At 38.3% G+C, this 144,179-nt stretch overlaps 1 protein-coding gene across 1 annotated transcript; it reads right to left on the bottom strand.

The window, feature by feature from the left end:
• Window positions 1–22,292: 22,292 nt before the first annotated feature.
• On the bottom strand, window positions 22,293–99,900 carry LOC134801058 (dedicator of cytokinesis protein 1). Its single transcript, XM_063773586.1, has 41 exons — window positions 99,754–99,900; window positions 81,991–82,159; window positions 78,891–78,993; window positions 77,720–77,865; window positions 75,392–75,515; window positions 74,183–74,392; window positions 72,902–72,993; window positions 72,425–72,568; window positions 71,757–71,880; window positions 66,700–66,909; window positions 65,229–65,327; window positions 64,676–64,852; window positions 63,563–63,755; window positions 62,182–62,330; window positions 61,513–61,676; window positions 60,741–60,924; window positions 59,882–60,012; window positions 58,466–58,640; window positions 51,591–51,695; window positions 50,086–50,256; window positions 49,140–49,357; window positions 48,050–48,288; window positions 46,428–46,580; window positions 45,760–45,967; window positions 45,172–45,270; window positions 44,901–45,054; window positions 44,209–44,310; window positions 43,026–43,172; window positions 42,152–42,287; window positions 41,412–41,555; window positions 40,037–40,135; window positions 39,542–39,706; window positions 39,106–39,255; window positions 38,845–38,957; window positions 37,862–37,983; window positions 35,551–35,683; window positions 35,011–35,157; window positions 31,659–31,697; window positions 26,825–26,924; window positions 23,884–24,015; window positions 22,293–22,702 (listed from the first exon to the last, which is right to left on the bottom strand). Exons 1-41 carry the CDS (start codon window positions 99,797–99,799, stop codon window positions 22,575–22,577), a joined length of 5,844 nt encoding a protein of 1,947 aa, XP_063629656.1. The 5' UTR covers window positions 99,800–99,900; the 3' UTR covers window positions 22,293–22,574.
• Between the last annotated feature and the right edge of the window lie 44,279 nt (window positions 99,901–144,179).

Consider the following 144,179-nt stretch of genomic DNA (forward strand, 5'->3'; position numbering starts at 1 on the left):
TGAATAAGACGCTATTACCTATAACTTCGATCGTACCCGTTATCATTATCAGAGCCGTATTCGAGTTTTTTTTTTGGTCGATATAATTTGTGACTACGAGTAGGTACTTATTTCACCCTTAAATTAGCCATCCTTAAGTCCATTCATCAATATTATATTTATAGCATGTACCTATGTATATATATGTAGGTACCTAAGTGTATATTTATGTAATGTATGTAGTTTATATTAGTTCTCTTTTCTTTTATTTGATTGTTTTTTTTTCTCTCTCTGCACCAATCGTAAGTGTCTCTGGCCCTATGGTTGACTGGAGAGAATGCCATTTGGCATTAAGTCCGCTATTTGTACATAGTTGTATACATTTTGTGCAATAAAGCTTAAGTAAAGAAATAAACAATACATCGAGCTACAAAAGGGCATACGCAATTACCCATTTTATGAATGAATTACATTAGGTACTAGCAGCTGTGTGTACAGTAGACAATATAAATACCAGTTGAAAATTTCCAGTAACTTCTTCTTCTTCCTCCTCGATTCCTCATGAGGTCACGACCACATGAGGTCGTTATTTTGTGCACCAAGGCTCTATTCTTCTTCATTTCCGCCTTCCTAATAATAGGTGTAGATCCCTGGCAGGCCTTTTTTACAGTGTCCACCCAGCGGGTTGGTGGATGTCTACTACTCCGTCCTCCATCCACCATGCCAACGATAATGCGCTTTTCAAAGTTGTCTGGCTCCCATCTGGCCGGCGTCCCAGTAACTATGAAACCTCTATTATTTCGTATAAAAGTATCATCCGCACCAGTTTTTTCTTTTTTAGTAATTCTACGTATTCTAGTATTCTACGCAATCCACAATATCCAACCCAGAAATAATCATCAAATCAAGATCCAACGGGCATAATTAGTGTGAATTTTAATTATTTTGTGCTGTGCGTTCCAACTGAACATCTAGCGACCTTCACCAAGGAGGCTTGGTTGGTGAAGGTCGCTAGATGTTCAGTCGGAACGCTTTTGGCCGAAGAGTGTGCGCCGGCCGGATCCCTGACACTGCGGGGTTGTGAACTGCATCGCAGCCATAATTGTGTGTTTTTAGTTTTAAGATTTATTATATAATAGTATGTAAGTATGCTAGTATTACAAGGTATTTATCTATGGGCCAATAGTTACCTGAAAATAAATATTTTCATTTCATTTTCATTTCATAATTTCCTGTTAGCGCATGTCTTTACCCGAAGATGCGACTCTTATTACAGTCTACAGAGTTAAGGTACACGTCCACAGGGCCACATCGCACGCATCGGGCGCATCGCACGCAACGGATTTTAGTAGAGATGCCACGAATATTCGGCAACTATTCGGTATTCGGCCTATTCGGCCATTTTGCCGAATATGCGGTATTCGGCCGAATGTTGCCTACTATTCGGCCGAATACCTGTTGTACCTACCTTAAAAAAAAATTACACAATAAAAATATTCAAAAAATAGGTATATTTAATATTTAAAATGATTTCTTGGAAAGTTGTTGTTAATTCTGTCCAACAAAACATACCTACATGTTACCAAAAGTTGTGCTTTGTTGGCGAGCAGTTTTCATAATAATTGGGACTCAAAATGTTCGCATGTCATGATTGTGCATTCGCATTCGGCGACCGAATATTCGGCGCTTCGGCCAAGAGAGGAGCCGAATATTCGGTATTCAGTATTCGGCCTAAACCACTATTCAGGGCATCTCTAGATTTTAGTATTCTTGGTATAGAAAATCACACAAGTGCGTCCACTGATCCGCACCGTGGGCGTGGGCGACGGTTATCGCTTACCATCAGGCATTTCGTCTGCTCGATTACCTCCTAAAACTCCCACTGCTGGGCACAGACCCCCTCTCATGCGCGAGAGGGCCTGGGCTAGCCCAATCAATGCGGATTGGGGACTTCACATTAGAGATGCAACGGATAGTTGTTTGGTCGGATACCGGATATTCGGCCTGACCATCGGAGTGGAATGTTTAAATTGTTTTAAAATAATAAACGGGTACGATTATACCGTGACTGTTTCTTAGATCCAATTTGTTTACTCGAAATCAATCAACGTTACTATCCGGTATCCGGCCGGATAGTTGGTCACTATCCGGTATCCAGCCGGATATTAATATAGTGGCCGGGTAGGCCGGGTACCGGATAGTAACCGAACATCCGGTGCATCTCTACTTCACATACACCTTCAATTTTCTTTGCCTTCTATATCATAAAAAACGATGGTGACTGTTTGAGCCAGGATTTGACCCACGGATGACCCATGGCTCTTACAGCTTGTGTTGATCCGCTACCTGACTCAAATATTATGATGATCTTTGATAAGATAATATTTATTTAAATATCAAAATCAGTTTTTTCCGCAAAGTCTGGTTTATATTTGACTAGTCTGATTGTGAGTCTGTTATTCACTATCTGTTAGTGATACGGTGATCTGTGGATGAATAACATGTTGTGTTCAGACAGAAGTGGCTTAACGGGCCACGTGTACAATTTTTTTTTTTTTTTTTAACAGTAAGCATCAACACGTTTATTAAAACTAAAACAAGGAAAAAATACATATATGAAGAGAGTTGGTTAAAGGATGACTCACGCTAGGCCGGACCGTGTCTTCCGGAGCTTTCGGCGCATCGTTTTCTATGGAAAGGATCACGTGATCACCTGACATGGTCATAGAAAAGTAAGAGCCGGAAGCTCCGGCCCGGACACAGCCCGGTCTAGCGTGGATCATCCTTAATGGTAGTGGTTGGTTAGGGCTAGGGCTGCGGTAGGGCTATGTTTTCAATATTATCAGTGAATGGCGGTCTATTATACACCACCCTATTATTAGTAGAAAGGTTCTTAAAATAAAACAGATCTAAATGATACAAATATACCAATAAACTAAATTTTAATTAACAGACAAATATAATAGGTAATTATAGCATGTACGTCAAAACTAGCCAAGTCAAATCCTGAACTTTAATTACATCCCAAGCGAACTAGAACTTGGCACCCATAATAGATCTTAATTATTTTCCAGCGAAGCCAACAACGACGCATACCTATTCTTAATATTGAACTTGGCTCTCATTTTTGAGCTACTTTTCTATGACATGACAGGTGCTCACGTGATGCTTTCCATAGAAAACGATGCGCCGGTTCGGACACGGCCCGGTCTAACGTGAGTCATCCTTAATGCTCCACTGTGAGGGACTACATTCCCTACAAGTGTGATACAGTTACAGTGGTACCTAAAATTAATAGTTTGGCTTCCACTGTATTATATCTATTTGTCAATTTTTCATGTGTATATGTTGTGTTTATGTGTAATTCTTGTATGTTTATTGTTTTGCATATCTATCCACATAGATATGCAATCACATTTAAGTATGTTTTTAATGGGATTATATGTAACAGTCTACCTAAGCCAACCCTGCAACCTGATTGCAAATTAATTTAATTACTTAAACAACATTAAAGCCCTTGAATCACTGCCATTTAAGGTTGACTCACGCTAGACCGGGCCGTGCCCGGACCGAGGCGTCCGACATGTCATTTTCTATGACGGACGATCGGTGATCACGTGGTGCTTTCCATAGAAAACGAAGCGCCGGAAGCTCCGGCCCGGCCCCGGCCCGGTCTAACATGAGTCATAATTTAGGCGACTCATTTCATCAAAACAACAACGTCTATGCCTAAGGGTAATTTAGGTTTAGACTTATGATCATAATTTAATAATATGTTTACTAGGGTGTTGCTTATTTCGTCGAAGTTAAAATGTTATATGTCTCACCTGCTTAACTTATTCTCTTTGACTAAAAAAAATGTAGGCGCGAAGGGTTATCGTCCTTGAAAATTTTAATTTCGCGCTTTTTTCTACTCACAAAGTTATTTGACCGGCTATACAGCTGTCATTAACATTTCCAAAGAGACAGAGTGATATCTCAAATAAAAAATATGGTTGTCTGTAAATTCGGTTTACGGACGATAATTTTGCGTGATAACGTCATAAGAAAACGTGGCCGTAACGTTACCATGGAGATATGTCCACAACGTTACCATGGAGATCTGTCCACAACGTGACACTTTTTCGTGCACGCTACCGGTGTTCATCGATTTATAAGACGTTATCACGTCAAAAACAAATGTGGATTTTTTTCAGAATTTTTAATTACGTTTTACGGGTTGCTACCGGATTTTGAAAATTTGGACCCTCCATACAAGATTTTTTTTTTGTTTTTTCTTTATGAGATAACGGGTCAGGGTGTATTAATGTGCAGTTTAACATTAAATAATGCCACTATTTTTTAAAGCTTATTAATTGCGTGTTTTAGGCATTCTAAATATTAATTCAGCAGTGCGCACTCCTAAAACAGGAATAAAAATATATGTTAATTATATCTATTATTGAATTACATATAAATAGCTTCCATATACTTTAACTCACTGTCTCGCTTAAAAAAAACGCATAATTTAATTTAATAAAATTCTGAAATAAATCCACATTTGTTTTATAGTGAAAGAGAATAATTTGAGGGTGTGAGAAAAAAAAAAATTCGACGAAATAAGCAACACCCTGATGTTTACAAATACAATAACACCAATTAGTTTTGAATAAAAAACAACTACTTAGCTCAATAACAATATTGTAAAAAAACAGTTTGTGCGCGTCACCCCTTTTTAAAAATATCTTAGTCCCTGCACGTTATCCAAATATTTAAATAAAGACCAAACCTAACCTTACGTTATATTTACTTAGTATTCATATCATTATTATCAGTTAGCATGATCCAAACTAGATTTAAACGAGTTTTTTAATTAGGTAAGTATTCAATTGTTAATATAATTAGCACTTTTGTGACGTAGCATATGTCAATATTTTTTATGACCCGTTTTAGAGCGTTTTTTCACATTGTCCGATCCGAATATCAGATGTTGGATGACCATTGGAGATAAACCGCTGCTAGAAAATGCCCTATGGCATCCAGAAGGCACTGTTTGTTTTACAGTCGTATCCGACCTCCGATATCAGATCGGACAATGTGAAAGCACTCTGTATAGATTTTTGTAGTTTATGTGTTTTGATGTATGCATCCATAAAATAAAGGAGAATTGAGACATATCTCGTTTGAAAGGGCTTACTCATTATTATTATTTGTATGTGGTTGGTGTCATACGATAAAATAATGCTATGTGTAAGGATACGTGGAGAAATAAGAGGTAGGCCTTTGCCCAGCAGTGGGACAATATAGGCTCATAATTCATAATAAGGGTCTCTACGTGTTGGATCTATATCCCCACGCAAGCCTATCAAACGACCGGGATCTATAGGCCCGTGTAATCCAAAATGAAGGTACAAATAATAATAATGTCACATTACATTTAGAGTAAATTGTCTTATTACAAGGGGGCTCTACATGTTGGCTTCGGCCCCACGCACGCCTTCCGAATGAAAGACTTTGTAAGACACATACAAATAATAATAATAATGAGTAAGCCCTTTTAAACGAGATATGTCTCAATTCTCCTTTATTTTATGGATGCATACATCAAAACACATAAACTACAAAAATCTATACAGAGTGCTTTCACATTGTCCGATCTGATATCGGAGGTCGGATACGACTGAAAAGCAAAAAGTGCCTTCTTGATGCCATAGGGCATTTTCTAGCAGCGGTTTATCTCCAATGGTCATCCAACATCTGATATTCGGATCGGACAATGTGAAAAAACGCTCTAAAACGGGTCATAATAAAAAATATTGACATATGCTACGTCACAAAAGTGCTAATTATATTAACAATTGAATACTTACCTAAGTAAAAAACTCGTTTAAATCTAGTTTGGATCATGCTAACTGATAATAATGATATGAATACTAAGTAAATATAACGTAAGGTTAGGTTTGGTCTTTATTTAAATATTACGTAGCGAATTGCCAAATTTTAAGATGATGTGACAGAATAGCGGTTCCTTATAAGGAATCTTGTTAGTGCAAACTACAAATAAGCTCACACATTAAGATTTGATCAAGTTTCTTCACCACTTAGATGGTTAGCAGTCCTGAATTGTGCGTTTCTCCAGACACTTCCTGCCTCGCCCCGATAAACTGTGGAATTAACTGTCGTTCTCGGTATTTCCGGACCGATTAGACCTTCAAACCTTCAAGAAAAGAGCGTACTCCCATGTTAAACCCCGGCAACGCAGGTGATTGGTCTCGTTTGCTTCCTATAGGACATCAACATAAAAAAGTTAGTAAGAAATGTGTCGCGACTTTATTGTTAAGAGAATAAGAGCGTGTCAAGCTAATTTTGAACACCTCGCCCTCTTAGCAACTTCTGCTGCTGACTGAACCTAACTCATCGGTTGATTAAAATCCGTTTAAACAAACAAATTTGTTTTCACCACACCAGCCCGGAAAGGCTTACTTTGAACTTCAAAAACTGATAGCAAAGTTGCATTTTATTCACATGTGAGGCAAAGTAATCAAATGCAATTATGTTTGCTGGTAGAATTGGTCTTTTAAATGATGATTTTGGATGATAAATATTTAATAACATTCATTTGGATTTGATTTGGTTTGATTTTTTTTATATTTTACATTTAATATTTGCTTCGGGTTAGTGTGGTGAAAAATTTCAATATTAGCACGAGCGGTTAAACAACAACTTTGCCCCCTTGTGAAACAAATAACTATTATCTACCATCTGACCTCAGCACACTTAACTATTCCAGTATCCTCAAAATATTCCAAAGCCATTATGACAAACGTAATTTTGAATCAAATACTGAAATCCACTTACAAACAAACATACACAAGCTATTTGTTCTTACAGTAAAGCATCAGACATTGCCAGAGTAAAGGTTTTTGCAGTATGCTGATGTATGTAGGCTCTGGGGTTCTTCAAAAATAGGACTGAATTTAATATAAGTTTTTATAGTTATTACCTACGATAGAAGTGTGAAAAATAGGGAATTCTAATTTAATTTAATCCAAGGAAATTTTAAATCGACACGCGTTGCGAATTACCTATTCGCACGTGTATCGTACAACGTTTTACAGTACATATGGCCTGTTTTTTCTGCAAACGATTGTCATTTTGGCTAGACCGACGACGAAAGAATTGACAGCAAAATTTTTAAGGAATTTCTACTCAAAGGACTACTTGCTGTGACTTATTTTCCAAAAGTGTTTTACAATAAAGAGACACATCAAGATCGTGTAGTCTTTTCCAACGCTAAAAAACGAGGTATAGAAGTGCCTGAAATAAAATACTGAAAAGTTATTTTATCTGTGTTATTACAGTACAAACTCTAACAGATGTATGCGCACGCGCTGCCCACGCGGACGCCATGCGTTATTATACTGTACAAAATCAAAACGTCCTTAGTGTGAGCAATAGAAACATTGGAACTGAGTTAATCTTTGTACAAATAGCTCCGCGTTTTTGAATCCCCTATGTGACATTATTGTATACGCTTCTGTGCTACATTTCTGGAATATGCGGTTTTTAGATTTTGTAACCAGATTTATGGGATTAAAGGGAGATTTAAGACTAATATCATAAGAATAATGTAATATGACGACCGGTCTGGCCTAGTGGATAGTGACCCTGTCTGCTAAACCGATGGTCCTGGGTTCGAATCCCAGTAAGGGCATTTATTTGTGTGATGAACACTAATATTTGTTCCTGAGTCATGGTTGTTTTCTATGTATATAAGTATGTATTTATCTATACAAGTATGTATATCGTCGCCTAGTACCCATAGTACAAGCTTTGCTTAGTTTGGGGCTAGGTTTGATCTGTGTAAGATGTCCCCTAATATTTATTATTTTTTATTTTATTAAATGTATACAATATACATTATTCACTTAAAATGATAATTTCAATTTAACTTGAAGCTGTAGGTAAAATAACTTGGTGTATAATAATGTTTGCATAGCTATTGCTACATCTGTAGGTACTATAATAATAAAATTATCTAATATTGATACCGTAACTATGTTTTTAGTTAAGTACAGTCGACGTCAAAGATATGTTTACACTTTTGCACCTTACTCCCTTGTAATAAGGCGAAAAATGTAAACATATTTTTGACGTCGACTGTACCTACCCACCACGTCACTACACCGTGACAGGGTCGTCAAAAATAAATAAATAATACCATTATTAATCCAAATGTCCAATTAACGCACAGGCCTATTCGGATTTTGAGATAATCACAAGATCTTGAGACGATTTAGAGATCAACTAGATCTACATTAGATATCGACTAGATAAGATGTGACTCGGATATCTAAGTCATAACTTGTCGAAACCGTTCAAGAGGACCTCCAGAATCGCGGAAACGTCAAATTTGACAAATCTATTTTACAAATATCTTTAAATTATCCGTATCGTAACATGTTGAAGTCTAGTAGAAATCTAATTCATTTTCCGAATCGAGCCGGTAGACTGTTTATGTGTGAAGATAATCCAATTACTAGATATTTTTATCTATACGTTAAATATCAGTTACAAGAACAGGTTATTTTTGTCAAGCTTAGACCAATTTAAATCCCATTAGAAGATTAGATACCTGACCGGTCCGATTCAGATTGAACTACTTGTTACGGTTCTGATACGAACTTGAGATTGGCGCGCATCTCACGCACGACTATCACATTATCTTACACCTTAGAGCATTTAATTAATTAATTAATTTATTTATTTAGACATTTAAATCTGGCAACAAGGCCAATATTACAAATACCTTACAGACTCATACATAATGTATTTTATAAACTTAAGACTAAACACTATTTAGGCGACAAAACGGCGTGGGTCCGTTGCATCGTCTGGTCTGGTGGTGGTTAATAAACTGGAGTCGCCTTCAAAAGCTTACCCCTCTGCCGAAAACCTAGCACAGTTGTGCAAACTTTTGTATGGACTGACGTTTATAAAAGTAGATAAATCTGACATGGCTATTTGTACGTTACGTACAAATCATGTACAAATAGCTATACATTTGACGTGCCCCTCCCCTGCAAAAATCGGCAGACTGTTTTGTACAGAAAATTACAGTAAAGGCGTCTCCAGACACTAAATGCTCTAAGTTTTACACGCACCAATTAGCGTGGACGATCTTTAAGATCGTATTATATTCTGACAAAAAAGAGTAGAAATTAAAAAGTGGCAACACTGTAGTGTTGTCCCTTTCAAATCAATGTATATAAGAAAACGGGACGACACTACAGTAGATAGGTATTGCCAGTTTTTAATTTCTACTCTTTTTTGTCAGACTATAAAATAAGATCATAGCTGTAACAAGATGTTAAATCTGAATTGGCTCCGGTTATTTTCCAGACATGGTGCTTTACTTAATTAGAATCTTTCCGGAGACAAATTGGTTTTGTCATTGAGTACCTAATCTAAGCGGGGTGAGAAATAAATCTATAGGTACAAAGGTCTGAACCTATATATTGAAGCGCTGGTGGCCTAACGGTAAGAGCGTGCGACTTTCAATCCGGAGGTCGCGGGTTCAAACCCCGGCTTATACCAATGAGCTTTTTTGAACTTATGTACAAAATATCATTTGATATTTACCAGTTGCTTTTCGGTGAAGGAAAACATCGTGAGGAAACCGGACTAATCCCAATAAGGCCTAGTTTCCCCTCTGGGTTGAAAAGTCAGATGGCAGTCGCTTGCGTGAAAAAGAATGCCTACGTCAAATCATGGGATTAGTTGTCATTCGGACCCCAGGCTCCCATGAGCCGTGGCAAAATGCCAAGACGACGCGAGGAAGAAGAGAGAGGTACAAAGGTCTGTAATAATTAATGAGATAATTTCATCCGATAGCGTGATGTGACGTACGCGTTTGCGTTAAGTGTCATTTTGTTTGAATTGAAATTTGTATGGGATTTTGAGTTTCCAAAACGTCCCACTTGGCGCGCTGTTCAAATCCCATACAAGATTAGACTTAATGCAAACGCGTACGTCCGTCACACTATCGAATGAAATTTACATCAAATTTTCATCTATGTTTTAAGGGAGTTCTGCCAACAAACTGTCCTGCAGTTTGGCAGAAGAAAAAACTGTACAAATAGGGTTTATTTCGCCTGAATAAATGATTTATTTATTTTGTTATTTACACTAGGGGTTCAGTTCATAAAGCGTACGTAATGATCTTATGTCCGCATATTTAGAATAGTAGATTGTTGATCAAGGGATGAAATGATGCCTTCCACCGGAGTTAAACACTCTACTTTTCATTTCAAATACGAGGAAAGTAAAATACATGTATTGTGTATTTTAATAGTAGATTGTTAACCAAGGGTTGAAAGGCACCCATTTCTGTCGAGGTAGTTTGGCGCTCGAACGCAGTGAGAGCGCCAATAGTCCGAGACAGAAACGGTGCCTTTCACCCGAGTTAAACACTCTACTTTTCATATCGAATGCGAGGAAACCAAACAAGACAAGGCAATTTCGCAAAATCAGTAATTGAAGTACATAACAGACCTACGGCCATGATTTTTTTCCTTAGGACTTACTTGCAATCGGAGACTTTACATGCGTGAAGATTAATCACCCCTAGCGAAAATCATTTAGATTGCAATATTTACGAAAACACACATTTTTTAACAAACTACAACAATTTTAAAATAATTTGTTCATTATAGTATGAAAATCAGCGGGATTGCCTCGTACTTTTTTAATTTTATACTTTTTCGTTCTATAAGCCGCAACGGACTACCGGACCGCACCGCGACCATGGTGCGCCGCACCACGTAATAATATAATAAAAGTATTTTTAATATTAAATAACAATTTAATTAATAATATAAGAAATTTTTATCTTGTATTTTATTTTATTTTAATGAATATAGTTCTAAATAACTTTAAAAACCAATTTAATATCGTACAAACGTTTAACTGTGGCTGTATAAGATTCTGCCTTTGCTCATTTACGCAAGCGTAAGTTTTAAAAAAATATTTTTGGTGTATTCCTTTTGGTTCCCGCTTTATGAAATCGAGTAAATAGAATTCAACGAAAGAAATCAAGAATAATTTGTTTTTAACAAATTACTTACATCATTTTTTATAAAAAAAAGGATCTACGTGGGATTTGTAAAATTAAAGAATTACCAATTGTTCCAGACGAGGAAATAAAGACACTATTTTTCCATTTTGTTTCCACCCAGTTGTTCATGGAACGGGGACGCAGAGGAGTACACCACTTTTCTGCGCTAGAGCATAAACGTATCACTTTCTGCGCACCTTTTAGAACAACAACGACCCACTTTCAGAGCATGAGATATGAAAAGAAACTAGACACATTTATAGCAATCTTGAGGGCAATTTCAATTAGAAAAAACCGGACAAGTGCGAGTCGGACTCGCCCACCGAGGGTTCCGTACTTTTTAGTATTTGTTTTTATAGCGGCAACAGAAATTAAATACATTATCTGTGAAAACATCTGTCAAATCTGTGTTTCCACTGCCTAACTATCACGGTTCATGAGATACAGCCTGGTGACAGACGGCCGGACGGACGGACGGACAGTGGAGTCTTAGTAATAGGGTCCCGTTTTTACCCTTTGGGTACGGAACCCTAAAAAGTATCGTTTTTTGAAATGGGGAGTTAAATATCAGAATGGAAACTGTCCAACAAATCCATTAGCCTAAAACTAAATATTGTAAAATAAATTAAAAAAAAATGTACTTGGAATGTAAAATGCTCTAATGCAGAAACGTATCACTTTCTTCACACCTTGTAAAACAATAACCCACTTGCAGAGCAGGAATGAAAAATCATTAGGTAATAACAGGAATACTATTACATAAGTTAATAGTATTTGAACATGTTTGTACCTCAGATGTAATAAAGGCGTTTAAATCAATTAATGTCAAAAAAACTAATGACCTCTGGGGAGTCTCTGTTCATGCTGTCAAATCCTTAGTAGAAATTGTAGCGCCTGACTTGGTAGTTATATTTAACAACAGTGTTGATTGCGGCGAGTTTCCTGATCTAATGAAACATAGTAAAGTAATTCCTTTATTTAAATCTGGTAGCAGCTCTGACCCCACTAACTTTAGACCGATATCTGTGCTACCAACATTTAGCAAGATTTTTGAAAAATTAGTTCTTTTTCAATTAGTACGACATTTTAACGTTAATAATTTGATGCATAATAAGCAGTTTGGTTTTACACGGGGTCGCTCAACAACCGATGCCGGTGTTGAGCTAATTAAGCATATTTTCGATGCCTGGGAGGAGTCACGAGATGCTTTAGGTGTCTTCTGTGATTTATCTAAGGCCTTCGAATGTGTTTGTCATGAAACATTAATCAGGAAACTTCATTATTACGGAGTTAGAGGATCGGCACTGAATTTACTTAAGTCCTACTTAAATGGTGGAATACAAAGGGTCGATGTGAATGGACAGCGATCACCTGGGTCATTGGTCTCTATGGGTGTACCACAGGGGTCAATATTGGGGCCTTTCCTGTTCCTTATCTACATAAATGACTTGCCATTCCTTGTTAAGACCCACCATGATATAGTATTGTTTGCAGACGACACCTCACTTATTTTCAAAGTCAAACGACAGCAACAAGCTTACAATGATGTAAACAATGCCATTTCAAAAGTAGTAAATTGGTTCAATGTTAATAATTTATTGTTAAATGAGAAAAAGACTAAATGTATTAAGTTTGTCACTAGTAGTAACGTAAGGCATGTGCAAACAAGTGTCATTGTGAAGGATGAGGAATTGGAATTAGTTGATAGTACAGTTTTTCTTGGTATAACTTTAGATTCTAAACTCCAGTGGGGTCCCCATATTGCTACTCTTTCGAAAAGACTGAGCTCTGCAGCTTTTGCAGTGAGCAAAATCCGTCAGTTAACTGACGTGAAAACAGCTCGATTAGTATAAGTATTTTAGTTACTTCCATAGCATTATGGCATATGGTATTTTACTGTGGGGCGGTGCTTCAGAGATGAATACCATTTTTGTTCTGCAGAAGAGGGCTATTCGAGCAATATACAAAATGAACCATAGAGACTCACTTAGAGATAAATTTAAGGAAATTGACATATTAAGACAGACAGTGCACTGTCAATACATTTATGAGAATATTCTGTATGTACATAAAAATATTGTAAATTTTAGGAAAAATTGTGAAATTCATAATATTAATACTAGAAATAAACATAAGCTCGCAGTGCCCTTCACTCGGCTCCATAAAATTAAAAAATCATTCATGGGTAATTGTGTATTTATAATAAACTTCCAAACCATATTACTGAATTATCTATTAATAAATTTAAGAATTATGTAAAGCGTAAACTTATTTCTAAAGCTTATTATACCACACAAGACTACATGAATGATATTACAACGTGGGATTAATTGTTATTCGAAATGATTATTTATTTATTAGGTATATTTGATTATTGATGAGGAAATGGATATTCCGATGTAATACTATCTACTTCTTTTGTTACTTATGCTTTTTTTTTGACATTTTGATTTTATTCTAGAAATTCTAGAGTAGTATTTTTTTTTACAATCTTTTTAATGTTTGACGATCCTTTTGTGAAATTCTTAGTGTTAAATTTGATATGTATAATAATCCAATTTTATTATGGAATAATATTAACATCAATAAATTGCTCTGATAATTAGATTAACATTAATTACGATTCATAAGAGCTTGTTGCTAGGCCTACATGAATAAAGTATATTTCTGATTCTGATTCTGATATATTCTATCTCATTGTAAAATCAAACGATTTTGGTACTTATAATTATGAGTCATTAACGGTGGTAAAACTACCTATAAAGTTAGACTTGGTTAAGTTGGTTAGACTTAGGCCAAACTTGTTTTTTAACCGACTTCAATTCCAAAAAGAGGAGGTTCTTAATTAGGTTAATGTTTTATTTACCAATGTTCACCGATTATTGCGAGCTATGTGTAATAGAAAAGACATTGAAGGTTGCATAGTTTAGTTTCCCGTACCACTTCTGTGTATCGACACAATAACATTTTATGTCCATTTCGCAGTAAGCGGCCTCCGAGACGTGTTGTGAGATTGTCGATTGACTATTGTCCATTCTGGAAACCGTATAAGACCCACTGTTTTAAGGGTCGGCCACACCGCTGCTCAAAATACGGCGACGGTACGGAATCGCAGTGACGTGTCGTAAGCAAACTCACAAAACTCGAAAACTACGAAAAATCGGCTAACTTAGGCACATGGGGTATATTCGGGTCTCTTCTTCTTCTTCTTCTTCTCAGTCGTGCACTCTTGTCAGAGTGGTCGTGGCTGTTTGGATGACGCACATGGCTGGTCTTCATTGCCGGTTATGTTGGTGGACTTCAAACTTTGTCTTGCGATGTCTCTCCATTTCTGACGGTTGATGGCGTTGCGAGCGCACTCGACTACGGATGACTTCGTCATTATTTTTAAAAGGTCGGTCCATCGCGTAGGAGATCTTCCTCTGGATCTTTTCCCTTCGATCTGGCCCTGGACTACCACCTGGACTGCCTTTCCAATGAGTCCACATTTCTGGATTTCTCGGGTCTCTATGTTTCCCAAATAGTTTAAAGTCATAATGTATTGTTTGTCCGAATTTTCGTTAGTCATAATTGGTTTTTCTCAGAAACGCGTAACTTTATGGGGTATATTCGGGTCTCTATTGTTTCCCAAATAGTTTAAAGTCATAATGTATTGTTTGTCCGAATTTTCGTTAGTCATAATTAATTGGTTTTTCTCAGAAACGCGTAACTTTTCAGGATTGTCATAAAACAAACCTAACCTAACCTATCTATAGAATAACCTTACGAAAATCCTGAAAAGTTAACGGTTTCAATTTTATGACTAACGATAATATGGCAAACAATACATTATGACTTAAAACTTTATGGGAAACAAAGGAATCCCGGTATATTCTAAACTGAAAATCATAATTAGATTCCAAAAAATGTTGCCACTGCAATCATTTGTTTGTAAAATAGTAAATTCCTTTTCATATATAAACACGCTAAGATAATTTATTTATTGGTAATTTTACTCCTACGATTTAAAAAAGTACTTTTATTTACTTATTTTTACATAAATACAAGACGCGCTAGTAAAAAGTGGCAACATTGTCTTACTTTTTTTGGAATCTAATTACGATTTTCAGTTTAATAGCCCACGACGTGAGGAATCTAAAAAAAATGTTGGACGTCAAGGATAGACCACCATGTATATTATTCTAGTTACTTATAGGCCATCTACTAAGTATTAGAATAACATAATACAACATTTCGTCTATCCCACTAGTGTACTTTAGAGAACCATTCCGAAAAAAATAAGAATCAAAGTTGATTCTTCCATTTTATAAGTTCTTCAAGTTTAAACTGAATTGGCAAGTACGGCTATAGCCGTTACTGCCGCTGAACGGCGGAAATGCGGCAAACATCAGTAGCCAAGTATATAAGGAGAAATGATAAGAAAGTACCGTTATTTGTGCAAGAATTAAAATATGTGTACGTCACTGTCCCGTGATTGCGTCAGATTTGTGTACAGATTAAAACTTTCCATGAACTCAATTATCTTGAGTCCATTGTTAGCAGATTTGTACAATAAAATTATTATTGAGGAAACTACAGCCATTTCCACTAGCTAGAAGCTAATTCAATCTTACATTCTGACATCTAAATGATATATTTATGTTATTTAACATTCGCGCGTGTGTTTATAAATTTATTCGCGGGTGCATTTATAATTTATCCTTGCGTGGATTTTTTTTTCATTTCTCATCCTCTATAAAAGTGGGTCATTGATGTTCTACCTATGAAATGTGCAGAAAGTGATACGTTTCTGCTCTTGAGCATTTGGCTTTCCAAGTAGGTACGTTTTTTTATACGATGACCAATTAAAATTTATTTTTAAATGGATTTGTTTTACAGGTTCCATTCTGATGTTTAACTCTCCATTGCATAAATAACGATACTCTCAAGAAATACTATTAAAGTTTATACTTAAAGTCAGACCGTAAAAAGTCTGCAGCGATTTTGATAGCCCACGCAGTGCAAGTGTAATTTTAAACGTCAAACTTCTATGAAATTATGACGTATATACATAACACCTACACTGCGTGGGCTATCAAATCCGCTGCAGACTTTGTTTGGTGCGACTATAGCCATGTTTTTTTAAACAATTAATTTACTTTCCTCGTATTTGAAATGAAAAGCAGAGTGTTTAACTCGGGTGAAAGGCATAATTTCAGCCTCGGACTATTGGCGCTCTCACTACGTTCGGGCGGCAAACTACCTACCTCTACAGAAATGAGTGCCTTTCACCCCTTGGTTAACCCTTTACCAGGCCAAAAATAATTGATAGTATAGAGGGGTCCTGTCATTGTAAATTTTGTAGTCACTGTAAATTTACTGCCATCTATCGACACACGATTAAAACTCAAAATGAAAACGTATAAAGTTATCAAAAAATGTATATATATATGGATAAATGATTTTATTATTTTTATATCATTTTGATCCATGTTCATTCACTGATATCTATGTGTTAAAATTGTTAAATATGAAACGGTGTCGTCACGCCATCTAGCCGAGGATAGGCTAAAGGTGCGTGCGGCATCTATTCGAGAATGACTTTTACTTGAATTCCGAGGCACGTTTTTTCCTTAGACTTTATTCGTCTTATACGAAGTTGCATATGTCTTTGACCAGGCTAAAGGATGTTTCCCACATACGGCACTTCAAACATGTGTCCTATTTTCGATGAGTAAGACTGACATTCGATTGTCATTTTTGAAATGTCAGCCTGGTAAAGGGTTACATCCCTTGGTTAACCTTTTCGACGCCGTGTCAAACACAAAAGCTGTCACGCGGACGCCATGTCACCGAAGTGTCAAAACTGAAATTGAACTTTTTATGGATATGCACGTAGGTCTATGTTGCTCTGTGGTCTGTGACCGATTAATCAGTCTTTGGCGTTGAACGTGCGGTGCGGATATATCGGCGATTGGCGTCCAAAAGGTTAACAATCTACTAAATCTTTCGAATAAATCTATTAGTTCAACTGTCAGTGTATAAACAGGGTAATCGTGTTAAAACGCGCGTTCCCACCATACGGCATTGATAACAGATCACCGACCTCTCCAAAAATACCTAAATTACCCGTAAACATAATAAAACTATAATTAAACCAGTTTTAAAATAACCGTCACCTTCACCTACTCCGATAGCACTATTTACTTGACAGGTAGCTTCGCTATACGAAGTATTCGTTAAAAAAATATTTTGAACCTTAATAACAAAGAGTTATGGTTGAGATTGGGATGATATCTATGTACAAGTTGAGACTATTTAGACTTTGATTTAGTGGTATGATTCAAGTAGGGAATTAAGATAAGTAGTCAATGTGTGTAGTATTTTAGACCAATTTAACTTTTAGTTATTCGACGTTTCGATATGATACTGATCTGTCAGTGTCAAAAGTGGCGTTTTTGCATAGAAGGTAGGATCCTATAGAAGTGGTATACGCGTGCCTCAGTGAGGGACAAAACATACGCAATGCGACACTATGATAGGTCGAATTTATTTGTTGCCCACCATAATCCATTACTAAATTAATGGTGGGGAATAAAAAAGAGACTGTGACAAGGACAAACAAAAATATTTCACCACGGTGACAGGTGCGACAATTCGACAAATGTCACTGTTGCTGACATCACAGGCATCCGTGGGCTACGGTTACCGCTTACCATCGGGCGGGCCGTATTCCTCTTTGTCACCATCATTGTGTTATTTAAAAAAACTTTATTATATCGGCAAAAAAAAGGTATTTGTCTTGCGATGTTTATGATGATAATGATGACAATTGTCACAAGATTTAAAAGAACTTTCGGTAATTCTTGACTGCAAATAAGTTGTGTGTCGGAATTTCGTGACAATTGTCGTATTTCTTGTGACAATTGTCATTAGCTTCGCAAAATAAGTACTTAGTTAACTGGCGATATAGTGGAGTTTTTTTTTAATTAACATGTTGGTGGCTAACAAGCACACCGCCCGTCTGATGCTAAGCGATTGCCGTAGCCTATGGAGGCCTGTGACGTCAGTAACAGTGATGTCGACAATTGTCGCACCTGTCACGGTGGTGAATAGGGGCCAGTACCATATAGGAAACAGATCGAATAGGTAAGTAGGTAACTAAAACTCGAATTGACCTGTTTATATAGAGACATTTTGAGAAGTTTTGATTTAGATTTGTGGATTTGGTGGTTGCAAACAAGTGTTCAGTTTCTATTTTAATAACCCATTGAACGCCCAGAACTTATAATGTAGTTTTAGTTCCAATAGCACCATAGAACCCTAACAAAAATTTGGCATTGCTAATGCCAATTGCTATGTGATGTAAGGATAATTTGCTACCGTTATACCAATTATGTTGGCGTGTGCGTGGTATTTCCGTTTTTGTCAAATGGCAGTAGAAAGGTTAATATATATTAAGGAACAGTCTTATGCACGATAAGTTACGGTAAGGCACGTATATCCATCTCTGTCATCGGCATAGGTGTGTCCTGTAGGCCGTGGCTTAACAAGCGTGTACAAAATCAACTACCTCACCAATCTGACTTTTAACTTATTTGGCAGTATATAAGGCTATAAGTAAAACTCAACATAATAGAAAAATCTATTTATTGTTCGTGATTTACTGTCCATATACAATTAACTATAATATCTGTATATCTATACATATACACAATAACATTTTTATTTGGTGTCTTATGGCCACTACGTGTTAAGTGATTTTCCTTTTAAATATTCAAACACTAAAAATAAGTATATCGATTTTTTTGCAGATACATTATACTTGAACTTGAATCTATAGACCGACTGCTTAAATGAGTCCTCGCCTGCGCGGTGCGGGGGCGACGGGGTAGGACGACTAAGGGTGGCGGGGAAGCTGCGGGCGGCAGGCGGACGGCGCCCGCAGCTTCCCCGCCCCCGCACGTCGTCCTACCCCGTCGCCCCCGTACCGCGCAGGCGAGGACTCATTTAAGCGATCGGTCTATACTTTAACACTTTGAACGCCACGCTTGACGCGTGCGACGCATCATCGTGCACCTTGTTAGAATGCACGAAGGTTGCTATTGGGCTGGAGCCGCGCGTCAGTTGACGTTTGGGCGGTCAAAGGGTAGAAAATTACAGTTGATATGCAGTCGAACAGCAGTTTTGTTAGACAGCAGTTCGTCTGTGTACAGCTTTCGATTAATAAAAAAATGTAGAAAAATAATTTTGTTGGTGTGGAAGCCCATATTACAAAGTATTTTTTATTGGTGGATAAAATTATGCTGTTTTCGGTTAAGACACTTACAAATATATTTGGCATCTTCATCTCAACCGTTATTGTGACGATATTATTTATTTATTGTCGATTAGTTATAATCCTTAATCATAAAAAAAACTTGTTTTCAAATAGTTTGTTCTTACGACCCCAAAAATCTCATATTATACCTAATTTCTATATCGAATACTGTAAACAATTATTCACTTATAAAATAAATAGAGTTATTTATATACAAATACTTGAATTATTTCAGATTATCAACAAACTAATATCTGCAGTCCAATTTTTCTAATTAAAATCTAGCCTCTAATTATTTTTAAGCAAAATTTAAATGTGAATACTATAATTATACACATTTTAAAATATTGTGCTATAATTAAAATTAAGAACTTTTAAAATTAATAAAACATTCTACAAAATAATATCTTAAACTAATCGAAAAATATGTCTTTATTTAACACCACTTACAATTACATAACTCTCTATATTTATATCTCATAGTAATATGATTTAAAAATCACACTTTCTAATATAATTTCTTTCACATAATCTGAATATCATTTTAAGTCCTTTGGAAAAATGGCATCAAGCGAAGTTACAATAACACAAATATTATTAGAAAATTACGTATAAAAGAAAGGTGGTTTAATGGATTATATTGTATTATTAGTTAAAGTATTTACCTCTTCAATGCATAGAGCTAAAGGTAACATTGTAACATTATTTTGACTTATATCTGTGAAAAATCTGTGTTTATATTTATTTCATTTAAGTTAAATGAAATAAATAATATTGCTTAATATTTTTTTATTCATGTTTCAGAATTATATTTATTTATAAAAAACCTTACGGATTTTCATGCGGTTTTCGCCTATCAATAGTGATTCTTGAGGAAGAGTTAGGTGTATACTTTGTCAAGGTTTTGTGTAACCCGTGCGAAGCCGGGGCGGGTCGCTAGTATGATATAAACAAAACATAATATTATCCACATTTGTATGGCCTGGCATTATTATCACTATATGTTATGAAAGTGGTAACTTCTATGGTAAGTACTACATTATATTAATGGTGGGTATACGAGGACTAATTGCCTTTACCTATTAGTAACAATTCTTGAATATCGACCATATTACATACCAATAGAGTCCATATTCTATTGTTTGAGTTAATTATGTGACATATAGTTGCATCTATTCTATAATAACGTTTTGTGCAATCTACTTACTTGTATACAGGATGCATATGACCTAGGGGATCAAAATGATCGATTCGTATAAACCTGTTGTGCATGTCGTATATAATTCTACTTGATACGTAGTTCTTAACTCTTCAATTATTATAAATATATAAAATAACTTGTATTATAAACTTGATTTATTGACTTATGACTCGAAACAATGTGTTTTGAGTTTCAGTTAATGACTTTACACGTTATATAATTAATTATATAATAAGTACTATTTACATTAATGTAAATTTGTAACCCATTTACATTATTGTATTTACCTATTTATTATAGTTGTAATGCAGAAGTAATATATTAGCGGCGAGGCGTTATACATTTTTTTGGGCAAAACATAGTCAATTTGGCTAACTTGTTCTACAAGAATAAAGTGCCAAATTGTCTCAATGGCTCGCCTGCTGTGCTCTCTTGGATATAATTAGTGGTACTTGATGCGCGAATTGGTTCTAAATGGATTAATGGCCCAAGGTCACATTCACCCTGTAGTATTCATAACTCGGTAAAGACAAGTAATTAACTCTAACATATTTACAAAACACATTATTTACAATATTCAAACGATTGTAGTTTCTTACACAAATAAATCTGAAGTAAATGCGTCTATGGGATAACTGCGCATTTACTAGAATCATAGTAGTGCATAATTATTTTCCATCGTATTTTCATGGAAACGTACGAACGCGTCTTGCTATTTCAGTCAGTCTCGGTACAAAAAGTACTGAGGTTGACTGAAGTAGCATGATAAATACGAACGTTTCCGAGAAAATACGATGGAAACATTTATGCACAACATCTGTACCAACAATGTAGTTTCATCACAGACCACCTCAACCACTAGACGGAGAACATGAGACAATCAAGGTCACCAGGCTTAAACGCTCTTACAAATTTAGTATAGGAGCGCGACCGCGTATTTCAGTTGCGGTCACAATTACGACCATTACTCGTGTAAATTAAAAATATTTACAAAAATTAAGCTTTATCATGGCTGTACCTGGCGGTCTAGCATAAGTTGCGTTCTCGCGCTCGAGTCCATACTTGAAGTCGCGCTAGATGTATGGAGTCACGCGCAAGAACGCAACTCATGCTAGACCGCCTGGTTATAGTGTAGAACAGCTGCAGCAGCTGCAGCATTGTAGCATTTTTCAAGTAAAATTGTACTGAGGTGTGGTGATTTCGTGCTCTTTGTAAACGTTTCATAATGCGGTATCTGTGTAGTCTGTGAGCATCATAGCATGGTGTCCTGATAACGAAAGTCGCATCTAAACCTATCTTTATTTCTAGATGCGCAATTGCCCCATGGACGCAATTACCTTATAAATGATCGTATTTTGTCTACATTGAGTATTACTATTTGTAATTATTCAAGAGGTTTTCTTTCGTCGAGTTAACTTAGCTCATGAAATTAACATTAACACTGCAAAACTATCTTGGCATAAAAATATAAACAAGAAACGCAGCATCAGTTACATATTTCGCAACAGTATGGTTTTTCTACTAAGCTTACTAACTCAAGAGTGATGTTGTTGTTGATGTTTCTTCTTTGGTGGCGGCGTGGGAGGGGTTTTTAGAGTCGCATCATGAAATGGTTAACTCAGTGCATGACATATTTCGCAACAGTATGGTTTTTCTACTAAGCCTACGACCTCAGGAGTGATGTCGTTGTTGATGTTTCTTCTTCGGTGGTGGGGTGGGAGGGGTTTGTCCGACTGATATGCCGTCGCTCGTCCGTCGCGCCATAGAGTTTACAAGAAACTTGCGACATCAGTGACATATTTCGCAACAGTATGGTTTTTCTACTAAGCCTAACTCAGGAGTGATGTTGTTGTTGGTGTTTCTTCTTCGGTGGTGGGGTGGGAGGGGTTTGTCCGGCTGATATGCCGTCGCTCGTCCGTCGCGCCATAGAGTTTACAAGAAACTTGCGACATCAGTGACATATTTCGCAACAGTATGGTTTTTCTACTAAGCCTACTAACTCAGGAGTGATGTTGTTGTTGGTGTTTCTTCTTCGGTGGTGGGGTGGGAGGGGTTTGTCCGGCTGATATCCCGCCGCTCGTCCGTCGCATCATGGAGTTGTACAGGAAGGAGCCCCGAGGCGTCAATACTGAAACAATAATAGTCATTATCAGGTATAAAATTTAGTTTTAAGAAGTTTGATCCCTTTACACGAAAAGAAGAAGAAGAAGAATAGTCATTACCATTATCTATGTAAGGAAAAATCATGGTGGAGGACATCAGGAGGTTGACAGAAATAATGCATGGAGCCCTCATCTTCATGCATGAGACCTCAACGAAACATAAATATATCTAAACATCAGATTTGAACGCAATTGGATCATAAATTGCATAGTAAAAAATTGCGGCCATTTTTTCGATTACATATTCGGTAGCAATTTTTTATTTTGGTTACTATTTATTGTGGTATGGTTAACAGCAGAAGAAATGCCAAAAAAAACGAATATTAAATGCAATCGGACCATGAAGTACAAAGTTTAAAATGGCGGCGACTTATATTGAGATGTTTTGACGATCCTTGAGAGCTATTAGTAACGAAGGGGTAAGTGAAATATTGGGAACGAGGGTGTTAATTCACGACAGCCGCAGGCTGGCGCTGTACCTCCCTAGGGAGTTATAGCTTTTTTATTGTGTTTTGGTACGAAATAAGATATTTATCGAGCAAGTGTGATGAAAAATATGATAGGTAATGTATTTTTCTCAAAAATGGACGGCAAAGTCGACTTTGCCGTTTAAAAAATAGGTTGCGAAGCGCGTAGTTTATGGTCAGTCAAAAATTAAAAAGTTAAAAACATTGCAGTCTCGATTTTGGGACTGCAATGTTGCATACAAATTCCATTACTTGTCGAGTTCCAAACTTTTTAAAAGTTGAAATGGCCATATCAAATGAAGGCACAGGCCCATTAAACAGCCAAACAGATGATTAGTACCGCGACTATTTAGCTGTCTCAAATAGGTTGGCGTATTTTCGGCAGAAAAATACACTTCTATTTTTTTATTAAAAAAATAAAAAGGCGTCAAAGCTAATTTTTTCAATTGTTTCTACTTTTTTCTGTGAAAATATATACGTAAGAAAGTTGCTTTTGTAAAATATTTCTATGATATTTATATTTCTTGCACCATTTTTGAGAAAAGCACTATATATGACTCGGCTGGAAGGCTACTTGCTGGCTTCGGATTCAATTAAACGGACTCCCAAGGTCGTCCGTTTAAAACGAATCCTCAGCCTGCAAGTAGCTACTTCCGAGCCTCGACAATAATGTACTATACCCGTGTCGTAGTTGTTGCGCGGCGGGAGGGGCTCAGGGTTGTTGTTGTGGTCGCTGTCGAGGGTGCTCCGGTTGCCGGACTTCTCTGGGAGCGGCGGCGGCTCCTCGTCTTCTTGGTTTGAGTCCGTTGTACCTGCGATATGTGACAATATAAGACCCTCGCCATATAACCAACTTTATCAGGCTGACAATTTAACCAAAATATGTTATTTCAAAGTTAGTTCGAGTTTCACTTTATTGAATACCTTCACCTACCTTAATAATGCAAATAAAAGACAATAAATATATAAAACACGCCGTTAATTCCAATTTTATGATTATAACAAGGTAAAAATTATAAAAACCAGCAATCACAAACTCAAGACAATATTTGACATTGTATAAAGTATTAACTGTGCAATTTAATGCAAAAACACTATGTAGGATCCTACCGGCTGCGCCAAGTATAAAAACTACATTGAAAACCTCACTTTGCGTTAGATAATATCTCAACACAGCGATTTGAAGCTCTAAATCCTTACCCATAGAGTTCCTATTAGAAGGCAGCGCCGACACCAAGCTGGCGCGCTGCGGCATTCTCTGCTCCACCTCGGCCACTCTGTCACCAGCTAGACAACAAGCGATTTGAAGCCTTAAACCCATACCCATAGAGTTCCTCTTCGACGGCGGCGCACATCAAGCTCGCTCGCTGCGGCAGTCTCTGCCCAAGTAGCACAGATAGCTCTATAACTACTCACTTTTAGTTCTATCTAACGCTCTGTGCGTATTAAGACACTTATAAGAGCACACTCGTGGTCCTACAGCTGTATAATAGATCTCAGTGATATTTATATAGCTTAGGGCTGATTAAAAGCTGCATTACGGCTCTGAAAACTACCATTAATACGCAAAGAGTGATATAAATGTAAATTTGCTACGACCCTATACAGCTTTAAGGGTTATCAAATGCTTTAATCGTTATAAGGTCTGTTTAGTGGATCAAATTACGCCATGTGCTGTATAAGGAGGTAATTGTGGACTTTTATTACGTTGACTTATTAAGGGAGCACAAGTGAACTATTATGAAGCTAATAGACGTATAATGGAACACATGTGGCACATAATACAGCTTGTCGCTTAACATGTTTACCGCTAAGCAGCTTTTATTACACTGACTTTTAAGGGAGCACGAGTGAACTAATATGAAGCCAATAGACGTATAATGGAACACATGTGGCGCATAATACAGCTTATCGCTGAACGTGTTTACCGCTAAGCAGCTTTTATTACGCTGACTTTTTAAGGAAGCACGACTGAACGATTATGAAGGCAATAGACGTATAATGGAACACACGTGGCGCATAATACAGCTTATCGCTGAACATGTTTACCGCTAAGCAGCTTTTATTACGCTGACTTTTAAGGGAGTACGAGTGAACTAATATGAAGCCAATAGACGTATAAATGGAACACATGGGGCGCATAATACAGCTTATAGCTGAACACGTTTACCGCTAAGCAGCTTTTATTATTCTGACTTTTTGAGGAAGCACGAATGAACTATTATGAAGCCAATAATAGACGTATAATGGAACACATGGGGCGCATAATACAGCTTATCGCTGAACATGTTTACCGCTAAAGCAGCTTTTATTTCGCTGACTTATTATAAGGGAGAACGAGTGAACTATTATGAAACCAATAGACGTATAATCGAACACATGTGGCGCATAATACGGCTTAGCGCTGAACATGTTTACCGCTAAGCAGCCTATTATACTACCATTGGGACTGTCTGCATAGAGGCTGTTAAAACGTTCACAAGATGCCTTTTAACTTTTTAGAGGTTCACTAGTGTATCGAAATAACGACTTGGACTTTATAGTGGTTCACTTAAGTATCTTTATCAGATATATAACAGTCGTATGCTGCATATAAGAATTTTAACGGTTCACGTTGCTTTTTAACATTGACCGCCATTTTATGTATATAACCTACAAAATTGAAATTGCTTTTCCAACTTTTAAGGGTAACAATAAGGTTTTGTGCCTGAGTTCTTAACCTAAATCATTAGTTTAGTACTTCCTATAACGTATTATTAACTTTTTATCTCATAATTCTGTCCAAACCACTGAAATAGTTTTTACACATAGCTTATTTATATCATTCATTTAAATAAATACTGATTATTTTCGTGGCGCACTGAAATTTTCTTAGATAATGTATATATATATAATGTCAATATACTTGCATTCCCAAACATCTTTCTCGCATTAATATATAAAAGATCATGTACAAACATTTAACTAAACACTTTAACATAATGACTTATGGTGTCGTTGCGCTTAACGTTTTTGCTTCAATATAAATATGTTCACCTCTGCGTTCGTCGTCACTATACTAAATACAATAGCTGATTTTTAAAGCAGAGGTGTAAAAGTATGTTATTAATTATCTTTTATTCAGCCCAACGTCAATCTTTCCCGGTATTAGGGCGCACATGTGACATATTAGCTGAATATAGGGTAACTGGTGGTCTCTTACCCAGTCAATATACACCTCTTATAATTCCTGTTACCCCTTATAATTCCGTTAAATTGCTGCTACAACGCTCTTAAGTAGCTATGTGATCTTAAGGCTGCCTAATTTGTGCCCATTTAAGAGTTATAAAAGCTGAAAAGACGCTTATACAGCTCTTATGCAGCTTTTATATTCCAGCTTCAAGCGTATTCGTACTTCATTATGCGGCTGCTATACAGCCAATCTGTGCTACTTGGGTGCTCTACCTCGGCCGCTGTCGCCCAGTTAGACAACAAGCAATCTGAAGCCTTAAACCCTTACCCATAGAGTTCCTATTCGACGGTGGCGCCGACACCAAGCTGGCGCGCTGCGACATTTTCTTCTTCACCTCGGCCGCTCATCACCAGCTAGACAACAAGCGATTTGAAGCCTTAAACCCTTACCCATAGAGTTCCTATTCGAAGGCGGCGCGGACACCAAGCTCGCTCGCTGTGACATTCGCCTCTGCTCCACCTCGGCGCGCAGCGGCCGCTCCGTCACGAGCTAGACAGAGACAAGCGTATGTCAGTCGTGTTAGTTCAGCGTTCAAACTTTGGGGCACAGTCGCCATCAAATATATCTCAGCGGACAAGGTGCTCGCAAATATATGAACACGCCTTTAGGTTTATAACGCACTGCGATTAATTTCTCGCGGTATCAGTCTTGCAAATGCGTGCTCTTATGAAGCATGCCATACGTTACAATTTTTGCGGTTCTGGTACCGCAAGAAATTAATCGCAGTGCATTCTAAGCCTTATTGTCAAGGCAGTAGAGTGCGTGTTGAGATAATTTTGACCACCTCGGCCGCTACGATATATCTGATAGCGACAGTACAACGATGAAAATTCTTAACCTCCTAAGGGCCACAGAAGGAGAATTGGCAGTTAAAATTGAAATTAATAGTGCAGAAAATAAGGTTGTATTTCATTTGTTTTAGAATCGAACGATATAGAAGAAATTCAACTGTGTTCTTATTGAAAATTAATTAAATTAGTAGGTAGTAATTAGTACTGTGGGTAGCACCGTGGGCCTTAAGAGGATATCCCAAGTTTTGAACGGTATATACATAGAGACTGCCCGAATTAAAACTAATCCTGAAAGGAATATATATTATTTACTAGTGTAAGTTATATAGAAATCTGTAAACTACAGACTAATATACCGAAATCGACGTAATGTCAGTAATGTATATGAGAAAGAGGTTATTATTTCAAAAAAATTAAAACACCCATGAAAAGAGGAATTAAATAATTGTTAAATTTTAATGTCTTTCACCTTTGGGGGTAAAGTCAATAGTTAAATAAAATTAGCTTATTGAATATACCTACTTTTCTCCGATTATTGTACATACCTACTAACAAAATTATTTTACATAATAACTTACAATTTATTTATACACATGTACACGAACATAATGACAAATAAAACATTTTGCTTATTATTAAAGCTGACATGTAAAGCCAATTAATACAATACATATAATTTGGTGTCAATCTAGTGTTATTTACAATGCCAATGTGGTTATACATAAAAGCGTAATTTTGATTAACTGTGTTCGATGTGACAACGTGTCCGGCCGATTGTACTTTCGAGGGTGTCCTTAAAAGAAACTTGTCATCTATCAGTTTAATTTGGATTACCAAATTCCATGTACAGTCATCACACGGGATTATTATGTCATTTAGGGTTCTTGCTAAATTGGAAATTCTATAGCGTAAGTATTGAACAACCAATTTAGCTGGGACCCTAAATGGCGCAACAATCGCGGGGCGTGAGGGTACGACAGAAGATAAACCGTATATCAATCATCATCATTCGCTTGACCTTTTCCCATTACTCGAGGTCGGCGCAGCATGTTTTAATAAAATATTAAATCTGTTTTGATAAAATATGTTAAAGGTAAATTTGTGACGTATCTATTATAACAGGAAATTTACCAAATTTCCACGTCATATGACTAAGACTGAGTAAACTTTTGACAGGTCGCTAATATCACCACCAATTTAAAAAATGTAAATTAATTTGTACTATTTTATTATTAGTAGAGGAGTTGTATGAAAACTTGTAGGTGAGGGTCAAAATAATTCCCACAAAGACGGGGTTTGATTTTTTTAGTTCTATGTTTGTATCTTTTTGACATACTAAAAATATATCAAAATATATTCATGCAAAACGCATTTATTGACATTTGAAATTTGAAAAATCAAAAATAATATTAAAAATCGTGTGTGGTATCAAATAACAGGAAATTACACGCTAAAAAAGATTGTGAGATTGATTTTACAAAATAAAAATAAAAAACAAAAGTAGTGGCTTAAAAACTGATTTTTTTTCAATGTTGAAAGTTATTTTCTACACTGAAAACAAAACTAAACTATTATAGTTTTACACATCAAAATACATTGTGTAAAAGAAAAGAATATTTAATTCATGAATACTTATTTTTAATTATATTATTATAATATGAAAAATATAGGCTCACAGGCTCTATATTTATTTAAAAGTTTTATCAATAAACTGAACGCACTTCAAAGGAGGTGATTGGCAGAATATAAAAAACAAAAAACGATTGTAGACTAGTCATCCGAATTTGCTCGATCGAATTCTTGGCCGGAAGTGAGATATTTGATATTAAAGGACTCTTTTTTTAGTATGTTGTAAATAATTCTTTAGTATGTTCTAAAACGGTGGCGCATAGCAAAAATGGTCTTATACATAAGTAATCTGCATAAAATTACCCACAAGAAAGATTCAGTACAATTTTTCGCTAGGATCAATATTCAAAGAGATATTAACGCGGGAAAGTTAATTATAATCACTTCTAAGGTCCCTTTTTTTTAGTTTTTCGTAGATAACTCGTAAACGGTGGCCAATATAAAAAAATGTTGTTAAATGTTAATAATCTACACAAAATTCTCTACAAATAAGATTCAGTACACTTTTCGCCGGGATTAATATTTAAAAAGATAATAAAGAGGGAAAGTTAATTATAATAAATTCTAAGGTTCCTTGTTTTTTTTTTTCGTTAATAATTTGAAAAGTATGACTCGTAGCAAAAAAAATCTTGTACATAAATAATAAACATAAAATTTCCTACAAGAAACATGTAGAACACTTTTCGCTAGGATCAATATTAGAAACGATATTAAAGGAAGAAAGTTCATAACAATTAATTCACATGTCACTTTATTTTAGTTTTTCGTAAATAATTTGTAAAGTATGACCTATTTTGCTATGGGCCACAGTTTACAAGTTATTTACGAAAAACTAAAAAGGGACTTTTAAATTTATTATAATTAACTTACTCGCTGCTTTATTTTTTTAAATATTGATCCTATCGAAAAGTGTTCCATATGTTTCTTGTAGGAAATTTTATGTTTATTATTTATGTATAAGTATTTCTTGCTATGAGTCATACTTTTCAAATTATTAACGAAAAAGTATAAACAAGGAACCTTAGAATTTATAATAATTAACTTTCCCTCTTTATTATCTTTTTAAGTAATTATCCCTGCGAAAAGTGTACTGAATCTTTTTTATAGAGGATTTTGTGTAGATTATTAACATTTAACAACATTTTTTTATATTGGCCACCGTTTACGAGTTATTTACGAAAAACTAAAAAAAAGGGACCTTAGAAGTGATTATAATTAACTTTCCCGCGTTAATATCTCTTTGAATATTGATCCTAGCGAAAAATTGTACTGAATCTTTCTTGTGGGTAATTTTATGCAGATTACTTATGTATAAGAACATTTTTGCTATGCGCCACCGTTTTAGAACATACTAAAGAATTATTTACAACATACTAAAAAAAGAGTCCTTTAATATCAAATATCTCACTTCCGGCCAAGAATTCGATCGAGCAAATTCGGATGACTAGTCTACAATCGTTTTTTGTTTTTTATATTCTGCCAATCACCTCCTTTGAAGTGCGTTCAGTTTATTGATAAAACTTTTAAATAAATATAGAGCCTGTGAGCCTATATTTTTCATATTATAATAATATAATTAAAAATAAGTATTCATGAATTAAATATTCTTTTCTTTTACACAATGTATTTTGATGTGTAAAACTATAATAGTTTAGTTTTGTTTTCAGTGTAGAAAATAACTTTCAACATTGAAAAAAATTCAGTTTTTAAGCCACTACTTTTGTTTTTTATTTTTATTTTGTAAAATCAATCTCACAATCTTTTTTAGCGTGTAATTTCCTGTTATTTGATACCACACACGATTTTTAATATTATTTTTGATTTTCCAAATTTCAAATGTCAATAAATGCGTTTTGCATGAATATATTTTGATATATTTTTAGTATGTCATAAAGATACACACAAAGAACTAAAAACATCAAACCCCGTCTTTGTGGGAATTATTTTGACCCCAAAGGCTATATCCTCTCTACTATATTGTTAGCCAGCTCTTTCCAATTCCTTCCATTATAAAGACTCTTAACTTGTAAGAAGGCGTATAGTTCGTTCGCGTTAAGAATGCAATAAAGCCCATCGTCATCTGCCGGCCTAGCGATGCTCGTAACCAATCAAATCGTTCCTAATTGGGGGTATTACTGCTATGTTCTGCTGCCGGAGTGCAGCACTAAGCTAGCTAGTAAACCATAGAGTAACTTATACATACTGTGCCTTAAACCGTTATTTGACAAGTTTTCACAGACAATAAAATATGACATTGATGCATCAAGGCGGTTTGTTAACAAGGGCCGACCGGGAAACGCGAAAATCGAAATTTAGTTATCGGCCTCTTCATCGCTCGAATATGCAAGAGTGATAGAGGTTAGGAAATTAAATTTCGATTTTCTTGTTTCGCGGACGCGGTAGACCCCCAGATTGTAATGGATAGTGGTAGTGGCGCCCCCTAGGCAGAGTTTTGCGTAATATTCCCTATTAGAATGTATGCCTTCAACTGGTCACTGTGAACTTGATTTTCTAATCAGGAACGATTTGGTTGGTTACGGGCATGGCTAGGCGGCGGACAATGATGATTTTACTGCATTCTTAACACATTCACTGCCCCCGACGCACATGTGCGTTCACCGTCATACAAGTTTGTTCCTAGGCCACGCCCCCTGGCAGTGAATACGTTAACGCGAACGAACTATAGACTGCAATAAAGGTTAGCTTAGAAATAGTACAGACACCCTCATGTAAATGTACAGAACCGTGTAATGGCATTAGTTATGTCCACATTCAGCTGATCGTAATTCTAAATGTCACTTACAGCGTTTTGAATTCGGGCAGCCATCGGGGACTGAAAGTTCTGTTCACAGAAATAATTGTTAGATGTAAAAAGCACGCACTCCCCAAAATCACACACAAATATGTCTAAAAACTACATTACAGATGTAGTGCATAGTTATTTTCCATCGTATTTTCACGGAAACGTACGAACGTGTCTTGATATTTCAGTAAGTCTCGGTACAAAAAGTACTGAGGTTGACTGAAGTAGTATGACAAATACGAACGTTTCCGAGATAATACGATGGAATACAATTATGCAATATATCTGTAAATAAACTTATGGGCACACAAAAACTGCGTACAAAGGCCAAAGAGGAACGTAAATTCAATTCAAAATATCTAGAAATGGCTATTTATTAACATTGAAATATTGTTTTTAGTACTCGGCCTACGTAAATTGTAATTTATAAAATGTGACGTTCCACGGGAAAAGGTACCTTATGAGGGTTTATAGTTTCGGAGATATTAAATGTTTTGTAAAGAGGTGAAAAAATGCTCAATTTTTTTTTATTGTGTGATCTGAAACCTTAATGCGTAACGTTTGTTTACCTGTTTTTATTTTTGTTATAAGTTAGTTATAAGCCTAGTAATGTCGTCTCAAAGTTTAGTAGAAAAGGTACCTTATGGAAAAAAGATTGAAAATTCCCAAAAAAACTAGTCAATACGGGAAAAGAAGTTTGGTAGAGAACTGTATTAGCATTCTGCAAAACTAATTTGATAATTTCAGTTCTGGTTGGGGCGCCTCGCAAATATTATAACCGTACATAGACCGACATCACAAATCCAAGTAGACTGCTATTATACCAAAGTTACTCTCGTCAAGTCTTTCTTAACTAGAATATCTTCATTTGGTTTGGTCGCATGCAGTAAATCAGCCATTGGTTTGCTGAAAAATGCCAATACCCGACGCATGACCTTATGGAATATCTGAGGTCATTGAACCTCAATGCCGCTTATCTTCAATAGCAACCGAAATATATTATTGATAAGAAATAGACGATTTATACCATCTTAACCCCAAAATATTATTAGTTTATCCTAACTGTTCCATCATCATCATGCCTCATCATGTAACTTGACCACAAGGTACCTTTTCATTACATACAAATTATTGGTCTTTTTTAAGATTATTATGACGAAGAACTAATTAATTTGGGGGCAGTTTAATGTAAATTAATATTTTCTATTCATAAAAGATAAACTATAATATGATTGATATTTTGTAGTGATGTATTATTAGATTTATTTCCATAAGGTACCTTTTCGTAAATGTATGGAGCAAATACTGTTATTGTTATGTAAGTTTAAAGTGGCATAAGGGGTTAAATATAGTATGTAGTTGGGGTTTTAGGATTTATTTCATTTGAATGACAGAATTTCTTTCATATGTGCTCAGAAAAATTGATTGTGTGTCACATTAAAAGTAAAAATATTCAATTTTGTGATTTTATATGAAAAAGTCAGAAAATACATTTTCACCTCTAAATCGGTATTGTTTTTTGCTTAAACTGTCTGTCAGTGTCGTTTTCTAATAGATAACATTTAAATCTTGAGAGCTCATTGCAATCAATCGTGAAAATGAAATAAAACTTTATTTTCAAGAGATTGGTTAGTATACACATAAATCAGTCGATATCAAAAGTTTCTATTTGCATTACAGAACAAGTCGCAATATTTTTTTAATCTCAGATATATAAGGCATTATTATTTGTAGTCAACTATGTAACTTACTTCAGGAACATAGTTTTTTAGGCGGCTAAACTTAAAACTTCTCTATCGTAAAGTTGCTCATTTCACAACATTATTTTCAAAAAATCATATCTCTGTAACTACGCAACCTAGAAGGTTGATCTTTTGTGTTATCGATAGGTTATTTATTGTAGATTACTGGGGTATGCATAACTCCATACCCGCCATAAGGTACCTTTGACCGTGGGACGTCACAAATAATGAATGGATAAATTGAAAAAAAAAACATTGTCACTGGCGTGATTTGAAGTGTAGTTCTATGAATTTTGACATTTAACTGTTACGTAATAATTAAAAAAAAAACATACAACCGAATTTATAACCTCCTCCTTTTGAGATTTGTAAGTCGGTTAAAAATTAGCTCCAATTTATGAATTATTTTTGAAGCGTCTTTAAATTTAGTACTTAAAAAAAAAACATTAAGTCGCACTAAACTTTTAGTTACAATATTAATACTTGTTAAAAGGGGACCAAAATCAAAAGGACATACAAAACAATCGACAAAAACGCTGTATATGCGTTTACAAGGTCCCCGCGGTAGGTTGCCATTCGGTTCCAAACTGCCCTAGAACGTGAATATCATTCTAATGAACAATTGTATTAATTCACAAATGGTTGGGGGACATTACAACTCTAGAAATGACGTTAAATTCCCTTTATTATATTTCTATAGTTCGTTTTTTTAGCATTAGAAAAAGTCAATACGATCATGACTTTCGTGACGAGTCTTTTAATTGAAAACGCTTTTTATAAATCAGTAACTATTACTTATGAAAGCAAAATAATGTAAATAATCGCATATGATTCATAATTGTTAGATATTTGCCGTGACTTATTTTTCAAAAGTGTTTTTCAATAAAAAGACACGTCAAGATTGTTTTCTAATGCTAAAAAACGAACTACAGAGTGGGGATATTGTTTGGACTGATATAAACGCTTTATTAAAAAATGTAGGTGTGTGGGATTAACTATTCTGGATTATTATAAACTTACATTCCCTTACTCATGACTAGCAAAAAAGTATATTGGCAAGCGTCAAACATACTGTTATTTTTTTTATAACCACCACCACCGGAAGCTGCATCTAATCGACAAAAACACTACAGTTGTCATAGTTTTGAATGCTATATTTTTCTACTTTCTTGCCTATATTTTTTAAAGCTTTCATCGACATATTTTTTTTATATTACTTAGACCATATCGCTTTGGACTTACCTAAGGAGCATGGTATCGGCACCAGAGTGGAGGTCATGCACACAACATGTCACGTAATGACACCGAGATTTTGAAATTAGTGTTCTCCTTTATATCGTATCTCTCGCCTCAGCTCGCGGAGAGGCGAGTCCGATTGAGAAGCGAGGCAGGTAATACTTACATTTGAGCTGTTGCCGGTTCCATTCAGTGGCCTAGTGTACTAGCTATGAAGGAGTTTTGTGGTAGATATCTTACCTCTTGTCTCAGTTCGTGTAGAGGCGAGTCCTTTTAAAAATCGAGGCAGGTTTTGCCATCATTTCTGCGTCCAGGCTTCGCTCTATAAATGCTTATAGTTTTGTTGTAGAGATAATATAGTACATGTTATGTACCTCTTGTCTTAGCTCGCGTAGAGGCGATTCCGATTGAGAGGCGAGGCTGGTGTTGCTCGCGTGACTGGTATTTATGCTGTTGCTAGTTCCATTCGCAACTGGACTGGTGTACCATTGGCTGCCGCTGGCTTGGGTGCCGATTTCACTCTGTAAAAGGAATAAGATATGATATGTTTAGCAAAAGGCCAAAAGTACATGATTCCATTGCCACAGTTGCTTTTTCTTTGGCCACTTTAAAAGCCCCGGTTTTATGGTATTACAACTAATCATCTAATCAAACATGCATTTGTGTAAGGAAGGGTGGTAGAGTATATGAGCGTGAAATACGAGTAGTTGATCCCTCCACTGGCTCCTGATAAGATTTCATTTCACAAGACCCAATTAGGATATCAAACAAATAAACTAAAGGGTCCCTGATTACCAGTCCGCCGGACGATATCAGCCTGTCAGTTAATCGCAAAAAATGACAGTTCTGAACAACTGACAGGCTGATATCGTCCGGCGAACTGGCAATCTGTGGGCCCCTTAAAATGAGCTTACCTTCCGCGCTCGTCTCCTCTCTTTTTTCTTGGGTGAGCTGTTGAGGGTCCCAAAGTAGTTGCTGGCCGCGCTGTTTCTGGCCAGCGGGTTGATGGCCGCGTTGAAACTGAAGAACTTCGATTTCGACGCGGAACTTAAAAACGAAACAAATCATTGCTACATTTTTAGGGTTCCGTACCCAAAGGGTAAAACGGGACCCTATTACTAAGACTTCGCTGTCCGTCCGTCCGTCCGTCCGTCCGTCTGTCACCAGGCTGTATCTCACGAACCGTGATAGCTAGACAGTTGAAATTTTCACAGATTATGTATTTCTGTTGCCGCTATAACAACAAATACTAAAAACAGAATAAAATAATGATTTAAATGGGGCTCCCATACAACAAACGTGATTTTTGACCAAAGTTAAGCAACGTCGGGAGTGGTCAGTATTTGGATGGGTGACCGTTTTTTTTTGCTTTTTTTTTTTTTTGCATTATGGTACGGAACCCTTCGTGCGCGAGTCCGACTCGCACTTGCCCGGTTTTTTATTTTTGTATTCGTTTCAAGCTTTTTTAAATTAAAATACCCGAGTATGGATCTTCTCAAATGATTTTTACGCCTTAGAACCTAATCAGTTAAACAATAGCCATTGTTTCTTTTATGCGAGCCGTTAGCTCCCGTATTAGCCACGTGCCAAAGCAACAATGTCCTTAAAAAAGCAACTGTATCGTGATAGTATTAAGGTTCAAATCTATGTAATAATATCAGCGCTCGCCTACATTGAGGTTGTCGATCGTCCACATTACCATAACATGTTAACTCGTACGAGCTGTTACATAGATTTGAACCTTAATACTATCACGATACAGTTACTTTTTAAGTGACATTGTTGCTTTGCCAACGGGAGCCGGCCGCTCACATAAAAGAAACAATGGCTTTTGTTTGACAGATTAGGGTCTTAGGCGTAAAAATCTTTTGAAAAAAATCATACTATATATAGTCCGTAGATTCGTAACAGACCCCGAACTGCTAATCCTTTGTCTATTGTTAAGTAAAACCACACTTGCTACTTACCTGCAAAAAAGGGTCTTAATTATTCTAATTGGCACCTGAGCGCGGGCTAGTCCAACGCTCAAAAAACCAGTGCAGGTGCGCTCTCCGATAACGCGCCTTCGTTACGCATCTCGATGACACATTTTAGACTGGTTCGACTCGACAGCACTCAGTACCCGTAGATAATTACACGACCCTTTTTTTTACATGTAGAGGCACGTGCGGTTTTACTTAACATAGACAAAGGATTAGCGGCTCGGGTCCACTTACAAATCTGCAGACTATACACAAAATTAATTTTTATGCAATAATGAGGATTCGTGTGCCACTAGTAGCTGCCTGTTTTAACGAACAGCACAAACAGAATACAACCGCCGTACATAACAATCTAAATGATTGATGAAAAGCAAAAGCAACCCTTGGAATGGAAGCGAAGACGTTGTGATTTGACGAATACCGGACAGCTGGAGCGAACTCTCGACAGTCAAAATTGAGAGCTGGTCGACACGAAAACCATTTAGGTTTATTCACAATACAAAAGCTATTAAGCACCGTTTTAATCACAAACGACAAATAATACAATTTTAAATTCCTTACAAAAATAAAAACATTTACAAATTTTCATGAAATTATTTGAGCAAGACCCATGAAAGCCCCGACATAAAACAAATAGATACACACGTAGGAGTCTGCCGGTCAGACCTGCACGTCTTGGGTTCGTCATTTTGCGACTGGATCGACATTTGACGGTCAGTCGTACATTTTTCCCGGCTGAAAATAAACGCAATCACGATACACGAAAGATCAAAGATTCGTAAAATAAATGTTTTTGAAAATTATTTCGTTCACTATCAAAGAAATTTGAAGATTAAGAAATTTATTACGCCTGCGTGTAATAAATGATTTCGTACGGCTACATTCTGTGGGGCAATAAGAATACTAGTGGAAGCATAATCAACTGCTTAAATAAAACAGCCCTCTAAAGAGATATCTCTAGATTTCCACCTTCTTTTAAACATACAACGTCTAGGTCTAAAAATAGAGGTCATTTCATGAAAGCTGGCACGAATGGAATGTACGAAACTTTCATTGTACGAGTGACACATGTATCGGTATACAGTCAGAGCCGCCATTTTATTGGTTAATGACATACACACGTAGATATTTTCATTCATCATTCGTTCCGTTCGTGGTATCTCTTGTGAATTGACTTGTACAAGTTTAAAAGGTAACTTATTCATCTAGTTCTAAGAGCAAAACATGTTATTTTATTACTTACTCTGTGGATGTTCCGGTGGATATGTCAGAGACGCGGTTGCTGGTCTGTGTCTCGGTGTAGGATCGGTCGCGGGGCGGCATGCGGAGCTGCACCTCTGCCGCCTCCGATTCGAAGTCGCATGCCTGAATAATTTACGGTTGGATTACAGTATTTTATGCAACATGTACATAATTAGGGTTCTTAAAAAAAGGGCCGAAGTTACACAACAAAACGAAGTTTATTTGTCTCATATGAATCTTACTTCGCTTCGGTACAAAACGAAACGAAGTAAGATTCATATGAGAATTTAAATTTATAAATAAATAATAATAAATAATATTAGGGGACATCTTACACAGATCAAACCTAGCCCCAAACTAAGCAAAGCTTGTACTATGGGTACTAGGCGACGATATACATACTTATATAGATAAATACATACTTATATACATAGAAAACAACCATGACTCAGGAACAAATATTAGTGTTCATCACACAAATAAATGCCCTTACTGGGATTCGAACCCAGGACCATCGGCTTAGCAGACAGGGTCACTATCCACTAGGCCAGACCGGTCGTCTAGTAATTAGTCGTAATTTAGACATTTGTGTTGTGTTTATAATTAATTAAACTACTGTATACTGAAATAAATGTTATAAACTTAAGAACAGCAGTCCAAGGCCTCAAGTCCAAAGCTAAGCCAAGTCCAAAAGTCATTTATTCCAGCCTAATCCAGTTGTACACTACACTGCGCTCTAAAACACGCTTAGCTGACGTGGGAGTAGGCTGAAGTGAAACTGGGCGGGTCACGTCTACCACATGCATCTGGTTAGGTGGGCTAGTATAGCCACCAAGTGGATGCCGCAAAATACCCCAGACGGAGATGGCGGGACGACTTGACACCTTCATCAGTAACTGGCCGGAAAAAGCACAACAACGGGAGTTGTGGAGATCAAGGGGAGAGGCCTTTGCCCAGTAGTGGGACAAATGTTCTATTCTGTACCTTACGGCCATATCGTTGGTGCACATGGTTCTGTATCCTCCTGAAACACTGTAGCATGTGTGCATGTAGCCCTTCCAGCGCGGTCGGCATACGCGCCCCGTGGACATCCAGACCTGAAATATTTACATAAATTTAAAAACAAAAGTAAGTTACCACTTATTTTTTACATTGTAGCCCAAGATCTTCCCAGAAAGATTACGTTCTTGTACATTACGTTCGTTGGGTGAAATGATGGATGGATCTATCTAAACATTAACTTACCGAACTGTAACAGTGGTATCTGGTCAGCGATGAGGTCCCGGAGTTGCGCGAGGAGCGGCGCGTGGTCGGGATGCTTGTCCGCGTACGCGGGCGTCAGGAAGGCGCGCTCGTAGTTCACGATGCCGCCTTGTACCGCCGGGTCTAATATACCTGTAAAAACCATTATGGTCTAATCTATACTCTGTATCGTTAGGTATTTAAATAAAAGTAAACAAAATCTACCCTCAAATGACTTCTTAAGCCAGTTGAGGGTAGATGAAAACATTACATGATCAAATAAAGTAGGTTAAAGTCAGGCGTTCTAAAAGTTTTAATTCTGTGACGAAAGATGGCAGTAAATTTACTGTGACTACAAAATTTACTTTGATAATACGCCTCTATACTAAATTCTCTTTGTTATTATCCATTGTATGTTTTTACTTCAGCCTCGTCTTACCGCTAAGTCGCATGGTGAGCGGCTGCAACGGGGCATCGCTGGCTCGTGCTTCTAGGATCAATTGTTTTAAGGCTCGATTCGCGTCTCTTAAGGCTTCGACTGCAGCCTCAACTGGTGACACCCAGAATGTTCGCTGCTTTACTACTGGGAACCATCTCAGTATTCCTGTGAATAAAAATACGTTCCATAGTTATACCGCAACGTAGGCATTAATAAGCTAGAAGCTACAGAAGTTATGAAATTTTCAGCAGGCTTTATCAGACGTAATCGCGAATTGCAACTAATCATCTGTTCTATCTCTGTTGAACCGGGTTGAATTTTAATAATATGAGAAACAACAATGTATTTTATCTCGAATCTCGTCTCCTGCGAACGTCGGTTAAACATGTAGCCTGTCATATAGTCCCTGGCGTTATTAGCGCCTGAGAACTTTATTTGTGATAAATATAATTAATATTAGATACACACTAGTTATAAAACTATATAAAAACTTACCTGGGAGCATATCGCTGATTTCCAATTCAGTCCGCTCAAGCCACCTCGTAGCGAACTCGTTGACAGAAAGATCGTCTTTAGATCCATCCAGTTGCTCCTCTGTTAAAAAACATGTAAAACAAATATAAGGTAAAAAGAATGCTGTTTAGCAAAAATGTGTCAACCCACAATCATTGTTCAATAAAATGACAACTTTAAGCATATTTTTTTTGAGTTGACATCTTATTGCAAAATGAATGTGGGTTGACACATTATTGCTTATCAGCATCCGCTTTATACACGTTCAAAATTAATACACATAGTTAATAAAGCAGTAGAGGGATGATAAACATTGGAGAATTATGGCTATGTTTGATAGTAGATACGGTACGGAATTATACTATGGCCAGGGTGTTTCATTTTTCCGAATTTTCGATTTTCATCTGACTTTGCTCGAATTCTTGTTCTAACTGATAAAAAAATATTATACGTTAAAAAAAATTAAAATCGGTCAACATTAAGAGGTTGCACATCATCAACAAAGATTTTTCAAATAACCAACGACTCTACATCGGAGGGTAGAAAATGGTTTAAGCGGCTACCCTCAAAGCGGACAGTAGTGTGATACTGAACCTTCTACATATAAATATATTTTAAAATTAGTAGTAAACTTGGATTTTGGTTACTCGATAAATGTTCTAATTAAGATTTTTCAGTTTTTCCACCTGTTTCCAAAGGAAAAGTGCTTTTATCGTGTTTTAGACGCAAAATTCAGTTTTCTCATTCGATTTTAGTATCAGTTCATTATATTTTGTCATTTTAGAACATAGTTTATTTTCACGCAATGTATGGGGTTCTCACTCTACCTTTTCAACTTGTGCAACCTCTAAACGTTATTCGATTCTTTTGAAAATTGAAATAGATAGTTTTTAGTGTGGGGAGACTCCATTGGTGAGCAAAGTCAGGAAAAATATTACAACTTTTTTTTCTCCATACAAAAGTGAATCACCCTGACATAAACCCGGGCATAAACTAGTATCCTAATCAGTAAAATAGGCTGCTCTAAGTCAAAATGATATGTCCCTATATATAATTTTTAAATCAATAAAAGCGCAATAATATTTATGACGTAGTTTATATTTCATTTGTAATAAGTATGTTTATATTTGATAGCTGATGAGAGAAAGATTTAATTTCCTTTAAAGGTTATTCTCTTGTGTCAGACTTATGCTATTTTATGACACCAGGTCACAGTATGTAAAATCTTAACCCTTTGTAAGGCAGAGGGAATACATTTCCCACCTGATTTTGAACTTTATTCTAAAGCCCGATAGGGTTTAATGTTGCATAATTTCTGAACCCTTTATAAAGGGTTAAATGACTTAAATCTACTCACCCGCTCTGTGGAATGGTCTCGAGAATATGAACTTGTTGACGTGATTGTGTTTGTAGTACTGTAGGATCTGGCCCGATATCGGTTTGCCGGATAACCGCTTTAATTTGTCACCCATGACTGGCTCTACGGCGTTTATTTGTAAATCTGATTTACGATATAAGGAAAATTGGACTATTTTTTATATTTCATAATAATCATAGTTCTACTAGCGTGTACTATGGGTGCTAGTACTAGGCGGCGATATACATACATATATAGATAAATACATACTTATATACTTAGAAAACGCCCATGACTCAGGAACAAATATTTGTGTTCATCACACAAATAAATGCCCTTAACGAGATTCGAACCCAGGACCATCGGCTTCACAGGCAGGGTCACTACCCACTAGGCCAGATCGGTCGTCGAATTACGTGGGTAATTCCTTTTTTTATAATTGTAATAAGAGTTATTCTAAATAACAACCCAATATTACATTTATTGTGTCTTAATAGGGTATTTAGAAATAAATCAGCAGAATATTAAAAGAGAAACGTGGACAGCAGTTATTTTTAGATACAATTTCTATTTTAAAACCCATATAAAACTATAAAGAGTAAGTAATTTGATCGTGACGTCACAAGCTAGTGTTTCATATAAATTCCATAGTCGCAAAATCGTTTTGACAGTTCGCAAAAAGAAACTGATTTGACTAGTAGTCAAATACCCTAAACTGTGTTTTCCATAAAAAAGGATACACTGCCCGTCAGCCTCGGTGATCTCCTCCCCCGGCGGGTCCAATTTCGGCAGCACCTCGGCGTCGGGCCACTCGTCCAGAAGACGCTCCTTGAAGTCCCCGAGCTGCTCGTACTCGTTGCCGCGGTATACGAAGCCCTAGGAAAATAAACTGGTTAACTGAGGGTTGTGATTATTTGAAACTAGCGACCCGCCTCGGCTTCGCACGGGTTACACAAAACCTTAACAAATTATACACCTAAACCTTCCTCAAGAATCACTCTATTGATAGGTGAAAACCGCATGAAAATCCGTTCAGTAGTTTTTGAGTTTATCGCGAACATACATACAACATACACATAGACAGGTAGACGCGGCGGGGGACTTTGTTTTATAAGGTGTAGTGATGTTTATCCCTCAAATTAAGCAGAACATAAGGACCATTTACTAAAAGCGAGAGGTCACAAATAAAATAACATTACAACTGCTTTGTCGCGAATAGCAATATTAGATTACATCCTACTGCACTCTCGTAGGGGCCTTATCAGGTAAAAATAAATTATTATTTATCTCCAAAATGGACTTAATTAGAATACAGGTGTCTTTGAGAAAGTAACTTAAATTAAGCTTGACATTAACAGACTTTTAAATAAAAACCGGACAAGTACGAGTCGGACTCGTCCACCGAGGGTTTCGTACTGTTTAGTAGGTATTTGATGTTATAGCGGCAACAGAAATACAAAATCTGCGAAAATTTCAATCTCCTACTATCACGGTTCATGAGATACAGTCTGCATGGTGACAAACAGACAGACGGACAGTGGGGTCTTAGTAATAGGGTCCCGTTAACGAACCCTAAAAACACAATATATAGATACACGTAGGAGTTATACTAACATGTGGCACCCTGAGATGGTCCGGGAAGCCTTTGCCGAAGTATACCACGCGGAAGTACCCCGGGTGTGACCGAACCGTTCGCATCATTGCTGTATAGAAAGCGGCCAAGCGTAAGTGGAGATCCGCTAATGGTGCGTAGCCCAGTGCCTGCAATAGAAAAACATATATGGTACTTGCCTGCTAGCCAAAACAGTTTCTTTTTTTGTACTGTCAAAAAGATTGGCCCCTATGATGGAATCTTCCTCCAATATTCAACGCCATTTATTGATGAAACTAAAGTTGAGTTATTTTAACAAGGGGTCTAAACATCGAGCAAAAGGAACGGTTTTTTTATGATACAGGAGGCAAACGAGCAGACGAAACGCCGGATGGTAAGCGATTACCGTCGCACATGGACACCCGCAACACCAGATGCGTTGTAAGTGTGTTGTCGATTTGTAAGATGGGAATACGCCCGTTTTTGAAGGTTTAAAGGTCGTATCGGTCCGGACATACCGCAAGCGACAGCGAGGTTTGAGACCTGCTGCAATAGTGACGCCATCTGGCAATAAGCTGAATATTGTAAACACGCGATTTTGTATAGGCGTCGTCGATTTTCTTGTTAATACAAGAAGATCGACGACGCCTATACAATCCATCTAATACACACACACACACACACACACACACACACACACACACACATACAGTCCATGCCATAATTTAAGCTCAAGGTGAAATTGTAAATACCCCTGAATTCCCAACCCTCACCTTACATGGCGACCCTGCCACATATGGTATCGTGGCTAGTCACCGAGTAATCATTATTTTGTACTATTTCTTTTATTAACACATTCACTGTTAGCGCGAGCTACGAGTGTAGCTGATAACATGTTTTTCCCGCTCGTACTGAAAAGCCTACGAACAGAGAACCGTAACGGGTCGATGGCAGTACATATGTTAAAGTGTATAATAAAGAGTATTCTATTAATCTATTGTGTCTATACTGCAAAACGTAACTCGTATAATCGTAATAAGTAAATAAAAGTACTTTTTTTTAAATCGTAGGAATAAAATTACTAATAAATAAATTATCTTAGCGTGATTATTTATCAAACGGAATTTACTATTTTACAAACAAATTATTGCAGTGGCAACATTGTCTTACTTTTATTACGTTTTGCAGTTTAGAACTACATATTACCTCCGCTTCGTACACTTCAACCAGCTCCTTAATAACCTCCACAGCGACCTCCCACTGGTGGCCCTGATCGAGTAGATCTGCCACTTCGTGGTACAACATTTCCTGAAACCAAATGTACTTATTAGTGAAAGCTTCTTTAAAATAGCGGGTCTTTTAAATACCTACTAAAATAGAGGGTTTGCTATTCAGTTCTTTTTATACTATCACATCAGTTGGTAATAAAAAATGGCTTGTATCAATAATGCAGCCGCAATGGATTACGTGAGATGTCGTGTGTAAATATAGTCGGAACTCGGCCTTTTGCCTTGGCCTTCGGCCTCGCTCGTAGCGCGCTACATAAGCACGTCCGGGCGTTCTGGCAGCAAAGCTTCAGTACCAGTAAAGGCTTAGGTCCAAAGGATTCCAGAAAGGCGCTTACATGCGATGTCAAAGGCAGAGATAAAGGAGGGCAGTTTGGTGTTTGGACGTGAACTTTTGGTAAAGTGTGTAATAAAGCTGTGCGGTGCGTCTGAAGGCAGCGTCCTTTCATGCGATGCCAAAGGCCGGGTCGCAAGAGAGCAGAGCTTGGACTCATGCTCAGAAGTATGTTAATAAGCAAGGCCGAAGACTAGACATAAACTTACCACCATATTGGTTGATCAGCGCCTGTCACATATAGTTTTTGTTAATGTCCTTCCGTTAATTAAAATTACCTTAAGATCTCTTTCGCTGGTAGTTTGCGGTTGTGTCGGTTGATCAATGGGCGCAGGCAGCCAGGATAATAGTCTAGCATGTAGTCTTAGCGTTAGACCCGCTTCCGCCCATTGGTGACATGACCGGTGCATGTCGCAAAGTTTGTGCACGTAGCTGGGAAGAAAAAATAAATATATGTGACGTTTTCAACCAAAAGGTACCTTGTCGTTCGTCGATAAGGTTGATTGAATTAAGGAATATTATGAAATGCTTTAATTCGCATAAACTTACCGTATATACATGTGCGGCCTCTCGATTTGTTCGTAGAAATGCAGTACTTTGGTTGTGAGAAGCATTCTATGTGATATCGCCGACTTGAGAGCCGCCGCTCTGCAAAAAAAAAGACATAAAGGACATGGTATATGGTCTAAAGTCTAGATTCTAGACGGAGCACAGGAGACAATCGAGGTGACCACAAAAGCAAAGTCCCTCACCTCAAAACCAAAGGTCACAAAAGTAAATGTAAGCGCCCTCGTACAAATTTACTATCTGAGCGCGACCGCTTAGTTCAGCTGCGCTCACATATACGGTCAATCCTCGCGTAAATTAAATATATTTACAAAAAAAATAAGCTTTTGAATGGTTTATAATACAACTCAGTTGTGCTCCTCCAATCGTAGTAGTTTGCAAGTAAAGTTGCACCAATGTGTGGTGACCCCGTGCTGTTTGGAAACGCTTCATAATGCGGTGTCTGTGTACCCCTTTATTCATAAAACTTTACGGGCCTGATACAAATACATAAGTCAAAATGACAGATACAAACGGCTCTTGCTAGATCAGGCCAGTATCGCGTTTATGAAAAACGCCAGTAGTCTGTACCTGTATTGAAGTAATGTATCCAACTGTCTGGCCGCTGCGGCTACCAGCGCTGCGGCGGCCGCACGTAAACCGCCCGTGGCCGCTTTACAAAGCGCTCCACATAGTGATACAAAACGCGCTCGCCACGCCACGTCACCGCTGCCGCGTTCGACTAGCACGTCGATTTTATCTATTAGCTCGCTTTCTAAGTCTTTTAGAGGACTTTCCGCTGAAAAGAATGGAAAAAATATGATTATCTTTATACCAGGCGTGACTCACTCCGCGATTTCGTCGCGTCGCTACAAGTACATGCGGCTCACACCAATTTTGGTGTCTAGCCATAGTAGTTGCCGCGCACCGCTACGGAACGGACGCCTGCTCGCGCTTGCGCCACCTAGCGGTCATATCTGTCGTAATAGACGCGTTTTGTTAGAGAGTGAACCTTCTGTACCTAGTACTATTATTTATTCTGTGTTTATACATATAAAATAACTTTTTATGGTCTTCATCGACGCCATCCACGGTTCCACTTCAGCAAATCATCGTTGCTGATACGTGCTCGATTTTTAATTGAAAAATAATTACCTAAGAACAGAATACATAACCATCACTCTGCTATATCGCAAGTCTATTTGTACAGAATTTTAAACAAAAAGTGAGCCGTTTTACTTGTTTTCAAGTGTACTTACAGCTATCCCCAGTGCTGACGCTATGGTTGTACTCTGTCTGCATCATGTCAAAGAACAGGGGGATGGTAGTGATCCGAACCTCTTCGTCACAGAGGAAGCTGACCTCGAGGAACGGACCCACTAGACACGGGATGAAGGCGCGCTTGTGGTCACCTGTGGTAATGAAACGAGTATTTATTTAACCTTTATTTGTTTATTTGTTTATTGTCATTTATTGCATACATGTACATTGATGCATAGAAATACATGATGTTAAATACAATGTTAGGAAGCGTACATGTTACCCTGTGAGGGTGTCACAATATGATTGTAGCTGTCTTACATTTACTTAAACACTTAATTTTTACTTAATTCTCTAATATCTTAATTTAATTACATTTATAATAGTTTATTATTGCCCAGTAAATAACAAATAAATAAAATAAAATACAAAATACGAATGTCATCTCGCTTTATGTGGTAGGGTAAGGCATAACGCAGCGGATGTCATTCTAGATCTAGATCAGAGCCCAACTGGGGCAGTACCTTACAGAAAACCGGCCACAACTAAATTGAGTAAGGTCGCTAGAGCTCAACGAGGGTGCGGGGTGTTAGGGTCGGCAACACGCATGGAGTTGCAGGCGTCCATGGGCTACGGTAACAGCTTACCATCAGGTGGGCCGTAAGCTTGTTTGTCACCGACGTAGTAAAAAAAAACTTAGCTTACCCAACGCAAACCACAGGTCTCTCAGTAGCACCGCAGCCGCTCTCCTGACGTCTCCACACACCGCCGCGGGTCTTGCTCGCCTCGCAGCCCGCTTCGTCTCCAACTGCAGTGGTTGTGAGGAGGCTAAGGAGGCGCATGTGTTGAACCACGAGCGGCACATTGAGTGGATGGCTGCGATGCCTTCTGTGTCAGTCTAGTCGATGGATCAGGTCTATGTGAGTCCACTTACCCAACGCAAACCACAGGTCTCTCAGTAGCACCGCAGCCGCTCTCCTGACGTCTCCACACACCGCCGCGGGTCTCGCTCGCCTCGCAGCCCGCTTCGTCTCCAACTGCAGTGGTTGTGAGGAGGCTAAGGAGGCGCATGTGTTGAACCACGAGCGGCACATTGAGTGGATGGCTGCGATGCCTTCTGTGTCGGTCTCGTCGATGGATCAGATCTGTGCGAGTCCACTTACCCAACGCAAACCACAGGTCTCTCAGTAGCACCGCAGCCGCTCTCCTGACGTCTCCACACACCGCCGCGGCCCTCGCTCGTCTCGCAGCCCGCATCGTCTCCAACTGCAGTGGTTGTGAGGAGGCTAAGGAGGCGCATGTGTTGAACCACGAGCGGCACATTGAGTGGATGGCTGCGATGCCTTCTGTGTCAGTCTAGTCGATGGATCAGGTCTATGTGAGTCCACTTACCCAACGCAAACCACAGGTCTCTCAGTAGCACCGCAGCCGCTCTCCTGACGTCTCCACACACCGCCGCGGCCCTCGCTCGCCTCGCAGCCCGCATCGTCTCCAACTGCAGTGGTTGTGAGGAGGCTAAGGAGGCGCATGTGTTGAACCACGAGCGGCACATTGAGTGGATGGCTGCGATGCCTTCTGTGTCAGTCTAGTCGATGGATCAGGTCTATGTGAGTCCACTTACCCAACGCAAACCACAGGTCTCTCAGTAGCACCGCAGCCGCTCTCCTGACGTCTCCACACACCGCCGCGGCCCTCGCTCGCCTCGCAGCCCGCATCGTCTCCAACTGCAGTGGTTGTGAGGAGGCTAAGGAGGCGCATGTGTTGAACCACGAGCGGCACATTGAGTGGATGGCTGCGATGCCTTCTGTGTCGGTCTCGTCAATGGATTGGAGGCGGTTGCAGAGAGTTATAGATATGAGTCTGCAAAAAAGTACAGTACAATATTTGGATCTGTTAGTTTTAAAAGGATAAGTATGAACGTTGCATCAAGTTTTAGCTTCTAGAGTATGTTCGGAAGGAGTCGTGAAATGTATGGGATCCATTACATTCTACGACTCTTCTCTTTCCGCACAGACTTTAGTATTCATACTAAGATCGATTCTAATTTTCTCAGTATTAATGTAAACAGAGGTGTGGCGAATAACAGACACACATTCAAAATAATGCTACGTTTATTATATTTAAAATTAAACTTAGTTGACTTTATCCGAGACAATCTCAGATCTTAGATGCCTTATGTTCCTGTTTCAACTAATTCCACACTTAAAAGGTATGTACAACTTGAAAGCGTCATAGGATCTAAGTTAACCTTTTCGACGCCGTGTCCCACACAAAAGCTGTCACTCGGACGCCACGTCACCCAAGTGTCAAAACTGAAATTGAACTTTAAGCATATGCACGTAGGGCTATGTTGCTCTGTGGTCTGTGACCGATAAATCGGTCTTTGGCGTTGGACCCGCGGTGCGGATATATCGGTCATTGGCGTCCAAAAGGTTAAAAGGAGATTAAACTGACCTCAAAGCATGCAGCATGACGTAATGGTGCACATGCAGCATGTCCGCCCAGTGCGCGCGGAACACCGGCCGCTGCAGCAGCGCCTGCAGCAGCGCTAACGCGTCGACCACTAGACTAGCGGACACGCCAGTTTCTTGCTCCAATGCTTTCACCACTAGCGCGTATTGCTTTTCGGACATTTGGCGGACTATGTCTAGTAGACCTGCGGTGCGGATATATCGGTCATTGGCGTCCAAAAGGAAGGAGATTAAACTGACCTCAAAGCATGCAGCATGACATAATGCTGCACATGCAGCATGTCCGCCCAATGCGCGCGGAACACCGGCCGCTGCAGCAGCGCCTGCAGCAACGCTAGCGCGTCGACCACTAGACTAGCGGACCCGCCAGTTTCTTGCTCCAACGCTTTCACGACTAGCGCGTATTGCTCTTCGGACATTTGGCGGACTATGTCTAGTAGGATGCTGACGATGCGACGCTGAAAAGAATATGAGTGTTTAATAGAGTTAGACCAAGAAAAATCTGCAGCGATTTTGATAGCCCACGCAGTGCCATTTTATGTGCTATTTTAAACGTCAAACGTCTATGAAATTATGACGTATAAATAACACTGGCACTGCGTGGGCTATCAAAATCGCTGCAGACTTTTCTTGGTCTAACTCTAATAAGGTTCTAGTAAATACATGGTTTCCTTTTGGTTTTTAAATGCATCGCCTACAATCTTTTCTGCTTTGCCCTAAGGTTGGTTGAGGTAAGGTTGACTGGTAGATTTAGATTTAGATTTTAGATCTCTGAGTACGGTGGGCAACAGGTGTTTCCCCAGCCCTGTCAGCCTCTAGAGGCCGACATCCTTACCTACTTAGAAACCAAATATGGAACATTTAGTTAAACTTACCAACAAAGGATCATCGTTATTCCTCTCATCTCTCATCATGTTAGCGACTACTCGAAGTACTAGTACTGTGGGCAATATAAGTTTCGCCAGCTCCCCTGTATCGGCCTCTAGAGGCCTATGTCCTTACCTCTTAGAAACCAAATATGGAACATCTAACTAACCAATAAAGGGTCATCGTTATTCCTCTCATCTCTCATCATTTTAGCGGCTACTCGGAGCACGGTGACAACAGGAGTTTCCCCAGTCCTGTCGGCCTCTAGAGGCCTACATCCTTACCTACTTAAAAACCAAATATGGAACATATAACTTACCAATAAAGGGTCATCGTTATTCCTATCATCTCTCATCATGTTAGCGGCTACTCGGAGTACGGTGGGCAACAGGAGTTTCGCCAGCTCCCCTCTGTCGGCCTCTACGGGGCCTACGTCGTCTCTGGCTAGCAGTGTGACTAGTTCGCCTAGTGTTTCCACACATAGCTCCACCTGGATTTTAGAAAAGTTTTTTATATGAATTTGAAATAGAGTTACTAGTAAATGGCTTGTGATGTGGCGTGTGGCAATTTCTATTTTACCGGCAATATTGTATACCTAGTATACTTTCTAATATTTAATCCTGTTTAACCTTTCGCAGGTCCAACGTCAGACTGATTAATCCGTCACAGACCACAGAGCAACATAGACCTACGTGCTTAAACATAAAGTTCAATTTCAGTTTGGACACTTCGGTGACGTGGCGTCCGAGTGACAGCTTTTGTGTTTGACACGGCGTCGAAAAGGTTAAAACCTCGAAAAGTCAAGTGATTATAGGACTGTTTTTAGCATAAATGTTGCTGCGTAAATATTTTGAGCAGCTGTGTGGCCGATATCCTTTAATTTAATCGATTTATTTAACACTGCGTCGTTGTTTTCTAAAGTCAGTAAAAGTAATCTCAAGTTATACATTTAGAACATTATAGTGTAATCTTGTGACAATGTATAGTAGATGTGTTCTGTTTATGTTCAAACTAACCTTTTGGGCTCACAAGCTGCATTCCATCAAACGATTCAATTATTAATATCGTCATATCAATCACTAAAAACACGCTGTTTCCATTTGGAATAAATTAGATCAAACAAACTCATCAACCTAATAGACTACAATTGAACCATAATAAGAAATCATTGCCCATGTCATCACGGCAGCATTATTTAAGCTTTAAAAAAATGCCTATACCAACGGCTTGAGAGCTTGTAGTTTGTGAAAAATCTTACTGAGTCAAAATGTCAAGAAATAATAAAGTCTGCTTCAATATTTTATTCAGCAGAAAAAAATTGTTTCCGAAATCCGAAGAAACCATTTATTTATGAACAAAGCCACTTCACAAGACTATCTCGTTTTGTTGGCTATGCCATTTTGCCAAACTGAGCAACATTCGAGCGAGTAACTTGTAGTCTATTACGCGTCTTGATTTGTATTCACAATCTGGCATATCCTCTAGCCGCCCATACGTCAAACCTTGCCAAGCAAAATAAAATTTTATTTTGTCAACACAAAGTTCAAATTAGAATGGAACAGGAGACCTTTTTATAGGTCTCTGGGCGGCTAGAGGATAAACCTAAACACAGACATAAAGTCCACCAACAGACAGCCTTACTCCAAGGCGATATAGACGTCTTATGTTTGAATATACTATGGCTTTATTTGGGAGGCCCTTGTGGATACACTTCGACCGATCGGGATCTTTTGAGTAACACATTATGGTCACAAATAACTAGTCAATCATAGACCTTATAACAACGGCATAAGGTCCACCAACGGCCTCCAAGTCAATACATACGATTTGCTGATGCTGCGTGGGGTCGTGGAGTCGCGACGAGTCCGCGCCGAGCAGCCGGGCCGCCTTGTCCACCGAGCGAGACTTGTGCGCCGCCTCGCGGTCCAACTGTCACACCCGATAGCTTGGTGCAACGATACCCGATACGAATGTATCAGATGTGATACAAATGTTCCCCGAGTGTACAGAATGCCACGCTGATTCGAAAAGGAAGCGTGGAGAGGAAACTCATTCCATAATGCATTGCATTTAAATCGTGAGAAAAGGAAAATCCATACTAATAATATTATAAAGATACATTGTGTTTTGTCTAAATGTTACATCTTCTCGCTTAAGCCGCGGAACCGATTAAGTTGAAATTTAGTATAGAGATATTTGAGTCCCGGGGAAGGCTATCCTTTCTATACTTTTTATCCCTGATATCATCCCTTAAGAGGGTGAAAAGCGGGGTGGTATTGAGATAAGTGATGCATAGCCTGATAATTGATGTAAGCATATGCTCAAACTGCATGATTGCCATTACACTTTATCTAGGCGTTACAGTTGTGTCTCAAATAAAGAGGTTTGTATGGATAATAAAAAAAGCATATTGGATAAAAAATAAGCTACTCAAATTAGTTATTCCGCGCAGAAGTCGCGGGTAATTAGATAAGTTGCGATCGCAAGGCAACCTACCCTCGTCTTACACCCTCCACCTACCCTTATGGCTTGTCTGCCTTAAATACTCGTAACTTGCGTCCATAGTCTAATAAAACATGGTCTTCCATTCCCAGAGTGACACGGGCCTACGTCACAACAACATGGCCGCTATATATAGCGCTATCGCATATTATCATATAGCGCTGTCGCATGATGACGTAGGCCCGTGTCAGTTAGGTGACCTAGAAAAGACGGGAATGGAGTACCAGGCGGAGTATATTATTATACCATGCTTGCGTCAGTGGTTATCTGTATCCCGTCCATCCCAGAAGGAATGTAAAATCGCATCAGCGTGACATTCAGCTAAAGAAAATCCAACGTCACTAACTTGAAACTAGGTATCCAAACAAAGGACAGAAGGGGGAGAGGGGGTTCATTGTGCCAGTAAATCTTCTACAACATTGAAGTTAGGGTAGGGAGAAGGGGTTGAAGGTATACAATAGACGTTGGTTTTTCAAAGACCAATATGAAAAAAGCAGGGTCGTACTAATTATTTACTTCGATTTTCATTTCGTATTGGGTATCCTGTACAAGCGTACACCAAATTTAATGCATACTGGTCATTTTATACATCAAAATATTTATTTCTCAATTACTTGCCACGTTAGCAATTAAACTCATATATAAAATGACCAGTGACATTCGCGTTTGACAGTTTCTCAAACTGTCAAACGTGAAACATGCGACAACATCAAGAATTTGCACACAATTTTAGTGAGCGACATCGAAGGCTCATGTTAAAATGTTTTATTTTTTAAACACCAATATCAAAAATCATTGCATTGTTATGTTTCGTTATTATTTAAATATAGGGTTTTAAAATATATTAGATATTAGTAAATTCAACTCGTCATTTTTATAGGTACTTATGACAAATTTTAACTGATTAATTCTAGACATGGACTTCACTGAAACGTGCTTTATATTTTGTAAATTATATTGAAAAAAATAAGAAAATAATTTTGCAGTGTCAGTGATGTTCTAATCATTTGTTTTATTAATAATGAGAATAACTTTATTAATAATTGTTATTTAAGGCATTGTTAAAAACAAATTGGTGAAACTAGACTAGTTGAATTTACGACAAACTTAAAAATACTTATAATACGAGAAATAAATAAATAAACGGTTTCATTTTAATATAATAAAGTACTAAACATGTGGTAGAAGGAATACGAAAGTGAAGTGATGTTTGAGAAATATAGAAGTGATGTGAAAGTTTAAGTGATAACTTGGTTATAATTAATTAATGATTAGTTACTGAAACATAGACCAGGACACACATCTATCTAACCCTTTAAAAAACCCCTCCCTTCCCTTATACTACTCTAGTATTTGGAGGTCCCTTATACTTGGAAGTGATGTTAGCCGTCCCACCATTTTATTAGTTTCTTAACGCTCTGGTTATGTTTATGTGATGACCGGTGTAAACCAGTGTAATTCGAAATAAATTTGAAATATGCAGAAAGTAATAATTTTATATAACTATTTTTTTTTCTGTAATGTAAAGTAAATAATGACATTACCAAATGTTAATGACGTATTTTCTTTTAAATAAAAAAATATTATTCTATATTCTTATTCTTAAATAAAGTATTTGAAGATCATCTTCTGTTATACAATAATGATATTTTTATCACTTTAGTACTTACTTGAATTAAATATTATAAGAATTCAAATTATCGAGGAAAATTGTATGTGCGAAATTGTATCTAGAACGAGTGAAGGCCTTAGCACTGCACTGTGATTTCCCAACGGCTACTAAGACTACACAACATAAAACATTAGTCCTTTTCTCACAATTTCTGTGCGAGAGAGACATAACCCAAAAAAACTGGTCTACTTGAAACACTCGAAGAACACACACAGGTGACCACACAACATGCACACACGTGGACACACACATAAATATATTGTTAGTGTACATATAATATTAACAAATAGATCCAGATAATGGTGTGAAGATTTTGTGATGTTATGAATTTTATTTTTGTGTTTTTTGAAGTTAGAGTAATTTTTTGTGTGCAAGTCTCATGATGCGGGTGCGACTCGGACTGTTGAGGTGTTAATGACGACGACGGACACACGACACACACACACACACACACACACAAACGCTATAGCCTTACATCATATAGGCGGTTAATTGCATTTAATAACATATAGCGTCAGCAAAGTTTCTATGCTATGGTGCAAATAACTTGTACCAAACAAAACCACCAAATTGACATTTGGCACCAAACACTGTCAATATGACATTTGTAGACATTGACCAATGACGGCCGATTGAGAGAAACTAGTTATATAGTAAATGCAAGTAACCCCTCACGTTAGTTATAAATCCTTATACATAACATGCTAAGAATTACTTTACTCAAGAATAAAATGAGGTAAATATTTACCCCATTTTATTCTTGAGTAAAACCAATAACTTGGGTGTATTCCGTAGTACAGTCGACTTTATTTTTCGCCTTATGACAAAAGAGCAAGGTGCAAAAGTGCAAACATATTTTTGACGTCGACTGTACATTCTATAGCCGATTCGAAATAACTATTTTGAAACATGATGAACGAAAACTGTTAAATGATTGATACGAGACAATTTGAGTTTATAGCATGATGTAGATCGTTTGGGGATTTATCTATTGAAAGGGACCTTATTGTCGATGGCGCTTACGCCGCACAGCGTCGCGCGGCATTGTGTTTATATCGGAGCATCGTTAATAATGGCGTAAGCGTCATCGACAATAAGGGCCCTTTTCTTAGAAAACGTCACATTTTATTTTATTAGTATTTTTAGTGCAAACATTAGTTTTGAATGTTTTGATATGATTTTAAGTTTTCTATTCGTCTATGCAATGCGACTGTAACTTGAATTACTAAACAAAGTGTATTCTACAATTTATTTTTTCTCGCATAAAAAAGAAAGTGTCATACAAGAATAAACAGAACGATTTTTATGCACATATGAGTTACAAAGCCCAAGTGCATAAAAATGTGAAAAAAAAAATGTCTTTTACATTATATATATGTATATTTAAATTAGTAATTTACACTACTACAATATCACAGTTTATTCTTGCAAGACTAGTTAGTTCCAAATGTCAATCTTGATAGTGACAATGTTTGATTTTTATCTCGTGCTGGTGAAAATGTTATTTAGACGTCACCTATCAAAAAGACATTTCTATAACTTTGAACTCCAATAACGCCTAACGAGTTACTTGCTAAATACTGATTTAAACTTTCACGGTTATTAAACACAGTCTTCTCCGAGACCACGGGGACAACGCCGTCCTCAAACGTCGGAGGTAAATTTTAAAACTTAAATACGCGATTAGATTAGTCCCGAGGGCAGTTTGATAAGAGTTACTTGCTATTTAAGAGCCACCCCACACTAGCGTCTCCCGAGCGTCGGCGTGTAGTCAACTCTATGGCTGCTGCTCGACGCAGCGTTGACGCAACTGCGCAGCAACGCCATGTCCCATAGGGCTGACTAGACGCCAACGCTCAAAAGACGCTAGTGTGGGGTGGCCCTAAGGTCGACACATAGCTTGTGATATTCAAACGGCGTTCAAATTGCGATTATCCAGGGACCCATTGTATATAGTATGAATTTTCTCATATGATTTTTACGCCTAAGACTCCAATCTGTTAAACCATAGACTAGGAATCCTCTAGACAGAGTCTAGACCAATTATTTCATGAAACCGCTGCTGCCAAAAATACTGGGGTGAGGGGGCCGAGGTGAGCGACTCGCTGCGAGTCCCGTGCCGTGATTGGTCCGTTCAAAGACACAGGCGTCACACAAAGACACTTGACTCGAAAATGGAGTAAAACTACCGTATATTTGTGGCAGAGGGGGTGGCGCTACTATGCTCAGTCTGGAGGATGTCTTGTCTGTGTGTTAAACAAAATCTATTGTTTCTTTTGTGCGAGCGGTGGACTCCCGTGTAGAGCGCGTGGCATAGCAACAATGTCGTTTAAAAAGCGGCTGTATCGTGGTGGTTTTAAGGTTCAAATCTGCATTGTGAGAAAATTCATACTATAATCAATTGTAATTTGTATTATACAAAAAACATTCGTTCTCTGGGCGATGACATCGATATCTCTATTTATTATGTTTGCATTTTAGCTTTGTGCGTATGAAAATTACGCACAGAACAACAATGGAAACTTCAAAGAAATAATATCATAAAGGCGTTCCGAAAGACTTTCCTTTGCTGAACGTAACCAAAGAGAATTTAGTATAGAGGCGTATTGTAACCCAACGTAGTGTACCCAAAGGTATGGCATATATTCGGCTAGATGGCGACACCTTTTGATATTTAACAAATTGAACACATATCAGTGAAAGAACAAGGACCAAAGTCAAACGGCATTCTAAAAGTTTTAATCCTGTGTCGATAGATGGCAGTAAATTTACTGTAACTACAAAATTTACTTTGACAATACGCCTCTATTTTAAATTCTCTTTGACGTAGCTTATCAGTCTTGTCATACAAAAGGCCCCAATGTTTAGTGAAAACAATCAACACATAATAATATACTGTGCTAGACAGTCAACGTGCATCGACATGCGTGCTTACCTCAGTACTGGAGCCGACATATACGCCTGCCAGCCGACTTTAGACCCTAATACTAGCGAATTTGGGAACATTTTATAAAGAAAAAAGAAAGTAATATGTTTTCTACGAGCTCTTACATTTAGGGCAAATCCCCACTAGCGACTTTTGAGCGTCGGCGTCTAGTCAGCGCTATGGAAAATGGCGTCGCTGCGGAGTAGCGTCAACGTTGCGTCGAGTAGCAGCCATGGGGTTGACTAGAGGCTGACGCTCCGTAGACGCTAGTGTGGGGCCCTTTTAAATAAAGCTAAACATTTAGAAAGTGGTTTCAAAGTAAGACCTTTGCACTGAAATTAATATAAGCCTACAAAATGTTTGAGTTTTCTTAAATGTTCCAAATTCGCTCGCATTGGGCCTGTCACCTATTTTCTGTTGCCAGATTGCTACGAGCCAATTCATGTGGTGCTGTGCATTGCAACATTTTTATCCCAGCAAAAAGAGACTCAACTACTTTGAATTTAAGGTTCAAATTTTTTTGACACACTATATACCTTTACAATAAAAGGCAATGATCAAAATTATACCTTATGGTTTAGAAATTAGAGTCCGATTTTCTGCGATATAAATGTTGATGTTTAAATAAAAAGTGTACATACCATTTCGAAGTTTAGACACGGACGGACAAATGTTATTACATAAGAGGACTTAGAGGACGCCACATTTATTATTGTTATACCCATAACAAGAATGGTTTCTGATATGGTTACTATCATATAAAATTATAAGTAAAAATCGTGTGCAAATGCACATTTCATTCTTAAAATTTTATTAAAATAAAATTATTTAATTTTCTTGGGATTGATACTAAGTAAATTAATATTCATCAATTATAAATAGAGAAATTTTGAAATATTAGATTTTATATGAAAAATATAAGTTTTATTTTTCATTGCTGATTTAAAAATATTTTAATTAAATTGGTGCGACCAAATTATAATGTAATGGGAATGAAACTTGACCCTATTTACTGGCCACTGGCATGTCAAATACAATAATACTTTTTTTATCGGATTATAATTTAGTAATAGCCAATTGAAAAGCATATTTTTAGCAAATACGGAATAGTCAAAGTGAAGTAAAAAAAAAAAACAAAATGAGTAGGTATCTCGTTAATTCCGAATCCAATTCGAATTTATTTTATTGTTTCATAAATCTCATAATATATTTGATATGCACCATAACTAATAGAGTTGCACCAAACAAAGTCTGCAGCGGATTTGATAGTGCACGCAGTGTAAGTGTTATGTATAAATGTCATAATTTCATAGAAGTTTGACGTTTAAAATGATAATTGCACTGCGTGGGCTATCAAAATCGCTGCAGACTTTTTACGGTCTGGCTATAGGAACCCCCTCAGTTTTTGCAAAATCGCGGAAAAAGTAGAACGATTATTAAATTTAACATACTTAATATAGTTGATTATTGTTACGTACAATCTCGATCGAGATATGGAGTTATAGTATGGGGCAAAATCGTATACGGACTCTCATTTTTTTGTGTCGCATAGAACATCCCAGGGGCCAGTAAACCTACAACCTGCAGAGCTACACTCACCTCCACCTTCTCCATGAGCAGCGCCTTGACGGTGCCGGCGACGTGCGGCGCTAGCAACGCCCTCGCCGGCGCCGCTCGGGCCAGCGCGCCGCGCACCAGCTCGAGCAGCGCCAGCATGCGCTGCTTGCCGAGCCGCGCCAGCGGCAGCGCCTCCAGCGCACGCACCACTAGCGCACTAACACCAAATTGTCAAACGTTAATAAACCATTCGGCAGCGGCACACAATAAATAATAGTAATACCGTACAAAAAGGACCCTTTCTACAAAACCGAAGTTTGACAGCGGTTCAGGGTCGAACCATGCTGTCCCTTTCTAATGTATGGCCCTATCCCTTTCGGCTATTTAGGGTTGTCAACGTTAAAGTCATTATAGTTTTGAATGATTCACGGTTAGTTTCGCTATACTCTATCCACGTTAACAAGCTAGTATAGCGTTCTCTCTTTAATTTTGCACTTTTGTATGCAGATGAAAAGGACAAAAAAGGGCAGTGGGTGTAAACAATGGCACCTCGCTGTCCGGCACGACTTACGTGCCGTCGCTTCGATTATTTATTTTCATACATTTCTTATGGTTATAATATTTATTTTATACTCTATTTAGTTTTAATAACCAACTGCATGTTTATGATCAATACTGAAATTACAAATTGGTGGACTGCTTTCAACAACTGTTTATTGATTATAGATATGCAGTTCAAAAATAGTCAAGTGAAAAATAGTGTCATACAATTCGCATATCATCGCTTTCTCATGTGACAAAAAAGGCTGCCTACGCCTCTTCTTAGGTGAATTAGCCATTATAATTCACCCAAAAACAGTCCAAAACACTAACCGAGTCACACAGTAGATTGTCCAATAATACACAAGCCAAGTCACACAGTAAGCAGGGAAGTCTAGGCCGAGTCGCAAAGTAAGCAAAAGGTAATCCAGTAAACGAGCCGAGTAACAGATTACGGGAAACAATACAAAGGAGAGCAATTAGACGCGTCCGCACCGTACAATAGACAGAGTTGACTATCATGTAAACTCACCCGCTGCACATGCATCGCCCTCATCGCTGACCAATCACGTGCAGTCTGAGTTTTCTAGTACTAGCTCATTAACGTGGATAGAGTATAGACTTATGTATATCGACCGGGATATGTACCGTGATTACCTTTTGTATTGTTTTGTTTTGTATCGCTTTTGTAATATCGGGAGTTCGAAAACAATACAAAAGTAAATCACGGTTCATATCCCGATTGATATCAGTCAAGTTATTATGTTATATGTGGTCGTGCACGCAAAGGGACTTCAAGTTGTGCCAATCCTAATAATTGCTCGGAGAAATGCTGAGCCGAACGGAGCCGAGAATGCCCGAAAGGAGGAGTGTCTCCCCACTGGCAGCGGAAGCTTAACAGCTACAAGTTATAATTACCTGAGCTCGGTGTGAGGGAAAACTTTGATAGCGTGCGGCACGGCGTGGGGTAAATACTTCAATGCGGACCCTTGACACGTGAGAGCGTAGTCTCCGCACCGCATCAACCATACTAGCGCCTCCATTAGACTCTGTACAATAAACATTGAATAAGTTTTTTATCACTATTTTCATTTTAAAACAAGCTGACCGTACTTTTCTTTCAACGGACAACTAATAGGAAGCGTGCATGAACTATAGGGATCAGCATAGGAGCCGTCAGATTTTTGGCGCGAGGCGTAAATGTGACGTTTATGCTTCCGATGTAGATCACAAGATGGCAGAACCTACTATGCACAAGGAAACGTACCTACGAGAACGGTAGATGGTAGCACTTTCTTTGGCAATGTACATGTGCACATATGTTTCCGATTCAAGCCACAAGATGGCAGGCCCTCCAACGCGCACGGTCCCTATACTCATCGAGAAAATCCAACAAACCCAAACACACTCTACTCTCTCTTGATAATCATTTCAGCGCACTGATATTTATTGATATTTTTGTGCAAAGTACCCCGACTTAAAACATACATTTTAGACTGAGAGTCGTAACCAAATCCAATTGCTCTCCGTTCAACTCGATTCATTAACAAATACCCATTTAGGCTGTTAAAGCTTCTGGTGCAATCTGCATTTAGCGCCCTAGGATTTACAGGGATTTTAGGAGCTGATACTTGAGATTGGACATAACACAATTTCTGGAAAGTAACTCAAACTGAAAGAGGTATGTCTGGATCGTAGCAAGTGGAAATCCGTGGTCTCTGCCTACCCCTCCGGGAAATATGGATGATTATGTGTAGGTATGGATGTATGTATGTACCTCAAACTGAAACCTGAAGTCTTCATGCGCTTGTGGGTCGCCGAGCGCGCTCCTTAATTGTCGACTCCTAACGATAAAGCGAATCAGACATTCCAGACATTTCATGCATTGAAGTAGCCTCTTTAGGGCTAGCTCGCCTTGCTCTGCCGAGGTGATCACCCAGACTATGACGGAGATAAGTTTTCTGAAAATAAAATGTATAACTGTATCACACATCGGCCTTCAAATCATATTGTAAATTTAGAATAACCTGCGCTTTGTTTCATTTCATTTATTTAATTCAAAAGCCAATATTACAAAGGTGTTCCTTAAAGTATTACGCAACTATATGTGACGTTCCACGGGTAAAGGTACCTTATGGTGGTTGCCGCTTACGTCGTGTAGCACCGCATTAGTATTAAAACGTCGTTAATAATAAGCATAACCGCCAAGGTAAGGTGAAGGCCGTAAGGTTAATTTCCCCGTGGAACGTCTAATATCTTTCTGCGACAAATAATGTACCATCACGTTCAAAACGAAACGTCAGTACTAATAAATACGTATAAATCCAGCCTCGGCAACGTCAGTACAAATAAATATAATGTAAGACCAGCCGGCCTAGCCAAGGTGACAATCGCTATCGCTACGACAACGAAACGCTTTGTGTCTCTCTATCACTCTTCCATATTAGTGCGACAGTGACAGTTGCATTTCGATCGCTACGGAGCGAAAGCGATTGGCATGTTGGCTACGCGGCCAGTCCAGCTAATTATAAAGAACAGATTATACTCACTCGTATGCTAGTGCGTCACAGAAGCTATCATCAATATACGCGTACAATACGGGCTGAAAGTGTTGGTATTTGTGGTCCGCCACCAAAGATACAACTCGCATCAGACTTTCCAGCACTAGCACGCCGTAGCTGTTCTCTGTGTAACTTTCTTGCTCTTCGGGTACCTGAAAAAATATTAGTATGAGATCAAGTGAAAGAAAAACACTTTTGGAAAATCGAAAAGTCATCAAGAGATTTAAATTAAAGTTAGTGGTAAAGGACCCGGCACATGTTTTTCTTTCAGAGCGATAATTTCCGAATATTTTCACTTTATCAAAAACTGATTGTTGAAGACTCCCCAAAAACTGTTCGTTTTGAAAGACCTATCAACGACACCCGCTAAAGGTCACGGGGCAAAGGACCGACAGGCAGACGGTTGACTACGGAACCCTAAAAAGATAAAATTGCCAGAGGATAATTTTCTGTTTTATAATTACGTAGAATTTAAGTCGTTGTCATGTGGGTTGTGGATCTGTTTTGAGTGCACTTACCTACGAGTATGATCATATAATATTACAGTAATTTTATTGCCAAATAAGTCTATTTTTATACCGCTTTTTGTAATCCGCCGGGTAATCTACGAGAGAGCACAGGTTTTAAGTGAGATTTGAGAATGTTGAAGCAGATTACCTGTGTCAATATACTGAAGAGAGCATCCAGTATATCTTGGAGAAACTTGACTAGTTCCTCGCTAGGCACGTGCATGAGTCTAGTCAGCGCCTGCCGGAGCGTGCCTTCAGCGTGGTGGGTACTCCATTTTAGTACGCCTAGGATCTCCTCTGTGAATAGAAGACACAAGTTGGATAATAAATAGTAAGCATGGCCAAGCGTGGCTCACTCCGCGATATCGTCGCGTCGCTACAAGTACATGCGGCCCACACCAATTTTGGTGTCCAGCAGTAGTAGTTGCCGCGCACCGCTACGGAACGGACGCCTGCTCGCGCTTGCGCCACCTGGCGGTCATATCTGTCATAATAGACGCGTTTTGTTACAGAGTGAACCTTCTGTACCTAGCACTATTATTTATTCTGTGGCATGACCTGGGCAGTTTTATACGGGATTGTATTTTTGAGAGAACACTGCACGCTTGTAAACTAAAAAGGATCAGGAAAAGCAAGCGTCTGGACTGTACTGTACTCTATATCTACTGTACTAGAGCCTATTTTACCTTGCCGCCCTTCTAGCTATTTTGTTATATGAAGGTATGCTTGTAGCTTGTAGGTGTAAAGATATGCTTGTTACATATTGTCTGTACTGTAGGCCTCGCATAGGAATAGCGCGACAGTATCTCGCCCGCGAGATAAACTACCCGTCTTTTTCTCACTGTAATAATTTGGCCTGCTGGCTTGAATGTTACCTCGTTGCGTCAGTTTAGTGGAGCACAGCTTGGAGTGTACGACGAGCGAGTCCCGATGTACTAGAGACAAAGGTCCGCGTACTAGGCCTCGTTCAGACTGTGCTGGTAACTCGTCACGGCGGGAAGGACATGTAGTTATGTATCTATTTTACCGTGCCGTCTTTGTCTTCTAGCGTCTATATAGTCATATTAAGGTATTGTACTAGCTTGAATGTTACCTCGTTGCGTCAGTTTAGTGGAGCACAGCTTGGAGTGTACTAAGAGCGAGTCTCTATGTACTAGAGACAAAGGTCCGCGTACGAGTCCTCGTTCAGATTGTGCCGGTAACTCGTCACGACGAGAAGGACTTATAGTTATGTATCTATTTTACCTTACCGTCTTTGTCTTCTAGCGTCTATATAGTCATATTAAGGTATTGTACTAGTTTGAATGTTACCTCGTTGCGTCAGTTTAGTGGAGCACAGCTTGGAGTGTACGACGAGCGAGTCCCGATGTACTAGAGACAAAGGTCCGCGTACGAGGCCTCGTTCAGATTATGCTGGTAACTCGTCACGGCGGGAAGGACTTGTAGTTATGTATCTATTTTACCTTGCCGTCTTTGTCTTCTAGCGTCTATATAGTCATATTAAGGTATTGTACTAGCTTGAATGTTACCTCGTTGCGTCAGTTTAGTGGAGCACAGCTTGGAGTGTACGACGAGCGAGTCCCGATGTACTAGAGACAAAGGTCCGCGTACTAGGCCTCGTTCAGACTGTGCTGGTAACTCGTCACGGCGGGAAGGCAACGCGAGGCACGCAGCGGCCGCTTCGGATTCTATGTCTTCTGTGCTTGCTTTTTTGCTGTCGATCTGTGATAGAGGAAAATAGAAGTCGCATTTACAAAACGCATTATATGTTTACAGCGCTTACAAGGTTTGTTTAGAAGAGAATTTGAACCAGTTGTAGAGATGAGCTGGAGTCATGATACCATTATACTGACTTGATGAAAACTGAAGTTGAACAAATATCCATTTAACTTTGTACATAACCAGGCGTGGCTCACTCCGCGATTTCGTCGCTTTGCAACATGTAGCTACAAGTACATCCGTCCCACACCAATTTTGGTGGCTAGCCATAAGCCGCGCGTGGCGCTGTCGCCACCTAGCGGCCATATCTGTCCTAATCGTAACAGACGCGTTTTGTTAGAGTGAATCTTCTGTACCTAGTACTATTATTTATTCTGTGACATAACCAACAATGATTTTCTTAACCTGAACCTACGTCTGTTATGAATATCCAACAAGTGAATCGCATGACCATGAATGATGATAAAATACGATCTACAAAAAAATATCTCTATTTGATAATTTCCGGCACAAAATTATTTCTATCCGATATTCTTCGTTTTTCCAGATCAGTACAATTAACTTCAACATGTTTTATAGTACATTTCAATAAACTAACCTTATAAAGGACGGATCGCATCCGTAACACTACATTGCGCTCCAGAACACGCATAGCTGACGTAGAGGAGAGGACCGCCAGGCTAAAGTGGGACTGGGCGGGTCACGTCTGCCGCATGCATCCGGACAGGTGGGCTAGTATAGCCACCAAGTCGATGCCGCAAAATAAGCGCGGACGTGGCAGGCCCAGACGGAGATGGCGGGACGACTTAGACACCTTCACTAGAAACTGGCCGGAAAAAGCCCAAGAACGGGAGTCGTGGAAATCAAGGGGAGAGGCCTTTGCCCAGCAGTGGGACACTATAACAGGCTATGAAAAAAAAAACCTTATAAACGCATAGCGTGTGATGTTTGTCAGGCGTAGTGGTTCCCTCACGCTGCATGAGCTTCAAGAACGACAGGGCGAAATGTTTCTCCGCTCGGTCCTTCGCTTCGTTAGAGCTTCTATGCCTGCATAGGAATACTAGGTGGGCCTCTTTGAATTCTTCTATGCCAAGGCAAACCTGAAAGAAATTACACATGGTATAGTCGTTCGATTAGCCGTTCGGGGCCAGCTACAAATCGAACAACTATAAAATAAATAGTTATTCTTCTTAACTGAAACTAAAGAATATTTTGAAAACTATGATGTTTAAATCAAAATCACTACAATATTTATTAGTGCCGTAAGTTTTTTTCTTATGATATAGGAGGCGAACGAGCAAACGATTCGCCTGATGGTAAGCGATTAACGTCACCCATGGACACCTGCAATACCAGAGGGGTTGCAAATGCGTTGCCGGCCTTTAAGTTGGAAGTACCCTCTTTTCTTAAAGTTTGAGAAAAACAAATTAGATGGAGCTGTACGTTCTCGTTATAATTATAGCAAATTAAAAATACCTTGAACGTTTCCTGCCATCGTGGTCTGTCTTCGTGGTAGTATACTAGCGACGTGTACTCGTTCACTTTTGGGACGCCGGCTCCTACTGATATTACGCCCTGTGAATAAAACAATAAGAAATCAACATTTTTATAGTAGAAGTGAGGTTGACTTTTAAATTTGCAGCTACTTTTTAGAGAATATGAATGAGAATAATATTTATTTAAAAGAAAAAAACCTTATTAAGTTTATTAACAATAGGGAGTATTACTGCAATGTTCTGCTTCCAGAGTGCAGCACTAATTTGTTTAGTAAACCATGGAGTAACTTATACATACTAGGCCTTAAACAGTTTTTTGACAAGTTTTCACTATGACAATTGATGCACCAAGGCGGTTTGTTTACAGGTGGCCTACCGCGCAACGCGAAAATCGAAATTTCTTTATCTGTCTCTCTATCGACCGAATAAGCAAGAGTGATAGAGAGGCAGAAACCGAACTTTCGATTGTCGTGTTTCACGGTAGGCCATGTGATTGACCTAGTGACGCATGATGTGTCATTGATGATGTCAATGAAGTTTGTTTACTGTATGTGCTAATGGTGTCACCTACGCAGAGCTTTGCCTAATATTCCCTATTATCGATGTGCTGTGGCCCCACACTAGGCTATGCCTGCCATTTTATAATTAGTATTCCAAGGATCAGTTTAATTGACTTCCTTAAAATAAGGGTAACTTCCTCAGATTTTACTACTACTAAAAACATCGATATTTAATCAAATTTAGGAATGACATTTAATTCAAAATGGCTATAATATATAGGCATACAGGATACAAACTCGAACCAAGATAACAGTTTTGTAGGTCGGTGATTCACGGTTAGTTTCACTAGACTTATATCGACCGGGATATGGACCGTGATTACCTTTTGTATTGTTGTCGAGCTCCCGATATTTCGGCGCAGTTACATGCATCTTGTTCACGGGTAACTGGTGATAGCGGGTGACAATACAAAAGGTAATCACGGTTCATATCCCGGTCGATATAAGTCTAGTTGAACCAAGATATTGGATAAGTGGGAATGAGTCTCCTTCTAAGTTTTTTTTGTAAGTTGGATATAGAAATTGGACATAGATATTGGACAGATGGATTACCACATCCTAAAATATAGCGGTGGTGGCCGAGTGGATATGACGCCCGACTTTCAATCCGGAGGTTGCGGGTTCAAATCCTGGCACGTGCCAATGAGTTTTTCGGAACTTATGTACGAAATATCATTTGATATTTACCACTAGCTTTTCGGTGAAGGAAAACATCGTGAGGAAACCTGCATACATCTGCGAAGAAATTCAAAGGTGTATGTGAAGTCCCCAATCCGCATTGGGGACTATAGCCCAAACCCTCTCGTGCTTGAGAGGCCTGTGCCCAGCAGTGGGACGTATATAGGCTAAATTACTATTATTTATTTTAAAATATAGCTAGCTAGAACTTACCGGTACAATCTGCCCATTCTTGTCCACAATCCTCGCACAAAGCTCTATATTTCTCTCCGAATTCTTGACGCCCCCTCTCGAGAAACTCCCACTACATAACGTAACGTAGAGGTCGTTGCGGGTGTCCCCGGGCCGGATGACCTCGGGGAAGCCCATCTTGCGGGCGATGGCTGTGTTGCTGACCAGGATGTGGGGGTTCTCTTCCCGGACCTGGAACAAGGGAAATATGAAGCGGTATCCAGGAGGGACTGATCAAATCGGTCGATTTGATCAGAAATGAAATTGGCGTGAATCTCCAATTTTGGATTTATGGTGATATTAGAGCCCTCTAAATTGAAAAAAAAAATGCCCCAGAACGAAAATACTGGCGTCACAAATTGGTATTCTTGCGTCGGCACCTCATTTTTTCGGTAATATCGGTCATTATCGGCGGTTGAACTCGGCGAGCCAAATTGGCGTTTGCGTCCGCACGTCCTGATTCGATCAGGCAATTTAATCAGATTGGCGAAAAATTGACTAATCTGGATACGCCTTGAATTGTTTCACACACACTATAACTTCCTAGCCCGTCCCGACGTCTTGTCTGCTCGGCGACCTAATCCTAAGTTTTTACCGAAGTGACTGCGATCATATCTTCCAACGCAGAGGGGAGACTAGACTGCAGAGGGGAGACTATAGTCCGGTGGCCGGCTGCATGAAACAAACCTCATCAAAAAATAGAATATACCTACCCTGTACAGGTACCTGACATTTAGTAGCATCCAACGCACTTGGTCGGCCTAGGCTTAACCTGGCAGATTTTGTACAAATGGCAAAAACGTTGGACAAAAATTCATCAAAAAAAACCTCATCGAAAAATAGAATGAAACTTGTATGGTAGTATACCTGACCTTGAGGACAGTAAAAAAAAAGTGGTCGGCCTCACCTTAGCCTGGCAGTTTTTGCAGTCCGACCAGATTTATTGGATCACGTGAGAGCTACAATTTACCTCATCGAAAAATAGAATGAAACAAACGGATTATAATAGCTAAAATAAGCCTGTTGACGTATGTCTTGGTCGGCCTCACCTTAACCTGGCAGTTTTTGCAGTCCGACCAAATTTATAAAAAAAACATCAAAAATTTTTTATCGAAAAATCGTATGAAACTTGTATGGTACGATAGCTGCCTTTGAGGACAGTAAAAAAAAAGTGGTTGGCCAAATCCTGTGTTGGCAGGTTCCTGTGTCCGACCAATTTTGTGGTACCACGTGAGAGCTACAATTTACCTCATCGAAAAATAGAATGAAACAAACGGATTATAATAGCTAAAATAAGCCTGTTGACGTATGTCTTGGTCGGCCTCACCTTAGCCAGGCAGTTTTTGCAGTCCGTGGTCGGTCATTTGTAAAGAATAATAATTTCTATATTGAAAATATGGTTTCTTCGCAGCTTGAACTTAACTTAATAATGCTAACTGAAAAAAGTCATAAGTAAATGAGTCCATGGAGGTCTTAGAGGGCTTTAAAAAAAAAGAAAACATTCAGTTCAAATTTTATTCATAAATTAATCTAATATCTAAATAACGTTTTCTAACTACTGACGTGGTTTCAGAGTAACACTTACGTTGAGATGATGTCTCACAGATGTCAAAAATAAAAAGGTTTTCATCGATTTTTGACAAGTTTTGAATCGTATATCCTACATTTCCACTACAGATAGAATGAGGAGGCATAACTGACATTTTATCACGCCAGGTGGCGCCTCCATAGTGGAGTTGCTGTCACTGTCAAATCACATACATTGTTTCCAATAAATTGTAAACATTCTCCTTTTTTAACCGACTTCCAAATCCCAAAGGAGGAGGTTATCAATTCGGTTGTATGTTTTTTTTTCTCCACAATACTGCAATAGTGTGCGACAAATTGTGGAAATATACCTATAGGATCTCCCTTTTTTTCCCAAGGAGGACCCGATATGCATAAATCGGTGAGAAAAAGCTTTGAGTACCAAAAACTAAGGCAAATGACAAAGACCGTTTGTGTAGGCTGCATTTTAAGGAAGATAAATATTTTGGAAAGAGTAAATACACAGGTAAGCTAAGTTTTAACGAAGTAGTACATAATTTAGGGCATAACGGCTTGGCCACACATGCTGTATTCCATACGCATCATGACTTTGTGTACCTATCTGATGGGCGGGCGTATATGAAACGCCTTCTTGTACATGCAGGTGATCCAGGTATACACCACCAAAGCTTAGTTTTCAATCGAACACTTGTAATATAAGAGGAAAAACTGCACGTGAGCCTTCCAAAATTTTAATAAACGGTAAAATACACAAGATAACCTCACATATATTAAGTGATTATCTTTGCATCAAATCAGCCTTTTTTCCATCAACTGTAGCATTTCTCCTTCGAAGCTCGGTTTGTAGAAAAGAAATTCCCACCTTTTACCAGTGGTAACTACTGGGAATAAAAATTCCCAGTAGGTACCACCAAACCGAGTTGGTGGTAACTACTAGGATTTTTTTTCCCAGTAGTTACCAGTGGTAAAAGGTGGGAAAATAATTCCCAGTAGTTAACACTGATAAGAACTTGGTGGTAACTAGTGGGAATAACCCTTTTATTGTTAATAATTACTGTTAATCATAATCATCTTCGGAGTCGAAGTCTGACGAACTTTCCCCAGACTCCGACTTATCTATTGTTATTTCTTGGACTCGCAAAGGCGTTATGTGTCCTTCAAACCATTTGATCTTCTACATTTCATCTCTTAATGTCCAGCCACAATGTGTTGCATCAAATTTGATGCAAGTGGATTCTGCCGCACACTGCCACATTGAATTTATGAAAGCCGTCCGTAACAAGCCATACGTCAACAGGTTTATTTTAGCTATTATAATCCGTTTTTTTTTTTTCATCCTATTTTTGATGAGGTAAATTGTAGCTGTCACGTGGTACCACAAATTTGGTCGGACTGCAAAAACTGTCAGGCTACGGTGAGGCCGACCAAGCCATACGTCAACAGGTTTATTTTAGGTATTATAATCCGTTTGTTACATTCTATTTTTCGATGAGGTAAATTGTAGCTCTCACGTGGTACCACAAAATTGGTCGGACACAGGAACCTGCCAACACAGGATTTGGCCGACCACTTTTTTTTTACTATCCTCAAAGGCAGCTATCGTACCATACAAGTTTCATACGATTTTTCGATAAAAAAATTTTTGATGATTTTTTTATAAATTTGGTCGGACTGCAAAAACTGCCAGGTTAAGGTGAGGCCGACCAAGACATACGTCAACAGGCTTATTTTAGCTATTATAATCCGTTTGTTTCATTCTATTTTTCGATGAGGTAAATTGTAGCTCTCACGTGGTACCACAAAATTGGACGGACACAGGAACCTGCCAACACAGGATTTGGCCGACCACTTTTTTTTTACTGTCCTCAAAGGCAGCTATCGTACCATACAAGTTTCATACGATTTTTCTATAAAAAATTTTTGATGATTTTTTTATAAATTTGGTCGGACTGCAAAAACTGCCAGGTTAAGGTGAGGCCGACCAAGACATACGTCAAGAGGCTTATTTTAGCTATTATAATCCGTTTGTTTCATTCTATTTTTCGATGAGGTAAATTGTAGCTCTCACGTGGTACCACAAAATTGGTCGGACACAGGAACCTGCCAACACAGGATTTGGCCAACCACTTTTTTTTTACTGTTCTCAAAGGCAGCTATCCTACTATACAAGTTTCATACGATTTTACGATAAAAAATTTTTGATGTTTTTTTTATAAATTTGGTCGGACTGCAAAAACTGCCAGGTTAAGGTGAGGCCGACCAAGACATACGTCAACAGGCTTATTTTAGCTATTATAATCCGTTTGTTTCATTCTATTTTTCGATGAGGTAAAATTGTAGCTCTCACGTGGTACCACAAAATTGGTCGGACACAGGAACCTGCCAACACAGGATTTGGCCGACCACTTTTTTTTTAACTGTCATCAAAGGCAGCCATCGTACCATACCAGTTTCATACGATTTTTCGATAAAAAATTTTTGATGATTTTTTTATAAATTTGGTCGAAATGCAAAAACTGCCAGGTTAAGGTGAGGCCGACCAAGACATACGTCAACAGGCTTATTTTAGCTATTATAATCCGTTTGTTTCATTCTATTTTTCGATGAGGTAAATTGTAGCTCTCACGTGACCCAATAAATCTGGTCGGACTGCAAAAACTGCCAGGCTAAGGTGAGGCCGACCAATTTATTTTTACTGTCCTCAAGGTCAGGTATCCTACCATACAAGTTTCATTCTATTTTTCGATGAGGTTTTTTTTGATGAATTTTTGTCCAACGTTTTTGCCATTTGTATAAAATCTGCCAGGTTAAGCCTAGGCCGACCAAGTGCGTTGGAAGCTACTAAATGTCAGGTACCTCTACAGGGTAGGTATATTCTATTTTTTGATGAGGTTTGTTTCATGTAGCCGGCCACCGGACTACTAGACTAGGCCTTAGTAAATTTAAACCCTCCGGCCGTTTTCACATTTGCGACTCGCAACCAGTTTACTTAAGAATTTTTATTCTTTTATAGCAAACTTTTTAAAATATATTTTTAGAGTTCCGTACGCAAAGGGTAAAAACGGGACCCTATTACTAAGACTCCACTGTCCGTCTGTCTGCCACCAGGCTGTATCTCATGAACCGTGATAGCTAGACAGTTGAAATTTTCACAGATGATGTATTTCTGTTGCCGCTATAACACCAAATACTAAAAAGTACGAGATCCTCGGTGGGCGAGTCTGACTCGCACTTGTTCGGTTTTTTGAAGTGAAAACTTCTTTAGCGGCGCTGTGCAATTTTTGTGATGGGGAAAAAATTTTAAACTCGCGAGAGGTCACGTGACCGTAAGATTCGTAAGACGTAACACGGACACGTGACCTGATCGAAAAACTGTTGCAATGTAATTGAGTTTCCACTTCTGCCAGCACTCCCGGAGTGCAAACCGTTGTTTTTTTAAATTCTGTTTCTCTTTCATTTGCCCTAATGGTACTCTTTTCACTAGTATATACCTGTTTCAAATCACCGTCGACTAGTTGTATGGAAACCCATAGTCCTTGTTGGTGTTTCGTTTCCTTCAACTCACGATTCGTTATCACTTTCTTGAGTAGAGTGTCCATAGTCTCTTTCTCGCAACTGAAACAATTAATTTTGTTAGCATATAGGATATAGTGTGTAAAAATTCTTGACAGATTCCTATATATAATAATTATTGAATTGAGAAGCCCCTCCACCCCTTATTTCTAGACTGGCCTTAAAATATTGAGAAAGAAATACAGAATAGGTTATTGATGTGAAGTGATTTTATTTTAGCATTAGAAAAAAGGTAAACAATCTTGGTGTGTCTCTTAATTGAAAAACACGTTTTAAAAATAAGTCACTGCAAATATGTAACAATTATGAATCTAATACGATCATTTATATTCTTCTGCTTTCATAAGTAATAGTTACTGATTTTTAAAAAGCGTTTTTCAATCAAGACATTTCAAGATAGCTTACCTTCTTTCTAATGCTAAAAAACAAACTATAGCAATTAGCCAGTTTTTGTAGTAATTGTGATAGCCAAATTGTGGAGAATTATTAATATTCGACTAGTGGTCGGCCAGCAGCCTCGTGACGTCCGCGACGGCCACGCCGAACGGTCGCCGCAGACCGCCCCCTGAATTGTTTAAATACTTACGCATAGAATGGTGCTTGTATGTGTCGGTCGGGGGAATGCGAGTGGTCCGCCAGCAGCCTCGTGACGTCGGCCACGGCCACACCGAACGGTCGCCGCAGACCACCCCCTGAATTGGGAGGAGGGGGCACACCGGCCATAGATCGTCTATAAACAAATAAAAATATATATATTATAAGGACATTCTTAAACAAATTGACTAAGTCCCACGGTAAGCTCAAGAAAGCTTGTGTTGTGGGTACTCAAACAACGATAAATAAAATATACAAATACTTAAATACATAGAAAACATCCATGACTCAGTAACAAATATCTGTGTTCATCACACAAATAAATGCACTTACCGGGATTCGAACCCGGGACCAATCGGCTTCATAGGCAGGGTCACTACCCACACACACAAAATAAAATGCTAACTGTTTTTACGCAGCAAAGTATTTTTGTTTGAGCTGATAATGTGATCAAATAAATAACTATTACCTGTAGTCCACGTTTTCTGGGGCCATGGAGCCTATCCGCACCACGTGGCAGACTAGGAATGTTTTCTCTCGCTTTATCTCACTTCCGAGGTCCTGAAAAAAAAACAGTTTTAACTATGTCAATAATCGCAAGTAGAATTATAACCGAACCCTTTAAAAAGTAATAGAATACTGATTTATAATATACATTTTAATATACATTTCGTGGTAAACAATTTGTAATTATGTTTGTATTAAGCCTTTCATGTTACTTCTGTATGTACACTAAGTTTATCACGAAAAATAAATGATTTATGATTTTTTTGTTTTTTTTTTTCTTTTCTTTCGTAATTGGTCGCAATGGTGGTAAATCTGTATTTTTTTTTTTGTAAAAATCAACAGCAGGATAAAATGTCACACCGGGTTTATTGTGCCATCTACACAGGGCAGAGGTGTTTTTTTAAGAGCCGATGATAGTTTTTCAGAGCTGAAGTGGGTAGTATATATAATGAAGATAATGAACAAAGGTTACATACTTACAGTGATTTGTGTGAATACGACTTGTCCAGTAGACATATTTGGCCTAGGCCACCGCATCATCAAGTGCTCAATGAGCTTTTTTCCACTATAATCATGCAGAGATAACAACAGTTCTACGGCGTACGAATCAGCTGATGTGGGTGGTGAGGGGACAATTAATAAAGGTTAAATACTTACATTGACAACTTGTCCAGTAGACATGTTTGGACTAGGCCACCTCATCATCAAGTGTTCAGTCAGCTTGTTTCCACTGGAATCATGTAGTGATAACGGCAGTTCTGCTGAATCCGTCATCCGACATACGAAGTTGTGTATTTTGACGGCTACGGCTACGAAGATGGGGGGGATATGATCAATAAAGGTTTACTCACAGTGAATACAACTTGTCCAGTAGACATGTTCGGACTAGGCCACCTCATCATCAAGTTTTCCGTCAGCTTGTTTCCACTGGAATCATGTAGAGACAACAGCAGTTCTGCTGAATCCGTCACCCGACATACGAAGTTGTGTACTTTGACGGCTACGGCTACGGAGGTGGGGGGTTATGATCAATAAAGGTATACTCACAGTGAATACAACTTGTCCAGTAGACATATTCGGACTAGGCCACCTCATCATCAAGTTTTCCGTCAGCTTGTTTCCACTGGAATCATGTAGAGACAACAGCAGTTCTGCTGAATCCGTCACCCGACATACGAAGTTGTGTACTTTGACGGCTACGGCTACGGAGGTGGGGGGTTATGATCAATAAAGGTATACTCACAGTGAATACAACTTGTCCAGTAGACATATTCGGACTAGGCCACCTCATCATCAAGTTTTCCGTCAGCTTGTTTCCACTGGAATCATGTAGCGATAACAGCAGTTCTGCTGAATCCGTCATTCGACATACGAAGTTGTGTACTTTGACGGCTACGGTGTAGGAGCGGGCTGAAGGGTGGGTGGTGGGGGGTGGTGTGGCTGGCGTGGTTTCCTGACAGAACGAAGATTTGTTTTTAATTACGTTTGGTAACAAAAAATATAGCAGAACAAACTCAGTTGCAGCCTACCCCATTTTACTTAATTTTACAGTAACTATCACAGATAAATGTGCCTTTCCATCAAAAAAGGGTCCTTATACTCCATTCACCTTCGAGTAGCGATAGGCGAGTTAGGTATAAGAACCTCTCGAGGTTCTTACATTATTAGATATTAAATTTTAAAGCAATGTTAGAATGTAGGATTATTTTGTAGAAATAGGTAAGTTTAGTTAAATGTGTGTAATGTTTTTGTAACAAATATAAGGCTTTTTTATTTTATTATTTTTATACTCCATGTGCAAAAGGAATGATTGGATTCTGATGGAAAGCTGCAATTTACCTGAATGCAGGTCCCTCTTAAAGGAAACTTGTATCTTATAACATAACACACGCGGAAGTCTATTTTTATAAAAGAAGTTAAAATACACTTAAATTAACTTTAAAAGACGCTTTATGAAACCAGGGTTCCAGTTTGCGGACGTACACAGAACTGAAAGTTAAAGCCCTTTCAATCAAAACTATTAGGAGTTTCACTAGACTTATATCGACCGGGACATGGACAGTGATTACCTTTTGTATTGTTTTCGAACACGAATACACGAATCAGGGTAGACCGAGCGTGGTCTACACAACTTTGACACCCACCGCCACCCGCTATCATCAGTTACCCTTGAACACTTTAAACTCTCGCGTTTTGTACACATATTTTTAATTACACAAACGGGTCTACCGCGATATAATTTCATTGTTTTTACCTTAAATTCCGACGTTTCAGCTGAGTTGCACCAGCTGTGGCCACGGAAAGAGTTTGTGTAATCAAAGATGCATGTAACTGCGTCGAAATATCGGGAGCTCGAAAACAATACAAAAGGTAATCACGGTCCATATCCCGGTCTACATAAGTCTAGTGAAACTGACCGTGAATCATTCAAAACTATTAGGAGTTAGCTCACCATATTTTTGTCAATCTTGGCGTTGGTTTCGTCGTGTAGGGCGTTGAGTTTGTACGTGGACATGTGTAGGGGGTTGACTAGTTGCCCGTTGGCGTTTCTGACCGCCAGCTCCATATCCAGTGCTCTGTGAACAATACAAATACTCTTTTCACATCACCTATTCGGGAAAGGGCTTTTTCTTCCCCCGCTAGGAGGGATCAAAGTAGCACTTTTCCTCCCTGCTAGGGGGGATCAAAGTGGCACTTTTCTGTTCTAGGACACTTTTTTTGTTATTTTTTGCATTCTTTTTTTAGCTTGAATAATATTTTAAAACATAATAATTTCCTCATAGATTAATATTTTTATATTTTCCTCATAGTTGATGTGAAAAGCAGTATGTGTCACACGGTATCAAAATTATTTCGCCTTGGGCGTTAACACTTGAATCCCTCATTACGCTCAGGATTCTACTTTAGAATCCATCGCTTCATTCAGGATTCAATGTACGTCCTTGACGGAAATATATCATTTTGATCCCTTGTAACACAAACTACTATTACAGTACATATGGTGCTACTTTCCCGCACTAGTGCGGGAATAAGCACTTTGCGTGCCTATGTCGAAAATTTAAAGGGTCATATGTACTGTAAAACGTTGTACGATACACGTAGGCAACTCATTGCCATTAAAACCGGTTAGCTCTCAAAGGATCACTTGCACCATCCTAACCCGGGTTAACTGGTTAAACCTGGAGATACCATGGTTACCAGTACAATTTGACACTGGGTTTAACGGTTTAACGGGTTAACCCCGGGTTATTATTAAATACTAGTGGCTCTGTGAGCTGTAGACCTCGCGAGCAGAGCTTGAAATAACATGGTGCTAAGAGCTTTAAATACACCGTGTTTTTTTTGATTTCCGTTAATTTCAAGGGTGCATTCCTGAGCTTAAATCAAGTAACTTTCTCAAAGACACCGATGTTCTAATTAAGTCCATTTCGGAGATAATCCATAATTTATTTTTTTACTATAAGGCCTCTACAAGCGTGTACACTTGCCTTAGGGCCGGCTTACATATTGATTAGTGTTTAAAATGAGTTCATACATTTGCTACTAAACTTAAGTACAATCTCGGTCGATTGATGTACGAAATGACATTGATATGTCACAGATTTCAATTGTTTGGTTGAGTTAAATGTAATGCCCGTGTTACAACAACGCTATATGCTACATTTAATTACTTTTTAAACAAAAAAAAAACAAAAAAGAAAACAAAAAAAATTTTTTTTTTTGAAAATTAACTATGCCATTTAGTTCTTATAAACGTACTTAACTATACCCCGAAGTTAACGGAATTCAATAAAAACACGGTGTATAGTAAATTAAAGAAAAACAATACGAAATTTATGTGTAAAAAAATACAAAAAGTTATAATATCCCAGCATACAATTACTGGGGATCGAACCCAGACCCTCTGTGCAAACAGAAAAAGCGAACGTTTACAAACTGAGCCAAATAGTTCTTAGATGGGTTGACGAAATTTAGCTACTCCTTCTAAAATTAAAATTAGTTAAAATTAAATATCTAAATACCGCCTAAACCAGCGATAATTTTTTTCTGCATTTTTTGCTATTAACTCTGTAAACATGTCTCAAAAAGAAAAAAGTCTTATGATATCGATACGACTATTTGTTTAGGCGCCAGGTATCACGACTCCGCCATTTTTAAAAAATTTAAAAAACCGGATTGACAAAAAAATTTTATTTAGTCATAAAATTCGGTCACAAAATTTCACGAGAATCGGTTAAGAATTGCGACCTGTAGAGGAGAACATCCGGACATACGAAAGCAAAATGCCCGAGTCAAAACGTAGACCTTCGCTTCGCTTCGGTCAATTAGGGGATATCTTACACAAATCAACCTAGCCCCAAACTAAGCAAAACTTGTACTATGGGTGCTAGGCGACGGTATATGTACATACTTATACATATACATAGAAAATCACCCATGATTCAGGAACAAATCGATGAGTGAGCGGTCAAACCTGATAAGTCGAGATATTTTTCATATAAATTAGAATTAGATGTGACGTGCGTGGAGTTTAATTTGAATTAAAAAATATCTCGGCTTATCGGGTTTGACCGCTCACCCCTCGAAATATGTGTGTTCATCACACAAATAAATGCCCTTACCGGGATTCGAACCCGGAACCATCGGCTTCACAGGCAGGGCCACTACCCACTAGGCCAGACCGGTCGTCTAAGTCGCTAAGCTATGTCGACGAGCTTCTTCATGCTAATCATATCATTTCTAAATCCTTTTGAGTGATTCTGCCCTTTAATTGTTTTACCTGTTTCCCTTATCTATAGTGAAGATGGCGGTCCTCGCGACCCGCCGCAGCTGGTCGAGCGGCAGGGCGCCGGACGCGGCCTGCGCTCGCAGCTCCAGCAGCGCGCGCATGCTTACTTCCATGAACTTGAAGCGTTCATCGCAAGTCTGTAATAAAATAGATGTATATTATTTCATCATCTTCCTCGCGTTATCCCGGCATTTCACCACGGCTCATGGGGTCCGCTTGACAACTAATCCTAAGAATTGGCGTAGGGGCTAGATTTTACGAAAGCGACTGCCGTCTGACCTTCCAACCCAGCTGGAAAACTAGGCCTTATTGGGATTAGTCCGGTTTCCTCACGATGTTTTCCTTCACCGAAAACAGAATAGATATTATGATAGATGGATATTATTTATTAACAACAACTATAACACACAGTTATACGGTTAAAGATTCTTTATTCTCATAAGAATTACAAGTTATCGTCATTATGCTGCTCTCAAAAGCGCAATAGCGGCATCTGCAGGGTTTGTCCATTTAATAAGAGCACAGATACATTGGTGTCTGATTTTACAAGCGTCCCAGATCTTATTCTATCTAGCTTAATCAGCACTACCAGCAGTCAGTACCGTCTTTACCATAAGGGCACACGGGGCCCGTGCCTAGGGCCCCCATCCTCAAGGGGCCCCGAAGGACAGACAGTAACAGTATATTTGATTACCCATAATAAATAGAAGATCATAGTAGAAAAATGTCAGTTTAATTCGCTTTCTTTACTTTCCAAAAGGGGCCCAAATTCTTATGTGCCCAAGGGCCCCAGCATAGTTTAAGACGGCCCTGCCAGCAGTCTGTTTGTTTCATTACGTACTAAATTTTGCAATAATTATTTTTCTTGGTTGCGATTAGCAATTATTAAACTGAGGTGTATATTTTTATCCATGACGTTAATGTCATCCATCATATATCAGAAACCGAAATTATGCCTAAAGTTGGTACCTATTCCACTTGTCCAATTTCTATATCCAATGTGTATTTTGTCTCATATTTTTCTTAATGAGAGAGTGAGACGCTATGAGTGCTATGACATTGGACAAAGAAATTGGACAGATGGAATACCACCCTTAGTGACGTTAGTAAGTAGGTATATTTTATAAGGGAAGTTTAAGAGCTTTCCACAGGTCGTACTTACCGTGTAAAGTTTCTTCCAATGCAGTAGCCAGTCTCTCAATGTGAGGGCTATATCGTGAACCACGCCCGAACCTCCTGCGGAGGCTACAACTGTATCGCCGACTCTGTAACGAAAATTGTTACTAGAAAACTTGTACATAGGTAAGTTAATTACACAATATCTGGTAGACCGAGCTTTGCTCGGAAAATATAGAATAACTCAGAAATGCACATTTTCCCAAAGATAACACCTAGCTAGATCGATTTATCGCCCCCGAAAACCGAAATTTCATTGAAATCGTTAGAGTCGTTTCCGAAGATCCCCGAAATATATATATAAATAAACAAGAATTGGTCGTTTACAGGTATTAGATATGACTTATAAATGGCATTTCGGGAGCAAAATTCTTATGGAATACCCCTAATATGGACCACACGGAGGCCTATGATAAAGTAGCTCTTAGCTACCGATTTGACTCCCATCTATTGTATGTTCAACGATAATAAATGGATTTTTTTTATATAAAAGGTTTCGGTTAAATCATGTTTTTTTTAGGTCAAATCCTATATGGTTATTGGATCCATACTGAAATATTTGCAATACATTTACAGATTGTCTCAAGCAATTGACATTATCTTTAAATTCTGACCTATCACAAATTAGAAAACTAGTTTGAATTTGTACCTTATCACGCGAGAATACGGTAAACAATTCAATACGGCTGTTATGCAGTGAAATCGTGTTATCAAAATCAATTAAACTGTTAACCCGAACATCGTCGGGGCTAAGTCCCGACCTAAAATTTGTCACTTTCAATTGCCGATAGAGGAGGGCACTGGGCCGACTATTTATAGTGTTAGACGATAATTACGAGCCCCGATGGATATGTTTTCGTCTAGTCAGATCAATTTCGAGGTTCTCGCCGTTGTACAAAGATAATGTTTTAATTTTAAAACCGGCCAAGTGCGAGTCGGACTCGCAAACGAAGGGTTCCGTACCATTATCTATAAAAACGGTCACCCATCCAAGTACTGACCCCGCCCGACGTTGCTTAACTTCGGTCAAAAATCACGTTTGTTGTATGGGAGCCCCACTTAAATCTTTATTTTATTCTGTTTTTAGTATTTGTCGTTATAGCGGCAACAGAAATACATCATCTGTGAAAATTTCAACTGTCTAGCTATCACGGTTCGTGAGTTACAGCCTGGTGACAGACAGACGGACGGACGGACGGACGGACAGCGAAGTCTTAGTAATAGGGTCCCGTTTTACCTTTTGGGTACGGAACCCTAAAAACCAGTTAGGTACTATTACTTATGAAAGCAAAAGAATGTACATAATTGTATATGATTCATAATTTGTCACATATTTGCCGTGACTTATTATTTCATAAGTGTTTTTCAATAAAAAGACACGTCCAAATTGTTTTCCTTTTTTCTAATGCTAAAATAAAGAACTATATAACGCATTGGTTCTTAACCTTTCACATGGGATCAATGGACAAAATTTGATTTTTTGCTAAGGGTAGCCATCAATACCCTGGAATTGGTATATAAATTACCTAATTTATAGTAAAACGACGTTATAATCATTGAACTCGTTATTTTCTTAATATATAGTATTTAGTACTTACATTTTGTTAAAAACGGTGACCAATTTAACCCGTTGAACATTAACGGTATTAATTTTAAGAAAATATGTATAAAAGGAGGGTATTGAAAAATAAAAAAAAAAAAACAATATTCTATATCGTAATAAATAAATAAGGCTAATAATTGCCAGCGCGTATGATTTTATAATGTAAAGAGATTAAAGTTGAACGACCTTTGATAGCGCGTGCCGAATGATTCATACGGAGCTTTCATATTCGCATGTATCCGTAGTCAATATGTTTGTACATATTAACCCCCTTAGGCCCACTTGCACCATACCACTAACCCGGGGTTACGCGGTTAAACCGTTAACATAGTGTCAAATTGTACTGGTAAAAATGGGAACACCAAGTTTAACCGGTTAACCCCGGATTAATGGAATGGTGCAAGTGGGCCTTATTCATAAACGTTTACTAAAGTTGACAAGCCGATAATAATCGTTTGTCCCTTTCTATCATACCAATGCGTCGGAAAGGGACAAACGATTATTATGGGCTTGTCAACTTTAGTAAACGTTTATGAATAAGGGGGTTACTACCCTACGGTCCGCGGTCATAATATTAGCTTCAATTAAATTTAAGAGCTCCGTCTTATTCTCTCCTGTCTCTGTCTAATATATCTATACTATCTGTCTCGCTCTTGACCTGTTAGGATAGAAAGAGACTTACCTCTCTACTTGACAATCCCTCAACTGCACATAGTTCTTCGGGAAAGCGCCCACACCGTCTCTCCGTAGACTTCGACCCCAATACCAGTGCTCTGTCTCTCTTTCGCAGTAGACCAGCTCACCGTTCGACGAGCTCCTGCCTCTATCTATACATATCTCTCTCGCTCTTGACCTATTAGGATAGAAAGAGACTTACCTCTCTACTTGGCAATCCCTCAACTGCACATATGTAGTTCTTCGGGAAAGCGCCCACACCGTCTCTCCGTAGACTTCGACCCCAATACCAGTGCTCTGTCTCTCTTTCGCAGTAGACCAGCTCACCGTTCGACGAGCTCCTGCCTCTATCTATACATATCTCTCTCGCTCTTGACCTATTAGGATAGAAAGAGACTTACCTCTCTACTTGGCAATCCCTCAACTGCACATATGTAGTTCTTCGGGAAAGCGCCCACACCGTCTCTCCGTAGACTTCGACCCCAATACCAGTGCTCTGTCTCTCTTTCGCAGTAGACCAGCTCACCGTTCGACGAGCTCCTGCCTCTATCTATACATATCTCTCTCGCTCTTGACCTATTAGGATAGAAAGAGACTTACCTCTCTACTTGGCAATCCCTCAACTGCACATATGTAGTTCTTCGGGAAAGCGCCCACACCGTCTCTCCGTAGACTTCGACCCCAATACCAGTGCTCTGTCTCTCTCTCGCAATGGACCAGTTCACCGTTCGACGAGCTCCTGCCTCTGTCTAATATATCTATACATATCTCTCTCGCTCTTGACCTATTAGGATAGAAAGAGACTTACCTCTCTACTTGACAATCTCTCAACTGCACATAGTTCTTCGGGAAAGCGCCCACACCGTCTCTCCGTAGACTGCGTCCCCAGTACCAGTGCTCTGTCTCTCTCTCGCAATGGACCAGCTCGCCGACTTCCAGGGGGAGGTGGGGGGATGGCCCGTTGTAATTGTATATGGCTGTGGACAATAGTTTTATTAGAACAACTTTGGGAAAAAATCTAATTACATATTTAAATATTTAGATTTGTGATTTTCAAATAGTCACACTTAGGGATTGCAATCCGGTCCGGCGGATCCGGTAATCCGGCCGGATCCGGCACTATTTAGGAGCTACCCGATCCGGACCGGATCCGGGAAATTAAAAAAGACGCCTACACACAGCACGCTCTGTTCGTTTTAGCTGAGGTAAAGGCGACGGATGGAAGGTATGAAGTTCAACAGAACGAAGAACGAATGAAAAGATAAAATTTAGTAAGATAAAAAGATATTTATTATGACGATGATTGAGAACAAAAGGGGATTTCCTCTTCTTTCATGTTGGTGGCACGATATGACGATTACATAAATATTGTAATAGAAGGAAAATTAAAGGATCATACAATTTGTTATCAATGACAACAACAAAATGATAGCAAGATAGTATTTGAGCACATTTAATGTAAATTAATATTGGATAGAAGTATAAATAAAATTTAAATAACTTCTTTTGTTACTAGAATGGATGTCAGCGTTTTTTTCGAATTCGTTTTTTTTTTTACCTAGGTACTAATAAATTTGATTTTATTGTTAAAAGGTTATTTATTAACTTCAAATCATTAACTTAGGAGTACCTACATTTAAAAAAACCTTTATTTCTTGTAATATTACGCAAAAAACTAGAAAAGTATGTCATGTGATTAACGGTATACTTATCCCTATACCAGCCCGGATCCGGTCCGGCCGGATCCGGCCTGAATTCGACGATAATCCGACCAGATCCGGCCGGATTTTGACCATAATCCGACCGGATCCGGCCGGATTGAAAATCAATCCGGTTTGCAATCCCTAGTCACACTACTATTTATAGTAGAAATTACAGAAATAGAGGTCATGTGGGTATTTGGAGGGTATTTGACTGTATTTAAAATAAATTATTTTATTTATTTTACACCATGCATGAAATAAAGCACCAGAAGATTAACAGATAAACGTAGACAGCAGTTATTTTTAGACAAAATTTATATTTTAAAACCCGTACGAAACTATAAAGAGTAGGTAATTTGATTGTCACGTCACATGCTAGTGTTTCATATAAATTTCATAGTAGCAAAATCGTATTGACAGTTCCAAAAAAGAAACTGATTTGACTAGTAGTCAAATACCCTATTAAATAAAAAGTGTCTGGTTAAGGTGTTCAAAATTACCTGAACCCGCTCTTATTCTCTTAACAATAAAGTCGCGTCAAGATCATTTTGAACACCTGGCCCGCTTAGCAACTTCTGCTGCTGACTGCACTTAATGTTTCCGTTTAAGTTACGTCTTAAGGCCTGTGCACACCGGCTTGCGTGTGCGTGACGTGCTCGTGCGTGGGCGCTAAAATGTTGGGGCCGCACACGTCACGCAAGCGGTGTGCCGTCTCTCATAAGGATCTGTATACTACAACGCCACACACGCACGTGCACGTCACGCACGCGCAGCCGGTGTGCACAGGCCTTTAGGCTGTATATTATAAAAGATTATGCATTTTATGTAACATATTACGCATGAATAAAACGATCGCAACCACATTTTAGGCGCCCTATCCAAATCCAGAACAATTTCAAAGAAAGGCGACCGTTACACTCTCGATATGTAATCACAAATCATATGTCATGACTTTTTAATGAGACAACGCTATAATATATCCTGTTGTAACAGCTGTCAGATTTGGCAGACAATAGTATTTGCAAATGGCGGCTAAATAGGGTATCTTATATCGCACGGACGAAATCAAAGACGTTTGAATTGCATAGGTGGGGCTAACTAAAAATAAAATGGTAAAATTTAATTTTAAAGCCTATCTGTCCGATTACAGATAGATTAGATACATCAATTAATGGATCTAGGAACGATATGGATTAGATGTGTTAGTGTGAAAAGTGACGTTTTGTCTGAAGAAACGTTACATTTGACACTGACATATAGCTGGTCATGCAAATCTTGTCAGTAGAAAAAGGCGGCAAAAAAATGTAGGCGCGAAGGGTTATCGTCTCATAGAAAATTTGAATTTTGTCGCCTTTTTCTACTGACAAGATTTGCTTGACCAACTATATATACATTAATCTATTAATTGACGTATCTTAAAGTTCGAATCGGGCCATATGTGAGGTTTCGTAGTCCGTAGGTCCTATATTACTAATTAGGTACACATTTTTATAACGTTTCGTTTTTTTTTTCTTTGAATCCGTTTCGCGTTTCGCTATGTAGAATCGGACCACGCTAAGTTTTCATGTCAAGCGCTACGTCAAGCACTAAGCTTTTTTTTTAATCATTTATTTGTTTAGGGACTTTTAATCTTAAAGATTACGCCAGTCGCATCGTATAGGCTTTAAGCTTTGGTGCATAGTTAGCGAGGTTTAAGTCTACCAATTTTATTTATTTGTAATTTTTTTTTGTTATTTTTTTGTTATATTGGTGGATAGATAAAAGTTCTCTATTTTGTGCAATATATTTACTTAAGCGCAATTTCACCATATGTCCTAAAAATCTTCCTTTGAGTTACGAAACGTATTTTCATAAATCAACGGAAAAATGCTCACATTGTTTTTATTTTGTGAACGATTGAAATTGTTATCAAATTAGCTATAAGTAGTTAATCAGTTTAATCACGTACATAAAATGAAGGCCAAACTAACACAGGCGCAAATCTAGTTAATTAACGAACAAGCCTTAATTGTATAAAGGGGGATTTCAGGCCGTTATGAAAAGAATAAAACACCTAAAAACATGAATTTCTAGGGAACGCGATCTGAATTTTTTAGTAGCACACGTTCGAGGCAAGAGTTGTGTTGTACCGAAAATACTCGAGTTCTCGAGTTTTAATTTGATTCCATGTTTCAAAACACGAGCGAAAAATTGTTGGGCCCTATAAAATAGACACAAGTGAATCTCAACAACTACTAGCACATAATAAATAATAGTACTAGGTACAGAAGACTCACTGAACTCGCTCTCTAACAAAACGCGTCTGTTACAATCAGCACAGATATGGCCGCTAGGTGGAGACAGGGCCACGCGCGGCAAACCCCAAAATTGGGGCCGAACGGATGTACTTTTAACTAACTGTAGCAAAGCGACGAAATCGCGGAGTGAACCACGCCTGCTACTAGTATAAAGGGGCCCACAGATTACCAGTTAGTTCACCGGACGATATCAGCCTGTTGATCGCAAAAAAGTGACAGTTCCGAACAACTGAGAGGCTGATGTCGTCCGGTAAACTGGTAATCTGTGGGCCCCTTTAGTACTAATAAATGTTAGGACTCACGCTTCTTACAAGTTACAACAAGGTTTGTAAAAAATAAATTGTGGATCAGCTTGCGCTCCGAGGTTTCCGTACCATCAAACATCCCTTCTAATATTATACATGCGGAAGTAACACGGTCTGTCTGTCTGTCTGTCTGTTACTCTTCACGCTTAAACCGCTGATCTGATTTAGTTGAAATTTGGAGATAGTTTAAAGCCCGAGCCAGGACATAGGATAGATTTTATCATCATCATCATCATGTCACTTAAGCGATGTCGCGTGACAAGCTTTTTGTTTATAAAGTTTAACTAACGACTCACGCTAGGCCGGAATTACGTATTATTGTTCATTTTATGTAATTTTTTTTAATTACTTGAAGTTCAGTTTTATAAGCTTCTCAATAAACCCACAAAAACTCGAGTCTCGAGTTTTCCTAACATACAGATATTATTTATTACAGATAAAAAGGCTCGAGTATTTTACAACACTAAGCGAGAGGCAGCAGCTATCGGAACAAAAAAAAATGTAAAATTAGGTTAAAAAGAAAACTTGATACGTTTTGAAACAAAAGTAGGTTTTTTTTTGAAACGACGCCAATAAAATTGCCGTTAGTGATGTTGCATTGCAGTAATCCAAAGAAAAATCTCTATGGATTAATCACTACAACTTTTTAAATAAAGTCCCCCGCCGCGTCTGTCTGTTTGTATGTATGTATGTTCGCGATAAACTCGAAACGGATTTTCATGCGGTTTTTTCCTATCAATAGAGTGATTATTGAGGAAGGTTTAAGTGTTAAGGTTCTACACGCACCAAGCAGGGGCGGGTCGCTAGACTGCACTGTCAAGATAGGTTGAATTCCTATATACAAAGGTACTCTAAACTAAATGTGTGAAATGCGTTCAGTACAGCATCAAACGTTTGTTTGTCTTATAGCTTTACAAAAATATGGACATAAGTCTATAATCTATATATGTATATTATATTAAACAATTATATAAGGTGGAATACTTTTGAATGTAAACTATAGAGATAATACTCTATTTGGAAAAGTGTTCCAGGGTGGCAGATATTTACTTTTGGTGCGTTGTTTCATCCGCTACTGCTGGTACTGACTGTACTAAGGACACGATTTACTTTACATATCTCAAACACCAATACAAACATGTTTACCAACATCACTATAAAGTATAACGCACCCTATACAATATGACGCACTCAATTAATATGTGAAAGACTTACACAATGGCAGGAATGTGGTCGCGCGCCTAAATCGCGTATGCTTCTGCGCAAGCCGCGCGGCGCGCGCGCGCAGGGCTAAGAAAATCTAGACTGGCTAAGCTTTTTAGTCTTTAGCAAGGAAATAGGTACATGGTGTTTTATCAACCCAAGGGTAAAGACAAGACTTTACATAGCCTATCTATAAACTAGAGCAGAGCGAACTAAATAACGTCAACATTGATTTGAAAGATGTCCTTCAGGTCCTTCTGCTCTGCAGGGAAATAAAGAGACTGTTCAGAATAGTGTCAATCTTGAAATTGGGAAAAAATTGCTATTTTATATAAAACTTCGAGAACAAATCGGTAAAATGAAGAGATGATTTTGAATTTTATAGTGTTTTGTAACGAATATACACATATACACCATCCTTTGAAACCAGATTTTTCAAGGCGATACTATAGGCTAACCAGACCAGATCAAATCTACTTTGACTAGACCCTTAAACAAGTCTATCACGCAATAAATATTCTAACAGAGCCTTATACTCAATGGCTGAAAGCACTGGTCTATTTGGACATATTTGATGTGGGCGAAACATGCCTTCTTATGAGTACCCCTTAAACAAGTTTGTTAAAACGATCTGCAGCAGTGAAGACGGTAGGTACAGCTAGAATTCACGATTGAAAATAAATCTATTAGATACCGTTCAAAAGCTCCAATTCTGGTCCAAAATTACCTGGAACATCTTCATTCAGAGGTGACTTTTGAATGAAATAGTTCTATGGCAACATATGTTAGGTTAGTGGCGCAGTGACCCAAAATGAGTCTTGGCCTTCGACACAAGTAAACGCCAGTTGTCTCTATCCTGTGCAATCTCCCGCCAGTTCTCGGCGTGAAGATCGCGCAAGTCCGCTTCTACCTCATCGCCCTAGGGATACCTGACCTGCTAGCATGAGTTGCATTCTCGCACACGACTCCATACATCTAGCACTTCAAGTATGGACTCGCACGCGAGAACGCAACTCATGCTAGACCGCCTGGGACGTCCGATCGGCCTTCGCCCTATCGAGCGTCCCAGATCGCCGCGATCCTCATCCATTCTTAATACGTGGCCAGGCCAGCGGTGGCGGTGGGCTTTTGTCTCGCCGATTTGGCAACAAATGTATTTATACTTAATTTCGTATTGAACTTGTGGGCAGTTGTAGTACTAAACTATAGTTGGGTGGTTTTATTTTATCTGCCGCGTCTAAAACATGTGTATGCCAACGTAACCCTATCCCGCAGCGCACCTGACACAGGATACGGTAACCAGACCCGATAAGCTAGCACAGACACCCGGCTTATCTCGCGTTATAAATATAATAGATTCTGCTCCCGACTTCGCCTGTGTAACTAATTTTCCGTTTTCGATCTACAAGCAAAAAACTGAAAAAAAGCAAAAATTTATGCAGACTGGGATTGCGCAAACTCTTACACGTACTCGTATTTAGGGCCAAATGAAGGTATTAAAACTATTTCCAGCTTGCTGGGAATTAATTCCTGCAGTATTATGTCAATACCTGTGAGTTCCTATAATTGACTTCCTGTATCTACTATAATTTCTATGTTAATGTCATAGCTGTTGGATCTCAAAATGAATAAAAACCGGCCAAGTGCGAGTCGGACTCGCACACACACGAAGGGTTCCGTACCATTATCTATAAAAACGGTCACCCATCCAAGTACTGACCCCGCCCGACGTTGCTTAACTTCGGTCAAAAACCACGTTTGTTGTATGGGAGCCCCACTTAAATCTTTATTTTATTCTGTTTTTAGTATTTGTTGTTATAGCGGCAACAGAAATACATCATCTGTGAAAATTTCAGCTATCACAGATCACGAGATACAGCCTGGTGACAGACGGACGGACGGACGGATGGACGGACAGCTGAGTCTTAGTAATAGGGTCCCGTTTTACCCTTTGGGTACGGAACCCTAAAAACGTATTTTATGAATCTACTTTGATTGGCCCAGTTGTCGGGTTAAACATTTTGCTTATGTTCAAAATTACGTTGACTCTTCACCACAGATTCATATTCAAACTCTCCAAACATCCCATCGAGTACCTGATACGGGATGCCGTAGTGATAATTTAGTCGCGGCGCTGCTTATCGCTATAAAAATATAATGTTATCTGTGAACATAATCAGGAGAAAGTCAATGGTTGCAGTTGACAATATCAGAGGATTGAGTAATAATAGCGGGCTAAACAAAGTCAACATTTTTTTTGTTGCCTTTTTCAATTTTTTGGTAATTATACCGATTGTACAAAATTTTCATCACGCATTACGTACTATGAAAGTACGGTGGACGTATTTGCTATATTTATAAGTCATATCATATTATCGCTTGTTTTAAAGGATAAAAGACGGCTTTCCGAGCTAGTGAGGGGAAAAAATATTCTCGTAACAACTGCAAAAAGATGAGTAAAAATCCGGTCAGGCAACTTACCATACACCGACAAAATTTAAAATGTCACCTAGTAAAACTAGGTGGTATTTTTCTTTCACCAACTTTAACTGATTGTTTTTTTTTAACAATTATAATTAATACAGGGTTTGACTGAGATGTGTATTAGGTACTCCATTTTAGGATCAATTAGTATTAGTATGTGAATTTTAGCACTTCAGCCATATTGCGTAATGCAACAGTGTTAACGTTCGTTAAATATGTATCGAATATTTAAATTTTAAGTGAAATGCCAAATTCTGAGCTTTTAACGGCATTTTGGAAGTTAATTTCAAACGGAATGTTTAATGACAATATGCCTTTTAAAACGAAAATTGTGACTTTATACGGCTACAGCCGTTATTTTCATAACAACCAAATGCATAATACTCGTAATATATGCTCTTTGATTAGCGATTTCTGAGGCTACGTTACCACCAGAGATGTGCGAGGATGCGTAGCGGAGGAATGTGTTTATTAAAAACGAATTACAAGTTTACTGTGATTTAACTTACAATACTCTCCTAAACAACTGTACAGGTCCAGACCGCGCGAGGCTTTTGGCGGTCGGAGCCCGGGAAGCCGGTTACTGGCTACATGCCCATCCTTCGCCCAATACTGGTACTTTCTTGGATCCGGCCTCCCTTAGACTGGCGACTGGTTTGCGACTCGGGGTTTCGGTGTGTACGCCACACATATGCTCTTGTGGCACGGACGTGGACCGACTGGGACACCACGGATTATCTTGTCAAAAAAGTGCAGGCCGTTTTTCGAGACATGCGTCGCTTAATGACATAGTCCGTCGGTCTCTTGCCACCATCAATGTGCCTGCTCTTCTTGAGCCGACTGGCATTATCAGAGATGATGGCAAGAGGCCCGATGGAGTGTCCTTAGTTCCTTGGAGCTTGGGACGGATGTTGGTGTGGGATGCTACCTGCGTAGACACACTGGCACCGTCCCACCTCCAACGGACTACTGTAAAAGCGGGCGGAGCGGCGGAAAGCGCCGAAATTCTAAAACGTAACAAATATAAGAGCCTCGGTAGAGAGTACCATTTTGTACCATTTGGTGTTGAAACTCTAGGTCCATGGGGTCCCAGCGCGCATAAGTTGTTCGCAGAAATCGCGAAGCGTCTGGTTGACGTAACTGGTGACCGAAGAGCTGGCGGCTACCTCGCACAACGTATCAGCATTGCGATACAGCGAGGAAATGCCGCCAGCATCCTTGGTACAATGCCTCAAGGGCCTATTTTAGATTTAAGCTAGTTATTAATTTCGTTTAGTAGTACCACTGTATATATATTGTATGTAAATAAATGATTTTTTCATTACAAGTAGAATATTGTCCACTAGAGATGTGTAAATGAAGTGATTCTATTGATTCTTAACAAACACACCCACATCCGTCTCTAACAGACATACAGGCAGTGTTACTTTCGCATTTATAATATTAGTGATTTTTGTGGTTCATATAATTTTCGTTAAACTTCTTCTTCTTAGTCGTTATACTGTTTGCAGGGTGTTGTGGTCAACTGCTGACATCAGGCACAGATGTTGCAAACTTAGGGGATTTAAACCACAGGACTATGTTTTAAAGCCAGTAAAAAAACACGATATTTCGCAGTCTCCCTAAAAGTTAAAAGCCAACGTCATAAAACGTATTGTTGTGAAATAAAACAATTGGCGAAGACGTTTACAACGAACTGGTGCGGTGAATACGCAATGAACCCGCCAAGGAACAAACAGTAACACTCCTAACTGTAGGTGCATCGATGGACCTTATTGCAAAAGGCATAAGGTCCACCGATGTACAGTTAACAGTGTGGGCGATGGAACGTAATGATGGGTGGTAAACTTATTTAGGCGAGTGTACTTTGGAATACGTGAGTGTTTAGAATAGGTATCCTGAGAGTCGGGTATTCGTCTTGTAACCATTTGGACGCTCTCCTCCTCCTTGCGTCGTATTCCTCAATATTGAGGGTCGTGACCTCCCTTTTTGATCACTTTCTCTCTTAGGATCTTTCTCCATCTGTTTCTGTCTTTGGCGGTGTGGAGAGCCATGTGAACTGTGGACTGTGTTGGACTCTCTAGCGGCCCACCATACAAGAAAATTGATAAGCAAATATGAATTAATGGCCTTAAAAATAGAGTTGATTTTGATTTATTTAATTACACAAACGGGTCTACCGCGATATGATTTCATTGTTTTTACCTTTAATTCCGACGTTTCAGCTGAGTTGCACCAGCTGTGGTCACGGAAAGACTTTTGTTTTAAAATCAAACGAAACAACGCAAAAGCAACTCTGTTCCATTTATTAATTTTTGAAATTTTATTGGAGGTAATTTGTACTAGTATTAGGACATTGAACCCCAAGAGGATAAAGAGGAGAGGGATTTAAATATATTTTTTCCGAATTTCTGTACAGATGTGTTAGTGAAATATGTCTGGCGGATGTGACGGGAATTGGGCACAAATGTGTCTGCGTGCGGACAGCTCTCCTGCCGATACATCTGTGCCCAATTTCTCCAATACACTGACAAATGTGTCCGCCCCACATCTCTGCCAGACAGATTCCACTGACTGAATGCCTGCTGACGTCAGTAGGCTTAGCACGAGAGCGCAGCGACAGAATCTCGCGCGCTATATAACCTACCCGACGTTTTCTAAATAATACCTACATTTAGTCCAGTCAAAAAAAATCAAACAAGCTCTCCTCTCCATCTTGATTTGACTGGCGAACCATATTACTTTTTGGCAACCGGGTTTTTTAACCTTATTTGGCCCTGCGGATTCCGAATTTGCCGGTTAATTACCCAGTTTCTTAGAGCATGGAAGTGAGATATTTCAAATGGCGGCTAATATTCTACACAAAGTACGTCGGTTACAAAACTACTCGTATTTTTAAAATATATGTCAGATAAAATGATCTTAAGCCGAGTCATAAGTCAACCTCCAATTGTTTAAATTGGTCTCCAATTGGTAGAGAAACGAGAAAATTCCCACGCTCTAATTACAAATATGATCTTGAAAAACACGGTTGTCTTATTGTCACGCGAAGTTCCGTGCAAACAACTTGATGAAACTTATGGTTCCCTCTACTATAGTTCGTTTTTTTAGCATTAGAAAAAAGGTAAACAATCTTGACGTGTCTTTTTATTGAAAAACACTTTTAAACAATAAGTCACGGCAAATATGTAACAATTATGAATCATTTACATTCTTTTGCTTTCATAAGTAATACTTATTGATTTTTAAAAAGCAGTTTTCATTTAAAAGACACGTCAAGATCGCGTAGTCTTTCACTAATGCTAAAAAACGAACTATAATGCTGGCTCTGATCTGTATACCTCGCGAACACCCATGTCTCCGGTATTTTAAAAAGCTCTACAAATAAGATCGTGTCAGTTATTTTTGCGGTGTAACATATTATGCAGTTACATGTATGTAGAAGCAAACGCCTTCTTAACATTTAAACTGCAAACGAAGTAACTTAACACGAGATAAGCCGTCGGATAAAATTGGGCAAGCGCATTAGCATATGTGCAAATTGCACCAGCTGCCGTCTGCACATAATGTGCATACAGATTGGGGTGACCAGACGTCACAAAGTTTTCGGGACATCCCAATATTCGATTACCTACCGAAATTGACCATGCGTAGGGAATCCAATTCGGGAAACATTGTCCTGAGTTTAGGTCATTAAAAAGAGCGATAATTTCAGATAAAAATCTCAATGCAATATAGACTCTATTTTTTATTATTAAAGAAAACACGCTTTAGGGAGGCACCTAGCGGCATCTACCGTAAGAATGTTCTATCTTACTCGTAACAGCATAGTATCGTTAGCAAACAGCAGACGTAACTGTTTGATAAAAAATATGAAGTTACAAAAAACTATGTTAATTAATTTTCTTTATTATTGCATAGTTATTCTAAAATGGGCATACAAAGAACCTGGGGGCCGATTTTTGAATTTCGACCGCTCGATTTCGTCACTCGTAAATCGGTGGAAAACGGCGAAATGCTAATTTTTGAAATACGAGCGATCGAAATTTGGAATCTAGTGGAATTAACCACTCGATTTCAATTCTATTAGTAGAATTTAAATGCCTATAGTAGTGGAGATATTATTTAACGAAATACACGAAATCGAGCGGTAGAAATTCAAAAATCGGCCCCTGTACCGTCAAGAATTCAAGATGTAAAGATATTGTTGATTTCGAGCAAATACAACATTATTATGGGGTATTCTACGGATTCCTGTAAAAACATATTGTATTTCGTATAATGCGCATCGAATTGCAAAACACTGAAAACAAAAGCACTTTAATAATAATAATAAATGTGTCAGCGAACGGTCTCATAGCGAAGAGTCTCGACCAACACCTAGAGAGACTCTCGCTGGGTGGTTGGATCAAGGGTCAGATGCAGAAGGCGGTAATTTTGGACACGGCGCGTATAGTACGTCGATTCCTCACTCTGCGGCCCTGACCACCGGCAGCTTGGACCCTGCCCCGCTGCCGGCGGCACCCTAGGTTAGGTTTTTTATAATGTGTTTATATATTTTTGTTATGTTTTGTAAGTGTTTTTATATTTTACTTTTATACTCACATTGTAAAACCCTAACCTAAGACCCTAATTGAATAAAGATAATAAATATAATAATAAATCATTTATTCCAGACAACATCGATCCATAGTGAAAATAACCCTTTTTAAGGCGTACTGTACTTCTTTCTACACTAGCAATCTGTGGGCTCATTTCACTCAAAGGTCGTTTAACTCCCTACGCGTCCAATATAATAACGCGTTCAGGGTGATGTTGCGGCTGCCGCGCCACTGTAGTGCGTCGAGCATGTTCGCAGAAGCGCGCACCGATTGCTTCTGCGCCACTCTGCGCAAGCGGTGCGCGGCGATGCTCAGCAGAGTGCGCGCCAGCCGCAACAGCGTCCTAGCCATGATCGCGGACCGGCTGGACTGCCCCTACATCAATCACTGTATAAGTGTGCACGTACGGGGGCCGTGCCGTGCCGGTAGGTAAGTGACTAGCGGATTAATTTAATGTATTTTTATTTAATTTATAACTAATTTAATTTTTAATGTAATGTATATTTTAATCTTATGTTAATATAATTGTATTGTTGTGTAATATTATGTGTGGACCATTGTAGTCTGTGAATAAATAAATTGATTGATTGATAGTATACATTTAAGATAAAATTAAAAATATAAAAATTAGGTATAGGTATAACATTAAAGATTCATGACTAGACATTACAATCAAATTAAACTTAGCATATGATAACTGATAAAATAACTTGGCATTAATTGATAGGTAATAATAAAATTCATTGATTATTAAAAGATTAAAATTTAAAACTTTAATACGATGATAGATTTTCTGAGCCTTTTATTTTATCACTTCTGGAAGAAAAAGAAATTCCCATACAGACAAATCCTCAGATAATTCGCATTTGTACGTTATACTTATAACGGTAGACAATTCGTGGAATGCTCTTTATTACATGTCCCGAATTTCAAATGTGGCTATAACTTTCATTCGGTAACGGAAAATTTCGATCCCCATACAATAATAGAAGCTTACAAAAATTTTCAATGTGGAAATTTTGCAATTTTGGAAACTGTCCGTCAGTTTATCAGTAGACATGGTAACCCTTATGCAGATTATGTGCAATGTGTTGGTATGTTGCCAGAATTTCGCGATTATGATACCGACCGTTTGTGCTTTTTTGCGAGTTTGCTTATAGGGAGTAATAATTTATTCATTGTTACTTTAACGCATATGCCCCTTAGAGGATATAACTAACGGAAACGCCATGTCTATAATTTTCGGTACAAAATAGTCTGCCGTTTTTTGCGGGGGAGGGGCACATCAAATGTATATGTAACATAAACATAGCCATGTCAGATAAACGTCAGTCCATACATGTGGTTGACATGTGGTTGACCATTGGCCGCCTATTTTCGACAGAGGGGAACGCCTGTTAATGACCACTCCGTTATGCCCAGTAAAAAAAAATTACTTTACAAACCGTGAAATTGTTCTATGTATGATTTAGATTATTTTAGATTTTAGACGTACCAGCCTCAGCTGGTTGTCTAAAATACAATAATATATAGGTAATAAAATTTAGGTAACTCAGGCGAGCGCAAGCGAGGCCGTTCTGTAGTTCGAGACAGGCAGGCCAGATTTATGCTGTAAGTGTTTTTTTGAATGTGACGATATTCTCAAAAACATAATACGCTTAAATATATTAATTTTCAGCAGCGTAACTTGAGTTTGCCCTCATGACTGGTAGTTTCGCTAAACGATTATATTTCCTTGCACGTGTAAAAAACCGGCCAAGTGCGAGTCGGACTCGCGTTTCTAGGATTCCGTACATTTTTTTCAAATTTTTAGACCCAGTAGTTTCGGAGATAGGGGGGGGGGGAATGGTCATTTTTTGGCTATTATCTTAAATAAGTAGTTTCCGAGAAAATAGGCTGTGACAGACGGACAGACAGACAGACAGACGCACGAGTGATCCTATAAGGGTTCCGTTTTTTACTTTTGAGGTACGGAACCCTAAAAAAGAATTAAGTACGTCATTAGTTATTATATATATGTGTTTGGCAGTAAACAGTAATAATTGCTAAGATGATTAATTGCATACAAATCAAGTGCAGTGCAGTTAGTTACCAAGTTAATGCACTGTGATATAATCTCTCATTATTTAGTTTCAACGTGTATCTATTTGTATTTTGTTACAGATAAGAATAATCTTGTTTTATCGTAGAATATTAAACTCCTTGAGCCCGATTCTGATTAACATGTTGCGGTTTTGATTTGGTTTTCACACGACTTTGACAATCGTCTTGGTGACTGGCGCGCATCTCACGCACGACTTTGGGTCTCCCCAGATATATCGACGCGCATTCAGCAAAATCCGATAGGAAAAAGATTTATGTCCGCGCAATAAGAGCGAATAAGCCGTCGACCGCCACATTCACTGCAGGTCAGCACCCCTCCGGCAAAATGTGTTCTTCAAATAAGGAGTGCTGGTTTTTTTTTGAAGGGTCGGCAATATAATATAATACCATCGGCTTCATAGGCAGGGTCACTACTCACTAGGCCAGACCGGTCGACGGTCGTCAAACCCATCATAATACCCATTATAATTACTTTCACACTATCACCGCAGTCTGTACGAGAGCTTGGCCCGACTCTAGGAAATATTAGCTAAACAGGGAAACGTCAAACGTGCAAATAGCTTGTAAACGTAATCGGATATAGCGAACACGCAACGTTTTTGTTACACTTATATGAGGAGCGATACAAAGTTACGACCATATCATCGCAGCGAAAACGCAATATGTTGTTATATTTTCACCAAAATCGTGATCGGTTAACTTTCTAATGAATTAACGCATTCACAGCCAACGTTTTAGTAGCGCTACACGCGTAGCCGATTCTAGCGTTTTACCGCTTTGTAGAGGAACGCGAATACGAACAGAGCGCCCGCCGAGCGGGTTCCCGGCACTCAATGTGTTAAGGAAATACTTGAAAATTATACTCCAACGCCGGCCCAACGCTCAATCCACTGAGCTACCTAATGGAAACAAGGCCTTATAGGGTAATCCTGGTTTCGTTGCGATGATTTCCGAAAAGCGATTGGTACTTAAACATCAAATTGTTGAAATTAGGTATATCGTAGGTACACAGGTAGGTAGGTGGCGTTCAAAAGTGCATGGAGATGTTTCAACCGTAATATTAAGGCATTACGGTCGGCATCTAGCGATGCACTTTTGAACGCCACTGTACATGGGTTCCAAGATGTTAGTGAGAACACTAAATTTTCACCTACAGACTTTTGGTTCCTACAAATTCGCTCAGAAACTAACGAAATAATACTGTTGGCTCAATCAAAACCTGGCTCCTGAATCAGCCAGAGGGCCTCGACGTTCGACGTGTTGCCTCTCTATCGCACTTGTAAATTCGTACGTAAGTGTGACAGGGACGCAACACGTCGAAAGTGGTTCGCGGTAGACCCTCAGGTTCCCCCTTAGTACCAAATGCCGAGTTCTTATAAACTTGTTGGTACAAGCCGGGAAACGAACCCACGACCTCCAGCGGCAAAGCACGAGTTGCATAAAAATTAATTCAATTGAGCGAATATTAATATTGACAGCGTGAATGTTTTGACTGCCGACAATTGGACTTCCTCAGGTGGCGAGGGGCCTAAAGGGGTCACGATACGCGAATCAGGGCCTAACGCGAACATCTAAAATCGAAATTTCGTTATTACAAGGTTTTATTTAACTTGCAATGTTTGTATGTTCGGATCAAATCTTGCAAGCCAATTAGACCCACTTTCCATTATTTGATTGAACTGAAACTTCACATACAGTCATACATATTTGTAAGTTGGGTGACAATGCATTATTATTGTATCATCATAGGAACTGGGAAAAACAACACAACCAAATTGTGTATGAGTTTGTTAGAATTGTCTTGATGAGTAGGTATTAGGACGCATTTAGGATGCTGTTTAGGTTGCCGCGGTATTGTAGCGCCTCAGCAATGTTTGCTGAGGCGCGAACAGACTGTTTTTTCGCCATCATGAGGAAGCGATGCGCGTCACTCCTCAATCGCAGCCGAAGCAGCACGAACAGTATCCTAAGTACGCTGGCGCAGCGTTGGGACTCGCCCCTGGTCAAGCGGTGTGTGCAGCTACACTCACCTGTTGCTGTTCCGCCGCGAAAGCTATAAATGTTTTGTTTTGTTTGTTTGTTTCGTCTTAATTATAATACTAACTATAGATATAAGTTATTGTAATACCTAACCCTTTATATGGACCATATGTTCGAAATAAAAATATTTCATTTCATTTTATTTCATTTCATTAGCTGCCTGTTAAAAGAAAAGTTCAGTCAGCATTAAAACTTAAAAGCTTTAAGTAAAACAATTTTTTTTTCAAATAATTTTCCTTTTGTACCTTCATAATTCGTGCAAAGGAGATGCAGATATAGATAAATTGATTTTCAATGTTTGTGATGGGTCATCAGATCAGTTCAAAGCTCTATGAAACCCGGCTATGAGGAACAAACCGGAAAATTAATTAAGTCAAGTTCACAGGAAGTAGTAGAAATAATCAGAATTATGTTAAGTATATTCTATTTATCAGCTTCAAAATGCACTTTGTTTCGAAGGCACTCCCCTAGTTGGAAAAGAAATAAAAAAATTGTGACTACCAAAGTCGTCATTTTAAAGCCATCCGGGTTATAGCGATAACCGGATTAACAAGGATCCAGATTTGCAAGGCTCTACTGTAGTTAAAGTAAAATAATGGCAGTTTGTTAAAAATAATTGAATTTCTGACTATATTGCAATAAATTATTTGAGAGATTGTTATGATAACATAAACTGTTATCACCGAGATGCTACCACTGGAGTAGAAGGAACTCCCATTGCAATTTTCTATACAAAATCTGTACTGGGAATTCCATTGGTGGACGCTGATCTACGCGACAGTGTTGGCCGAAAGTTAATGCAAATTGAAAATGTTGGCCATTAACCATTAAAAAAAGAATCGTAAACTGTAACCGTCCGTTACGGTTTAAGGTTCAATTTATAACATGGTTAATGGCCAACATTTTCAATTTGAATTAACTTTCGGCCAACACTGCTGCGCGAGCTTGAAGACTGGCGAGAAACTGCGCAGGACATGCATTAGTGGCAAGCAGTTCTATTAGAGGCCAAGACCAATCCGAGGCAAACCGGTTGAATGGTATGGCCCTATTTACACAGGCAATATTGCTGTTATTTACCTACTATTATATTTTCCCATAGTGTGTTGTACTAAGGAACATAAAAGGTATAAATAGTATAGTTATTCATTTGAGGAAGCCGGCTAACTGTAAGGGTAAAAGGAAAATTGTAAAACAAAACAGTATGTATAATTATAATTCAATTACAATACAATCATAAAGAGCTGATGGGTTGAACAAACAATGATGTTAGGAATTTAAACATGTTTACTTGTGTTATTGAACAAACACAAATAACATAAACACACCAAAGGTTATGATTATGATGTCATTTTTTAAGCAAATCCTTTTTAGACATGACCATAGAATAAACAATTTTTTTTTCAATCCCAACTTAACTTTTAAAATAACTTTTTTAAATTTGAATATGTTTTTTAAGGCAATAATAATCCGTGCAGCCACCATTAGACTTTAATTCATAGCAGTTTCGTTATAAGGTCAAGGAAAATAGAGCCGTATGTCACATTGGATTCAATTAAGTGCGATGCATTAGTTATCAATCAAGTTACCTACTTAATCATCAGTAACACAGGGAGTGGCCGCCCGTACGAGACCATGTTTCAATACTTTATTGCATAAATATATCAGTAAAAAGTGTAGTGATATCACTGATAGTATTAGGGACACCGTTCTGATACAATGTTTATATTTATCTCGCGCTGCGGGGGGCATCCTAGTAGCAACAAGTGGTTCAACTTCCCATAACTGATTACGAAAAATTCACAGCCAAAAGTAACTTTATGAGTACAAAAACTCACCGACGGCATAGCAGTTTTCATCTTCGATAATTCGCCACACAGTCATACTGATAAAACACTTTTATTTTGTTAAATTTTAGTAAATCGTACGGCTCGTCATTTTTATCTCGACTGAGACTTTGTCAAAACATGTTGTCTATGGTAAGAGAGTAGTGATGCGGTACTATCGTACAGTAGTGCTAAGCATACCGTACCGGTTAACGATAACGTTAACCGTTATTAACGTTATTGTCTATGATTTGATTTGTAGAAATTATCTTTAAGAGCGCTATTACATTTCGGCGTTGAGCGAGTTTAGGTATTTTACGCGCTGCGGCAGGCCGTGCGAGCTCAGTACGCCGATCCCTTCTACCACACTCGCACTACAATGATGGATTAAACATTCTTGATCCTTCGCGAAGCATATTGAAATCAACCATAACAACACTAACTGTACTTAACTTTTAAAGTTCTAAAACTGTTATTTGGTAAGTACGAAAATACTAAATGCAGTGCAAATGTACATAGGGGCTGTTCATAAATTACGTCATCTATTTTTGACGATTTTTGACCCCCCCCCCCCTCAAATCATCCAAAAATCAAGCTTCGGATGAATCTGTTTCCTCCTACATCATGTTACCATCATCCATGTCCAGACCCCCCCCCCCCACTCCTCCCATTTGAAACGACGTAATTTATGAATAGCCCCATACTTGTACTTATGAAGGTATATTACTCGAAAGAAATTATAGGTACCTACTCGCTTATTTACATGTTTCGTCATTGCATTTGGTACCTATAGGTTGTAAAGTTTGTATCAACGAGGGTTTAAAAACGAACTGGTACTGAGGATCTGATGATGATTAAGGTGGTCACGGATACCAATCAACCATGTAGTAACATGATTAGGCTCGTTTGATTCGTCTCAACAAGATCTTTGACACTGAAGATACACAGGGTCTGATGATGGAGCTGGAAGGTGGCCACGGGTACCAGTCTATCATGTAACTAAACAACTTCGTGTTTGGGCTCGTTTGATTCGTCTCAACAAGATCTTTGACACAAGACAGTACTCAGGGTCTGATGATGGAGCTGGAAGGTACCATTACCAATCAACCATGCAACTAAACCACATCGTGTTTAGGATCGTTTGATTCGTCTCAACAAGATCTTTGACACTAGGTGATACTCAGAGTCTGATGATGGAGCTGGAAGGTGGTCACCGGTACCAATCAACCATGCAACTAAACCACTTCGTGTTTAGGCTCGTTTTATTCGTTTCAACAAGATCTTTGACACAAGATAGTACTCAAGGTCTGATGTTGGAGCCGGAAGGTGGTCACCGGTACCAATCAACCATGCAACTAAACCATTTCGTGTTTAGGCACGTTTTATTCATCTCAACAAGATCTTTGACACAAGGTAGTACTCAGGGTCTGATGATGGAGCGCGAAGGTGGCGACGGGTACCTGTCTATCATCATCAGCTCCATCATCAGACCCTGAGTAGTATCTTGTGTCAAACATCTTATTGCGATGAATCAAACGAGCCCAAACACGAAGTGGTTCAGTTACATGGTAGACTGGTACCCGTGGCCACAGTCCAGCTCCATCATCAGACCCTGAGTACTAACTTGTGTCAAAGATCTTGTTGAGACGAATCAAACGAGCCTAAACACGAAGTGGTTTAGTTGCATGGTTGATTGGTACCGGTGACCACCTTCCGGCTCCAACATCAGACCCTGAGTACTATCTTGTGTCAAAGATCCTATAGAAACGAATAAAACGAGCCTAAACACGAAGTGGTTTAGTGGCATGGTTGATTGGTACCGGTGACCACCTGCCGGCTCCATCATCAGACCCTGAGTACTATCTTGTGTCAAAGATCTTGTTGAGACGAATCAAACGAGCCTAAACACGAAGTGGCTTAGTTGCATGGTTGATTGGTACCGGTGACCACCTTCCGGCTCCATCATCAGACCCTGAGTATTATCTTGTGCCAAAGATCTTGTTGAGACGAATCAAACGAGCCCAAACACGAAGTGGTTTAGTTGCATGGTTGATTGGTACCGGTGACCACCTTCCGGCTCCATCATCAGACCCTGAGTACTATCTTAAGTCAAAGATCTTGTTGAGACGAATAAAACGAGCCTAAACACGAAGTGGTTTAGTTGCATTGTTGATTGGTACTGGTGACCACCTTCCGGCTCCATCATCAGACCCTGAGTACTATCTTAAGTCAAAGATCTTGTTGAGCCGAATCAAACGAGCCCAAACACGAAGTGGTTTAGTTGCATGGTTGATTGGTACCGGTGACCACCTTCCGGCTCCATCATCGGACCCTGAGTACTATCTTGTGTCAAAGATCTTGTTGAGATGAATAAAACGAGCCTAAACACGAAGTGGTTTAGTTGCATGGTTGATTGATACCGGTGACCACCTTCCGGCTCCATCATCAGACCCTGAGTCAAACTATCTTGAGTCAAATAAATACATATAGAATGTCAGGTCGTTTCAAATATTTTTAATCCTGTCCGGTAGTTTATTAAACTGTACCATTATAAATTATAATACTATAAAAACGGTGCTAGGATCAAAGTCTCTCGTTGCGGTTTACACGCACACAGTATAGCGTTTTACACGGCGCCCGCCGCACACAATGATAAAAAACCTCGTCGTCGCCGTTGAAAATGTGCGGAGCCGACCGACACACGTCCTGCCTCTACAAGCTCTGCCGCGGCACTGAGCTGGCGCAGCGCGCGTCATCGGTAATATAGAGTAGTTTTCAAAAAATTGCCAAAAAATTATAGTAGAATTTCATAAACACTAATGTATACCAACAGTATAAGCAAACGTTGCAGATTGCTTGAGTATGAAAATGACTTCGATATTAAGTAGATTTTCGTAGGAATTGACACTTGTTTCGGAGAGAAAATCGAGTTCGTTTTACTTTGATTTTCTCTTTCTCAAAGGTATGTAGGAAAAATATAGTTTGATATGCCTAAAGTACAGGGTATTAGTAATACAAAATAGCCAGGTTTAGCAGAGTAAAATTCTCAACATTTCCAAATAAGAGCTCGCCATTCAGTGCTTCACGGGGTTTTTCGGAAACGACCATCAGAAAAAAAATCATTACTAATTTAATAAGTCCTTTTTCTAATATTTACAACGATATTTATAAAGATAAGAAGACGCTTTTACTGGAACACGTACTCATTGTTTCTAATAATGAGCGCAAAGTCCTGAATTTCGTCGACTAGTATCATCAATTTTGCATTATTTCGACTTTTCTTGTAAGAGCGCTCTTAACGATTGTACATATATGCTCAAACTTAAAATGGTGTTCCTTATTATAATGTGATCATTAATAATCATGGTGGTGAACAGCTTCTACTACAAAAACTTCTATATTATGTTTAAAACATGCCACACAGATTGACGAGGATTTTACCACTCATAAAAATCATTTTGATTAAAACAATGACAAAAATAAATTATTATCATTGTCGCTAACTGAAATAGGTAAAGCTAAAAAAAACAGCTTAGCGGTATTAGCGGAATAGGCATATTCCTAAAAAAAACATAGGTACTTTTTAATATAGATAAAAATGGCATTACTCTAAACATAAACAACTCACAGTTTAACTTTAAAGCCGTAACTTTGCCGTATTAACAGACTATCACACCGCACCGCGACCTTGGTGCGGTGCGGCGCACGTATCGATAGTGTGTAAGGTGGTCACCGTATGTGCGTTAAGGACGCAGCTATAAGTTAAAGCGAGAAAGAGTTATTTTGACCGCACCAAGGTAGCGGCGCGGTAGTCTGTTACGGCTTTAAGCTCAAACTGTATAATTATCTAGCCTATGTGATATATTGTCCTACTTTGGCTCCTAGTTCTAATGTTTTGCTTTGAAACCTGCACAGTCCAGCGTCTAAGGCTAACTTTCTGCAGCGCCTGAACAAACATTAACAGCAAGGTGTTGGATATTGGCATGCAAATTGCTCACGTCATTACTGCAGGCGCTTTAGACGCTATTATTAAGTAGTAGTAGGAAGCTTTTGTAAGCTACATTGGTCGGTGATTTACATGAAAATGGACTTATGATGAAGGAATTATAATACGAATAGGCGGTACTTAGGGCCAAGCACTATCTACTTGTAACTTTACCAAAACATGTCATTATTTTATGAACTGCACTACAGCGTCAAATAAATTTTATTTTAGTCTTTCCCACACTTTTAAGTTTGGAGAATATCAAAGGAATATCGAAGGAAAATATCAAAAACGTTACGTGAAATTTCTTCAAGGGGAGGAAGACGTGCCCACCGGTGGTGGTCTATGGGGCTGTCCATAAATTACGTCATCGTTTTTTGACGATTTTTCACCCCCCCCTAAAATCATCCAAAAATCATGCTTCGAATGGCCCCGTTTCCTCCTACGTCATGCTACCATCATCCGATGTCCAGACCCCCCCCCCCCTAATTTGAAATGACGTAATTTATGAATAGCCCCTATGTTGGTTATGATTTTTTTCATATGTAAATTGTAAAATCCCCTTCTTTTGACTTAAATTAAAGCTTATATTTTTAACCCGGTGTTTTTAGCTACAAAGCCTCCGGTGTCAATTAGATGTCCGAAAAGGATTTGCACGTCCCACATCTGTAGGCTCATAGGCCTTGCTTTTTTAATAAATTATTTCAATTGTATTTTAGTAAAAAGGCATGATATGTAATACCAGTTGAGGGACGGGTAAGATCAACCTTTTCGTTTATTTTCATAAAAAGGTTGGTAAAAATAAATTTTTATTTCACACTTAGGTACTCATTAGGTATTTTTACGATTACATTAGGTCTTGAATGAATGAATGAATGATTGTTTATTTGCGGAATATGGGTTACAATAAGTTGTTACAATATTAGTTATATAATAGTCCACCATACTCTACTTAATTAAGCATGCAAATATAAAATCTAGATTTCGTGGCTGGAAGTCACACAAAATAAAGATGCCTTATTACTAAAATAAATGTAAATGCTTACATTAAACTACAACTAGCTCCTATTACTAAACTTAGCATTTAAAAACTCGCTTATAGAGTAAATACATAATTCACATAGCCATATATGCAATTTTTTCTTGAATTGCGTTAAAGGAAGATTTTTGACATCGCTAGGAATTTTATTAAATATTTTAACACACATAAAATAAGGCGTGCGAGTTGTTTGTTTCAGGCGTGCTTTAGGTACATTCAATAGGTTTTTTTGCCTTGACATCCGATTGTTGTATGTTATAACATCAACATTTTCATTAAAGTATTGCTTGTTTGTATGGACAAATACGGCAATCTCATAAATATATAGAGAGGGTAGAGACAAAAGCTTGTAGCGCTTAAAGACCGGTTTACACGAGTCAAGAGGCTTTAGTGAAAATATTGCTCTTACACATTTCTTCTGTTTGACAAATGCTTTTGTCATATCAGTGGAGTTTCCCCATATGATCAAACCATAACGAAGAATAGACATGATGTACCCATGGTATGCTACAAGTGCCGCCTCTCGCGATACAGTTTCACGTAGTCTTCGTAGTGGGAAAATGAATTTATTTAATTTCTTACAAACCTGTTCCACATGAGTTTTAAAATCGCCTAATTCATCTAAATGGATTCCCAAGAATTTGACACTTTTTTCTTGATCAACAGGGTCCCCCTTAAAATTAATGTCTAGTATTTTAGCCTTCCCTCTACGAGAAAGAAATTGTATGTGTTTAGTTTTAGTTATATTGTTAATTAATTAATATTTATGTTTAGATGTCGAAGAGCACCCTACACACTACAGATTGATCGATAGACATACTATCAGCCCTTCGAGAACTGTACATTTCATCCGTTTCCCAAGTATCCACTTCTCTCTTCCCTGAAACATTCTTCAGATAAATAACTACAGATAACACATTATTGACGGTAACCGCCATTCTTGGCAAGCGTTTCAAATATTGCGATTCCCAGGGAAAAGCCGACTTGGCAAATCGCCATGTCATAATATCTACAGAACGTCCTAAGGGCCGTGTATATCCTAGTAACATAGGACGTTTATTATCAAAAGGAATGGGAGCGCGTGTGTGGAATTACAACTTTGACAGGCAAAGTGTTAAAGCCCAAAATCGCACGAACCGATAATGTGAATAGTGATGCACTGAAAACCGGAAAGTTCCCGGGAAGTTCCCGATTCAATGGAATATACCTATAAGAATGCTAACTTTGAGATATATGGTCAAGCCAATCTTGTCAGTAGAAAAAGGCGCGAAATTCAAATTTTCTATGAGGCGATATCCCTTCGCGACTACATTTTTCAAATTTGCCGCCGTTTTCTACTGACAAGATCTGCTTGGCCAACCTATACCTAGAGACGAAGGGTAGGACTAACATTAAGCTAATTTTAAGGTATAACTCACGTGTTTTTGAGCCTAATAGATCTCCATTTTTAAGACGAAACAGGAGCTGAGTTTTAAATATTTTAGGTAAATATACCCGTTTCGCTAACGGAAGCGGCACCTAAAAGTAGTGCGATAAGGACAAGGCGAAAAATCCTGCGTAAAAATCTCAAAAATCGAGGTTTCGTACTCCTCTGTTTCCTCCTCCAAAACTTAACCAATCGTAACCAAATTTGGAAATCTAAATGATTATGAAATTATCTGCGTCGGACCGTTTTGCTTTTTCGGCTAATTGATATCAGTTTTGAATGCCACGCCTCTCATTGCGGCATAGTCAATTAGGCCATTTTGGCCATTTTTGAAGGGCTCTAGCGCCTTAAAAAACAAAAATATCAAAAAAGGCAAAACGGTCCGACACAGATATTGACAATATTAATCTGTGTTGAAAAAATCATTGCTCTAGCTTCAAAAACCACGGAGGAAAACGAGGAGTACGTTTGTATGGAGAAATGACCACTCCCGTTGGCTCTTAAGCACTAACAGCGCGTGAGTACCTAAGAAGCGTTCACGATGGCCGTGCGCCGCGTACCTAGTTACCTACTCACTAAAACATGCTAAAAACAAGTGAGTTAAACCATAAAATTAGCTTAATGTTAGTATGTCTCACAACAGTTCAAATTCGATTAAGGGTAGGACTTTGGTAGGACTAATGGAGGGATAGAATTACAAATAAAAAAATATTATGGAGATAAAAAAACAAGGGGTTGCACTCCGGGTGTGCCGACAGAAGTGAAAACTCAATGACTAGTCCAAAATGTCTGCAGCACTGTGTATAATTGACCCATCCTCCTTTCTATTGAAATACTTTAGTTCCGAAATTGCTGGTCAGTGAGCTTGTTTTAAACTCGAAATTCAAATTTGTGTCGTTAATTGTTTAAAATTCGAATAGAAATTGTAAAGTTACCTTGCAGGCCCCGCATCTAAATATATTTTTCACCTCAGCAGCTCGAACAAGGGTACTTTGCTTCTTAAAATCAGTGAGCAAAATACGATTTTGCTCACTGAGTGAGACAAAATGACATTCAAGTGACCTTTACAAGATCATAGTTATTTACATCTCGTGCGCTTTTGAATCCCGTGCAAGCGAAAGATTCTATAATCTATATATATTCTCGCTACGCTCGTGAATCTAATTTAGAATCTTGATTTAGAGAAATAAGCACTCGAAGAAATATCAAACTTTGATCTCTTGTTGTACAAATAACTATATACTAGAGTTCACTTTTATTAGCGATTTCATCAAGATGTAGCTTTATTGAATTATATTTGAGTGCTATAAAGTTAGTATACGTAATGACTAAAGTTCTTTGGCGAATAAAAACGAAACAGCAGGCTCAGGCATACATTTTCGCCGCGCGGTAGAAAGAGAGGGTTACGCGTTACGCCTTACGCTGTCTCGAGTTTATCATTTTTTCCCCACCTCAAAAAGTGCTCAGCGCCGCTAAAGAAGTTTTCACTTCAAGTGCACTGGTACCTACTACTGGCAGTCATGTCTAACTTTGTTATACTTACTGTACGAGAAGTACCTACCTACCTTGTTACTTACTGCTGCACAGTGTTGTTCCTCAAATGAAGCGCTGGTGGCCTAGCGGTAAGAGCGTGCGAGTTTCAATCCGGAGGTCGCGGGTTCAAACCCCGGCTCGTACCAATGAGTTTTTCGGAACTTATGTACGAAATATCATTTGATATTTACCAGTCGCTTTTCGGTGAAGGAAAACATCGTGAGGAAACCGGACTAATCCCAGTATATAAGGCCTAGTTTACCCTCTGGGTTGGAAGGTCAGATGGCAGTCGCTTTCGTAAAAACTAGTGCTTCCGTCAAATCATGGGATTAGTTGTCAAGCGGACCCCAGGCTCCCATGAGCCGTGGCAAAATGCCGGGATAACGCGAGGAAGAAGAGTGTTGTTCCTCAAAAGTTATATTTAACTGATGCGATGTGGATACACCACGGATGTAGAATTAATAACTTCATGGGATACACATACCTTAGAGCATTTATACGAACCGTTTCATGTAAACCTATAAATATTCCCTAAAATTTCCCAACGGCACATCCCTACTGAACTTGTCAGACTTTGAGTATAATTTGATTAAGGCGACATGTTGTCCTAAAGAGGAAATAGAGCACGTGGGCAAATAAATTTTCACAATTTTGCGGGAAGAAAAATTGGGAGAAAATTCGGTGTAAATTTGCTGGTGTTAAGGTAGATTTTTTTTCTGAAAAGAGTAAAAAACGTGGAAAATTTTGTCATTTTCGAAAAAACACAAATATCAAAACGATGGATAAGGACAAACGATCATTAATGGGTTGTTCAATCCTTCGTATGAGGAAATTAAAAGACTGAAAGAAAATTAATGATTAGCGATTACACCGACAAGAGCAAAGCTCTTAAGTTATGATGATGATGACGAGACGATTCTAACAAACCTCAACACAATTAAGTTACGTTGTTTTATGATAGCTTCTATGGTCACCCTCCGGTCTCCATCATCCGATCAGCTCGACGGTACCATAATAATAATATTACTTTCTCCTCAATTTACATAGTATGTGAAGTTTCAGTTCAATCAAATATTGGAATGTGGCTCTCAATAGCATGCCAGATTTAATCACAAACAGACAACGGAACAGGTGATAGTACATAAAAGCTTGTACAGTGGCCATCAGATATATCGGAGCTGCTGAAGTGCTCGAAAATATCTGACCACGCACTCTAACGCCCTGACAATAGAGGCGTGTTCAGATATTTGTGAGCACCTTGGCCGCTCCGATGGCGACTGCACTTAATTTTACTTATCGTCGGATGGGTGGATTTCAAAATCCTGCGAAAACTTATGGTTCGGTCTTTATAAAAAAAACTAGTAGGTTGTGCGAGTTGCAACTTTTTTATATGTTTTTAAGAACTATTATCTTCATGTTCCTTCAATTACCATCTCCAATAACTTAATAGTTTTTTTTATATAAAATGTTTTATGTGTCTAAAATCATCACCGTCTACCGGAAAAATCTGAACCTTATTGTTTGCAGTGAAAATTATAGCATACCTATCGTACGATTGCGATTTTTCTTTTACTTATATCTTTTCCATGTCGTTGTTTAACACATGGGAAAATATGCAATAATTCCTTCACCGAGAAAGTACATTTAAAAATATTTAAAATTTTGTCACGAATATTCGTCAACACCGTCATGGTAATGTCAATGTGAGCTTATCTCCGTGTATGAACAACGAAATACCGCTAAAGGTCCTTGCCCTATTTTTCACTTTAATATAGAATGCCAAAAATGATTTCACTGTAAAGTCACATCATTGAATCGTGAGAAATATTACGAACAAATTTGTAAAACGTAGTTTGTCACAACAGAGCATCATCACCGTTATGCTTTGGTTTAAAAAAGTTACAAATGATATATTAGAAATAATTGTTGAAATGAATGGCAAACTACATGAAGTTTATTGTGTAGCATAGACATTAACTACTATTATTCGTATTCTAGAAATAAAAACAAGAAACTCTCAAATCGTCAACACCATACCCATCATCACCGGGAAAAAATGACGACCGGTGATGATTTCATGTGTATGGTGATGACGGTTCTCAGAAACTTTTCTAGTTATTTTGCTATAATTCATTATGAAATTAAGCTGTATGTTTGAAAAACGTTCTCTATGTCTTCTAACACTATATAATGTCTACCTTATAAATGTAGAAGAAGATATGACTATTTTTTTCACACTAGAGGATGGTTAGTTTTAAATAACATTTTGACTGAAGTAGGCAAAATTTAGGTCACTTAGAACTTAGAACATACAAATGTTTATTTTTTATTATCTAATAATGTAAATCGTGCAACTTAGAGTCTGTAATTGCATGTTAGTCGTGTTAAAACAAAGTATTTAAACAAGCAACATATATTAAGTTTTAAGCGACCATAGGCTACGGTACTGGCTCACTATCGTAATGGCCTTATGTTTTTTGATAATATTATATTAATTGATGTATATAATTACAGCAATTAATAATTATACCATTGGGTAGTCACCGGACCCAATACCTAACATTTTGTAACTTATGACATGCATGACAAGTAGGGGTCTTGCAACTTATAAAACACTGATTATATATTAATGTTTAGCTATTAAACAATATATATATGGATTTAAATCATTATAGCTATTTTTAAAGTTAATTTATAAAACAACAAAAATACAAACTTATGCAATGAATCAAATTATCAAAAGAAAAGTAATATATCATAAAAAATTAAGCTCACTGGTAAGCCAGCAATTTTATAATATGATATAAATACCAAATTATGCAGTAGATAAAAGAAGATGCGGGTTTAAACTGATAATAAGAGTACAATATTGTTAATATGATTTAACGTTGAAAAAACCCAAAAAAATAAATGAATACATAAATTGCTTATTTCGGAATATAAATTATTTAAAATTATACAATAAAAATACTTGTTATATATTTATTTATATGAATAAAATGTATTTTTTATAATTTTCTAAAAATAATTTATGTAGCTAGTCTTATGTTCAAAAACATGTTATTTGTAATGTTTATTAAAGTTCTAAAGCCTTACAATTAAAAAAAGTTTTTGTTTTTTTAATACTTTTTTAATACATATATAAATTAGTTCCCAAATCGTCATTACCGTACATGCAGTGTCATTACCGTCTATAAAAGAGTCATTACCATACCATGATTGTCATCACCATCTTGCGTTTTTATTTTCCGAAAGCGATAACTTCAAATATAAGCCACAAATGATTGTATAAATACCATAAATATCCTCAATATACAGCCCCCTATTACTTTACCCAGCTAGAATCGTGTTAAATTAAACATTAAAAAACATATTTTTTTGTATGGTGAAATTTTTGGTGATGAAATCCACCCGGATATGTAATGTATATCGGTAAAATGTTGTTTTCAATCCCCAATAATGGCCTTTTCACTTCTCATGCTCAAAAAATGCACCTTTATGTCGTGCGTAGACGACATAAAATCGCATTTTATGCTCTAGAGCATAAAGTAAAATCATCTAATACGACCCTTATTGACTTAGCAATAAAGTCCAAATTCTGCTATACAAACTGCCAGCCCTGCCGGCGCGCCCCCGACCGGCGCTCTCCCGATCGGCGTGCCCCGCGCCTCCGACCGGCCCAAGAACAATTTTCTTTAGTCTTGAATAAATACGTTAAAATAACCTAAAATATTTGATTTTTTGTATATTTTCCTCGCAATCGAAGTGAAAAGCAGAGTGTACAACAAGGGCATAAACGTCCATTTTTACCCTCGTCTACTATTTTGGTCTTCGCTTCGCTCAGACCAAAAAATTGCCTCGGGCAAAAATGGGTCACTTTATGCCCTTGTTGTACAATCTACTATTGTTGGTCTTAAGAACAAAAGCTGTTATTGGGCCCGATTTGGATTTTGAAATAGACATTTATTAGATATCTTTTAGACATCACCAAGATACAATAACGATATGTTTAACATCTAACCTGTCAAATTTGACATTTGTGTGATGCTGGAGATACTCTTGAACGATTTCCACAGGATATGACTTAGAGATCCAATTCACATCTAATAGATATCTTACTCTATCTAACGTAAAAGTGACATTGGTTGCCTGAATTGCGCTGCAAAAGAGAACTAGTTGATAAATATCTAAATTATAACGTATCTAGAATGGATCTAGTACGTATCGTCTCTTGTGAATATCTTGAAGTTCGAATACGGCAGATTGTTACTGTTTCTGAAGTTCCCTCACTGTGCCATTATTAAGAATTTATCTCCTTTATAATCACAGCCTTTGTTAAAATAATAATCTTGCTGTTCTGACATGAATTATTACCTCGTTACAAAGGTTTATTACGTAAAAACCTGTACCCAAACCCCTCTTCAGAGCAGGGAGCCATTCAAAGTATATTCGGAGATTGAAAGACAGAAATAGCTACTTAACTCCATTCAGCCGTCATCTAAATAGAAAATCCTTTACCAAACAAATGTAATTAATGGTTATGATTTAAGGAATAATACCCTCGTCAACGGTATTAATTGACTTGCCTATACATACACTGGAGGATTCGTTCACTGTTTTTGTGGGAATCTGATAACTTTGATATATGTGCGTACATTTACAGAGCCTAAATAATTTTAGATACAATGCAGCAAAATATTATTTCAAAGCCTTGCGTAAAACATGATTTTAAAATTATAAGAGCCATCCAATGAATTTAATAAAAAAACCGGGCAAATGCGAGTCGGACTCGCGCACGAAGGGTTCCGTACCATAATGCAAAAAAAAAAACAAAAAAAAAGCAAAAAAAAAAACGGTCACCCATCCAAGTACTGACCACTCCCGACGTTGCTTAACTTTGGTCAAAAATCACGTTTGTTGTATGGGAGCCCCATTTAAATCTTTATTTTATTCTGTTTTTAGTATTTGTTGTTATAGCGGCAACAGAAATACATCATCTGTGAAAATTTCAACTGTCTAGCTATCACGGTTCGTGAGATACAGCCTGGTGACAGACGGACGGACGGACGGACGGACGGATGGACGGACGGACGGACGGACGGACGGACGGACGGACGGACGGACGGACGGACGGACGGACAGCGAAGTCTTAGTAATAGGGTCCCGTTTTACCCTTTGGGTACGGAACCCTAAAAAACTTAAGAAATACTGCTTGCGTTTCATATGATTTTTAGGGTCCCGTACCCAAAGGGTAAAAACGGGACCCCAATTACTTAGACTCCGCTGTCCGTCCTGTCTGTCTATCTGTCTCTCTGTTACCTACTAGGTTGTATCTCATGAACCGTGATAGCTTAAGGCTTAGGTAAACAGTTTTTTGACGAGTTTTCACTATGACATTGATGCATCAAGTTGGTTTGTTTACAGGTGGCCTACCGCGAAAGGGCTGTCCATAAATTACGTCATCGATTTTTGTCGATTTTTGACCCCCCCTTCCCCAAAATCATCCAAAACCCCCCTAATTTGAAATGACGTAATTTATGAATAGCCCCAAACGCGAAAATCGAAATTTCGTTATCTGTCTCTCTATCGATCGAATAAGCAAGAGTAATAGAAAGGCAGAAACCGAATTTTCGATTTTTGTGTTTCGCGGTAGGCCCTGTGTGTATGCTAGTGACGCCCTCTACGAAGATTTTTGCGTAATATTCTCTATTGATTTCTGAATGCCACCCTAAAGTCGTGCGTGAGATGCGCGCCAATCACCAATATGATCGTCAGGGTCGTTTTAGAACCAGAGGGTCTACCGCGAACCACGTTCGACCTGTAGGGCTACCGCCAATACCGAAAATCGTCAATTGCGGGCATTTTTCTCTGTCACTCTAATTACGCCTTCATTGGAGTAAAAGAGTAAGATCCCCGCAATTTGCGAATTTCGGTTTTCGCGGTAGCCCCTCTGCTGCCTCTCTGTCACTCTTGTAAATTCGTACATAAGTGTGACAGGGAAGAAACATGTCGAACGTGGTTCCCGGTAGGCCCTTTGTTTATGAAAACCATAACAAATTGTAAAATTCCAATCAGCCTCCCGATTATTTTGACCACACCGTCCGGTTACGGTATTTTCGCTAACATTTTAAAAAAGCGGTGGTGGCCGAGTGGATATGACGTCCGACTTTCAATCCGGAGGTCGCGGGTTCAAATCCTGGCTCGTACCAATGAGTTTTTCGGAACTTATGTACGAAATATCATTTGATATTTACCACTTGCTTTTCGGTGAAGGAAAACATCGTGAGGAAACCTGCATACATCCGTGAAGAAATTCTAAGGTGTATGTGAAGTCCCCAATCCGCATTGGGCCAGCGTGGGGACTATAGCCCAAGCCCTCTTGCGAGTGAGAGGAGGCCTGTGCCCAGCAGTGGGACGTATATAGGCTGAATTATTATTATTTGTATGTCTTTCCCATCACGGAACAATGGTGTTCCGGACCTTTGGGAGGCGTGCGCGGAGCCGAAGCCAACACGTAGAGGCCCTTTTGACACTTTAATGAAATGTAAGGGGTACACCGAGCGGAGGCTGCCGTTGCCTGTGTCATGGGACGCACGCAGAGGCAGCACCCGCCAGGGTGTAAGGACTATTGAGAGTTGATGGAATCTAAAATGAACTAGGTTATTGGGTGAAAGCGATGGACTAAGAGCTGAGCTATGGGGTAAAAAACCGGACGCCTGCCTAATAAAACGGTATGCAATTTTATTTCCGGCAGACGGTGACTCGCCCTCACAAGATGGGCCCCCACAAAAAGCGACATCTAGGATGGCTCAAGGGACACCGGTGTGAGCGGCTCAGGGGTGTCGAGAGGTGTGCGCCGCTTTCTACCCAGTGGCTGTTAACAGCCACTGTGCCAACTCGCGTCTTATGCATATTTCACTTCCACCCCTGGAGCTTATAGCTCTAACGACTCCACTCTGGCCGGCTAAGGCAAGCCAGAGGCAGCGAATCCTGTCCCACCCACCCTCCTTGCGGGTAACAGAACTCTCCAGGAGCACTCGGGTACGTGAGGTCGTTAATCCCCAACAGCTCGCCACAAGCTGCCCTGCGTTGACTGATTGCACTGGTAAAACCAGCGGGCGATGGGGTCGTCACATCCCTACGCCTTATTATTATTATTAATATTTATTTTAAACTGTCAATAACCCTAAGTAATAGGTGACACCAACTATTTTTCAGCACTTCCGTAGCACTGCAAAGAAACTCTATCCTTAGCAAACCACTTTAACATTGTCTATTACAGGGCCTGTATTCAGCTCTGAAAATAGAATTCCACAAAAACGGAATTTTCAACTTTTCATAACCAAACCTTACAGAAAACCGCAGCCAAATAACACTAGACCCTACTCATAGTGTTCTATTCCTGCCAGTGAGGAGTAAGGTTGCCAGAAGCTCAACGAGGCTGCGGAGTGTTAGAGTCGCAACGCGCATGTAACACCTGTGGAGTTGCAGGCGTCCATAGGCTATAGTGACTGCTTACCAGCAGGCGGGTCGTATGCTTGTTTGCCACCGACGTAGTATAAAAAAACGAAGCTACCGTTAAACGACGGGGCTTGTCCAAACCACACTGTTCGCGTCCATATTGTACAGTTTACCATAACACGTACGATAGATGGCGCTCTACTGAACAGAGTAATTTTTAGATCGCGCGAACGATATTTTAACGACGTTTATATTTAAGAGTTGATTTTTTTTTTTATAGCTTTATCTTTATTGTTTATTGTTTATTATTTAAGTTGACAATTGTACCTTAACAGCTAAAGCCACAGCGGCACAAATTGGGAGACAGTAATACTTATACATAGGGTACACAAGTATTTACATAACAACATTATATAATACTTACAGGCATCTCTCGCTCTATCACTCTCTTACACTCAATCATCAGTCGTCCAATTGCACTCACAAACAAATCACACTCCGGGTGTGCCTCGAGCAGAGCACGGAGTTGAGCAGAGCGTGCGCGCGCGCGCCCGGCGCCTGCGCGTGCGCCCGCGTGCGCGCGCTGCCCTCCGCCAGCAGCGGGTGACGCCGCGCGCGAGTGTACTGGTTAGGCACAATTATTCGCATGAAGGTCTCGACAAGGGCTACGCTATCTATTGTGTTTCTAATAACACCGATCGTGAATTTCGCCAAAGAGAGCAGCCTCCGTCCTTTGTCAAGCTATGGCGTTTCATTTGGATTCATTTCCTAAAAGTGTTAAGGCAGTACACTCCATAGGAGGGGTGAGCGGTTCAAAATGTCTTGAAGGCTTATTCTGGGTGAAAAACAGGCTATGAATTGAGGATTTGTTATGGATACGATATATGTTAGTGTCAGAAATTATACCGCGTGTGGCCTGTAACACGAGCAAATTATTAAAACATAGATTGTACTCCTCAAACGGTGACACATTTGTTCAACGACTTTTAAAAATTATGAAGTATTTAGACTCCCTATTTTTCATACAAAATAAATATTATCTTCAATGGACGCCATCGCCACGCCATATCATTGTGATTGACGTTGCTTGTCACGCCTTAAACATAACAAAATTCGCAATACATTGCGTCTTAGAATAAACTTTAAAGTGTATTAAAAATCAATCCACAAGTTATTTTCAAAAGTAGCTGAACAAATGTTGATCAGTATGAGGAGTACAGCCTACAGTTTAATTTTTGCTCATATTACAGGCCACACCCGGTATATATTGCTGGTTGAAGAATTCCGTATACGTGGCGCATTGATATTGAAATCGAAATGGTATCATATTTCACGATTCTGAATACATGCGGATTCAGAAACTAAAAGGTCGTATGGTTCATAGATAATGTATGTAATTATGTCCTATCAAAAATCAACAACATATATAAAAGCTTGAGGCGAAATGTGCAACATGCAACATGATATCTTCATCGAAGGAAAATGCAGTAAGAATTTGCGGGAGTCCATAAATATGATATTTTGAATCTTATCCCTTGGACATACGTCTCATATTGGGTTATTAATGGACTATGTCATTGTAGTATACAGACATATCTGTGGACTGTAGTTTTAGTTTTTCAACAAAATCGACAATTCGAATTAGGTATTAATATTATGTAATATTTTTTTTAAATAAAACATTATTTAAAATTTTATAACACGAAACAGATAAGGAATAAAAATTACATGAATAAAAACGGTTATAGTTATTTAACTACTTACTAACTACAGCAAATAAAAAAAAAACAAAGTCATTTTCGTTTACAGATGAAGTTAAATTGACGTCACTTACATATGTAGTGCATAATTGCTTCCCATTGTATTTTCTCGGAAACGTTCGTATTTGTCATGCTACTTCAGTCAACCTCCGTACTTTTTGAGATTTTGTACCGTGACTGGCTGAAATAGCAAGACACGTTCGTACGTTTTCGTGAAAATACGATGGAATAAACTTCAAACTTCAAACTTCAAAATTATTTATTCAAGTAGGCTTAAAAATAAGCACTTTTGACAAGTCATAAGTGTACAAATAAAATATAACAAACATTCATCGAATTTTAAACAAGAAGTAAATGAATACAATTGGTAACAATTAATAAATTATTAGAAAAACAATGTCAAAATTACATACAAACAAGAAATAAAATGTCAGCACGAGAAATAAAACAAACATAAATATCACGAAGTTAATTCAGTCCCAGGCAGTTTTGTCATTAATATAATCTTTGGTACTATAATAAGCTTTACAAATTAATTTACTTTTAATGTATTTCTTAAATCTATTCATTGGAAGCTTGGTTATACTACTTGGTAGTTTATTGTAAAACCGTACACAATTACCTTTAAAAGAATTATTGATTTTTTGCAGCCGCGTGGCTGGCACTGCTAACTTGTCCTTGTTTCTTGTGTTAATACTATGTATGTCAGAATTTCTCTTGAAGTTCTTGATATGTTTATGAACGTACACAATATTTGCATAAATGTATTGGCAGTATACAGTAAGTATATTAATGTCTTTAAACTTATTTCTAAGAGAATCTCTAACATTCATTTTATAAATTGAACGAATGGCGCGCTTTTGCAGTACAAAAATAGAATTGATATCAGCAGCATTACCCCAAAGCATGATGCCATATGACATGACACTATGAAAATAGCTAAAATACACCAATCTAGCTGTTCTTTCGTCTGTTAAATGACGTATTTTGCATACTGCATATGCTGCAGAACTTAGTTTACCTGCGAGAATATTTATGTGAGGGCCCCACTGCAGCTTGGAATCTAATGTCAAACCCAGGAATACTGTACTATTGGTCACTTCCAGTTCCTCATCCTTGATAGTGACAGTCGTTTGTATATTTCTGACATTTGTAGTGACGAACTTTATATATTTGGTTTTCTTCTCGTTCAATAATAAGTTATTGACATTGAACCATTGCACTACTTTTGATATAGCACTGTTTACATGATCGCTGGTATCTTCGTGACGTTTGACTTTAAAAATGAGGGAGGTATCGTCAGCAAACAGTACTATACCATGGTGATCTCTCACTAAGTATGGCAAATCATTAATATAAATGAGGAATAGAAAGGGCCCCAATATTGATCCCTGGGGTACGCCCATTGAAATCAGTGATCCAGGGGACCGTTCTCCATTCACGTCCACTTTTTGGATTCTCCCATCTAAATATGATTTTACCAAATCCAGCGCTTTCCCTCTGACACCATAGAAGTGAAGTTTCCTCACGAGCGTTTCGTGACAAACACAGTCGAACGCCTTAGATAAGTCACAAAAAATACCAATGGCATCATGTGACTCCTCCCAGGCATCGAAAATGTTTTTGATTAGTTCTATTCCAGCGTCAGTGGTCGATCGACTCCGAGTAAACCCAAACTGCTTGTTGTGCATCAAATTGTTCGTGTTAAAGTGACTAAGTAACTGAGATAAAATTATCTTCTCAAAAATTTTGCTAAGTGTGGGCAGAACTGAAATAGGCCTATAATTAGTGGGATCGGTGGTACTACCCGTCTTAAATAGAGGAGTAATTTTGCTTTGCTTCATTAGGTCTGGAAACTCGCCACAGTCGACGCAGTTGTTAAATATGACTACTAAGTCAGGTACTAGTAGTTCAATAAGGGGCTTAATGACGAGAACAGAAACTCCCCAGAGATCATTCGTTTTTTTTACATTAATAGATCGAAATGCTTTTAGTACATCTAGGTTAGTAACGTGTTGAAATTTAAATTCTGTGAAACATTTAAGCAAATTATTTTCTAAAAATCCTAGGGCAGACGAACTTGATGAATTAAGATGCTTGGTCGTGGTAACTGGTGCATTAGTAAAGAAAGTTTCAAATTCAGTAGCGACATCTATATTAGAATCTATTAATTTCCCATTTACATTAAGCCGGTATGGGGTATTTATCATTTTTTTGCGACCAGTCTCCTCGTTTATTATTTTCCATGTAGTTTTAATGACGTCGGAACTATTTTTAATCTTATTGCTTAGAAAATTACATTTAGCTAAACGACAATTCAATTTGAAACTTTTAGAAAACTGCTTTACATACTCTTTGAATTCATCGCTCGTTCTATAGCGCCGTTCCTCGTAAAGTTCATATAATTTTTTCCTCTGATTATGTAAGTCTACAGTAGCCCACTCACTAAAAAAGATTTGCACCGCCAGCACAACCGATTTAGAAGTGAATATTGTATTATACTCTCTTAAAAAAGTTTTGAAAAATTTATCGTACATATCATTAGGGCCTAATTCCGCTGACAAAATGGGTAATTGAAGAGCAAGGCTATTCCTCATTCTCTCCAAACGCTCTGCAGTTACTGGTACAAACGTAACTCTCTTCTTTATAGGACTTAAACTCCGCAATAGCTCAAATGTCATCAATTGACCGAGGTGATCTGATTCCAGTGAACTGATTACACTTTTACTAATAGGAACAATACCAGTAAAAATGTTATCAATACAAGTTGCGCTGGTAGCAGTCACCCTTGTAGGCTCCATAAAAATATGATCTAATCTAAAAGATTTGAAGAGGCTTATCAAACTGACGCTCAAGGAAGAAGTTTCTAAAACGTTTATGTTGAAGTCTCCACATATAATAAGTTGCTTTTTAATGTGTGATAATTTTGATAAAACGGTTTCCATTTTATTTTGGAAGATTTCAAAATTGCTCAAAGGTGGCCTATAAACACAAATGACAATGAAATGCTCTAATTCTACAGCGGCTATTTCAACAATTCTTTCGACAGACAATGACACAATATCTTTACGTTCTTTGTATTTTAACTGATTGTTTATAATAATCATAGACCCGCCATGTATGGATTTAACTCTACTGAATATACTACCAAGTTGATGGTTGTTGAAATTAAACATTATTTCATTAGAACTTAGCCAGTGTTCGGTAATACACAATATATCTATCTTATTACAGTTTAAAAATAACTCAATTTGTAAATCTTTACCTCTAATGCTTTGTATATTTTGATGGACCAAGTTGATGCTAATTACATGATCGGGTCCTCTTTTTTTGTTATTAATCGTTAAAATATTAGTATCACTTAACTTATTATTATTATGTATGATGCCAGCACTTGAGTCCACTGTTGTCACATGATTTAATTTAAATTAATTGGAACCATCACAAGGTTTGTGCTTCTCTGCTGGAATATAATTAGGTATGCAGATCTGTAAGGCGTAGGCGTCTATTGGGATATATGTCTGCGATGTCTTATGCTTTTACCTTAGAGCATTTAATAGCTGGAGTCGCCTTTAAGAGCTTACCCCTCTGCCGAAAACCAAAATTGTGCAAACTTTTATATAGACTGACATGGCTCTTTGTACGTTACGTAGAAATCATGTAGAAGTAGCAATAGGTACATTAGACGTCCCCTCCCCCGAAAATCGGCAGACTGCTTTGTACAGAAAATGACAGCCATGACGTCTCCAGTTACTAAATGTTCTAAGGCTTTTACTGTATCGTCCCAAAGGAAATATCGATAGTTGTGATGAATGGTCAGCTTACGTTACAGTTGCTATTTCACTCCTTATTTATTGGCTAGTTCTGCTATTGCGATCCATAAATATGTATGCGACTTTCAACCGTAACTCAATGGTGTAGGGTGAAAATTGTATAGGTGTTTTTGCGGTAATTGTACAATAGGGTGATTCACTTTTGTATGGAGAAAAAAAAGTTGTAATATTTTTCCTGACTTTGCTCACCAATGGAGTCTCCCCACACTAAAAACTATCTATTTCAATTTTCAAAAGAATCGAATAACGTTTAGAGGTTGCACAAGTTGAAAAGGTAGAGTGAGAACCCCATACATTGCGTGAAAATGAACTATGTTTTAAAATGACAAAATATAATGAACTGATACTAAAATCGAATGAGAAAACTGAATTTTGCATCTAAAACACGATAAAAGCACTTTTCCTTTGGAAACAGGTGGAAAAACTGAAAAATCTTAATTAGAACATTTATCGAGTAACCAAAATCCAAGTTTACTACTAATTTTAAAATTTATTTATATGTAAAAGGTTCAGTATCACACTACTCTCCGCTTTGATGGTAGCCGCTTAAACCATTTTCTACCCTCCGATGTAGAGTCGTTGGTTATTTGAAAAATCTTTGTTGATGTTGTGCAACCTCTAAATGCTGACCGATTTTAATTTTTTTTAACGTATAATATTTTTTTATCAGTTAGAACAAGAATTCGAGCAAAGTCAGATGAAAATCGAAAATTCGGAAAAATGAAACACCCTATTGTACAATGGCCGAAAGATGGATGATATGCTGTATCGTCTCTGCTGGTTTAAATTTCGCTTTGTTGAGAATATAGTTTATTTAACTACGGTTTTGCAATATATTGTATGTTTGTGTATTTGTATGTTTGTTCGCGATAAATTTGTATTTGTATTTGTATTTATTTCATGCGAAAAACCATGGGTATAAAGGTGTTACATAAAGGTTTGATACATGGTCACCCTGCAAGGGCGTAGCACTGTCTTAAAAACTAGTTAAAAACTAAAAAGTTTATTTATACAAAACAAGATAATTATGTTTAAATTGGTAGTTGTAGAGGGAATATAATTATAATCAATTGGTAAGGGGGCATCCATTAATTACGTCACACGAATTTCTAGGTTTTTTGACTCCTCCCCCCCCTTGTCACATTTGGTCACATTTGGCAAACCCCTCCCCCCTAGTGTGACGTCACATTTTTTCTACGAAATCGCCAAATCGAATTAAGTAAGTACCTAAGTATTATTAATATTTTATCAAAATATTTTTGACGATATAAATATTAGTAATTTTATAACCCAAAACTGCTTAGGAAAGAAAATTAAAAGAATAAAAACGATTATCGTTTTAAAAACTTGTTATTTAAATGTACAGCGAATAAAATAATTTAAAAAAAAATTCGGTTACTGATGAAGTTAAAGTGACGTCACAAAGTTTGTGTCTCCCCCCTCCCCCATGTCACAATATGTCACATTTTCTTGACCCCCTCCCTCCCCCTAAACGTGTGACGTAATTAATGGATGACCCCTAATAAATATTTAACATTGCTGATTTATCGTAATTATCGTCAAGAAATTATTATAGTAAATTAGAATGATAATAATTAAATAGTAAAAATTAGTTAAATGTCAAGTCGTTACAGTTAGAATTTGTTAAATTGTCATCAAAATATTCAATAATGGTATAATAACATTTTGAGACAAGTAATTGTTTTAGACTTCTTATAAAAGTAGAGTCTAGTTCTTCGTTTCTAAGTGCGTCTGGTAATTTATTGAAAATTTTTATTGCCATGACATATGTGCTTTTTGAGTGCAATGTTGATGAGGGCAGCATAAGCATGTTTCTGTGTCTGACTGAGTGAGCTCTTGTTGGTCTTAAAACCTCTTCTCGTTTCTTAAACATACCAATATTTTTTCTAATGAACTTACATAATTATTTCTAGAATATAAATTCCTGGTAGAGTCAGTAAATTATGTTTTTGGAAATGTGGCTTACATGTATCCGGTACATTGATGCTAGTATGCGAACGAGTTTTTTTTGGAGTATAAAGAGATCTTGTGCGTCCGTACTATTTCCCCACAAGATGATGCCATAGCTTAGCCATGCATAGGCATATGCGTAATATGTTACAAAAGAGGTTTGTAAATCCGTGGTTCTCTTTATTTCTACAAGCGCATATACAAAACTTGACATTTTCCCTCTAATTTTATTTATGTGCGCTTTCCAATTTAAGTGCGTATCTAAAATTATACCTAGCAACGGAAATTCCTGTACTAGCTCTATCTGTATGTCATTATAATGGAAGTCAATTTCTAAAGGTTGTTTTTGGTGCGATTGAAATGTCATAATTTTCGTTTTACTGAAGTTAATCTCTAATTGATGATCGTCCATCCAGTTCGTAATATTATCTAGTGTATGTTTAATTTGTTCATTTATGTTCGCAGTTGTGTTACATGTTCATAATAGAGATATGTCGTCTGCAAATAGAGTGCATGGGATGTCCATGGTTTTAGGCAGGTCGTTTATATAAATAATAAACAGGAGACATCCGATTACGCTTCCTTGTGGAATAGATGCGTTAATTATTTTTTTGGTTGATCTAATGTTGCAGATTTTGCTACTGTTTGGATCGACGTATTCTATTTCAACGTATTGCTCTCTATTTTCTAGGTAGGACTTAAACCATTTATGGGCTTCTCCGCGTATTCCAATGCTATATAACTTATCAAGTAATATTTTATAAATGACTTTGTCGTACGCCTTCGTCATGTATAGAGAAAACTAGTGTGTTATCGCGAACAGTACATTTTTCTCTCCTGTGGGCAATAGTTAACAGCTTGTGGGCATGTAAGCAATGATTTTATCATAGTTCTCTAAATAAAAGGAGGACCTTTTCATGTGGATAAGGGTTAAATAAGAAAATTAGCCTTTATAGTCCTTAACTCTCGTGTATGTCTACAGGAAAGACATAACACAGTGATCTGTTTGACCCTAATCCGCTACAGAATAGTGATAAATTACGAAATATTTTTGCCCTAGAACCTGGAATGATAATGGGCTCTGTCTGGGGAAAAACTCGCTAAGTACCTGTGACTAATAGTGCGAATAGTTACGGTAAGTGTGCGAAATATTGCGAAGGATTAATCATGAAATAAATTATTATTCCGTAGGTACTAACTAACGTTTTCACATTGTCCGATCCATTATGGACTATCGGAAAAAAAAGTAAAAAATATGTGTTTTTCTTATTTATTACACTACTACCTATAGTACCTATACCTACTTACTTATTTATTAGTAAATGTCAGAAAACAAAATAACATTATATTTACTACTTAATTATTCTTTTTCACCATTTGGGAAAGTGCCGATGACAGGGTCGAGTACAGAAAACGAGGGGAGGCCTTTGCCCAGCAGTGGGACACCAAAGTAGGCTAAAAAAAAATATTCTTTAAGATGAGTGAGATAGATACGATAAAGTATAATATATCTTTTCTCGAATGCACCCAACATAATTTGTACCTAATACATTTACGAAACAGACATTATCATTACGCAAAACAGAACCCATTTCCGATACATCAGCCAAAGTTCCTGATATCCTATATCTTAAGTGAATAATATCCCATAATCTTTCCTTATCCTTCTATATTCAACTTTATACTCTACCTTCTATAAATAAGATTGCTTTTTGTATAACTGTTCACGTATGAGTTACAGTTAGGGTGCATTGGGGTAATTGCGAAATTGGTTATATTCCGAAAGTTTATAAAAACTACCAAACGCCGCGATATTTTCTTACTGGCAACATTAGTTTAGACGCCATTGTTATCGGCTTTGACGCTCCAGTCGCCGTTCGTCGCTGCTAGCGTAAGTGTGTGTGCAACGTGCCGTCCCGACAGACAAGTGATTTTCGCGCCTTTTTTGGTAATTCGCAATAACCCCAACACTGTTTTCTCGGAACCCAGGTAAGTTATAAAAATAATTGTTTTTTAGTATTAGAGGTTATTGTTTTTTACTATTGATTGAGGGGAACACGAAGTCCATGTGTTGTTTTTTATTTTTTTTCGGAAATACCCCTCTGGGTTTATTACGATACACGTATTCATTCGCAATAACCCCACCTAACATTTTCATAGAAATGGCCAGTGGTTCTCAAACTAGGTATTTAGGATAAAGAAATATTTAAATATGTGAGGTTCATATTTTTTTGCAATATTCAATCGTAAGGTAATATATTGCAATGTATTATCTTCTACGTACATAGTACTATAATATTAAAATCATCGTTATTATTATTCTTTCAACTTTCTTAATCCATCCATAGGAGGATAGTTATTTGTATGGGGAAACACTATTTGTATACCTAGAGATAGTTTGAGTCGCGGGAAAAGACAGAATCGTTTTACCTGAGAAATCATTCTTAAAGAGGGTGAAAAGGGAGGGGGGACGTTAGTTATATGTTATAATAGATAATTAATAACCGCTGAACCGATTTAGTTGAAAATTGGTTTAGACACAGTTTGGGTCCTGAAAAAGGGCAAAGAATAGTTTTTATTCTAGAAATCGTCCTGGATATCATCCCTTACGGAGGGTAAAGGAGAGGGAGTTGAGTTGCATGGGATAGTAATAACAGCTGATTATTACTGATTCCACGCAGACGAAGTCGCAGGTAAAAGCTAGTTCTAATTATATTACAAATCCGAAAGTCTACTACTGTAACACTCTGTCTTAACAACACGTTTTCACGTCAACCACTGAGACGATTTAGGTGAAATCTGTTGGCGTTAAAATTTTAATTAGTTGAAGGGGCCGGCCAATTTCGAGGGAGGAGGGGAAGTAATAAACATTTTCTAAAAAATAACGCACCTTACAATATAATTTATAAATCACAATTGCAGCAGTATTATAAAATCTCAAGCCTTTTTTTTATTTTCATTATGACACTAAATATAAATTCTTTATAAACATAAACATAGGAACTTAATGTACATGGGGAAAGAGGTTCAGCTTTGTAGATAGAATATTGTTGTTTGAATTAACTTTACAAAAACATTAGGTAACATTTTCTAACATAAAATACGGGATATACTTAAAAATAAATTGTATCTTCTTCATTACATAAATAATATACTTTTTCGTTATCGGCGTTTCTTCGCATACCTATCTTCTTCACTATTAATGACTCAGGTACTTCGTCAATATCTTTTCTTTTGTGACTATAAAGTTCAGTTCCTGCTGGAGTCTCGTAGTTTAAAAAAAAAGTATTGTGTGGTAAGTTTCTTCTTGGTTGTGTTTTATATCTTCAATAAATCCAACGTAGTATTTCCATTTTTTTTCTTATTAAATATCTCACTAAAACAGTTTCACGAAGTGTGAAACGTTCTTCATGGAATTTGACTTCACTTTCCTTTTCTTTGTCTTTTTCTTCTAGCACTGACACATTTAATATACTACTTTCATTTTCTTTACCTTTACTTCTTTTCCCTTTCTCTTTGCCCTTAGAAGATATACGACACGAAGGTTCTTCGTGGAATTTGACTTCACTTTCCTTGTCTTCTCTGTCTTTTTCTTCTAACACTGACACATTAAATACACTACTTTCATTTTCTTTACTTTTACTTTTTTTCCCTTTCCCTTTGCCCTTAGACGATATACGACACGAAAGTTCATTAGACAGAATCTTCTCTTCAGATTTTTCACATCGTTTGATTCTCTTACCATACTTCTTATCTTCTGGAGTTTTTGGTTCTACATTGTCAGAGTATTTATCGAAAAGGTCATCAAAATCAGCGTAGTCAATAATATCAGAGTCATCGTGTTCACTTATTATGTCAGATATACTAGTCGTGCTGCAAGTTGAGGGCTGGCGTTTTCGTTTATTCTTCTTCTGTATGCCTGAAGGGCCTGGCTGTGCTATTTCTTTATCATCCTTTTCCATAACTTTTGTTGACTTTTTTTTTATTCTTACCGGTTTTCGTTGTAGTTTTTGTTCTTGTAGTTATTTCCATTTCTAAAATGCGTTTGCCAACAGCTGCAGTTATTACCTCAGCACCTTTAGTGATACGTTTCTTTTTTGTAGAAATATTTTCTTTTTTGTCCTGTTGAATTTTTCGCAATACCAGCTCTTCAAATATGAATGGTCGTTGAGATTGAACTTGAACGGGATTTTGGGATGGTACAGATGCTCCTTTAATAATGTTATTTGAGATAATATTCACTTTTGGAGAACTTTGTGTCCGTTTTTGGGTAGGCCTTTCTTGTAGACATGTCGGTAATTCGGCTGGCTACTCAGCCACAAAAGTCAAATTTTGTACATCGGACTTGGACACTTGAGATAATGAGATAACCTCATCAGCAGTTGTTTTTTCACAGCAATCAGCCGCTAGAAGCTGTTTGTTGAATAAGTCGATACATGTTTGCTTCAGTGTCTTTGGGGTCTTGAGGTTTAGTCGTGTGTGTGCAAGATTTCTTTCTGTTATTAATTTTTGGTACCGTTTGTAAGCCTCTGGATCATACACATCTATGGGTATTACTTTGTCATTAAAAGGGTAGATCCCAGCTTTTTTAAATCCGCTTTTGATGTTTTCAGGGTCTGTTTGTTGCCAAGTATCTGCCAATGTTTGGGCAAAGGTCTTTTTTGGCATTTTTGTACCGATATTTTTTCGCTGCCACTCTACTAATTTGGCATCCCATATCATTTTGAATGACTTAAACACGGATATGTCGAAAGGCTGCAGCAAGTGTGATGTGTGGGGTGGGAGTTTAAGTATAGTGATCTGATGTTGCCTAGCCAGCTGTACAACTCTGACGTCAACATGAGTCGAATGACCGTCGTAAATAATAAGGACCGGTCGCTCTTCGCCTAGGCTTGGGATGAGAACTTTTTCCATGTAGTTGTAGAAGATATCTGTTTCCATCCATCCCTTTGTACTAGCTGCATAGGTGACTTCAAAATCATATTCGTCACTGTTCAAATCAGCCATCCATGTATCCCAAACATATTTACCTTTGTAGACGATTAATGGCGGTAACTTTTTGCCGCTGGCACTTGCACCTGCCAATACTGTGATATTTTCCTTCCCGCTACCCTGGGTGGTCCTTGCACATGCTTTGTTCATTTTACCTACCACTTTAGTTCTGGTTGGGTCGAGGCACAGTGACGTCTCATCTAAGTTCCATATGAATTGAGGGCCTTCAAACAGATTTAAATCATTCAATGAATCTTTTAGTAAATCAAAATATTTCTTTATTCTTTATTTCTTTATTGCACCATGGTAATTACAAGATGTTAAAACATAAAACGTATCTCATGGACCCGGAACGGGTATGGCAGTTAAAACTTAAAACTAGGACTAGTGCTATTAAATATCATATTAATAAAAATTATAATTATTTACATTGTTGGTTGGTACAAAGTTACAAACATCGGAATCATTTAAAAAATCGTCAACTTTATAATAGTTTTTATTAATAAGAAATGCCTTCAACTTTCTTGCAAACGTTTCGTCCTTCTCGCCGATATTCGCCAATGATGAATGGATCAATCATTTTTTTTCGCAAAAATTCTACAGGCTGTGCTTTTTTGATTGAGAGTCGATGTCTTTTACGAAAGTTTATAAACCAATCTGGACCCGGGGTATTCTTTTTGAAAGGTGTCTGAATATTATTTACCCGCACATATTCACCAACAAGCTCAAGTATTTCAAATCTCGACAATCCGAAACCCCATTTTTCCATTACCACGATGGTTTCGGCAATTTGATTTTCATCAACTGGTAAAAGAGCAGTTGGTCTTCCAGCATTAGGGTTGCTTTTAACATTTTGGACGTGCTCGTGGATAGTCGTCAACGGAATGTTATAAACTAATTGGGTTGCTCTATATTGGTTGAGCTCTCCACTTTTAACTTTGTCCACGGCTGTAGCCAAATCTTGAACGTATATTTTTTTATTCTTTTTCTGACATACGTTCGAGGCATAATTACCTAATATAATTAAATGCCTAACCCCTATTTTGCCATTTCCTACCCTCGCCATCCCTCGAAGTTGGCCGGCCCCTCCAACTAATTACAATTTTAACGCCAAAAAATTTCACCTAAATCGGATCAGTGGTTGGCGTGAAAAAGTGTTGTTAAGACCGACTATACTACTACATTCGGATTTGTAATATAATTAGAACTAGCTTTTACCCGCGACTTCTTCTACGTGGAATCAGTAATAACAGCTGGTTATTTTAAGGTCACGTAGGCGAATGCGCGGGCTAAATTTAATTTATAATATTGTACCAAATTAATAACCAGCCGCTTCTTTTTCAGGGTCATTATGCCTCGAACTTATACGAGGAAAAGAATAAAAAAATATACATCTACAGATTTGGCTACAGCCGTAGACAAAGTAAAAACTGGAGAGCTCACGCAGTATGGAGCAGCCAAAGCCTATAATATTCCATTGACGACACTCCATGAGCACGTACAAGATATTATAAACAACCGTAATGCTGGAAGACCAACTGCTCTTTTACCAGTTGATGAAAGTCAAATTGCCGAAACCATCGTGGTAATGGAAAAATGGGGTTTCGGATTGTCGAGATTTGAAATACTTGAGCTTGTTGGTGAATATGTGCGGGTAAATAATATTCAGACACCTTTCAAAAATAATATCCCGGGTCCAGATTGGTTTATAAACTTTCGAAAAAGACATCGACTCTCAATCAAAAAAGCACAGCCTTTAGAATTTTTGCGAAAAAAAATGACTGATCCATTCATCATTGGCGAATATTTTGATTTACTAAAAGATACATTGAATGATTTAAATCTGTTTGAAGGCCCTCAATTCATATGGAACTTAGATGAGACGTCACTGTGCCTCGACCCAACCAGAACTAAAGTGGTAGGTAAAATGAACAAAGCATGTGCAAGGACCACCCAGGGTAGCGGGAAGGAAAATATCACAGTATTGGCAGGTGCAAGTGCCAGCGGCAAAAAGTTACCGCCATTAATCGTCTACAAAGGTAAATATGTTTGGGATACATGGATGGCTGATTTGAACAGTGACGAATATGATTTTGAAGTCACCTATGCAGCTAGTACAAAGGGATGGATGGAAACAGATATCTTCTACAACTACATGGAAAAAGTTCTCATCCCAAGCCTAGGCGAAGAGCGACCGGTCCTTATTATTTACGACGGTCATTCGACTCATGTTGACGTCAGAGTTGTACAGCTGGCTAGGCAACATCAGATCACTATACTTAAACTCCCACCCCACACATCACACTTGCTGCAGCCTCTCGACATATCAGTGTTTAAGTCATTCAAAATGATATGGGATGCCAAATTAGTAGAGTGGCAGCGAAAAAATATCGGTACAAAAATGCCAAAAAAGACCTTTGCCCAAACATTGGCAGATACTTGGCAACAAACAGACCCTGAAAACATCAAAAGCGGATTTAAAAAAGCTGGGATCTACCCTTTTAATGACAAAGTAATACCCATAGATGTGTATGATCCAGAGGCTTACAAACGGTACCAAAAATTAATAACAGAAAGAAATCTTGCACACACACGACTAAACCTCAAGACCCCAAAGACACTGAAGCAAACATGTATCGACTTATTCAACAAACAGCTTCTAGCGGCTGATTGCTGTGAAAAAACAACTGCTGATGAGGTTATCTCATTATCTCAAGTGTCCAAGTCCGATGTACAAAATTTGACTTTTGTGGCTGAGCAGCCAGCCGAATTACCGACATGTCTACAAGAAAGGCCTACCCAAAAACAGACACAAAGTTCTCCAAAAGTGAATATTATCTCAAATAACATTATTAAAGGAGCATCTGTACCATCCCAAAATCCCGTTCAAGTTCAATCTCAACGACCATTCACATTTGAAGAGCTGGTATTGCGAAAAATTCAACAGGACAAAAAAGAAAATATTTCTACAAAAAAGAAACGTATCACTAAAGGTGCTGAGGTAATAACTGCAGCTGTTGGCAAACGCATTTTAGAAATGGAAATAACTACAAGAACAAAAACTACAACGAAAACCGGTAAAAATAAAAAAAAGTCAACAAAAGTAATGGTAAAGGATGATAAAGAAATAGCACAGCCAGGCCCTTCAGGCATACAGAAGAAGAATAAACGAAAACGCCAGCCCTCAACTTGCAGCACGACTAGTATATCTGACATAATAAGTGAACACGATGACTCTGATATTATTGACTACGCTGATTTTGATGACCTTTTCGGTAAATACTCTGACAATGTAGAACCAAAAACTCCACAAGATAAGAAGTATGGTAAGAGAATCAAACGATGTGAAAAATCTGAAGAGAAGATTCTGGCTAATGAACTTTCGTGTCGTATATCTTCTAAGGGCAAAGGGAAAGGGAAAAAAAGTAAAAGTAAAGAAAATGAAAGTAGTGTATTTAATGTGTCAGTGTTAGAAGAAAAAGACAGAGAAGACAAGGAAAGTGAAGTCAAATTCCACGAAGAACCTTCGTGTCGTATATCTTCTAAGGGCAAAGAGAAAGGGAAAAGAAGTAAAGGTAAAGAAAATGAAAGTAGTATATTAAATGTGTCAGTGCTAGAAGAAAAAGACAGAGAAAAGGAAAGTGAAGTCAAATTCCATGAAGAACGTTTCACACTTCGTGAAACTGTTTTAGTGAGATATTTAATAAGAAAAAAATGGAAATACTACGTTGGATTTATTGAAGATATAAAACAAAACCAAGAAGAAACATACTACACAATACTTTTTTTAAAAACTACTAGACTCCAGCAGGAACTGAACTTTATAGTCACAAAAAAAAAAGATATTGACGAAATCCCTGAGTCATTAATAGTGAAGAAGATAGATATGCGAAGAAACGCCGATAACGAAAAAGTATATTATTTATGTAATGAAGAAGATACAATTTATTTTTAAGTATATCCCGTATTTTATGTTAGAAAATGTTACCTAATGTTTTTGTAAAGTTGATTCAAACAACAATATTCTATCTACAAAGCTGAACCTCTTTCCCCATGTGCATTAAGTTCCTATGTTTATGTTTATAAAGAATTTATATTTAGTGTCATAATGAAAATAAAAAAAGGGCTTGTGATTTTATAATACTGCTGCAATTGTGATTTATAAATTATATTGTAAGGTGCGTTATTTTTTAGAAAATGTTTCTTACTTCCTAAGGGCTAGCTGATTTCAACCCTTGTTTAAAAGTAACTCGGTATATATTTAGTGTCATATTAAAAATTTAAAACAAAGGCTTGAGATTTTGTAATACTGCTGCAATTGTGATTTATAAATAATATTGTAAGGTGCGTTATTTTTTAGAAAATGTTTATTACTTCCTAGGTAAGGGTTATCTGATTTCAACCCTAGTCTAAAAATAACTTGGTATATATTTAGTGTCATATTAAAAATTAAAAACAAAGACTTGAGATTTTATAAGAAGACTGCAATTGTGATTTATAATATAATGAATATTGTAAGGTACTTACGTATTTTTTTTAGAAAATGTTGATTATTTACTTCCTAGGTAAGGGTTAGGGTAATTCAATAGGGGTTAGCTGATTTAAACCCCAGTTCAAAAATAGCTCTGGTGAATTGAGGTACTTAATTATAAAGTATTATGAACAAATTTAAGTCAGTTAAGTTACCATAGTTCCGGAAAATTTTACCAATTATTTGCTTATTGTAAAATTAAATAAGAATTGTCTATGTAAGTAACCAGGACTTCAAATTTTAAATAAGGTGCAGCTGGACAATTTCGACTTCGGGATAATTTTTCAACTAATCGAAATATCTTCCATTTTTTATATTATTTAACAAGAGTCACACACAACACATATTTTTCACTACCTATCTGACCATGTATGGCACTGTGTCTAGTTAATAATGTAAAACATGGAAGATATTTCGATTAGTTGAAATTATCCCGCAGTCGAAATTGACCCGCCGCACCTTTGTAAGACTGTAATTGTGTTTGTGTTTTTAAATGATGTTGATATCTATGTGATTTAGAAAGATATTATTTTTTCAGAAATTTTTTAATAGTTCCTAGATGAGGGTTTGCTGATTTAATTACAACCCTTGCAGATTTATTTAGTTTTTTAGATGGAGGCTTCTTTTTTTATATCTTTAATTATAAACCGTTATGAATAAATTTGGGTCTGTTAAGTACCTATCTAATTTCCTCAAAATAAGAATACTGAAATGATACCTATGTTAAGTTTTTTGTATAACAATAAATCTATTTCTCAGTTAAATGCGTTTTTTTACTACTTAAAATAATGCGTATCTGTCTGAAATATTGAGAACCACTTCCTTTTACCGGGGTAAATCCGAAGTAATCAATCCGAAATGACCGTATCAGCGAAACTATTAACAAAGTTTACAATATTACAAGTAAGGGGCAATTACAAATGAAAAATAAATATAAACCATCAGTGTATGAGTAATAAGATCTACTTTTCAACTATTTCGGAATTGCCCCGGGCATATTCGTATTTCCCCCAAATGTCCGAAGAAGTGAGACATGACAATAAATATGCATAAAAAAGAAACAACAGCTTATTTTTGTATGTAATGTCCACTAATCATAAGTCTATTCATCAATTTTCAAGAGAAACGAAAATATAGGCAGTACAATTTAAAAATAAAATGATTTTTCAACTGAAATTCTGTCGTTTACTCAACTCGTCAAAATTTCTATCGTAATTACCCCAAGGCACCCTATGGGTTATTCGAAATGCCGTAACAATTTTTTTGCAAAAAAGTTTCATCAAACTTCTGACGTATTTTGACATGACTTATTGAATCATGCGTTTCTTTATGGAAGGCTGTAGTTATTTAGCCTCGTAAGGCCCACCATACAAAGTTTCCCTATTTTTAATTTGAACCTTGTTGTACAGTAGATTAGGGTGACTTTCGTTTGCTTTAGAAATCAATGAAACAGAAGAAATGCAACTTTATGTAGTTTTGGAAAGGTTCAAATTAGATTGAAACAGAGTGTACATTGTAATGCACATTGGGCCTTACGAGGTTAGGTACCATCGCTCACACTGTTAACTGTACATCGGTGGACCTTATGCCTTTTGTAATAAGGCCCACCGCTGTACAGTTAGGAGAGTTGCTGTTTGTATGTTAATATTTAACAAGAAAGCAAATCAAAATCGGTAATCTAGTAATTTGGATGAAATTACATAAGGTTAACACGGACATGTGTGGCTACGGGCAAAGTGTACGGGCCTTCACATTTCGGCATGTCCAAGGCCCGTAACGCACTTGTGAATCCTCTGGTGTCGCAGGTATCCATGGGCGACGGTACTCGTTTACCATCAAGTGGGATCTCTGAATGTTTATGTGGAGTAAGACCAACACTGGGACAAGACTGACACTTGTAGGGAATCCTCATACTCTTGCCCCGAGTCAAATAAACTATGTTTGTTTTACCCCATCTGACGTTATAGAGTTTATTTTCTATACAGAAGGTAGTTAAAACAATATATAGATGCCAATCTTGGCGTTGGCGCTACCCCATCTCCATTAAGTTTATATATTCCCATTTCCCACATCAAAAGAGCTCAATTCCCATTCGCACCGGAACTCGTTTATCATCCCTTCCGGAATAACGCTGATGGTGGCCGTGGGCCTTATATCGCGGGAATGTTTGCGTCCGCTGGATAATTAGGCCCGTAGACTTACCTCTCGTAGATTCCGTGTTATTAAAACATAAGTTGGTCTTTACTAGAGATGGGTAGTGAGTAAAAACTCACGGGTAAATACCGAGTAAATACTCAGTATTTACTCAATATACCCGTATTTACTCGTTTATACCCAAATTGGTGGGTATAAACTATTTAGAGTGCTGAAAGGGGCATATAAATTTGAAATGTAGATGTATTTTGTAAGCCGCTACTGGATTAAGTACTCAAAATTGTAAGAAATGTATTTTAAGAGGGGCACTCCATACATGTAACTAATTGTCACAAAAATAAAATCCAGAAACCACCAACGTGTTGCACATCATTAAATGGGTCTTTAAAAATAACTGGAATCTTTCTAAGAAATTTTTTGGAAAAAATGAATATTTTTGGAAAAAAACCGTTTCGAAAGGCCAAAATGATGTTTATCTCTCTATAACTTTAGAACCAAAGTTCAGAAAAAATATGAAAACATATCGGGAGATTAGCCGTATAATAGAGTACAAAAACCAGTAATTTGAACATCATCGGTTAAGCCATTCTTGAGTTTTCTTTAAAAAACCCTTAATAAATGGTCGTAAGTGCCGCGTAAACACGCACTTTTGCGCGACTTGCAGTTATCTAGAACATCGATAGAATTTAAGTACCATATTTTTAAAGTAAATACCTTCTTATTTAAAACAAAATTGTTAACTATGCATTATCACAATTTGCCTCTCACTAATAATTGCCTTTTTTACCTAAATTAAGCGTCCTATATGCTTTTTATTTTAAAGATATTGTTAATATACGTTAGCACTCTTCAATAAAAGACAATTTTGTTCTTAAATCTCACTTTTTGAATATTTTATAAGCAATCGTTTTTACCCACCTAAATGAGTAAATACCTACGGGTATTTATCGGGTGCTTTGAGTAAATACTCAGTATTTACTCACCCCTACCCATCTCTAGTCTTTACTGGATGCGGATCTGCACGACGCTCTCGCACGGGACATCGCTCTATAAATAAATGTGAAAGTCTTAATTCTTCAATTTGGGCATAAATATTACAAATATATGCACTTATGATTGTCAGAAACTATCACGGGTTCTAACCCTACACCACAGCCTATCTCGCTCACACAGAAGGAGACGTGCGGATCCAAAGCAGTATATTCCGTAATCCTTAAATGACTAGTAAAAATTTTACGTGAAATATTCAGTCATATATGATATTTACCACAACCAAGTAGGCTTAGCAAAGGAGCCACCACCATAATTATATCCTAGACGCTTTGTCTTCTTTGTATTTTGGTTATTGTTTCTTTACCCGTGCATTAAAAAAGGAAAATGCTCGCGTCTATGCGCGGTGAGCGTGATTCGTCTAAAACAGGGTAGCCCAAAAATACGACGTCAACATTTTTTAGGAACTTTTATAACATACACATTTTTATAAAATGTCATTATAAATGAAAACTACATTTAACTTAAACAAAACGTATTATGTTTCAAAATATTCTTCTCTAGCTTTGATACACAAACGCTAACGTTTGATAAAATTAACAATAACAATTAAATATTATTGACTTCCTCTAGTCTATTGTATTCAGTGCTATATTTTGTCTACCGTTCTTCATCAATCCTCATATATTCTTATCTACTCAATGAAATCTGATCTTTGATGAAATCTGTAGGTACCTGTAGGTAGTCAATCTAACGGGTGGCGATCTGTGATTAGCGCTCAAAGGTCGTATGTAAATGAGGAATACCACCTGAACCTTGGGACAAACAATGCGTACTGAATTTGTCCCAAAATTCAGGTGTTTTAGCTACAAAGGGAATAAAAACTAAACAAGTGCGAGTCAGACTCGCGCACAAAGGGTTCCGTACCATTACGCAAAAAAAACGGCAAAAAAATCACTTTTGTTGTATGGGAGCCCCACTTAAATATTTATTATATTCTGTTTTTAGTATTTGTTGTTATAGCGGCAACAGAAATACATCATCTGTGAAAATTACAACTGTCTAGCTATCACGGTTCATGAGATACATCCTGGTGACACACAGACAGACGGACAGATGGAAGACGGACAGACGAACAGCGGTCTCTTAGTAATAAGGTCACGTTTTTTCCTTTGGGTACGGAACCCTTAAAAGGGTAAGTGTAATAGTTTATGATTTTCTAACTGCTAATAGTTTGGGTAAACGGCTAAAAGTAAATACAGCTATGAATGCTGAATAATCAAAAGTTTACATGAAATTCTTACTGTGTTTAGTACAAAGGGCCTTATTTGCTTACATAGCAAGTTGCTATCGTTTTCCTCCTCTTGTAAGCACCGCAACACGGGGTTTTACAGTACCCATCAATCTTACTAAGCCCGGTTCGAGCTCCATGCATTCTTTGTAATCCGCCCCATAATTATATATGCCCAAACTTTACGGAAAAATCCTGACAGTTTTTTTTTTCTGGGTGAAGTTTAAACAAACTGAAAATGTATAAAAAAATGGGTCACTCACGTAATTTAAGTCGAAAAACGCTCCACATGTTTCACTTTCACTCCGTACCAAGCAGTGTCATCACAAATGTCGAGCGTTTTTCGACTTAAAGAGTTTTTGGCAAAAATTTCATTTTTTGGTAAGGTCACTGTGGGCAAGTCCTTCTACAAAGCAAGTCCGAAGTCATAGTGCGACAGCCGTTCGATAAAAATTTGTTAAAAATAGTTTTTGAAAAGATTGTGCATCAGAAAGTAACTACGTAGGTAGCATAAGAACCAGTTGTCTTTATTCTATTTTTAAAATATCAGAAATTAGCTTAGTTTTGTAATTATACGTTCCACAATTTATCATATTAAAATTTGACTAAGTTGGAAAGTCCGTCTATTATATTCAAGGCAAGTCCGTCCGTCTGCCGGACTTTCGTTAAATCAGAGATTACCAACTGTTTTTGCGACTTTAATATTATAACGATTTGATAAGGTATCAAAAAATCCTCCTGACTTTGCGCATGATGTTACTTCATTAAATTTTGATCTCAGTAAATTAAAAGAAACGATTAAAATTCATTTTAAAATTACTATTGATCTTTTATTACGGCAATCAAAAAATAATTATGTTTAATTATTTGCCAAAAAAGGTTTACCCATTTTGGTAGTATATAGGCCGGACTTGCCTTTGTTTTAGAAAAATGGAGTTTATTTCGAATCTGAACCGTATATTAACAATTAACAAGTTTAAAATACACTTTTCATTGTCTTGATCCGTTCTTTTTAGGAATTTGACTACGAACATATACGCACCCATAGATTGGCTGATATCATAACTAGACGGACTTCCCTTAAACTGCACGGGAAGTCCGTCTACTCGCCGAATTTAAAAAAATGCCATTGTTTTTGCTTAATTTGTGCTTGAAATGATCTGTCACTAAGGCTAAACTATTAATTATAAAATTTTTCATCATATGCGATTACAAGCAGTAACATAGGTGAATAATTAACGGAACTAGATCACTCCAAAGTCAAAAAAAAAAAAGTATGCCGGACTTCGCCACAGTGACCTTACAAGCTTTTATCGCTGACTGTACTTTTCTTTCGACAGACAACTAATACTCATCGAGACAATTCTAAAAACCAATAACACAATTAGGTTGCGTTGTTTCATCACAGAGTTCCTATAGCCACCTTCTGTCTCCATCATCAGATCAGCTCGATGGTACCATAATATTGCATTGTCATCCGATTTATACGTCGTAAATTTAAGAGTTAGACTCTTGTCGGTGTAGCTCTCTCCATTTGACTCTATCCAGGGCCGCCTCCTTGATTTCCTTATACGACATTACAGCTACCTTTTCTTTTATTTGTGTTATGTAGCTTATCCTCGGCCTTCCCCTTCCTCTCTTGCCTGCAATCTTTCCTTCTATTATGTTATTTATAAAAGCGTCATGTCGTATAAGATGACCAATCATTTTCCCTCTCCTACTCTCTATTGTCCTCAACAGTTGCCTTTTCTCTCCTACTCTTTTTAACACTTCTTTATTTCTGATTCTTTCTGTCCATTTGATCTTTTCCATTCTCCGCCAGCACCACATTTCAAACACCGATTTATACATGCATGCAAAATTTCAGCTCAATCGGAAACCAGGAAGTTGATCAAATTTAACTTGCAAGATTTGATTACAGACCGACAGACAGACAGACAACGGTCAGGTAAAACTAAATAAAAGCTTGTAAAATACGTCAGTGACCCGTTCTTAATATATTTAACATGTCTGTGTCTCACGGAAGTTTTGTTCTAACAATTAAACAAAAGAAATGCTACTTTATTTTGTTTTATAAAGGTTCGAATTAGATTGAAACAGAGGGCCTACCGCGAACCACGTTCGACGTGTTGCCTCCCTGTCACACTTACGTACGAATTTACAAGTGCCTCAGAGAAGCAACACGCCGAACGTGGTTTGCGGTAGGCCCTCAGAGTGTATGTAGTCGCCATCAAATATATCGGAACGGACAAGGTGCTCAAAAATACCTGAACACGCCTCTATTGTCAAGGCGTTAGAGTGTGTGTTCAGATATTTTTGAGCACCTCGATCGCTCCGATATATCTGATGGCGACTGTACATTCTAATGCACATTAGGCCTTACAAGGATAGTTATTCTAGTTCGTTGACTTTGTAGCAAAACGTTACATGAATAGGTACTTACATAGATAGGCAGATATTACCATACATAACGAGCCGGGAGGTGCTAGGAATTTAAAACGGGGGCTACAGATATTCGAAGATCGCTTATTTGCTCTCTATTCCTCTTACATATGTGAGAGGGAGAAAAAACTTGACGAAATGAGGATTTTCAAAGTTCGTAGTAGGTATATAGGTACGTATTTTCGAGGCTTCTTGCCGCACGAGGGGTTATATACCATTTAGAGGTGCCACGAATATTCGGCAACTATTCGGTATTCGGCCAATTCGGCCACTTTGCCGAATACTCGGTATTCGGCCGAATGTTGCCTACTATTCGGTCGAATACCGAATATCTATTGCACCTACCTAAAAAGAAAAATTTCACAAAAAAATAACCATAAACTAGGTATATTTAATATTTAAAATGTATTCTTGGAAAGTGGTTAAATACGAAGGCACGTTTTTGAGCATTTGTTGATTCCAAAATATTTTATTTTTATCATGGGTCTGATTTGATTCACTCTAACTACATTCATTAATTCTGTTCAACATAAAAATATATCTTAGCAAACGTTGTGCTTGGTTGGAGAACAGTTTTCGTAATAATAAAATTGTGACTCTAAATGTTAGCATGTCATGCCGAATATTCGGTCGCCGAATATTCGGTATTCGGCGAGAGCGGGGGCCGAATATTCGGTATTCGGTATTCGGCCAAATTCACTATTCGGGACATCTCTAATACCATTACAACTAAATTCGTTACGACTAAAAAGCCTTAAAAAGTGAAAAAATAGTTATTTACGATACAAGTGCGGAAAAGAGGAAATTCGAAACGAGTGGCGATAAATTAAAACACGACCGAAGGGAGTGTTTTAAATCGACACGAGTTGCAAATTACCTATTAGCACGTGTATCGTACAACGTTTTACAGTACATTATGGCCCTTTAAACTTTTGACATCGCAATAAAAGTGCTATTTTACGCACTAGTGCGGGAAAATAGGACCATATGTACTGTAAAAAGATTATTTTAGTATAATTATTTTTACATACTTATTTAAGAGTTTTAAAGTGTTTCTTAAATCTTAAAGTGGGCAAAAACGGTTCTTCTGCCCTACACTGCTATCGGTTCCAAGTGATTTTGGCTAGTTTGTTAGTTCATTCGGCTTTTTTCGCAGCTAAAAGCGCTTTTATAGTAAGTAAAAGTAATTGCCTAGCTAGACGCTAAAATAAAATCTAATATGTATCGACCGGACTCGTTTTGGACTCATATCGGACTCATTCTGTGGCGACTGGCGGGAGCATGCACAAAGCCGTGACGAGTGGCGGAAGGCACGGGAGGCCTTTGCCCAGCAATGGGACACAGTATAGGCTTTTTAAAAAAAACCTGCCTGACTGCACATTTCTAATAGGTTTTCCTGTCATCTATAGTTAAAGAACTATTTTGTGTATTTTTTTCAAAATTTTTGACCCAGTAGTTTCATTTGCCAGATAACACGATAGAGTTTGAAAACTTTATTTATTAATTTGATCATTTACCCCCCAAAAGTTTAAAATTCATTTACTTATTTACGTTATGTGTCCGTCTTTGGGTCACTAATTTACATAATTATGTGTACCAAATTTTAACTTAATTGGTACAGTACCTAGTTTCCGATAATAGGCTGTGACGCCTGTGACAGACGGACAGACAGACAGAAGCACGAGTAATCCTATAAGGGTTCCGTTTTTTTCCTTTTGAGCAACGGAACCCTAAAAAATGTACCGACCATAGGTACTTATTCATATACAGGTAAGAGCATACATCTTGAGAAGCCAAACTACATCAAATTACAGATTAGGTCGCATAATCTATTGTCCACAATAATAAATATAATAATATAGATAGAATGATGCATAAGACGCGAGTTGGCACAGTGGCTGGTAACAGCCACTGGGTAGAAAGCGGCGCACACCTCTCGACACCCCTGAGCCGCTCACACCGATGTTGCTCCTGGTCGTCTTTACGACGGCAGTTTCAGGGGCCCATCTAGTCAGCGGCGAGTCACCGCCTGCCTCGATGACGGTGTTAACATTGTTATGGCAGGTGTCCGGACCTCTTTACAATAGCCCAGTTTCATTGTCCACCCAAACTTCAATCCATAGACCGGTATACTGTTCACTTTTTCTACAATAGTCCCAATGCCTGCTGCGACCGGTTCATGGGTGTCTATTGTTGCGCCTGTGAACGGGTTCCAGCAGGCGTTCTACATGACATTAAAGCTGTGGGAACACTCGATTGACATCATGTGTTTTAACAGAAACACAGAATTGTTCTGATAAGAACAGTTGCGATCGACTGGCACTCTGCGATTAAACAGAGAAACAGGACGTGCCCTGACAAGGGCAGTTTTATGTTGCTCTGAGAAGAACATTTTACGTCGCCCTGATAAGGGCAGTTTGCGTGCTCTGAGAAGAGCAGTTTTATATTGTCCCGAGAAGGACAGTTTAATATCCGGAGCCTGCAGCATCCTCGTCGATCTCGTCGTGTCTTCCAATCAGCGAGCGCGTAGCAGCGAAGCGAGGCACGGCGATCCGACGACGCGATGTTTACTCCACGGCGGCCGGCGAGCGAAAGGGCTGGCGCCGGCGGCCAACTCAGTTTTATTCCAGCGCGGCACGCGCCGCGCCTGCGCAGTGGAACGCGCGCGCTCTCGCTCTCGCACGCGCCCGCGCACCGTATATCTCCATCTCACTCTATTGTAAATACGTCTCTTTCTTGCTTTTCTCAAATTGTGTATAAATACCGTGAGTTTTATAAATAAATTATCATTCTTGTACATACCAACAAGTGTTTCACTTCTACTACTACAAACCTTCTGATACACCAATAGCCATAGCTTGCTATAGTGGTGACCACCGACTCTGGACAAGAAGGATCACAATCAAGAAGATGCCTCCCAACGATGAAAAAAAAAGCGATGCCCCGGAAGAAGCCAGCAGCCTCACCAGCCCATCTCCGGCAGCAGCACTCCTATCTCACGATGTGGCGGCGATATCACTCTCCCTGCGCGTCCCACCGTTCTGGCGAGACCAGCCAATACTCTGGTTCTGCAGTTTCGAGGCGGCAACGGCAGAGCTGAAGAGAAGCCAGGCGCAGCTCGCTCAGATGGTTATCGCGCAGCTAGAAAAACAAGATATTCAAAATATCAGCGACCTCATCTACTCCCCGCCCGAAGAGAATTACTACACCGCCATCAAAAACAGACTCATCTCGGTGTACGAGGAGAGCAACAGCGCGCAGACCAAGAAGCTGTTATCCCAAGTCGAGCTCGGGGAGCAGAAACCCAGTCAGCTGTTACGACGGATGAAGACGCTGAACAAGGAGAAGTTTCCTGAGACAACGATACAGATGATGTGGCTTGATCATCTCCCGCCACACGTACGCTCCGTGCTCACCGTCAGCGAAGCGTTCAAAATTAAAACGACGTTAGAGGACCTCGCGCTGCTCGCCGACAAAATGTTGGAGCACACGCCAACATCAGCGTCGCACCAAATCGCCGCAGTTTCTACTCCCGCAGTCTTACCACCTTCGCTACCAACACCTCCTCCGTCTACGTCAGCTCTCGACGCACAGTACCTCATCGGCGAGATTAGACGGCTATCGCTCGAAGTCGCCGAGCTCCGTTCGAGACCGCGCGAAAACTATAATCAACGCTACAGCCGCTCGCACCGCCGTTTCCCATCACGCCCACGAAACCAATCGCAAGACCGAAGCCCACGCAGCCGCAGAAGCTCGCCGATGCCGTATTGCCATTACCACCGCCGTTTCGGGATGGACGCTCAGAAATGCGCACAGCCGTGCAGCTTCAAACCGATACCGGCAACACCATCAACAGCGGAAAACTAAACGTAACGCTGGATGCGGCGGAAACCAGCGTTACAACAAGATCTCACCGCCTCTTCGTACGTGACCGAACCAGCAAGCTCGTTTTCTTGGTTGACACGGGAGCCAACATCTCCGTCCTGCCAAGAACACCCGGCACGAAGGCGCAACCCCTACCCTTTCAACTGTACGCCGCCAATAATACAGTTATTCCCACCTACGGCGAGAAGACGCTGGAGCTCGATCTCAACCTACGCAGACCATTCCGGTGGAAGTTCATCATCGCTGCAGTATCGAAGCCAATCATCGGTGCAGACTTCCTGGACTACCACCACATCATAGTCGACATCACCAGGAGACGACTAATCGACGGCAAAACCCTACTATATACGAACGCACAACTCTGTACCGCAAACATACCTACCGTGCGCAGTATAGACGTGCAACAGTCGTACCACAACATACTTGCCGACTACCCTGGTACAACTCGTCTCACCTCCATGAAGCTCAGCCCGAAACACAACGTCGAGCATTTCATCGAAACAACCGGACCACCACTTCACTGCAGACCACGTCCGATTGCACCGCACCGCTACGAACTCGTGAAGAAAGAATTTGCCAACATGATGGAACAGGGCCTATGCAGACCAAGCAAAAGCCCTTGGGCATCACCTCTTCACGTCGTACCAAAGAAAAATGGCGAATTACGTGTGTGTGGCGATTACCGACGGCTTAACGCAATTACTAAGCCCGACCGCTACCCAATCCCACGCATACGTGATTTTACCTACCAACTCGCCGGCAAGCAAATATTCTCCACCTTGGACCTCAACCGCGCCTACCAACAACTACCAATAGCAGAGCAAGACGTCGAGAAGAGCGCCATCATAACTCCATTCGGCTTATTCGAGTTTCCAAGAATGTGCCCCGGCCTAAAAAACTGCGGACAGACATTCCAACGCTTCATACATGAAGTACTGCGCGACCTCGACTTCGTGTTCCCGTTCGTTGACGACCTACTTATCGCGTCAGCCGACAAAGCTACGCACGAGAAGCACCTACGCGCCGTACTAAGCAGACTCGAAGACTACGGTATAACTATCAACCCGTCGAAATGCGTATTCGGACAGCCATCGGTCAAGTTCCTGGGCTACGAAGTCAGCAAAGACGGCATACGACCACCTACC

Source organism: Cydia splendana, chromosome 21 (assembly GCF_910591565.1).
Source record: "Cydia splendana chromosome 21, ilCydSple1.2, whole genome shotgun sequence".
Classification (NCBI taxonomy): Eukaryota; Metazoa; Arthropoda; class Insecta; order Lepidoptera; family Tortricidae; genus Cydia; species Cydia splendana.

Bases quoted from the DNA above. Each gene is read 5' to 3' on its own strand.
- LOC134801058 (XM_063773586.1), bottom strand. From the start codon at position 99,799: ATGACTGTGTGGCGAATTATCGAAGATGAAAACTGCTATGCCGTCG. The intron at 43,173-44,208 runs GTAATATGTAGT...TTTCTATTGCAG, and splicing joins TTGAAGTGTACGAAGCGGAG to GCACTGGGCTACGCACCATT. The intron at 37,984-38,844 runs GTACAGAATAGA...TAAATTATTCAG, and splicing joins ACCAACGATATGGCCGTAAG to GCATGCGACTTCGAATCGGA.